At 47.2% G+C, this 144,179-nt stretch overlaps 3 protein-coding genes and 1 long non-coding RNA gene across 4 annotated transcripts; 1 reads left to right on the top strand and 3 right to left on the bottom strand.

Moving 5' to 3' along the window:
* Positions 1-23,539: 23,539 nt before the first annotated feature.
* Positions 23,540-25,716, bottom strand: LOC109763715 (L-ascorbate oxidase-like). Its single transcript, XM_020322575.4, has 2 exons — positions 25,218-25,716; positions 23,540-25,113 (listed from the first exon to the last, which is right to left on the bottom strand). Exons 1-2 carry the CDS (start codon positions 25,584-25,586, stop codon positions 23,767-23,769), a joined length of 1,716 nt encoding a protein of 571 aa, XP_020178164.4. The 5' UTR covers positions 25,587-25,716; the 3' UTR covers positions 23,540-23,766.
* A 25,310-nt stretch (positions 25,717-51,026) lies between these two features.
* LOC109763727 (L-ascorbate oxidase-like) lies at positions 51,027-53,188 on the top strand. Its single transcript, XM_020322591.3, has 2 exons — positions 51,027-51,593; positions 51,687-53,188. Exons 1-2 carry the CDS (start codon positions 51,228-51,230, stop codon positions 53,031-53,033), a joined length of 1,713 nt encoding a protein of 570 aa, XP_020178180.1. The 5' UTR covers positions 51,027-51,227; the 3' UTR covers positions 53,034-53,188.
* Positions 53,189-86,037: 32,849 nt separating this feature from the next.
* Positions 86,038-92,909, bottom strand: LOC109763714 (MADS-box transcription factor 8-like). Its single transcript, XM_020322574.4, has 8 exons — positions 92,602-92,909; positions 89,147-89,225; positions 88,322-88,392; positions 88,003-88,102; positions 87,311-87,352; positions 87,168-87,209; positions 86,463-86,635; positions 86,038-86,366 (listed from the first exon to the last, which is right to left on the bottom strand). The coding sequence occupies exons 1-8, from the start codon at positions 92,784-92,786 to the stop codon at positions 86,300-86,302; spliced, it is 759 nt and encodes a 252-aa protein (XP_020178163.1). The 5' UTR covers positions 92,787-92,909; the 3' UTR covers positions 86,038-86,299.
* Positions 92,910-101,570: 8,661 nt separating this feature from the next.
* Positions 101,571-104,526, bottom strand: LOC141023466 (uncharacterized). Its single transcript, XR_012185033.1, has 3 exons — positions 103,906-104,526; positions 103,133-103,187; positions 101,571-101,866 (listed from the first exon to the last, which is right to left on the bottom strand). It is a non-coding gene; the product is annotated as an uncharacterized lncRNA (long non-coding RNA).
* Between the last annotated feature and the right edge of the window lie 39,653 nt (positions 104,527-144,179).

Genomic DNA, 144,179 nt, shown 5'->3' with positions numbered 1-144,179 from the left:
ATAGTGACAATTTTAAAAATCAAAAAATTGCCATGGCAAGAAAGCAATGAATTTGCCATGATTCGAGAACTAAATTTTGCCATGGCAACTTACATGACCATGCATACAATTACAACATCAATTTTGCCATGGTAACTTAATATGTTCAACACTCTAAATTTTGTCCCTAAAATATGAAGTAGCCATGTTATGTGAATAAATTGCCATGTGCCATCTGAAGACAGAATCAAACAAAAAAAACACAGCAAAAAGAAGGGGAGCCAAAGATAGAACAAAGGGAAGGGGGAGGGGTCACGGGCGAGCCTGCCGAGTAGGGAGGCGACGGTGAGACAAAGGAAGATGCGCCGGGAGCCCGCCTGGCACTGGGCGACGCGGCGGAAGGCGGATGCGAGGTCTGCGAGGCCAGAATGGATCAGCCTCACCGCCGGCAAGCAACAGCTTTGCTCAGGTCAGCGCGTCCTCGCCCGCCAGGCCTCACGCTGGGGGCCGCTGCTTGGGCCGACGTGAAGCTCGCCTCCCCCGACATGGGCCAGCGATGGCGCACGGGATATGTGCGGGTCAGCCTCACCGCCGGCCAGCAGCAGCTTTGCTCAGGTGGGTGCGGAGTCGCCCTCGCGGCAGGGCGCCGCCGCTTGGGCTGGCGATGGCGCACGGGATGCGGATCTGTTCGCGGTGGAGGGTTGGGGAGGAGGCGCCGGAAATCCGGCGACGATGCAGAGGGCCGGCGGCCATGGCTTGGGAGCTTGAGGGGAGCTCGGGCGAGCGGCGGTGCCTAGCTATCGGGGCTGAGGAGGAGTGGTGCGCGTGAGGCAGGAAGAATGGATAAAGGAAGAGAAAGAGAGTGCGGCGAGGAGGAAAAAGCGTTCGCAGCGACAAGTCCTAGTCCCGAACGATTTTGTTTGCTGACCTGTCCCCTCCGCATCTGTAAGATTCGCGCCCCTGATCCAGTGGTGCATAGGGCGTTCGGGATGAGAACGAGAAAAACAGGTCGTTCGGGAATTATTGATTCCGATTATTTATTGATCATGACCTTCAGTTGATTGTTGCATCATCGCCACCACTTTTCTTGTCCCGTAAAAATACGCTCTCCTACACACATAACGAATTAGTGTCAACCTACATATTCTACTTATCCAATGTCATGCATGTCTAGCACGTGGTCTCTGTGCATTTAGAGAGAATATTTTTTTTACCGTTTCTTAAGCTACTGCCTCCATGTCAGAATATAGTGCACATTAGATTTCTCCTCGATCAAACTTTGAAAACTTTTACAAAGCTTATAAAATAAAGAGAACTGCTATACGTATAACGAATTTATATGATTTTTCCTACGATAGTCCTCAGCAGCCGTTTGATCAACTGGCCGGACGAGTGAGATCAAGTCGTACAAAGTCGTACGCACAATTCATCGTACGCATAGCAATATACAAACATTTACAATACCAAATATATAAGACAGGAAAATGTGTTTCATGATAAATTTAATTTATTGTTTTGGCATTTTATTTTTTTGAAAAGGAGGATTACCCCCGGTCTCTGCATCAAAATGATGCATGCAACCATCTTTATTACTTTCATCATAGTCTGACAAAATGAATATAAAAATCAACCCAAAGCCACCTTCGAGGCGAACAAAGTCGCTACACCTACAAGTCTTAAGATGTAGCCCGACTGCATCAACGGACACCATCTAATCCAGTGGCCTCAAATGCCGCCTGCCTAGAGGTTGAGAGTACCAACCGGTCTAGGCGTCCCACAATGCGCACCGCATGCGCATGCTCTAGGATCCGCCACCATCCCATCATCAGGAGGGATCATTGCAGATATTGCCAGTCCCATTTGTTGCTGACGTCACCACGATGCTAGACGGCGCCACTAGCCTGCGCACGTCCATCTACATGCGCTTGACGGCGACACTCCACTACACCATGGCACCAAGTCTCGTCGTTAGCCTTTCGAAGAATGTAACATCACTCCTGCTCTTGTCCCCTACAGCCAGCTCCTACTCCAAAATGATGCCCCCATGAGGGAGAACGACAGCGAAGGCGCCATCATCAACCGATCTAGGAGACCCAGACTAGGGTTTCCCACGGAACATCCCGATCATGTTGACGGAACCTACAACGGCGATGCCTCGAGAAGGACACGCCGCCAGAGACGCCGCCATCGTCCACCATGACCGTCGTAGGCGCGATTTTTACCGGAAGCCGCGTCGCCCCGATCTCGTAGCTAGCTGAGACCGCGTGGAGCCTCGCCATGAAGACGTGTGCCTCCACCAGTACGCCGGCAGGGAACTAGCAACCCTCACCGACCCCACAACATGCCGCCGGCCGGCCATAGGCAAAATTGATGAAGGGTCTGATTGGGGACAAGATCCACGGCCGCCACCGCGCCCATTGCCGGAGACCTCGAATCCCGTGGGCCATGGAGGGTAGCACGGCCGCCGCACGACTATAGGCGCCACATTGGTCGCAGCGCGCAGCTCCCCCGGGCCACGCCGCAGCCGCACCAGACCAGGAGGTCGCCGCCGCATCCAGATCTCTCGCTCCTTCGGCGCGAGGCAATGCCACCACCACGGCCTACGCCGACAGCAGTGTGAGGCATCTCTGACGACGCTAGAGTTCGCCCCTGGTGATGCCCCTGGGGAGACCACGCGAGGGGTTACACACAAGCTCGGGTAGATCTGGCTGATTTTATATGTAATTAATCTTGTTAAAATTTACAAAGTTTCACTCAAAAAAATCAATCTATTTTGACAAGGGAGTCCACATCTTGGTCGCCTCTGTGCACACTTATGCATCCCGTTGTTTCTACTCACTAAAGTAGTGACCAAAAACGACTTATATTACTTTACAGAAAAAGTATGTTTACTCCTAATGAAGCAATTGATAGTCTTCGTTTCGTTTTTTTCGTCCTATCTTCCATCTTTGTCTGGTTTTTTCGTCTCTCCTCCCACCAACATCTATTTCATCTGGATTTTATTCGTCTCTCCTACCACCACACTCTCTTGTTGGTTTTTTTTGCTTCACCTCCCACGATAGGAAAAATCTGAATGGACCAGAACTTTCCACGCGGGCGCTAATTATTTAGTAACGTCATTATGTCATTATAATCATGACCAATCTCTAATCTCTAATGAATCTTTAAATACCAAATCTGAACGAATCATAACTCTTCATGTGGACGCAAGTTATCATCTCTACTCTGAATGGAGCAGTTGGTAGTCTCCGTTCCGGGGGTTTTTCGTCCCACCTCCCGCCTTCGTCTGATTTTTTTGTCTCTCCTTCCACCACCATCTATTTCATGAGATTTTTTTCATCTCTCCTCCCACCACACTCTCCCGTTGTTTTTTTTGCTTCACCTCCCATGACAGAAAAAAAATCTAAACTGATCAGAACTTTTCATGCAGGCGCTAATTATTTAGTAACGTCATTATGTAATTATAATCATGACCAATCTCTAATGAATCTTTAAATACCAAATCTGAATGGATGATTACTCTTCATCTGCACGCAAGTTATTTATAATAATGAAAGAATAAATCATAGCCAATCTTATTTCCAAAGATGTGTTTCGCTCCTTGCCTTCGTCCGACGTCTCCCCACCTCGTTCGATCGACTCCAGAAAATCATCTGGGTTTTTCTTCCCAAATCCCACACCACCATTGAAAAAAAGGATGGCAAAACCCATGCCCAAACGACTCTCATGCGATCTTCAACGGCGCCTCCCAAACCCTAGACTTCCGAGAGTTCCAGTGAGCCAAGACGTCATGTGCCTTGGGACGGTTCAAAGGGCCTTAAGGCACTGATCTCTACTCCTAATGGAGCAGAGTAGTTGGTAGTCTCTGTTCCGGTTTTTTGTCCCACCTCCTACCTTCCTCTGGTTTTTTCGTATCTCCTCCCACCACCATCTATTTCTTCTTGTTTTTTTATCTCTCCTCCCACCACACTATCCCGTTGGTTTTTTTGCTTCACCTCCCATGTTAGGAAACAATTTCTAAAAGGGTCAATACTTCTCATGCGGGCAATAATTATTTAGTAATGTCATTAGGTAATTATAATCATGATCAATCTCTACTGAATCTTTAAATACACAATCTTGACGGATCATAACTCTTCATGTGGACGTAAGTTATTTATAATAATGAAAGAATCAATCGCAGTCAATCGTCTTTCCAAAGATGTGTTTTACTCCTTGCCTTCGCCCGACGTCTCCCTACCTCGTTCGATCGACCCCAAAAAATCATCTGGTTTTTCTTCCCAAATCCCACACCACCATTGAAAAAAAGGGATGGCAAAACCCCATGCCTGCACGACTCTCATGCGGTCTCCAACTGCGCCTCCCAAACCCTAGACTTTCGAGAGTTCCCATGAGCCACGACACCATGTGCCTTGGGACGATTCAAAGGGCCTCAAGGCACTGATCGACGAGCCATCGGTGGTATCGCCGAGGCAATCATGGCTGCACGTAGCTGGGCAACCCGCCGCCGACTGGCCGTCGTCATCAGGATGATGATGTTGTTGTTCCCCGCCACCGTGGTTCGTTCCAGATTTTTCTCCTTCATTCCCATCCTTGACCTAGGTGATGGCAAATTCCATTTTAACGACTCCTCCCATCTCTTCCTTGGGAGGCCCTGATTGACGGCGATGATAGTGGCATCGAGGAATGAGGGTCGGAGGCGGATGGTTATGCAAGAGATAATGGGGAGAGGCCTAGAATGGCACCAGTGGTGGCCTATAATCCGTAATTTTTTAAGGAACGTTTTTAGATTAGTTAGAGATGCTCAATTTGGCCTATAATCAGCAAAATGTGATCATCTGTTTGCACCAATAAATGCCTTGCAATCTTGTTCAAAACGAAAATATGTTACCTCTTAGTTTGAGTCAAGTGTGTTTTCTTTCAGTTTAGTTAGTTGTTATCCTTTGAATAGAATATTATATTAATTTCTAGTTTGATTTTACACTAGCAAATATACTCCAAACCCAACCATTTAGATTGCGCGGGTACATAGACTAAGGAGTTCTGTAAATATTTGTCTCAATGGATGGAGTCCTGGGAATAACAAATTGAGTGCTTAACCTATTTGGGTAGTTCGTTCTTGGCTTAGACATGGGAGCTCATACGAGAAGCAACATAGTAGAGGGAACTTAGTTTTTATTGGAAGGTTCATTTTATCTTTACCCATTTGGTCATGCATGATAGTGACAATTGCATGAAAGAACACATGCATGAAATAGTTGATTTATATATGCATGAATCACATGTTGCTTCACTTTTTCGCTATCTACGTTTGTGTTTTTGTTATTTCTTCGTCGAACATACATCATAAATAAATTGTCACTAGTCCTAATGGAGTAGTTGGTAGTCTCCGTTCCGGGGTTTTTGTTGGCAATCGTAGCATAATTTTAAAATTTTCCTACGCTCACCAAGATGCATCTATGGAGTATACTAGCAACGAGGGGAAAGGAGTGCATCTACATACCCTTGTAGATCGCGAGCGGAAGCGTTCCAATGAACGTGGATGACGGAGTCATACTCGCCGTGATTCAAATCACCGATGACCGAGTGCCGAACGGACGGCACCTCCGCGTTCAACACACGTACGGTGCAGCGACGTCTCCTCCTTTTGATCCAGCAAGGGGGAAGGAGAGGTTGATGGAGATCCAGCAGCACGACGGCGTGGTGGTGGATGTAGCGGGATGCCGGCAGGGCTTCGCCGAGCTTCTACGAGAGAGAGAGGTGTAGCAGGGGCGGAGGGAGGCGCCCAAGGCTGTGTTGTTGCTGCCCTCCCTCCCCCCTTTATATAGGCCCCCTGGGAGGGGGGGCCGCCGGCCAAGATCCATCTGGAGGGGGGGCGGCGGCCAAGGGGGGTGGCTTGCCCCCCAAGGCAAGTGGGGCGCCCCCCCCCACCCTAGGGTTTCCAACCCTAGGCACAGGGGGAAGGCCCATGGGGGGGCGCCCAGCCCACTAGGGGCTGGTTCCCTTCCCACTTCAGCCCACGGGGCCCTCCGGGATAGGTGGCCCCACCCGGTGGACCCCCGGGACCCTTCCGGTGGTCCCAGTACAATACCGGTAACCCCCGAAACTTTCCCGGTGGCCGAAACTTGACTTCCTATATATAATTCTTCACCTCCGGACCATTCTGGAACTCCTCGTGACGTCCGGGATCTCATCCGGTACTCCGAACAACTTTCGGGTTTCCGCATACACATATCTCTACAACCCTAGCGTCACCGAACCTTAAGTGTGTAGACCCTACGGGTTCGGGAGACATGCAGACATGACCGAGACGCCTCTCCGGTCAATAACCAACAGCGGGATCTGGATACCCATGTTGGCTCCCACATGTTCCACGATGATCTCATCGGATGAACCACGATGTCGAGGATTCAATCAATCCCGTATACAATTCCCTTTGTCAATCGGTATGTTACTTGCCCGAGATTCGATCTCGGTATCCCAATACCTTGTTCAATCTCGTTACCGGCAAGTCTCTTTACTCGTACCGCAATGCATGATCCCGTGACTAACGCCTTAGTCACATTGAGCTCATTATGATGATGCATTACCGAGCGGGCCCAGAGATACCTCTTCGTCACACGGAGTGACAAATCCCAGTCTCGATCCGTGCCAACCCAACAGACACTTTCGGAGATACCCGTAGTGCACCTTTATAGTCACCCAGTTACGTTGTGACGTTTGGCACACCCAAAGCACTCCTACGGTATCCGGGAGTTGCACGATCTCATGGTCTAAGGAAAAGATACTTGACATTGGAAAAGCTCTAGCAAACGAAACTACACGATCTTTTATGCTGTGCTAAGGATTGGGTCTTGTCCATCACATCATTCTCCTAATGATGTGATCCCGTTATCAATGACATCCAATGTCCATAGTCAGGAAACCATGACTATCTGTTGATCAACGAGCTAGTCAACTAGAGGCTTACTAGGGACACATTGTGGTCTATGTATTCACACATGTATTACGATTTCCGGACAATAAAATTATAGCATGAACAATAGACAATTACCATGAACAAAGAAATATAATAATAACCATTTATTATTGCCTCTAGGGCATATTTCCAACAGTCTCCCACTTGCACTAGAGTCAATAATCTAGTTACATTGTGATGAATCGAACACCCATTGCGTCCTGGTGTTGATCATGTTTTGCTCTAGGGAGAGGTTTAGTCAATGGATCTGCTACATTCAGGTCCGTATGTACTTTACAAATATCTATGTCTCCATTTTGAACACTTTCACGAATGGAGTTGAAGCGACGCTTGATATGTCTGGTCTTCCTGTGAAATCTGGGCTCCTTCGCAAGGGCAATAGCTCCAGTGTTGTCACAGAAGAGAGTCATCGGGCCCGACGCATTGGGAATCACCCCTAGGTTGGTAATGAACTCCTTCATCCAGACTGCTTCCTGCGCTGCCTCCGAGGCTGCCATGTACTCCGCTTCACATGTAGATCCCGCCACGACGCTTTGCTTGCAACTGCACCAGCTTACTGCTCCTCCATTCAAAATATACACGTATCCGGTTTGTGACTTCGAGTCATCCAGATCTGTGTCGAAGCTAGCGTCGACGTAAGCCTTTACGACGAGCTCTTCGTCACCTCCATAAATGAGAAACATATCCTTAGTCCTCTTCAGGTACTTCAGGATATTCTTGACCGCTGTCCAGTGTTCCATGCCGGGATTACTTTGATACCTTCCTACCAAACTCACGGCAAGGTTTACATCAAGTCTGGTACACAGCATGGCATACATAATAGACCCTATGGCTGAGGCATAGGGGATGACACTCATCTTTTCTCTATCTTCTGCCGTGGTCGGGCATTGAGCCGTGCTCAATTGCACACCTTGCAATACAGGCAAGAACCCCTTCTTGGACTGATCCATATTGAACTTCTTCAATATCTTGTCAAGGTATGTACTCTGTGAAAGACCAATGAGGCGTCTCGATCTATCTCTATAGATCTTGATGCCTAATATATAAGCAGCTTCTCCAAGGTCCTTCATTGAAAAACACTTATTCAAATAGGCCTTTATACTTTCCAAGAATTCTATATCATTTCCCATCAATAGTATGTCATCCACATATAATATGAGAAATGCTACAGAGCTCCCACTCACTTTCTTGTAAACACAGGCTTCTCCATAAGTCTGTGTAAACCCAAACACTTTGATCATCTCATCAAATCGAATGTTCCAACTCCGAGATGCTTGCACCAGCCCATAGATTGAGCGCTGGAGCTTGCATACTTTGTTAGCATTCTTAGATCGACAAAACCTTCCGGCTGCATCATATACTACTCTTCCTTAAGGAAGCCGTTAAGGAATGCCGTTTTGACGTCCATCTGCCATATCTCATAATCATAGTATGCGGCAATTGCTAACATGATTCGGACGGACTTCAGCTTCGCTACGGGTGAGAAAGTCTCATCGTAGTCAACCCCTTGAACTTGTCGATAACCCTTAGCGACAAGTCGAGCCTTATAGATGGTCACATTACCATCCGCGTCTGTCTTTTTCTTAAAGATCCATTTGTTTTCTATGGCTCGCCGATCATCGGGCCAGTCAGTCAAAGTCCATACTTCATTTTCATACATGGATCCTATCTCGGATTTCATGGCTTCTAGCCATTTGTCGGAATCCGGGCCCGCCATCGCTTCTTCATAGTTCGAAGGTTCACCGTTGTCGAACAACATGATTTCCAGGACAGGGTTGCCGTACCACTCTGGTGCGGAACGTGTCCTTGTGGACCTACGAAGTTCAGTAGTAACTTGATCCAAAGCTTCATGATCATCATCATTAACTTCCTCCCCAGTCGGTGTAGGCACCACAGGAACATCTTCCCGCGCTGCGCTACTTTCCGACACGGAAGGGGTGACTATCACCTCATCAAGTTCCACTTTCCTCCCACTCAATTCTTTCGAGAGAAACTCCTTCTCCAGAAAGGACCCATTCTTGGCAACGAAGATCTTGCCTTCGGATCTGAGGTAGAAGGTATACCCAATGGTTTCCTTAGGGTATCCTATGAAGACGCATTTCTCCGACTTGGGTTCGAGCTTTTCAGGTTGAAGTTTCTTGACATAAGCATCGCATCCCCAAACTTTTAGAAACGACAGCTTAGGTTTCTTCCCAAACCATAATTCATACGGTGTCGTCTCAACGGATTTCGACGGAGCCCAATTTAAAGTGAATGCGGCAGTCTCTAAAGCATAGCCCCAAAATGAGAGCGGTAAATCGGTAAGAGACATCATAGATCGCACCATATCCAATAGAGTGCGATTACGACGTTCGGACACACCATTTCTCTGAGGTGTTCCAGGCGGCGTGAGTTGTGAAACTATTCCACATTTCCTTAAGTGTGTACCAAATTCGTGACTTAAATATTCTCCACCACGATCTGATCGTAAGAATTTTATTCTCCTGTCACGTTGATTCTCAACTTCACTCTGAAATTCCTTGAACCTTTCAAAGGTTTCAGACTTGTGTTTCATTAGGTAGACATACCCATATCTACTTAAATCATCAGTGAGAGTGAGAACATAACGATATCCTCCGCGAGCCTCAACACTCATTGGACCGCACACATCGGTATGTATTATTTCCAATAAGTTGGTTGCTCGCTCCATTGTTCCGGAGAACGGAGTCTTGGTCATCTTATCCATGAGGCATGGTTCGCACGTGTCAAATGATTCGTAATCAAGAGACTCCAAAAGTCCATCTGCATGGAGCTTCTTCATGCGCTTGACACCAATGTGACCCAGGTGGCAGTGCCACAGATATGTGGGACTATCGTTATCAACTTTACATCTTTTGGTATTCACACTATGAACATGTGTAACATCACGTTCGAGATTCATCAAGAATAAACCATTGACCAGCGGGGCATGACCATAAAACATATCTCTCAAATAAATAGAACAACCATTATTCTCGGATTTAAATGAGTAGCCATCTCGAATTAAACGAGATCCAGATACAGTGTTCATGCTCAAAGCTGGCACTAAATAACAATTATTGAGGTTTAAAACTAATCCCGTGGGTAGATGCAGAGGTAGCGTGCCGACGGCGATCACATCGACCTTGGAACCATTCCCGACGCGCATCGTCACCTCGTCCTTCGCCAGTCTCCGTTTATTCCGTAGTTCCTGTTTTGAGTTACAAATATGAGCAACCGCACCGGTATCAAATACCCAGGAGCTACTACGAGTACTGGTAAGGTACACATCAATTACATGTATATCACATATACCTTTGGTGTTGCCGGCCTTCTTGTCCGCTAAGTATTTGGGGGCAGTTCCGCTTCCAGTGACCACTTCCCTTGCAATAAAAGCACTCAGTTTCAGGCTTGGGTCCATTCTTTGACTTCTTCCCGGCAACTGGCTTACCGGGCGCGGCAACTCCCTTGCCGTCCTTCTTGAAGTTCTTCTTACCCTTGCCCTTCTTGAACTTAGTGGTTTTATTCACCATCAACACTTGATGTTCTTTTCTGATCTCCACCTCCGCTGATTTCAGCATTGAATATACCTCAGGAATGGTCTTTTCCATCCCCTGCATATTGAAGTTCATCACAAAGCTCTTGTAGCTTGGTGGAAGCGACTGGAGGATTCTGTCAATGACCGCGTCATCCGGGAGATTAACTCCCAGCTGAGTCAAGCGGTTGTGCAACCCAGACATTCTGAGTATGTGCTCACTAACAGAACTATTCTCCTCCATTTTACAGCTGAAGAACTTGTCGGAGACATCATATCTCTCGACCCGGGCATGAGCTTGGAAAACCATTTTCAGCTCCTCGAACATCTCATATGCTCCATGTTTCTCAAAACGCTTTTGGAGACCCGGTTCTAAGCTGTAAAGCATGCCGCACTGAACGAGGGAGTAATCATCAGCACGCTGCTGCCAAGCGTTCATAACGTCTTGGTTCTCTGGGATTGGTGCTTCACCTAGCGGTGCTTCTAAGACATAATCTTTCTTGGCTACTATGAGGATGATCCTCAGGTTCCGGACCCAGTCCGTATAGTTGCTGCCATCATCTTTCAGCTTGGTTTTCTCTAGGAACGCGTTGAAATTGAGGACAACGTTGGCCATTTGATCTACAAGACATAGTGTAAAGATTTTAGACTAAGTTCATGATAATTAAGTTCATATAATCAAATTATTCAATGAACTCCCACTCAGATAGACATCCCTCTAGTCATCTAAGTGAAACATGATCCGAGTTTAACTAGGCCGTGTCCGATCATCACGTGAGACGGATTAGTCAAGATCGGTGAACATCTCCATGTTGATCGTATCTTCTATACGACTCATGCTCGACCTTTCGGTCCTCCGTGTTCCGAGGCCATGTCTGTACATGCTAGGCTCGTCAAGTCAACCTAAGTGTATTGCGTGTGTTCCGAGGCCATGTCTGTACATGCTAGGCTCGTCAACACCCGTTGTATTCGAACGTTAGAATCTATCACACCCGATCATCACGTGGTGCTTCGAAACAACGAACCTTCGCAACGGTGCACAGTTAGGGGGAACACTTTTCTTGAAATTATCATAAGGGATCATCTTACTTACTACCGTCGTTCTAAGCAAATAAGATGCAAAAACATGATAAACATCACATGCAATCAAATAGTGACATGATATGGCCAATATCATTGTGCTCCTTTGATCTCCATCTTCGGGGCACCATGATCATCTTCGTCACCGGCATGACACCATGATCTCCATCATCATGATCTCCATCATTGTGTCTTCATGAAGTCGTCACGCCAACGATTACTTCTAATTCTATGGCTAACGCGTTTAGCAACAAAGTAAAGTAATTTACATGGCGTTTATTCAATGACACACAGGTCATACAAAATAATAAAGACAACTCCTATGGCTCCTGCCGGTTGTCATACTCATCGACATGCAAGTCGTGATTCCTATTACAAGAATATGATCAATCTCATACATCACATATATCATTCATCACATCTTCTGGCCATATCACATCACATAGCACATGCTGCAAAAACAAGTTAGACGTTCTCTAATTGTTGTTGCAAGTTTTTACGTGGCTTGTAGGTTTCTAGCAAGAACATTTCTTACCTACCTATGACCACAACGTGATTTGCCAATTTCTATTTACCCTTCATAAGGACCCTTTTCATCGAATCCGTTCCGACTAAAGTAGGAGAGACAGACACCCGCTAGCCACCTTATGCAACTAGTGCATGTCAGTCGGTGGAACCTGTCTCACGTAAGCGTACGTGTAAGGTCGGTCCGGGCCGCTTCATCCTACAATATCTCCGAAACAAGATACGACTAGTAGCGGCAAGAAGAATTGGCAACATCAACGCCCACAACTGCTTTGTGTTCTACTCGTGCATAGTAACTACGCATAGGCCTGGCTCATGATGCCACTGTTGGCAATCGTAGCATAATTTTAAAATTTTCCTACGCTCACCAAGATGCATCTATGGAGTATACTAGCAACGAGGGGAAAGGAGTGCATCTACATACCCTTGTAGATCGCGAGCGGAAGCGTTCCAATGAACGTGGATGACGGAGTCGTACTCGCTGTGATTCAAATCACCGATGACCGAGTGCCGAACGGACAGCACCTCCGCGTTCAACACACGTACGGTGCAGCGACGTCTCCTCCTTCTTGATCCAGCAAGGGGGAAGGAGAGGTTGATGGAGATCCAGCAGCACGACGGCATGGTGGTGGATGTAGCGGGATGCCGGCAGGGCTTCGCCGAGCTTCTACGAGAGAGAGAGGTGTAGCAGGGGAGGAGGGAGGCGCCCAAGGCTGTGTTGTTGCTGCCCTCCCTCCCCCCCTTTATATAGGCCCCCTGGGAGGGGGGGCCGCCGGCCAAGATCCATCTGGAGGGGGGGCGGCGGCCAAGGGGGGTGGCTTGCCCCCCAAGGCAAGTGGGGTGCCCCCCCACCCTAGGGTTGGAAACCCTAGGCGCAGGGGGAAGGCCCATGGGGGGGCGCCCAGCCCACTAGGGGCTGGTTCCCTTCCCACTTCAGCCCACGGGGCCCTCCGGGATAGGTGGCCCCACCCGGTGGACCCCCGGGACCCTTCCGGTGGTCCATTTAAAATACCGGTAACCCCCGAAACTTTCTCGGTGGCCGAAACTTGACTTCCTATATATAATTCTTCACCTCCGGACCATTCCGGAACTCCTCGTGACGTCCGGGATCTCATCCGGGACTCCGAACAACTTTCGGGTTTCCGCATACACATATCTCTACAACCCTAGCGTCACCGAACCTTAAGTGTGTAGACCCTACGGGTTCGGGAGACATGCAGACATGACCGAGACGCCTCTCCGGCCAATAACCAACAGCGGGATCTGGATACCCATGTTGGCTCCCACATGTTCCACGATGATCTCATCGGATGAACCACGATGTCGAGGATTCAATCAATCCCGTATACAATTCCCTTTGTCAATCGGTATGTTACTTGCCCGAGATTCGATCTCGGTATCCCAATACCTTGTTCAATCTCGTTACCGGCAAGTCTCTTTACTCGTACCGCAATGCATGATCCCGTGACTAACGCCTTAGTCACATTGAGCTCATTATGATGATGCATTACCGAGCGGGCCCAGAGATACCTCTTCGTCACACGGAGTGACAAATCCCAGTCTCGATCCGTGCCAACCCAACAGACACTTTCGGAGATACCCGTAGTGCACCTTTATAGTCACCCAGTTACGTTGTGACGTTTGGCACACCCAAAGCACTCCTACGGTATCCGGGAGTTGCACGATCTCATGGTCTAAGGAAAAGATACTTGACATTGGAAAAGCTCTAGCAAACGAAACTACACGATCTTTTATGCTGTGCTAAGGATTGGGTCTTGTCCATCACATCATTCTCCTAATGATGTGATCCCGTTATCAATGACATCCAATGTCCATAGTCAGGAAACCATGACTATCTGTTGATCAACGAGCTAGTCAATTAGAGGCTTACTAGGGACACGTTGTGGTCTATGTATTCACACATGTATTACGATTTCCGGACAATACAATTATAGCATGAACAATAGACAATTACCATGAACAAAGAAATATAATAATAACCATTTATTATTGCCTCTAGGGCATATTTCCAACAGTTTTTTCGTCCCACCTTCCACCTTTGTATGGTTTTTTTCGTCTCTCCTCCCAACAACATCTATTTTTTTCTGGATTTGTTTCATCTCTCCTACCACCGCACTCTCCCGTTGGTTTTTGTGCTTCACCTCCCACGACAGGAAAAAAATCGAAACAGATCAGAACTTTCCACACGGGCGCTACTTATTTAGTAACGTCATTATGTAATTATAATCACGACCAATCTGTAATCTCTAGTGAATATTTAAATACCAAATCTGAATGGATCATAACTCTTCATGCGGATGCAAGTTATCTCTACTCCGAATGGAGCAGTTGGTAGTCTCCGTTTTGGGTTTTTTTCGTCCCACCTCCCACCTTCGTCTGTTTTTTGTCTCTCCTCCTACCACCATCTATTTCGTCTGATTTTTTTCGTCTCTCCTCCCACCATACTCTCCCGTCGTTTTTTTAGTTCACCTCCCACGACAGAAAAAAAAATCTAAACGGATCAGAACTTTTCATGTTGGCGCTAATTAGTTAGTAACGTCATTATGTAATTATTATCACGACCAATCTCTAATGAATCATAAAATACCAAATCTGAACGGATGATAACTCTTCATGTGGACGTAAGTTATTTATAATAACAAAAGAATCAATGACAGTAAATCTTCTTTCCAAAGATGTGTTTCGCTCGTTTCCTTCATCCGACGTCTCCCCACCTTGTTCGATCGACTCCAGAAAATTATCTGTTTTTTTCTTCCCAAATCCCACACCACCATTGAAAAAAAGGGATGGCAAAACCCACGCCCGCACGACTCTCATGCGATCTCCAACGGTGCGTCCCAAACCCTGAAACCCATGACTTGCAAGAGTTCCAGTGAGCTGCGACGTCATGTGCCTTGGAACGGTTCAAAGGGCCTAGAGGCATTGACCTCTACTCCTAATGGAGAGTTGGTAGTCTTCGTTCCAGGTTTTTTTCATCCCACCTCCTACATTCGTATGGTTTTTCGTCTCTCCTCCCAACACCACCTATTCGTCTTGGTTTTTCGATCCTCCCACCAAACTCTCCCATTGGTTTTTTTGCTTCACCTCCCACGACAGGGAAAAAATCAAAACGGATCAGAACTTTTCATGTGGGCGCTAATTATTTAGTAACATCATTATGTAATTATAATCACGATCAATCTCTAATGAATCTTTAAATACCAAATCTGAACGGATCATAACTCGTCATGTGGACGCAAGTTATTTGTAATAATGAAAGAATAAGTCACAATCAATCTTCTTTCCAAAGATGTGTTTCGCTCCTTGCCTTGGTCTGACGTCTCCCTACCTCATTCGATCGACTCCAGAAAATTAGCTGGTGTTTTCTTCCCAAATCCCGCACCACCATTGAAAAAAGGGATGAAAAAACCCACGCCCACACGACTCTCAAGCGATCTCCAACTGCGCCTCCCAAACCCTAGACTTCCGAGAGTTCCGGTGAGCCGCGACATCATGTGCCTTGGGACGGTTCAAAGGGCCTCAAGGCACTGATCGACGAGCCATCGGTGGCATCGCCGAGGCAATCATAGCTGCACGTAGCTGAGCAACCTGACGCCGACTGTACGTCGTTGTCGGGACGATTACGTTCTTGTTCCCCGCTACCGTGGTTCGTTGCAGATTTTTCTCCTTCATTCCATCCTTGACCCAGGTGATGGTAAATTCCATTGTCACGACTTCTCCCATCTATTTCTTGGGTGGCCCTGATTGATGGCGATGACGGGGGCATCGAGGAATGATGGTCGGAGGCGGCTGGTTATGCGAGAGATAATGAATAGAGGCCTAGAATGGCACCGGTGGTGGCCTATAATCTGTAATTTATTAAGGAATGTTTTTAGATTAGTTATAGATGCTCAATTTGGCCTATAATCAGCAAAATGTGATCATCTGTTTGCACCAATAAAGGCCTTGCAATCTTGTTCAAAACGAAAATATGTTACCTCTCAGTTTGAGTCAAGTGTGTTTTCTTTCAGGTTAGTTAGTTGTTATCCTTTGAATAGTATATTATATTAGTTTCTTGTTTGATTTTACAATAGCACATATACTCCGAACCCAACCACTTTAGACGGCCCGGTACATAGACTAGGAGTTCTGTAAATATTCGTCTCACTAGATGGAACCCTGGGCATAACAAATTGAGTGCTTAACCTATTTGGGTAATATGCTCTTGGCTTAGTCATGGGAGATCATACCAGAAGCAACATAGTAGAGGGAACTTAGTTTTTATTGGAAGTTTCCTTTTATCTTTACCCATTTCGTCGTGCTTGAGAGTGACAATTGCATGAAAGATCACATGCATGAAATAGTTGATTTGTATATGCATGAATCACATGTTGCTTTACTTTTTAGCTATCTACATTTGTGTTTTTGTTATTTCTTCATTGTACATACATTGTAAATCAATTGTCACTAGTCCTAATGGAGTAGTTGGTAGTCTCCGTTCCAGGGTTTTTCATTCCACCTTCCACCTTTGTCCGGTCATCGGGGCCATGGACTTGCCACCGGGGCCATGGACGCTGCCGGTCATCGGGAGCATGCACCACACCGTTCGAAAGCTCCTGCACCAGGCCATGCGCGAGCTGGCGCGGCACCACAGGTGGCCAGTCATGAAACCTCTTGCTAAGAGATCGCTATGGAAACTGTAGTATACTCCTGTATGGCTTTATCCCCTTGTAAACACCAACCGTGAGAATCGAAAGCAATACTAAACAGGCTCGACACGAGTCTGTGTGGCCATCCAATCAACTCTGTGCGTGCGTATGTTGTGTTGTTTAACCGGCTGGATCAATTGGTTGATCGCGTAGTACAAGCCTTGCAAGGAATCGATCAGGGTCAGCTTGTGCTAGTTTTGCACATACGTGTTGGAGCACTTATTTGAGGTTAGCTTTGTTAAATATCTAGGACTACAAGTATCTGATATAAGATTGGAAAATAAGTTTTGGAAAGTGATCACTGAGAAAATTGAGAGAAGAATTGCATGTTGGCAAGGCAGACTCTTAAACATGGCAAGGAGGGTGACCCTTGTACAGGCCTGTCTGACTAACATTCCCCTTTCATGATGCCCTTTTACCCACTGCCTGTTGGGATAAGGAAGAAGGTTGAATTCTTTAGAGCTAGACTATTATGACAAGAAAATGAGGATAAGAAGAAATACCATCTAGTTAATCGGAAAACCTGTTGCCTACCAAAAGAACAAGGGGGGCTGGGAATTTTTAATCTTGACATTATGAATAAAGCTCTATTAGCAAAATGGTTGTGGAAAATCAAAACTGAAACTGGGACCTGGGTAAACATTTTGCTTCACAAATATGTTAAAAATAAATGTTTATCTGGCATAGAGAAAAAACCTGGAGATTCCCAGTTTTGGTGTAGCTTGACGGGAGTGATTTTTTTTATTTCCAGCATGTTAAGAAAAAATTGGGGGATGAGAGAGAGACTAGGTTTTGGGAAGATTGGTGGGTGGGGTCAAAACCATTAAAATACCTATATCCCAGAATATACAACATTAGCTTTGATCACAACATCTCTGTTGCTGAAGCTATCAGTAGGGGATGGCGGGGGTTCACCTTTAGACGTACTCTGGCAGGGGAGACAACAGAGTTGTGGGATAGTTTAAAATCTAGATGTGAGGAAGTGAGGATGTATGGAGGTAAAGATCAACCACTTTGGATGCTCACTAAAGACAAAAAAATTCTGTGAAATCTTTATATTCTTTCCTAATCAGAACTGAGATTGGTTTTCCACACAAATTTCTTTGGAAAATCAAAGTGCTAGCTAAGATAAAGATGTTCTTCTGGTTGTTTGCTCGAAGGAGCATTCTAACCAAAGATAATCAAATTAAAAAAGGTTGGAAGGGGGGAAAGGAATGTGTGTACTGTGGACAAGATGAAAGCATTGATCATCTATTCTTTGATTGTTCTGCGGCTAGACTGATGTGGAGTCTAGTTAAATGTGCTTTTGATCTTAGAATAACTCCAAAAAATTCAAGTGATTGCTTGAATATTTGGATCAAAACCTTCAGAAAACTTGAAAAGAATTTAGGCCTGGTTGGGATTTCTGCGATATTCTGGTCTCTTTGGAAATGTAGAAATGATATTGTCTTTAGAGCAAAAAAGATTCATGATCCCATGACTTTTATCACACTTTTGTGCAATTGGGTTGCTGAATGGTCTGTTTTGAAGAGAACAAAAACCAGAACAAAAACTACTGATACTGGGAGCAAAGCCAATCGAGCAGGTGGCAAGTGAGATATACGAGACGTCGCAGGGATGGAGGCTTGGAGTGCAGCTGCTGGGAAACTGATCTCTTTTTGGCTCTGTCTACTTCTAGGGTCTTCTGCTCCCCTTGTTTTAGTTTTGTGTATCTTGCTTACCATGAAACTTATGTAATGATGTATGTCGTTCCTTTGGACCTTTGGTTTCGAACCTGACTAGCAGTTGAATTGGGATGATGTTGTCTGGCTTGGTTTCGTTAATGAAATCGGAGGGAGCACCCCCTCTTTTGTTCAAATAAAATGTATTTGGTAGTAATCCATCTCCTGTCTTATTTCTAGAAGAGGCTTTTTGCCTTCCAAATTTGTACCCCTATGTATACAAGCCCGTGAGGCTCAATACAACATGACAAATTCCACAAATATCCCTCTCTATTATCTCTAACATGGTATCGGCCAAACCGATTCAAATTCTAGCCGCCACCCACCAATTCCGCCCTGCGCCGGCCCCTTGGGCGGTCGGCCTCCATGCCCACCACCGAGGGCCGCGCTGCCCGTACCTAGGGTTCGTCTGCCGGTCGTCTTGACTAGTTTCCCTAAATAGTCTTTTTCCCGATCCTTTGATCCGGGTTTTCTCTTTCTCGCCGGTCGCTCGATGTTTAGTTTTTTGTTTTTCGGTCTAAGATAGGTTTGCGTCGCCCACCACTGCCGTCGACCCCTGCGTGCCTCTACTCCGACACCGGCGCGACCACCCGGCCTCCTTGCGCCACCCGGCTCCCTGTCATGGCCGTCATCCGCGCGTCTGTCGCCCATTGCTCTGCGCCGGCCATCGCCGCCCCGCTCCGACCGAGAATTCTCCATCACCACCCTGCCTCTGCCGTGTCCCTATGGCCTCATTGCTGTCTGCCTCGCCGCCCCGCCGCCGGCTGCCTCGGGTTCGTGGGTTGCGCCAAGCCGGCTGCGTCGGGCTCGCCAGCTGCCTCGAGCTCGGACGCCACTGCTGCGTTGGTCGCTCGGGCCTTGCTACCTATGCGTTGGCAGCCCGGGTGCCGGTGCCGATGTGCTCGTCCACACGTCGTACACCGACTATCGTCGCCGCTTCATCTCAGACTCTACCGCCGCCCCATGGTTCTTTCTATGGCTACACCGGCTCGCGCGCTGCTACTACGTCGCCCCTTCGGGCCATAGCGCCATTGCCCGCGGTCCACGCCACCGCCCAGAGGTCGTCCCCGTGACGGCACCGACCCGCGTACTGCCGTTGGGCCGCTCCTTTGGGCCGTAGCGCCACGGCACGCGGTCCAAGCCGCCGCCCCCGAGGTCTTCCCGCCGTTTGCCCCGACCTGCCTGCTGTCGCTTCGTGCCTTCGGGTCTAGAGCCGCCGCCCGCGGTCCCCGCGCGTCGAACTCCCGTGGTATGCGCCGCGCCGCCTCCCTCAGCTCGGGAAGCCACCATCCGCATCGGTTTTCGTCACGCTACCGGGTTCTTCCTCGCCTACTTCGAGCATCACCACTGCATTCCTATCCCTGCCGCCGCCGTCAGGCTGTGGCCGCCGTTGCCGCTCGCTCACTCGACTAGAACAAGCTCATCGTCAGCGTCGTCGTTATCTTCCCCGACCACTTCATCTACTCCGACCACCGTTGGCGACATCGGTCCCACACCGATTGGCGCTGCAACCATCGTCGAGTCCTCCTCTGCTGGCCCCTCCGACTCCTCCGACATGACGTACAGTTTATGCAGGTCCCCGTCTATGCACGCCCGGTGCTGACAACACCGACGCATGCCTTCGTCCCCGATGTGTTCCCAGGCCTAGCAAGCTTGGAGCAGCGGACCGTCAACATCGACTTCATCTGTCTATGCATGCTCGGTGCTGGAAACATCGACGCGTGCCTTCGTTCACGACATGTCCCAGGGTTTGGCAAACTCGGCGAGACGCCTCATCAACATCATCTTCTTTCCGGCGCACCACTACTTCGACACCACTGTGCCCATGACTAACTCGGTGCCTCCTTGCGCCGGCGCCTCCACGGCGACTTCCTCGACACCAGTCACCCCGACTCGACATCGACCACGGCTACCTCGCACAGCTACCTCGACCATGGCTACACCAACCACGCTCTCGGCTACCTCGACCACGGCAAAAAGGGCTATCACCTTGCTTGAGCAACTCACCGACTTCCTCTACAGTCCTCACGTCCGTGACGTGACACCGTCCCCGACGCTCGCTGCGACTGCGGGGGATGTCATCTCGTCGGCTGCTATTCTCTCCAGTCTGACCGTCCGCGACGCTCCTCTTGTTCCCAACGCTACCGCTACGACTGCGGGGGGATGTTAAAGATATATTTGAGTTACATATATTTGGTAGTAATCCGTCTCCTACCTTATCCCTAGGAGAGGTTTCTTGCCCTCCAAGTCTGTACTCCTATATATACTCACCCGTGAGGCTCAATACAACATGATCAATTTCACCAATATCCCTCTCTATCCCTTCTAACAAGCTTCCTGTGTTGCGGTGCATCCGGTGTAAAGAACTTCATCGTGGTTGCATCAGCAGGAACGGTTCAGTAACCAGCATTGGTTCGTCATCGTCGGTCGTCACCTGCCGTTGGAAGTACTCGGCGTCGGGACAGGGCCAACAGTATGTAGTTTTACTTTTTGGCTGGTGTTCCTTTGTACAAAGACTAGGGTTCTACTATTTGTTCAGTTTTGCCAGATTGGTACATACATGGTTTATACAGTTGTACTATGATCCTTATGATATAAATGAGACACGTGTTACCATGCAAAAAATATATCCCAATAAGGGTATTATTCATCCACTTAGGTACACTGTCGGACTGTAGGAACTAGGAAGCAACTCTGCAATGGAACGACAAGACGAGAACGACGACCTATAGTTATCCATAAAAATAGCAGAAACGCACACAGATTCCTTTCCCTTCCAAAGATTAAATCATTCCTTAACTCTCCAGAACATGAATATGATTTGTTGATGCCCCGATGACCTTAACAAGACAAACCGATGACCTTAGCTTTTTTTTTAATGAAAGATGAGCTTAGCTTATATCCAACAAAATAAGCAACCAATCTGGGCCCGAGAAACTGAAAACATTTTGGCCCAAGCCTGGCACTGTTTATTTACAAGAAAAAAAATGATCTTCATCTACCGGGGTTCCTATACGGCGCGTAGGTCGCCCGCTAGGGAGTTGGCGCGTACCCCCCTGAGCGTCCGCAGCTTTTTTGGGCCGGCCAATATAGGGATCCCTCCCCACCGGTTTTGGGAAGGTTCTAGAACCTTCCAGTACCGGTTTTTTCTTGTTTATTTTTACCGGTTTTTCATTTTGTATTTCCTTTTTCTTTTTACCTCTTCTGATTAATTTTTTCTTTTTCTCTATTCTTTAATGTTCTGTTTCTCTTTTTCTAAAATCGTGAACATTTTTTTGAAATCGTGAACATTTTTTTGAATTTTTAACATTTTTCTTTTTCTATTTTCTTTAATTTCCTTTTTCTCTTTTTTGAAATCGTGAACATTTTTTTGAAATCGTGAACATTTTTTTTCTCTTTTCTTTAATGTTCTGTTTCTCTTTTTTTGAAATCATGAACATTTTTTTGAAATCATGAATTTTTTAAAATTGTGAACATTTTCTTTGAAATTGTGAACATTTTCTGAAATTGTGAACATTTTTTGAAATTATAAACATTTTTTGAATAGAAGAACATTTTTTTTGAAATTGCGAACATTTTCTTGAATCCTTGAGAATTTATCATTTCTTGAAAAAAAATTCAAATTGTGAACAATTTTTGAATTCACGAATAATTGGCAATTTCTAACTTTTTATGAAATACTAATTATATTTAAAAACAAAATAAAGCTGAAAACAAAAAAAGCCTTAAAAAATGGGGCTCCCCGCCCCGCACATGGGCCGGCCCATGAGGGCGCGCGGGGGAGCAGGGAGGGTACACGCTCCCATGACCGCGGGCGCGTACCGCGCTGTATAGGCGCTCCCTTCATCTACCCTTCAACTTTGATCTGATCAGTGCAGCCCGTTGGATCGTCCACAGCCCATGATGGATGACGGCAGCCGGCCGACCCTCTCGACGCCCTCCTCGAAGACCACACCCATGCCCATGAACACATGAGCTTCCACGTGACAGTGGAACAGCCACACCCCTGTGTTGTCCGCCTGGAACCGCACCGCCGTCCACCCATCCGGGTGCAGTGGCACCGTGTTCTTCATGATGGGATCTCTCATGTTGAGCATGTTGTGTGGGCGTTAGAACGCTCGCCCACACGACCCGCAACGCGCAGTTGCCGGCTGCGTCGTGTTCGCGAACCAGTTCCCGCCCACACAGTCATCACCTAGTCTGCCCGCCTATGGGTGAACTGATCTTCGCCTACACGACACTCATACGTTGCTAGATGCAACTGTAATTGGACGTACGTGGCAACCAGGTAAACACACATGGCAAATATGATTAACCATACATGGCAACTATGGTTGGACCACACGTGGCAACTGCAGTTGCGCGTACGTGGCAACCAGGAACACACATGACAACTATGGTTGGACCACACGTGGCAACTAGGTAAACACACATGGCAATTATTGTTTGACCACATGTGGCAATTGTTAATCACACACGGCAACTATGGTTTGATTACAGGCGACAACTACCATAAATTAAACATGACAACTATAGTTAACCAAAACAGAGAGAGTTGCCATGCTTTTACAACTACATTTGCCATCCCGGATAACTAAAGTTGGGTAACTAAAGCGTCAACCCGCGGGTAACTAACGTAGCTGGGCCAGGATGTGTGGGCATATTTGCTTCGCGCCACACGCGCGGAGTGGGGATGAGAATACTTGTTGGGCGTGTGACACGAAGTAGCTGCGCCCACACATGTGGACAGTTCTAATGTTTGCCCACACATGACCCATGTGGGCTGCCTCCTGCTTACGCCACACACGGTGTGTGGGCGAATGTCTAATATTCCACACGTGTGGTGAATATCGGACCCAAAATATATTCCAATAAAGGTATTATTCATCCACTTAGGTACACCGTCTGACTGTAACTAAGAACCAACTCTCCAATGGAACGACAAGACGAGAACGACGACCTATATAGTATCCATATATAAAAATAGCAGAAACGCACGCATTTTCCATTCCCTTCCAAAGATTAAATCATTCCTTAACTCTCCAGAACATGAATATGATTTGTTGATGCCCCGATGACCTTAACTTTTTTTTTTTTAGACAAACCGATGACCTTAGCTTATATTCAACAAAATAAGCAGCCAATCTGGGCCCGAGAAACTGAAAACATTTTGGCCCAAGCCTGCCACTGTTTATTTACAAGAAAAAAGTGTTGTTCATCTACCCTTCAACTTTGATCTGATCAGTGCAGCCCCTTGGATCGTCCACACCCCATGATGGACGACGGAAGCCGGCCGACCCTCTCGACGCCCTCCTCGAAGACCACACCCATGCCCATGAACACATGCGCCTCCACGTGACAGTGGAACAGCCACACCCCGGGGTTGTCCGCCCGGAACCGCACCGCCGTCCACCCATCCGGGTGCAGTGGCACCGTGTTCTTCATGATCGGATCTCTCACGTTGAGCAGCCTCCATGCATCTGCGGCCGGGTTGAACTTACCTTCGCCGTAGCCGAGCACCCAGAAGTCGTGCCCATGGAGATGCCATGGGTGCGTCTCGCTCTTGTTGTTGAGCATGTTGGAGTTCTGCAGCACCACGTCCACAACGGAGCCTAGCGCAAGCCGGTACACCGGGCTGCCCACGGTCCCGTTCGTCGGCGCCGGCGCGGAGATGTCGTGGCTCATGTGGTCGTACATGTCGGGCGGCGGGCGTTGCTCGTACGCGTCTTTCATGCCGCGCTTCATCGCCACGAGGTACGGCGTGGCCGGGAACATGAGCGACACGCCATTGATGGTCCACTTGATGTGGCCATCAATCCGGTTCTGGGTGTTGAGGAAGAGCAGCGTGCGGTCGGCCCTCGCCGGCATGGGCTCTACGAAGTGTGGGTGCGCGAAGATGGCCCTGCTCTGATCCACCCTGATAGCCGTGTTGTTCCATGGCGGGCCAGCCGGTGGCGCCGTGGGCGGAGGCATCCACGGGTTGTTGCCGTTGAAGGCGTAGCTGACGACGGCCTTGCCGCTGGGTGTCTGGCTGGGGTTGCGGCCGACGACGTGGGACGCAGCCCAGTAGTTTCGCCGCGGGTCCTGGTCGGCCTTGACCAGCACGGAATAGGTCTCGCCGGAGTAGATGAAGAGGCCCCTCACGGCGAACGGCCGCACGTAGTGCCCGTCGGCCTCCACCACCATCATCGGGTGGCCCTCGATCTCGAAGTAGAGCGAGGAGAGCGAGGTGAGGCTGCCGATGCGGAGGAGGTATGTCTTTCCCGGCACGGCGGTGAAGAGAGTCGGCAGAGCGCAGTCGGGGCGGGAGGCGTTGCACGTTCCACTGGGAGCGAGCGAGCAGTTGAACATTCCTCTGCCGTTGATGAGGAGAGACTGTGGCTCGGTGACGAAGACGAAGGGGTTGGCGGAGAGGCCTGTGGCCTGCTCGTAGACGCTCTTGTGCCACCAGTCGCCGAGGAGGACGGTGTGCTCCTCGTCGTAAGAGAAGGGCTCGACGAAGCCCTCCGGCACGGTGACCACGATCATGCCGTTGAGCCCCGCCACGCGCTGCATCCCGTAGTGCGCATGGTACAGGTACGTGCCAGGCTGAAAACACATTTAGAGATGAGAATCAATGACATTTCCCGCAATAAATAAATAAAGAAAAGAAAACGTCATATCTTGCAATGTGATGTATATATGTTGCTTACCCTGTCGACGACGAATTTGTAGGTGAAGGTTTCGCCGGGCAGGATGGGGCACTGCGTGACGCCGGCGACGCCGTCAGCCCACGGCGTGCCAATCTGGCGGATGCCGTGCCAGTGGATGGCGGTGTTCTCGGTCTCCAGCTTGTTATGGACGTCGACGACGATGGTGTCGCCCAGCGTGGCGCGGATGGTCGGACCGGGAGCCTCGCCGTTGACGGTCACGGCGAGCTTCTCGAAGCAGTCGGGGGACTTTAACTGGTAGGAGATGTCCCACTTGTAGTGGTGCACCTTGGCCTCCGCCACGGCTACCAGCAGCCAGAAGCAGAGGACGGCGGCGGCAGGGGCGAGCAGTGGCCTCGCCGACGGTAGCATCGTGCCTGCGGTAGACGTGGCACCACCAGACAGCTCCTTAATGGCACTGGCCGCTGGAGCTCGCTGTGGATTGAAGCAAGAAGAAGCTAACCGCTGCGCTGCAGTAGTTTGGTTGGCTTGTGTGTCGATGTCTCGATGATATTGGTGTGTTTTCGTTGCTCGACCAAATGCGTTATATATAGGTTTTCTTTTTTGAGGCAATGCGAGGCTAGCTGATGATTGGATCGATTGAACCGTTCAAGCAGAGGCATGTGCATGCACACGGTCATGGTGGGTGGCATTTTATTTATTTGCAAGTAGTAGCTAACGAGACGACTGGGAATGATTAAACCTTACATGCGTGTTGAATTGACTTAAGAATTAATCAGCAGATCGGCTGTCAAGCCAGCATGTGTGATGTGTGTGAGACCGGATCAGGTCTCATGCATGCAGGCATGCAGTCGGCGGGCAGTGACAGGTGCATCCTCCTTGCATTTTGCATTCTCCGTTGAGGTGGATTAGAGAGTTGGTAACAAAAGTCCCTGAAGTGATCCAAACAAGAACCAAAACTGAACGATGACAGTGGCTGTTTACAAGTAACACAAGTGGAGCAGCATGTTGGGCTCGTGGGGCTGCGTATCCAACTGCCACCCATACGTTTTGTAAGAAAAGATATACTTTTTCTCCCAGCTTTATGATTAAATCTATGAGACATGTGGGATTACCCAAGCAAGCTTTAGACAAGTTCAACACAACCGTCAAAACAACCAGGTTCACACCTACTTCAAAAAAACCAGGTTCACACCTACTAGAGCATTGACTGAAGCAACAACAAAGAAGGACCGTACTACTGTTCTGTCGACATTAAACTAGGGGAAACGAGTTTTTTTTTCTGTGGGTCGCCTCCATTTTAACACCTGACACATTGATTTCTAAACTTTTAAGGCCTAATTTGGTTCATAGCATAGGATTATCTTAGAAATAGAAAACTTATAGAAAATGAGATGATATGTATCTCAAATCCTATAACTAGAAATAGAAAAAAAAACATGACATTTGGTTCACATAAAAAAAATCCATTGACTCTAGGCTCATGTTTATTTTCTTTTGAAACGTGGAGGATAGAAACCAATCCTTTGTAGTAATAGGAATCCATTCCTATGAACCAAAGGGCTCTAAAGAAAAAATTCCTATAAGAATCCTATCATATCCTATAGAATTTCTATGAAATTCCTTCAAACCAAAGGTCTCTAAAGAAAAAAAATCCTATAAGAATCCTATACTATAGAATTTCTATGAAATTCTTCCGAACCACAGGATCCCTAAACCTCTGGAAAAAAAAGAGAGATTGGAGAATGGGGTGAGACTAGGGAGGAAGTAAGGCCATCTCCAACGCGGACCCTCAAACTACGCGCAAGCGTCTGGACCAACTTGTCCGAACGCAATTTGTCATTCAACATCGTCGTGCATTGGTCTGCGAACCAGTCCAGATGTTCGTTTTCCCGCAAACCAGAAGCAAACCAGGGGGCTTGGCAGGAGTCCAGACACCAGCCACATAGGACTCCGACACCCCCGACCCACCCAAAATCCCGTCTGGACCCCGCGTCACCATCCTTCCCTCTTTCTCTGCATCTGCTTTATCTCCCGTAGCCGTCGCCGCTCTACCACCCAGGCTGCTCGCCAAGCCCTTCTTGTTTACAATACATTTAGTAAGCTTTATTTGGTCATAAGCATTGGGTGAATTTAGCATGGATTGCATCAAGGAAATATATTCAATTAAAGAACAATTATCATAATTAAAGTCCTTGTAATCCAAAGTAGTGGACACATCACTATTTTAAGTCTTGGCCTTTCCAAACCCACTTTTATCATTTTTATCATTGAGATCATCACCCTCTGAACAATTGGGACGCCTTCTAGCTAAAGTTGACTCATCTCCAGTCCCTTTTTCATCAAGTTTTATATTAGTAAACAAAGAATCAATAGGTGAGACACCAATCATTTTAATATCTTCATCATGATTACGATAAAAACCGGGTGGAATGGCCTTTTCAAGGAATTCTCGCTTAGCTCTCAACCTGGCGGTTCTTTCTTTACTTTCATTAATGGAGACTTGGATAGATTTAATAGACTCATTAATATCATGCTTGGGTGCCAAAATTTTAATTTTAAGAGTATCCACATCATGAGCAATTCTATCCATGTTTCTAGCCATACCATCAACTTTATTCAATTTTTCTTCCACCATGGCATTAAAAATCTTTTGAGAACTAATGAATTCTTTCATGTTGTTCTCAAGATCAGTAGGTATCCTATTATTATTATTATTATTATTATTATTATTATTATTATTATTATTATTATAAGAATTTCCATAGGAATGACCATAATTATTAGAGGAATTTCCGGGATATAGCCTAAGATTGAAATTGCCCCTATATGCATTATTGTTGAAATTATTTCTAAAGACAGAATTCACATCAATAGTATCATTATTTTTCCCAATAAAAGTACATAGTGGCACATCATTAGGATCAACATGAGCATTTTTACTAGTAAGCATTTTCATAAGAGCATCAATTTTATCACTCAAAGTAGTAATTTCTTCGAAATAGTTTACCTTCTTACCAGTTGGAGTTCGTTCGGTGTGCCATTGAGAATAATTTTTCATTGTATTAACAAGATGTTTTGTAGATTATCCCGATGTGATTTTCATAAAAGTACCGCCTGCAGCATAGTCTAGAAGATTTCTAGAAACAAAGTTTAGTCCCGAGTAGAAATTTTGCATAATCATCCATAAGCTTAAACCATGAGTGGGACAATTTATAATCATTAATTTCATTCTCTCCCAAGATTGTGCAACATGTTCATTCTCAAGTTGCTTAAAGTTCATAATTTGATTTCTATGAGAAATAATCTTAGCGGGAGGAAAATAGTTAGCAACAAAGGCATCCTTACACTTATCACATGAATCAATACTATTCCGAGGCAAGGATGAAAACCAAGTTTTAGCACGTTCTCTTAGCGAGAAAGGAAATAATTTCAACTTTATAATATTATTGTCCACATCTTTTTCTTTTGTATATCGCATAATTCAACAAAAGTATTATGATGTGATGTAGTATACTCATTAGGATTTCCATAAAATTGTTCTTTCATAACAATATTTAGTAAAGCATCATTAATATCATATGACTCCGCACCAGTGGCAGGTGGAGCAATTGAAGTACTAATAAAATCATTATTATCAGGATTTGAAAGTCACACAACTTGGTATTTTCTTGAGACATAGCGACAAAACAAGCAAACGAGCAAACAAAATATTTTTGTGTTTTTGATTTTTATGAGAAGTGGGGGAGATGAAAACGAGAGGCAAAGGAAAATCAAAAGTAGAGCAAGTAGATGATAGTTTGTGTGAAGATACTTGATGGGTTTTGTGATGTCTCCCTGGCAACGGTGCTAGAAATTCTTCCTGCTGCTTGTGTGTTCCGTTGAGATTTTCCCCGAGGAGGAGGGGAGATGTAGTATAGTAGAGATAAATATTTCCCTCAGTGAGAATCAAGGTTTAAATAGGAGAATCATGCAAAGCCTCGTGAACAACATCTGCACACACAAAAGCAAATACTTGCACCCAACGCGTGCAAGAGGGTTGTCAATCCCCTTGAACTCGTTAATTGCAAGGATCAAATATTATATAGGCAGCTAGATAAATTGCAAAATAAAATAAAGGTAAATAAATTGCAACAGATAACTTTTGGATTGGTTAAAGTAGACCCGGGGGCTATATTTTTCATTAGAGGTTTTTTTGTCGAACACATAGCATACGGTGGGTGAACAAATTAATGTTGGGCAATTGATAGAAAAACACATAGTTATGACGTATTCACTGCAACGATCATGTATATAGGTACCACGTCCGAGACAAGTAGACTGACTCATGCCTTCATCTACTACTATTACTCCACCAATCCACCGCTATCTGGCATGCATCTATGGTATTAAGTTCATTACAAAAAGAGTAACACCTTATGCAAGATGACATGATGTAGACAAAGTGAGCCCAGGATATAGAGCATCGCAATATTAAACCCATTAGAAAGCACCTCTCTCAATGGAGATAAATCAATCTAGATGGCCAAACTAAACGGATAGATCGGAAAGAAATACAAAACTATAACAATCATGCATAATAAAGTTCAGAAGAGGCTCAATTACTTTCAATGAATATTCCAATCATAAATCCACAATTCATCGTGTCTCAACAAATACACTAAAAAAGAAGATTACATCGGATAGAACTCCAAGAAGATCAAGGAGAACATTCTATTGAAGATCAAAGAGAGAGAAAAGGCGATCTAGCTACTAGCTATGGACCCATAGGTCTATGGTGAACTAGTCATGCATCACCGAAAAGCAACAAGGATGATGTAGAAGCCCTCCGTGATTGATTCCGCTCTGGCAGAGTACCGAAAAAGGCCTCCATATGGGATCGCGGAAGAACAGAAGCTTGCGGCTATGGAAAAAGTGTTTCGGGTGGCTCTCTGTTGGTTTGGGAATATTCGGGAATTTATAGAGGTGGAATTAGGTCAAACGGTGCTACATGGGGCCTACGAGATCAGGGGCGCGACCCGTGGATCTCCTGTAGTTCTTTTGGCTTCCTCGTGAACCTTCTAGGGTCCCTTCTAGTCCAAAAAAAATTTATCATAAAGTTTCATCGCATTTGGATTTCGTTTGGTACTGTTTTTCTGAAAAGTCAAAAACAAGCAAAAAAACATGAACTGTCACTGGGCACTAGGTTAATAGGTTAGTCACAAAAAATGATATAAAATATCATATAAATGCATATAAAACATCCAAGATTGATAATGTAATAGTATGAAACAATCAAAAATTATAGATACGTTGGAGACGTATAACAATGCACAGGGGAGAGAGGCGCCGCGGAGGAGGGTGGCTCCGGCTCGTCCACGGCCGCATCCTCCATTGGGACATCGTTGGCCTCTGGCAGTAGTGGCGGCCATTTCCTTCTTCTGCTCTGGCAACAGTCCGTCCCAGAGAGCCTTGGAGCGTGAGGTGGCCATGGTTGGAGTGGTGCTAAGAGAAGAGAGGGACCGGAGACGATGACTACGGCTATGGATGGGGTTGCAGTTTATACAGCGTGCGAATAACATTGGTGGGTGGCAGGCGGACAGATGGGTGGCGCCGGAGTGCGTTCCTCAGCAACCGTGTGTCATTAATGTAGGCAGCAGACGGACGATCGACCGTGGTGTTATTTGAACGCAGAGCAACCGCATGCACTGGGAAGCGGCGTGGCCGGTGATCCGTCTCCAACGTATCTATAATTTTCGATATATTCATGCCATGTTCATAATATTTTTACATGATTTTGGTATGATTTGGTTAGAACTAATCCGGACTGATGCTGTTTTCAGCAGAACTACCGTGGTGTTGTTTTTGTGCACAAATAAAAGTTCTCGGAATGCGCTAAAAATCAATGAAGATTTTTTCTGGAAAATATAAAAAATACTGGACCGAAGAGTTACCGGAGGGGAGTCCCGTGGGCCCCACAAGGGTGGAGGGCGCCCCCCCTAGGGCGCGCCCCCTGCCTCGTGGACTCCCTGTGGGGCCCCATGACTTGTTCTTGACGCCAACCTCTCCTATAAATCCCCAAACTTCCAGAACTTAACCTAGATGGGGAGTTCCGCCGCCGCAAGCCTCTGTAGCCACCAAAAACCAATCGGGACCTTGTTCCGGCACCCTGCCGGAGGGGGGAATCATCACCGGTGGCCATCTTCATCATCCCGGCGCTCTCCATGACGAGGAGGGAGTAGTTGACCCTCGAGGATGAGGGTATGTACCAGTAGCTATGTGTTTGATCTCTCTCTCTCTCTCTCTCTCTCTCTCTCTCTCTCTCTCGTGTTCTTGATATGGCACGATCTTGATGTACCGCGAGTTTTGCTATTATAGTTGGATCTTATGATGTTTCTCCCCCTCTACTCTCTTGTAATAGATTGAGTTTTTCCTTCGAAGTTATCTTATCGGATTGGGTCTTTAAGGATTTGAGAACACTTGATGTATGTCTTGCGTGGGATACCCGTGGTGACAATGAGGTATTCTATTGATTCACTTGACGTATGTTTTGGTGATCAACTTGCGAGTTCCGTGACCTTGGGAATCTATGCATAGGGGTTGGCACACATTTTCATCTTGACTCTTTGATAGGAACTTTGGGGCACTCTATGAAGTTCTTTGTGTTGGTTTAATAGATGAATCTGTGATTGTGTGATGCATATCGTATAATCATACCCGCGGATACTTGAGGTGACATTGGAGTATCTAGGTGACATTAGGGTTTTGGTTGATGTGTGTCTTAAGGTGTTATTTTATTACGAACTCTAGGGCTGTTTGTGACACTTATAGGAATAGCCCAATGGATTGATCGGAAAGAATAACTTTGAGGTGGTTTCGTACCCTACAATAATCTCTTTGTTTGTTCTCTGCTATTAGTAACTTTGGAGTGACTCTTTGTTGCATGTGAGGGATTGTTATATGATCTAATTATGTTATCATTGTTGAGAGAACTTGCACTAGTGAAAGTATGAACCCTAGGCCTTGTTTCGAAGCATTGCAATATCGTTTCTGCTCACTTTTATCGCTTACTACCTTGCTGTTTTTATATTTTTAGATTACAAATACCCATATCTACCATCTATATTGCACTTGTATCACCATCTCTTCGCCGAACTAGTGCACCTATACAATTTACCATTGTATTGGGTGTGCTGGGGACACAAGAGACTCTTTCTTATTTGGTTGCAGGGTTGTTTGAGAGAGACCGTCTTCATCCTACGCCTCCCACGGATTGATAAACCTTAGGTCATCCACTTGAGGGAAATTTGCTACTGTCCTACAAACCTCTGCACTTGGAGGCCCAACAACGTCTACAAGAAGAAGGTTGTGTAGTAGACATCAAGCTCTTTTCTGGCGCCGTTGCCGGGGAGGTTAGTGCTTGAAGGTATATCTTTAGATCTTGCTATCGAGTCTTTTAGTTTCTTGTTTTATCACTAGTTTAGTCTATAAAATAAAATACAAAAAAATGGAATTGAGGGTGCCTCATATGCTTCATCTTTTTAATGTATTTCGTGAAAATGATGGAACGGAAAATTGTGCTCAAGTGCTAGAAGAAGAATGCATTAAAATGTTTGGCACTAAATCTTTGTATCATGAGCATGATTGCAATGTTGTTAGTATGAATTCCTTGAATATCAATGATGCTAATGATATGCAAAGCCACAAGCTTGGGGATGCTATTTTTGATGAAGATGATATTTTTAGTCCCCCAAGTTTTGATGAGAATATTTATTTTGATGATAGCATGCCTCCTATTTATGATGATTATATTGATGAAAGTGGGTTTGGAAGAGTGTCAACTTTAGGAAGTAATGATCCCACTATTTTGGAGGGTGTTGAATCTTAATTATTGTGATAATTATGAAAGTGGATTTCGAGAGGTCATGACTTTATTTAGTGATGAATCCACTATTTCGGAAAAGGTTCCAATTGATTATGAGAACAAGTTGCTATCTATGATGATTATTGTGGTGACATTTATGCTATAAAGATTAATTATAACCATGAAACTTGTCATCTTGATTTTAATTTTCAATTGGATTATGCCTCACATGATAGTTATTTTGTTGAGTTTGCTCCCACTACTATTCATGAGAAGAAATTTGCTTATGTGGAGAGTAATAAAAATTCTATGCTTGTGCATCATGAAAATAGTGCTTTATGTGATAGTTATATTGTTGAATTCATTCATGATGATACTGAAAATTATTATGAGGGAGTAATATATGCTTGTAGGAATTGCAATAATATCAAGTTTCCTCTCTATGTGTTGAAAATCTTGAAGTTATGCTTGTTTTGCCTTCCTATGCTAGTTGATTATTGTTCCCATAAGTTGTTTGCTCACAAAATCCCTATGCATAGAAAGTAGGTTAGACTTAAATGTGCTAGTCATATTCTTCAAGATACTCCGGCTATGTTTCATTTCTTATCTTTTATACGAGCATCATTGAAATCATCATGCCTAGCTAAAAAGGCATTAAACAAAAGCGCTTGTTGGGAGGCAACCCAATATTTACCTTTATTGTTTTTGTGTGTTCACATGATTATGCTACTGTAGTAATCATGTTTTATAGATTTTGTTTCAATAAAGTGCCAAATAAGACCTTTAGGATAGCTTACGGTGATAGTTGTGTTGATCCTGCTAAAAATCAGAAACTTTTGCGCCCAGTAAATTAGTTTTATAATTCAAAGAAACATGCTTTTGATCTGATTCTTTTTGATCTGGATTGGTAAACAAATTTCTCAGGTTTTCCTAATTTGGTAGGATTTTTGGAGTTACATAAGTATTCGAGAGTTACAGATTACTACAGACTGTTCTGTTTTTGACAGGTTCTGTTTTCTATGTGTTGTTTGCTTATTTTGATGAATCTATGAGTAGTATCGGAGGGTATGAACCTTAGAGAAGTTGGAATACAGTAGATATTACACCAATACAAATAAAGAATGAGTTCACAACAGTACCTTAGTGGTGATTTATTTTCTTATACTAACGGAGCTTACGAGTTTTCTGTTGAGTTTTTTGTTGTGAAGTTTTCAAGTTTTGGGTAAAGATTCGATGGACTATGGAATAAGGAGTGGCAAGAGACTAAGCTTGGGGATGCCCAAGGCACCCCAAGGTAATACTCAAGGACAACCAAGAGCCTAAGCTTGGGGATGCCCCGGATGGCATCCCCTCTTTCGTCTTCGTTCATCGGTAACCTTACTTGGAGCTATATTTTTACTCACCACATGATATGTGTTTTGCTTGGAGCGTCATTTTATTTTATTTTGTTTTGCTTGCTGTTTGAATAAAATCCCAAGATCTGAAATTCTTAAATGTTAGAGAGTCTTCACATAGTTACATAATTATTCGACTACTCATTGATCTTCACTTATATCTTTTGTAGTAGTTTGTCATTTGCTCTACTGCTCCACTTATATCATTTTAGAGCACGACGGTGGTTTTATTTCGAAGAAATAGATGAACTCTCATGCTTCAATTATATTATTTTGAGAGTCTTAAACAGCATGGTAATTTGCTTGGGTTATAAAACTAGTCCTAATATGATGGGTATCCAAGAGGGATATAATAAAAACTTTCATATAAAGTGCATTGAATACTATGAGAAGTTTGATTCCTTATGATTGTTTTGACATATGAAGATGGTGATATTAGAGTCATGCTAGTTGAGTATTTGTGAATTTGAGAGATACTTGTGTTAAAGTTTATGATTCCCGTAGCATGCACGTATGGTGAACCGTTATGTGATGAAGTCGGAGCATGATTTATTTTTTGATTGTCTTGCTTATGCATGGCGGTCGGGGACGAGCGATAGTCTTATCCTACCAATCTATCCCCCTAGGAGCATGCGCTTAGTACTTCGTTTCGATAACTAATAGATTTTTGCAATAAATATGTGAGTTCTTTATGACTAATGTTGATTCCATGGATTATACGCACTCTCACCCTTCCACCATTGCTAGCCTCTCTTGTGCCGCACAACTTTCGCCGGTACCATACACCCACCATATACCTTCCTCAAAACAGCCACCATACCTACCTATTATGGCATTTTCATAGCCATTCCGAGATATATTGCCATGCAACTTTCCACCGTTCCGTTTATTATGACACACTTCATCATTGTCATATTGCTTTGCATGATCATGTAGTTGACATCGTATTTGTGGCAAAGTCACCGTTCATAATTCTTTCATACATGTCACTCTTGATTCGTTGCACATCCCGGTACATCGCCGGAGGCATTCATATAGAGTCATATTTTGTTCTAAGTATCGAGTTGTAATTCTTGAGTTGTAAGTAAATAAAAGTGTGATGGTCATCATTATTAGAGCATTGTCCCATGTGAGGAAAGGATGATGGAGACGATGATTCCCCCACAAGTCGGGATGAGACTCCGGATGAAAAATAAAAATATAAAAAGAAAGAAGAGGCCATAAAAAAAGAGAAGGCAAAAAAATGAGAGAAAAAGAGAGAAGGGGCAATGCTACTATCCTCTTACCACACTTGTGCTTCAAAGTAGCACCATGATCTTCATGATAGAGAGTCTCCTATGTTGTCACTTTCATAAACTAGTGGGAATCTTTCATTATAGAACTTGGCTTGTATATTCCAATGATGGGCTTCCTCAAAATGCCCTAGGTCTTCGTGAGCAAGCGAGTTGGATGCACACCCACTTAGTTTCTTTTTGAGCTTTCATATACTTATAGCTCTAGTGCATCCGTTGCATGGCAATCCCTACTCACTCACATTGATATCTATTGATGGGCAACTTCATAGCTCGTTGATATGCCTAGTTGATGTGAGACTATCTTCTCCCTTTTTGTCTTCTCTGCAACCACCATTCTATTCCACCTATAGTGCTATGTCCATGGCTCACGCTCATGTATTGCGTGGAGATTGAAAATTTTTGAGAACATCAAAAGTATGAAACAATTGCTTGGCTTGTCATAGGGGTTGTGCATGATTTAAATATTTTGTGTGATGAAGGTAGAGCTTAGCCAGACTATATGATTTTGTAGGGATAGCTTGATGTTATTTTGAGAAGACATGATTGCTTTGTTAGTATGCTTGAAGTATTATTGTTTTCATGTCAATATTAAACTTTTGTTTTGAATCTTATGGATCTGAATATTCTTGCCACAATAAAGAAGATTACATTGATAAATCTGTTAGGTAGCACTCCACATCAAAAATTCTGTTTTTATCATTTACCTACTCGAGGACGAGCAGGAATTGAGCTTGGGGATGCTTGATACGTCTCCAACGTATCTATAATTATTTATGTATTCATGCCATGTTTATAATATTTTTACATGATTTTGGTATGATTTGGTTAGAACTAACCTCGACTGACACTGTTTTCAGCAGAACTGTCGTGGTGTTGTTTTTGTGCAGAAATAGAAGTTCTCGGAATGCGTTGAAAATCAACGGAGATTTTTTCTGGAAAATATAAAAAATACTGGAACGAAGAGTTACCGGAAGGGAGTCCCGTGGGACCCACGAGGGTGGAGGGTGCCCCCTAGGGCGCGCCCCCTGCCTCGTGGACTCCCTGTGGGCCCCCCTGACTTGTTCTCGACTCCAACCTCTCCTATAAATCTTCGAACTTCTAGAACTTAACCTAGATCGGGAGTTTTTGCCGCCGCAAGCCTTTTTAGCCACCAAAAACCAATTGGGACCCTATTCTGGCACCCTGCCGGAGGGGGGAATCATCACTGGTGGCCATCTTCATCATCCCGACGCTCTCCATGACGAGGAGGGAGTAGTTCACCCTCGAGGCTGAGGGTATGTACCAGTAGCTATGTGTTTGATCTCTCTCTATCTCTCTCGTGTTCTTGATATGGCACGATCTTGATGTACCGCGAGCTTTGCTATTATAGTTGGATCTTATGATGTTTCTCCCCCTCTACTTTCTTGTAATGGATTGAGTTTTCCTTTCGAAGTTATCTTATCGGATTGAGTCTTTAAGGATTTGAGAACACTTGATGTATGTCTTGCGTGGGATACCCGTGGTGACAATGGGGTATTCTATTGATTCACTTGACGTATGTTTTGGTGATCAACTTGCGAGTTCCGTGACCTTGGGAATCTATGCATAGGGGTTGGCACACGTTTTCATCTTGACTCTCCGATAGAAACTTTGGGGCAATCTATGAAGTTCTTTGTGTTGGTTGAATAGATGAATCTGTGATTGTGTGATGCATGTCGTATAATCATACCCGCGGATACTTGAGGTGACATTGGAGTATCTAGGTGACATTAGAGTTTTGGTTGATGTGTGTCTTAAGGTGTTATTTTACTACGAACTCTAGGGCTGTTTGTGACACTTATAGGAATAGCCCAATGGATTGATCGCAAAGAATAACTTTGAGGTGGTTTCGTACCCTACAATAATCTCTTCGTTTGTTCTCCGCTATTAGTGACTTTGGAGTGACTCTTTGTTGCATGTTCAGGGATTGTTATATGATCTAATTATATTATCATTGTTGAGAGAACTTGCACTAGTGAAAGTATGAACCCTAGGCCTTGTTTCGAAGCATTGCAATACCGTTTCTGCTCACTTTTATCGCTTGCTACCTTGCTGTTTTTATAATTTCAGATTACAAATACCCATATCTACCATCTATATTGCACTTGTATCACCATTTCTTCGCCAAACTAGTGCACCTATACAATTTACCATTGTATTGGGTGTGTTGGGGACACAAGAGACTCTTTGTTATTTGGTGCAGGGTTGTTTGAGAGAGACCATCTTCATCCTACGCCTCCCACGGATTGATAAACCTTAGGTCATCCACTTGAGGAAAATTTGCTATTGTCCTACAAACCTCTGCATTTGGAGGCCCAACAACGTCTACAAGAAGAAGGTTGTGTAGTAGACATCAGCCGGTGCTCTCTCGGCCAGTGCGCTGCTTCAATGCCGGTGCCAATGAGAGGTCGCGTCCCCTCTGGCTGGCCATGAATGCAGCACTGACGCTCTGGAGCGGCGCTAACCGTTTCAGGCAGGAAGCACGCATGGGAGAGGGAGGGGTTTTCGTGAGCCAGAGTGGTTAGGAGCAGACGTGGTAGCGGTCCGGACGCCAGCAAAGCCCCCCTAGTTTGTCTCCGGTTTGCGACAAAAAGCACACCTGGATCGCTCGGCAGACTGATAGAGGCCCGTGTTGGATGGCACACCACATCCGGACCACGCGGTTTGGACATGTGCGGGCGGTTTTGTTGGGGAACGTAGTAATTTCAGAAATTTCCTACGCACACGCAAAATCATGGTGATGCATAGCAACGAGAGGGGAGAGTGTTGTCCACGTACCCTCGTAGACCGAAAGCGGAAGCGTTAGCACAACGCGGTTGATGTAGTCGTACGTCTTCACGATCCGACCGATCAAGTACCGAACGCACGGCACCTCCGAGTTCAGCACACGTTCAACTCGATGACGTCCCTCGAACTCCGATCTAGCCGAGCTTTGAGGGAGAGTTCCATCAGCACGACGGCATGGTGACGATGATGATGTTCTACCGACGCAGGGCTTCGCCTAAGCACCGCTACGATATGACCGAGGTGGATTATGGTGGAGGGGGGCACCGCACACGGCTAAGAGATCCAAGGGATCAATTGTTGTGTCTCCAAGGGGTGCTCCCCTCCCCGTATATAAAGGAGTGGAGGAGTGGGAGAGCCGGCCCTCTCTATGGTGTGCCCTAGGAGGAGTCCTACTCCCACCGGGAGTAGGATTCCCCCCTTCCAAGTAGTAGGAGTAGGAGTCAAGGAAAGGGGAGAGAGGAGAGAAGGAAGGAGGGGGCGCAGCCCCTCCCCCTAGTCCAATTCGGACTAGGCCTTGGGGGGCACCCAGCCTCTCTTCTCTCTTTCCCCTAAAGCCCAATAAGGCCCATATACTCCCCGGCGAATTCCCGTAACTCTCCGGTACTCCGAAAAATACCCGAATCACTCGGAACCTTTCCGATGTCCGAATATAGTCGTCCAATATATCGATCTTTACATCTCGACCATTTCGAGACTCCTCGTCATGTCCCCGATCTCATCCGGGACTCCAAACTACCTTTGGTACATCAAAACACATAAACTCATAATATAACCGTGATCGAACTTTAAGCGTGCGGACCCTACGGGTTCGAGAACAATGTAGACATGACCGAGACACGTCTCCGGTCAATAACCAATAGCGGAACCTGGATGCTCATATTGGCTCCCACATATTCTACGAAGATCTTTATCGGTCAAACTGCATAACAACATACGTTGTTCCCTTTGTCATCGGTATGTTACTTGCCCGAGATTCGATCGTCGGTATCTCAATACCTAGTTCAATCTCGTTACCGGCAAGCCTCTTTACTCGTTCCGTAATACATCATCTCGCAACTAACTCATTAGTTACAATGCTTGCAAGGCTTATAGTGATGTGCATTACTGAGTGGGCCCAGAGATACCTCTCCGACAATCGGAGTGACAAATCCTAATCTCGAAATACGCCAACCCAACAAGTACCTTTGGAGACACCTGTAGAGCACCTTTATAATCACCCAGTTACGTTGTGATGTTTGGTAGCACACAAAGTGTTCCTTCGGTAAACGGGAGTTGCATAATCTCGTAGTCATAGGAACATGTATAAGTCATGAAGAAGGCAATAGCAACATACTAAACGATCAAGTGCTAAGCTAACGGAATGGGTCAAGTCAATCACATCATTCTCCTAATGATGTGATCCCGTTAATGAAATGACAACTCATGTCTATGGCTAGGAAACATAACCATCTTTGATCAACGAGCTAGTCAAGTAGAGGCATACTAGTGACACTCTATTTGTGTATGTATTCACACAAGTATTATGTTTCCGGTTAATACAATTCTAGCATGAATAATAAACATATATCATGAAATAAGGAAATAAATAATAACTTTATTATTGCCTCTAGGGCATATTTCCTTCAGTCTCCCACTTGCACTAGAGTCAATAATCTAGTTCACATCGTCATGTGATTTAACACCAATAATTCACATCACCATGTGATTAACACCCATAGTTCACATCGTCATGTGACCAACACTCAAAGGGTTTACTAGAGTCAATAATCTAGTTCACATCGCTATGTGATTAACACCCAAAGAGTACTAAGGTGTGATCATGTTTTGCTTGTGAGATAATTTTAGTCAACGGGTCTGTCACATTCAGATCCGTAAGTATTTTGCAAATTCTATGTCTACAATGCTCTGCACGGAGCTACTCTAGCTAATAGCTCCCACTTTCAATATGTATCCAGATTGAGACTTAGAGTCATCTGGATCAGTGTCAAAAATTTTCATCGACGTAACCCTCTACGATGAACCTTTTGTCACCTCCATAATCGAGAAACATGTCCTTATTCCACTAAGGATAATTTTGACCGCTGTCCAGTGATCTACTCCTAGATCACTATTGTACTCCCTTGCCAAACTCAGTGGTAGGGTATACAATAGATCTGGTACACAGCATGGCATACTTTGTAGAACCTATGGCTGAGGCATAGGGAATGACTTTCATTCTCTTTCTATCTTCTGTCGTGTTCGGGCTTTGAGTCTTAGTCAATTTCACACCTTGTAACACAGGCAAGAACTCTTTCTTTGACTGTTCCATTTTGAACTACTTCAAAATCTTGTCAAGGTATGCACTCATTGAAAAAAACTTATCAAGCGTCTTGATCTATCTCTATAGATCTTGATGCTCAATATGTAAGCAGCTTCACCGAGGTCTTTCTTTGAAAAACTCCTTTCAAACACTCCTTTATGCTTTGCAGAATAATTCTACATTATTTCCGATCAACAATATGTCATTCACATATATACTTATCAGAAATGTTGTAGTGCTCCCACTCACTTTCTTGTAAATACAGGCTTCACCGCAAGTCTATATAGAACTATATGCTTTGATCAACTCATCAAAGCGTATATTCCAACTCTGAGATGCTTGCACCAGTCCATAGATGGATCGCTGGAGCTTGCACATTTTGTTAACACCTTTGGGATCGACAAAACCTTCTGGTTGCATCATATACAACTCTTCTTTAATAAATCCATTAAGGAATGCAATTTTGTTTATCCATTTGCCAGATTTCATAAAATGCGGCAATTGCTAACATGATTCGGACAGACTTAAGCATAGATACGAGTGAGAAACTCTCATCATAGTCAACACCTTGAACTTGTCGAAAAACCTTTTGCGACAATTCTAGCTTTGTAGATAGTAACACTACTATCAGCGTCCGTCTTCCTCTTGAAGATCCATTTAATCTCAATGGCTCGCCGATCATTTGGGCAAGTCAATCAAAGTCCATACTTTGTTCTCATACATGGATCCCATCTCAGATTTCTTGGCCTCAAACCATTTCGCAGAATCTGGGCTCATCATCGCTTCCTCATAGTTCGTAGGTTCGTCATGGTCAAGTAACATGACCTCCAGAATAGGATTACCGTACCACTCTGGTGCGGATCTCACTCTGGTTGACCTACGAGGTTCGGTAGTAACTTGATCTGAAGTTACATGATCATCATCATTATCTTCCTCACTAATTGGTGTAGGAGTCACAGGAACAGATTTCTGTGATGAACTACTTTCCAATAAGGGAGCAGGTACAGTTACCTCATCAAGTTCTACTTTCCTCCCACTCACTTCTTTCAAGAGAAACTCCTTCTCTAGAAAGGATCCATTCTTAGCAACGAATATCCTGCCTTCGGATCTATGATAGAAGGTGTACCCAACAGTAACTTTTGGGTATCCTATGAAGACGCATTTCTCCGATTTGGGTTCAAGCTTATCATGTTGAAACTTTTTCACATAAGCATCGCAACCCCAAACTTTAAGAAACGACAACTTTGGTTTCTTGCCAAACCACCGTTCATAAGGTGTCATCTCAACGGATTTAGATGGTGCCCTTTTTAATGTGAATGCAGTTGTCTCTAATGCATAACCCCAAAACGATAGTGGTAGATTGGTAAGAAACATCATAGATCGCACCATATCTAATAAAGTACGGTTATGACGTCCGGACACACCATTATGCTGTGGTGTTCCAGGTGGCATGAGTTGCGAAACTATTCCGCGTTGTTTCAAATGAAGACCAAACTCATAACTCAAATATTCTCCTCCACGATCAGATCATAGAAAACTTTATTTTCTTGTTACGATGATTTTCTACTTGACTCTGAAATCATATGAACTTTTCAAATGTTTCAGACTTTATGTTTCATCAAGTAGATATACCCATATCTGCTCAAATCATCTGTGAAGGTCTGAAAATAACGATTACCTGCCGCGAGCCTCAATATTCATCGGACCATATACATCAGTATGTATGATTTCCAACAAATCTGTTGCTCGCTCCATTGTTCTGGAGAACGGCGTTTTAGTCATCTTGCCCAAGAGGCATGGTTTGCAAGCATCAAGTGATTCGTAATCAAGTGATTCCAAAAGCCCATCAGCATGGAGTTTCTTCATGCGCTTTACACCAATATGACCTAAACGGCAGTGCCACAAATAAGTTGCACTATCATTATTAACTTTGCATCTTTTGGCTTCAATATTATGAATATGTGTATCACTATGATCGAGATCCAATGAACCATTTTCATTGGGTGTGTAACCATATAAGGTTTTATTCATGTAAACAGAACAACAATTATTCTCTAACTTAAATGAATAACCGTATTGCAATAAACATGATCAAATCATATTCATGCTCAACGCAAACACCAAATAACACTTATTTAGGTTCAACACTAATCCCGAAAGTATAGGGAGTGTGCGATGATGATCATATCAATCTTGGAACTACTTCCAACACACATCGTCACTTCACCCTTAACTAGTTTCTGTTCATTCTGCAACTCCCGTCTCGAGTTACTACTCTTAGCAACTGAACCAGTATGAAATACCAAGGGGTTGCTACGAACACTAGTAACATACACATCAATAATCTGTATATCAAATATACCTTTGTTCACTTTGCCATCCTTCTTATCCGCCAAATACTTGGGGTAGTTCCGCTTCCAGTGACCAGTTCCTTTGCAGCAGAAGCACTTAGTCTCAAGCTTAGGTCCAGACTTGGGCTTCTTCACTTGAGCAGCAACTTGCTTGCCGTTCTTTTTGAAGTTCCCCTTCTTCCCTTTGCCCCTTTTCTTGAAACTAGTGGTCTTGTCTACCATCAACACTTGATGTTTTTCTTGATTTCTACCTTCGCCGATTTTAGCATTGCGAAGAGCTTGGGAATTGTTTTCGTCATCCCTTGCATACTATAGTTCATCACGAAGTTCTACTAACTTGGTGATGGTGACTAGAGAATTCTGTCAATCACTATTTTATCTGGAAGATTAACTCCCACTTGATTCAAGCGATTGTAGTATCCAGACAATCTGAGCACATGCTCATTGCTTGAGCTATTCTCCTCCATCTTTTTGCTATAGAACTTGTTGGAGACTTCATATCTCTCAACTCGGGTATTTGCTTGAAATATTAACTTCAACTCCTGGAACATCTCATATGGTCCATGACGTTCAAAACGTCTTTGAAGTCCCGATTCTAAGCCGTTAAGCATGGTGCACTAAACTATCAAGTAGTCATCATATTGAGCTAGCCAAACGTTCATAACGTCTGCATTTGCTCCTGCAATAGGTCTGTCACCTAGCGGTGCATCAAGGACATAATTCTTCTGTGCAGCAATGAGGATAATCCTCAGATCACGGATCCAACCCGCATCATTGCTACTAACATCTTTCAACATAGTTTTTCTCTAGGAACATATCAAAATAAACATAGGGAAGCAACAACGCGAGCTAATGATCTACAACATAATTTGCAAAATACTATCAGGACTAAGTTCATGATAAATTTAAGTTCAATTTAATCATATTACTTAAGAACTCCCACTTAGATAGACATCCCTCTAATCCTCTAAGTGATCACGTGATCCATATCAACTAAACCATAACTGATCATCACGTGAAATGGAGTAGCTTTCAATGGTGAACATCATTATGTTGATCATATCTACTATATGATTCAAGCTCGACCTTTCGGTCTCAGTGTTCCGAGGCCATATCTGCATATGCTAGGCTCGTCAAGTTTAACCTGAGTATTCCGTGTGTGCAAAACTGGCTTACACCCGTTGTAGATGGACGTAGAGCTTATCACACCCGATCATCACATGGTGTCTGGGCACGACGAACTTTGGCAACGGTGCATACTCAGGGAGAACACTTTTATCTTGAAATTTAGTGAGAGATCATCTTATAATGCTACCGTCAATCAAAGCAAGATAAGATGCATAAAAGATAAACATCACATGTTGGGTAACATAGCAATAATTCAAAATTTTCCTACGTGCCACCAAGATCAATCTAGGAGATGCTAGCAACGAGAGAAGGGAGTGCATCTTCATACCCTTGAAGATCGCTAAGCGGAAGCGTTACAAGAACGCGGTTGATGGAGTCGTACTCGCGGCGATTCAAACCGCGGAAGATCTGATCTAGCGCTGAACGGATGGCGCCTCCGCGTTCAACACACGTACAGCCCGGGAACGTCTCCTCCTTCTTGATCCAGAAAAGGGAGAGGAGAAGTTGAGGGAGAACTCTAGCAGCACGACGGCGTGGTGGCGATGGAGCTCATGGTTCTCCGGCAGAGCTTCGCTAAGCACTACGGAGGAGGAGAGGGCTGCGCCAGGCAAGGGGTACGGCTGCCCTCCCACCCCCTCACTATATATAGGGGGAAGGGGAGAGGGGGTCGGCCCCTCTAGATGGATCTAGAGGAGGAGGCGGCGGCCAGGGGAAACCCTAGATGGGTTTGGGCGCCCCCACCCCCTAGGAAACTTGCCCCCCAAGCCGGGAGGGGCGGCTGCCCTAGGGGTGGCGCCCCCACCTCTCCTGGTTACGTGAGAGGGGTTGGGAGGGGCGCACAACCCCTTAGTGGGCTGGTTTGCCCCTTCCCCTTGCCCATAAGGCCCCCCAACGCTTGTCGGGGCCTCCGAAACCCCTTTCGGACATGCTGGCCATAGCCTGGTACTCCCGGAACAATTCCGGACTCCAATACCCTTCGTACAATATACCGATCTTCACCTCCGGACCATTCCGGAGCTCCTCGTCATGTCCGGGATCTCATCCGGGACTCCGAACAACCTTCGGTAACCACATACTATTTCCCATAACAACTCTATCGTCACCGAACCTTAAGTGTGTAGACCCTACGGGTTCGGGAACCATGCAGACATGACCGAGACACCTCTCCGGCCAATAACCAATAGCGGGATCTGGATACCCATATTGGCTCCCACATGTTCCACGATGGTCTCATCGGATGAACCACGATGTCGGGGATTCAATCAATCCCGTATACAATTCCCTTTGTCTATCGGTATGTTACTTGCCCGAGATTCGATCGTCGGTATCCCAATTCCTCGTTCAATCTCGTTACCGGCAAGTCTCTTTAGTCATTCCGTAATGCATGATCCCGTGGCTAACTCCTTAGTCACATTGAGCTCATTATGATGATGCATTACCGAGTGGGCCCAGAGATACCTCTCCGTCATACGGAGTGACAAATCCCAGTCTCGATTCGTGCCAACCCAACAGACACTTTCGGAGATACCTGTAATGCACCTTTATAGCCACCCAGTTACGTTGTGACGTTTGGTACACCCAGAGCATTCCTACGGTATCCGGGAGTTGCACAATCTCATGGTCTAAGGAAATGATACTTGACATTAGAAAAGCTCTTAGCAAACGAACTACACGATCTTGTGCTATGCTTAGGATTGGGTCTTGTCCATCACATCATTCTCCTAATGATGTGATCCCGTTGTCAATGACATCCAATGTCCATGGTCAGGAAACCATAACCATCTATTGATCAACGAGCTAGTCAACTAGAGGCTTACTAGGGACATGTTGTGGTCTATGTATTCACACATGTATTACGGTTTCCAGTTAATACAATTATAGCATGAACAATAGACAATTATCATGAACAAGGAAATACAATAATAACCATTTTATTATTGCCTCTAGGGCATATTTCCAACAGAAATGGAGTAGCTTTCAATGGTGAACATCATTATGTTGATCATATCTACTATATGATTCACGCTCGACCTCTCGGTCTCAGTGTTCTGAGGCCATATCTGCATATGCTAGGCTCGTCAAGTTTAACTTGAGTATTCTGCATGTGCAAAACTGGCTTGCACCCGTTGTAGATGGACGTAGAGCTTATCACACCCGATCATCACATGGTGTCTGGGCACGACGAACTTTGGCAACGGTGCATACTCAGGGAGAACACTTTTATCTTGAAATTTAGTGAGAGATCATCTTATAATGCTACCGTCAATCAAAGCAAGATAAGATGCATAAAAGATAAACATCACATGCAATCAATATAAGTGATATGATATGGCCATCAGCATCTTGTGCTTGTGATCTCCATCTCCGAAGCACCGTCATGATCACCATCGTCACCGGCGCGACACCTTGATCTCCATCGTAGCATCGTTGTCGTCTCGCCAATCTTATGCTTCTACGACTATCGCTACCGCTTAGTGATAAAGTAAAGCATTACAGGGCGATTGCATTGCATACAATAAAGTGACAACCATATGGCTCCTGCCAGTTGCCGATAACTCGGTTAAAAAACATGATCATATCATACAATTAAATTTAGCATCATGCTTTGACCATATCACATCACAACATGCCCTGCAAAAACAAGTTAGACGTCCTCTACTTTGTTGTTGCAAGTTTTACGTGGCTGCTACGGGCTGAGCAAGAACCGTTCTTACCTACGCATCAAAACCACAACGATAGTTTGTCAAGTTGGTGCTGTTTTAACCTTCACAAGGACCGGGCGTAGCCACACTCGGTTCAACTAAAGTTGGAGAAACTGACACCCGCCAGCCACCTGTGTGCAAAGCACGTCGGTAGAACCAGTCTCGCGTAAGCGTACGCGTAATGTCGGTCCGGGCCGCTTCATCCAACAATACCGCCGAACCAAAGTATGACATCTGGTAAGCAGTATGACTTATATCGCCAACAACTCACTTGTGTTCTACTCATGCATATAATATCTACGCATAAAACCTGGCTCGGATGCCACTGTTGGGGAACGTAGTAATTTCAAAAATTTCCTACACACACGCAAGATCATGGTGATGCATAGCAAGGAGAGGGGAGAGTGTTGTCCACGTACCCTCGTAGACCGAAAGCGAAAGCGTTAGCACAACGCGGTTGATGTAGTCGTACGTCTTCACGATCCGACCGATCAAGTACCGAACGCACGGCACCTCCGAGTTCAGCACACGTTCAACTCGATGACGTCCCTCGATCTCCGATCCAGCCGAGCTTTGAGGGAGAGTTCCGTCAGCACGACGGCGTGGTGACGATGATGATGTTCTACCGACGCAGGGCTTCGCCTAAGCACCGCTATGATATGACTGAGGTGGATTATGGTGGAGGGGGGCACCGCACACGGCTAAGAGATCCAAGGGATCAATTGTTGTGTCTCCAACGGGTGCCCCCTCCCCATATATAAAGGAGTGGAGGAGGGGGAGGGCCGGCCCTCTCTATGGCGCGCCCTAGGAGGAGTCCTACTCCCACCGGGAGTAGGATTCCCCCCTTCCAAGTAGTAGGAGTAGGAGTCAAGGAAAGGGGAGAGAGGAGAGGAGGAAGGAGGGGGCGCGGCCCCTCCCCCTAGTCCAATTCGGACTAGGCCTTGGGGGGTGCCGAGCCTCTCTTCTCTCTTTCCCCTAAAGCCCAATAAGGCCCATATACTCCCCGGCGATTTCCCGTAACTCTCCGGTACTCTGAAAAATACCCGAATCACTCGGAACCTTTCCGATGTCCGAATATAGTCATCCAATATATCGATCTTTACGTCTCAACCATTTCGAGACTCCTCGTCATGTCCCCGATCTCATCCGGGACCCTGAACTACCTTCGGTACATCAAAACACATAAACTCATAATATAACCGTCATCGAACTTTAAGCGTGCGGACCCTACGGGTTCGAGAACAATGTAGACATGACCGAGACACGTCTCCGGTCAATAACCAATAGCGGAACCTGGATGCTCATATTGGCTCCCACATATTCTACGAAGATCTTTATCGGTCAAACCGCATAACAACATACGTTGTTCCCTTTGTCATCGGTATGTTACTTGCCCGAGCTTCGATCGTCGGTATCTCAATACCTAGTTCAATCTCGTTACCGGCAAGTCTCTTTACTCGTTCTGTAATACATCATCCCGCAACTAACTCATTAGTTACAATGCTTGCAAGGCATATAGTGATGTGCATTACTGAGTGGGCCCAGAGATTCCTCTCCAACAATCGGAGTGACAAATCCTAATCTCGAAATACGCCAACCCAACAAGTACCTTTGGAGACACATGTAGAGCACCTTTATAATCACCCATTTACGTTGTGACGTTTGGTAGCACACAAAGTGTTCCTTCGGTAAACGGGAGTTGCATAATCTCATAGTCATAGGAACATGTATAAGTCATGAAGAAAGCAATAGCAACATACTAAACGATCGAGTGCTAAGCTAACGGAATGGGTCAAGTCAATCACATCATTCTCCTAATGATGTGATCCCGTTAATGAAATGACAACTCATGTCTATGGCTAGGAAACATAACCATCTTTGATCAACGAGCTAGTCAAGTAGAGGCATACTAGTGACACTCTGTTTGTCTATGTATTCGCACAAGTATTATGTTTCCGGTTAATACAATTCTAGCATGAATAATAAACATTTATCATGAAATAAGGAAATAAATAATAACTTTATTATCGCCTCTAGGGCATATTTCCTTCAGGTTTGAGGGTCGGCATTGGAGATGCCACTGCCATATTTTTCCATAAGATTTTTCAAACTTAAATAAGTTTGACTTAATCTAAAACCTCAATTAATTTGAAATAGACGGCGTAGTAACCAGGTGAATCAAGGCGGTTTGGGCTTCCAGCGACGGCGCGGAACTCGAGCGTTAGAAATCTGAGAGCATCTACAATCGGACTTGGCAAATCCTACCCCTCAAACGCCCATGGACGCGTCTGCGGACAGTGAGCGGTCACACCTCAAATAATTGTTAACATAACCGGATACCTTAAATTAGAAACCTCAAAATCCATACTATTACATGCAATGTAAACCTCTCCGCCGTGCCCATGTCCGGCGGCTGTCTGCGCCCCTCAGAGTGTTAGTCCTGTCGTCGACGAGGTAAAATAGGACATGAGACATGCCCTGGCTTAGGGGACTCAAGGCACTGCCGTCTTCCATGCCATACTTTTTCTTGCCGGAGCCCGGAACCCTGACGGTGCCGATGGACGTGAGATCGATGATGGATCCTTTCTGGGGGAGCCGGCGACATCCATGACAACGCGGTTGCGACGCCCGGGGTTGCAGGCCATACGTCGAGGCACCGGAGAATGCGACTCTGCCTCTCCAACGTCCACCGCGGCGAAGGCTATCACCATTTCCCGCGCCCGCTGCCTCGCACGGCGGGCACACCATGCCATGTTCTTGCTAGATGACGTCCATGCGTTCATCCCCTGCTCGGCGCGTCAACGGAGGGATTGCGCGTCCGCCACAACGTTCGGACGCCAGACGGACCGCACCGCCTCCGGTGAGGAAGCGGCGACACATCTTGCGGCGGATCCACGCGCCATTTGGACGGACACAATGGATTTCCGGCACAAGGAGTCCAAGTGCTGCCGTCGAGCGGCCTCCTCCCGGGAGCGGCGGAGCGCAAGCCGGATTGTCATCTCCTCCTCGAGGGCGCGTGGGATGAGCTCGGGGTCGTCGGATCTAGAGGTGTAGGACCTGGATCCGCTGCCTGCCATGCCGGAGAAGACTGGAGATCGCCGGACGGAGCTTAGGTGACGAAGAGGAGTGGAGGGGAGTGAAGTGAAATAGTTAGAGTTTGGTCCGGAGAGCGGATGGGAAGGAAAATATGTGGGATAGGGTGGGCCAGTATGTGCCGGGTCAGAGGTTGCGGACGCGCCTAAACGCTCCATATGCGTCCTACATTTAGTCTGAATATGAGAGGTGTCGACCAGCCTCGACGTATGAGACCCGTTTGAGGCACTTTTCTGGATCTGATATTTATAGCCTGTCACTAACCGGTTCATACAAGTGTTTGAGGCGCCGCCTGATGCTCTGACACCCCATCAGGGCATGGTCATCGCTACACGGTGGACAGATGCCCCAGGCCTCCACGTAGGTTCGGATGGTCCAAAACGCCTCAAAGTGCTGCTTGGAGAGGAAAACAGGTTCCTGCAGAAGAGGTTGTCTCTCCGCTGACAAAAGTTTGTTGCTGACGCTGTAGATGTACCGTTGACTTCTTTTCTCCCTCATAAACAATGGCAACGCTAGCTGCACCCATGCGGTCTGGGAGAAAAGCAAGAGAGAAAAATAAAAAGGTGAAGAAAACAAGGGAGAAGGGTGGGGCCGCTGAGGAGATTGTAGCATTGGGTGAGATTATTTCACACAGTGGTTTCAGTGCTTTTTATCTACGTGGATGTCTGGGGCTAACGCTTCCTGTAGCCTCCATTGTACATGCCCTCAGCAATATCGGCACCGGAAAAGCTGCATGGTCGGAATCCGTCTTCCATCCACGTCGCTTCTCGACGGTCGGCGATCGACCGATTCTGTAATGTGTGTTTGGTTGCCTGCAGGCTGCAGCCATCGGGTAGAGGACGTGATTCATCAACGTGCTTCAAATATATACTTGCAAATTGCATCACCCCGGCGGCCCCGCGTGCTTGTTGAACTTGCCTCTCTTGGAACGATTCGCTCCAATCATCATCATCCACTCGCGCTATGCACAGCCTATATATAAGGATAACGCGTGCGTGCTAGAACAACGACCACACACACGCCACACCTGCTCGATCGAACTAGTCCAGCGCGGCAGGTAGCTTCTTCTTGCTTTACTCCACAGCCAGCGCCAGTGCAATTAACGAAGCAGCTGTGTGGTGCTACGCGCGTCGGCCGGCACGATGCCACCGTCGGCGAGGCCACTGCTCGCTGCCGCTGCCGTCCTCTGCTTCTGGCTGCTGGTGGCCGTGGCGGAGGCCAAGGTGCACCACTACGAGTGGGACATCTCGTACCAGTTAAAGTCCCCCGACTGCTTCGAGAAGCTCGCCGTGACCGTCAACGGCGAGGCTCCCGGCCCGACCATCCGCGCCACGCAGGGCGACACCATCGTCGTCGCCGTCCATAACAAGCTCGAGACCGAGAACACCGCCATCCACTGGCACGGCATCCGCCAGATCGACACGCCGTGGGCTGACGGCGTCGCCGGCGTCACGCAGTGCCCCATCCTGCCCGGCGAAACCTTCACCTACAAATTCGTCGTCGACAGGGTACGAAAAACTACATTACATATGGCAATATACTCTCTCCATTCCAAAATTAAATGAGGCCTCAAATTAAATGTGTTTTTTCTGTGTTTTCAGCCTGGCACGTACCTGTACCATGCGCACTACGGGATGCAGCGCGTGGCGGGGCTCAACGGCATGATCGTGGTCACCGTGCCGGAGGGCTTCGTCGAGCCCTTTTCGTACGACGAGGAGCACACCGTCCTCCTCGGCGACTGGTGGCACAAGAGCGTCTACGAGCAGGCCACAGGCCTCTCCTCCAACCCCTTCGTCTTCGTCACCGAGCCCCAGTCTCTCCTCATCAACGGCAGAGGAATGTTCAACTGCTCGCTCGCTCCCAGTGGAACGTGCAACGCCTCCCGCCCCGACTGCGCTCTGCCGACTCTCTTCACCGCCGTGCCGGGGAAGACATACCTCCTCCGCATCGGCAGCCTCACCTCGCTCTCCTCGCTCTACTTCGAGATGGAGGGCCACCCGATGATGGTCGTGGAGGCCGACGGGCACTACGTGCGGCCGTTCGCCGTGAGGGGCCTCTTCATCTACTCCGGCGAGACGTACTCCGTGCTGGTCAAGGCCGACCAGGACCCGCGGCGAAACTACTGGGCTGCGTCCCACGTCGTTGGCCGCAACCCCAGCCAGACACCCAGCGGCAAGGCCGTCGTCAGCTACGCCTTCAACGGGAACAACCCGTGGATGCCTCCGCCCACGGAGCCACGTGCTGGCCCGGCATGGAACAACACGGCTATCAGGGTGGAGCAGAGCAGGGCCATCTTCGCGCACCCACGCTTCGTAGAGCCCATGCCGGCGAGGGCCGACCGCACGCTGCTCCTCCTCAACACCCAGAACCGGATCGATGGCCACATCAAGTGGACCATCAATGGCGTGTCGCTCATGTTCCCGGCCACGCCGTACCTCGTGGCGATGAAGCGCGGCATGAAAGACGCGTACGAGCAGCGCCCCCCGCCCGACATGTACGACCACATGAGCCACGACATCTCCGCGCCGGCGCCGACGAACGGGACCGTGGGCAGCCCGGTGTACCGGCTGGCGCTCGGCTCCGTGGTGGACGTGGTGCTGCAGAACTCCAACGCGCTCAACAACAAGACCGAGACGCACCCGTGGCATCTCCATGGGCACGACTTCTGGGTGCTCGGCCACGGCGAAGGTAAGTTCAACCCTGCCGCGGACGCCTGGAGACTGCTCAACGTGAGAGATCCGATCATGAAGAACACGGTGCCGCTGCACCCGGATGGGTGGACGGCGGTGCGGTTCCGGGCGGACAACCCGGGGGTGTGGCTGTTCCACTGCCACGTGGAGGCGCACGTGTTCATGGGAATGGGTGTGGTCTTCGAGGAGGGCGTCGAGAGGGTCGGCCGGCTGCCGTCGTCCATCATGGGCTGTGGACGATCCAAGGGGCTGCACTGATCGGACCGGGTGCAAGTTATCATTTTTTCTAGTTCAAGTTGTCATTTCATTTACAAAATATTTCATTTATCCGTATTAATAAAGTGTACAAGGTACATACAGTAGATCTTTTTTCGTGTACACCATGTATTTATTTATCCTTCTCCGTTAGAATCTTTGAGATTGTATACCTGATGTATTAATGTTAGCTGGTTCATGATAACTCCTCGAAACAGGCTTTCGCCTAAATTTATATATAGAACCCAAACGGCCGAATCGATACAAATTACAAAGTGGTGAGAAAATCCGTAAACAAGCAGGTCGGAAGAAAAATAAAACGACATCCGGATGAGTGGCACAAGGGCCGCCAACCCAACACCGAGCGTAAAATAGGAGACACCACCTCTAAGAGCATCTCCAGCCGTTCGCCCCCCCCCCCCCCAGGGCGCCGAAAAAGAGCGGCCTGGGGGCGAGCCGGCGCTAGATCGGCCCCTGGGGTTCGTTTCTCCCCAGCCACGCCCCCAGGTGTCGCCCCCCAAGGCGCCCCATATTCGAACTCCATCGTTCCCGCTCAAAGAAAAGTGATCATCGCAATAGTTCGGCGATTCAGTGCCACAGTTCGGCGATCAAATAAAAGGACACGCTGTAGTTCGGCGTACAGAAAAGGAAGGACGCGGAAGGAGTACATCAAACGTCGAGCTCAACCTCCGGCGGCGTCGTCCTCGGTGTACGCGGGCTGGAAGGAGTCGGCGCGGCTTCTGGGCTGGTCGGTGTGGCTTCTGTGATGCCGGGCGCGGCGGAGGCATCGTCGGTGGGGCTGGGCGTCGCGGGGGCATCGTCGGTGGGGCTGGGCGTCGCGGAGGCATCGTCATCAGCCGCCAGGCTGGGCGGCGGCGTCGGCGTCGCCGGTATCTGATTCAGGATGAGGCCGCGCTCCGCCAAGAACCACGCCTTGAGCTTCTCGTCGCCGCTCTGGAGCATGTCAGCGCCGCCCATCAAGAAGGCGAGGTCGTTGTTCCTCTTCTTCGCGTCTTGAGCTTTGAGTTTCGCGGCGGCGTTGGTCCGGAGCAAGTCGAGTTTGACGGCGCTGTTCGTCATCAAAACAGCCCACCTCGCCTCAATTTTCTCTTCTCGCTGGGCGGCCCTGGTCTTGGCGTCGGCGAGGCAGTGTTCGATGGACTCTTGCACACGCGAGGCAGCCGACTCGGCGTATTTCGCCCTCTTGGCACCTTTGTTGCCGTCCGGTCGCCCGTCAGCCGCGCCCGCGGTTGGCGCGTCCAGCTTCTACGTCTCTTTGGCTTTGACGAGGGTGCGTCGGACGGCCGCCCATTTCTCGCACCTGTCGATCCGCCTGAAGACATGGAGGTACTTGAACTCTGCGTCGCTGCTGTCATTGCGGAACATGGCGAACATGCGTAGTAGCTGTGCCGAACGAAAGAACATCAGTCGGCGTGCTCGGCGCGCGCGCGGCGCGCACGAGGCGAAAGTGTGCGCGCACGGCGGAAGGCAATAGTATAAGATACCTGATCCTCCACGCTGGTGCCGCTCTCCGGGCGAGCCGCGACCTCCTCGACGATCCCATGCCATTTGTTGCACGCCGTTTGGCTGAGCCCCCAATGGTGTTGGGGATCGTAACAGAAATTTAAAATTTTCTACGCATCACCAAGATCAATCTATGGAGTCATCTAGCAACAAGAGAAAGAGGAGTGCATCTACATACCCTTGTAGATCGCGAGCGGAAGCGTTCAAGAGAACGGGGTTGATGGAGTCGTACTCGTCGTGATCCAAATCACCGATGATCCTAGCGCCGAACGGACGGCACCTCCGCGTTCAACACACGTACGGAGCGGAGACGTCTCCTCCTTCTTGATCCAGCAAGGGGGAAGGAGAAGTTGATGGAGATCCAGCAGCATGACGGCGTGGTGGTGGAAGCAGCGGGATTCCAGCAGGGCTTCGCCAAGCGCTACTGGAGGAGGAAGAGGTGTCACGGGAGGGAGAGGGAGGCGCCAGGGCTTAGGGTGCGGCTGCCCTCCCTCCCCTCCACTATATATAGGGGCTAGGGGGGCGCATGCCCCCTGGAGATCCCATCTAGAGGGGGCGGCGGCCCCTCGGGGGGCAACGGCCCCCTTAGGGTTTCCAACCAGGGGGCATGCGCCCCTCGGGGGGCAACGGCCCCCTAGGGTTTCCAAACCTAGGCGCCTTGGGCCCTTGGGTGGGGCGCACCAGCCCACCAGGGGCTGGTTCCCACGCCACTTCAGCCCACCCTCCGGGATAGGTGGCCCCATCCGGTGGACCCAAGGACCCTTTCGGTGGTCTCGGTACAATACCGGTGACCCCCGAAACTCTCCCGGTGGCCGAAACTGGACTTCCTATATATAAATCTTTACCTCCGGACCATTCCGGAACTCCTCGTGACGTCCGGTTTCTCATCCGGGACTCCGAACAACTTTCGGTTAACCGCATACTAATATCTCTACAACTCTAGCGTCACCGAACCTTAAGTGTGTAGACCCTACGGGTTCGGGAGACACGTAGACATGACCGAGACAACTCTCCGGTCAATAACCAACAGCGGGATCTGGATACCCATGTTGGATCCCACATGCTCCACGATAAGCTCATCGGATGAACCACGATGTCGAGGATTCAATCAATCCCGTATACAATTCCCTTTGTCTATCGGTACGTTACTTGCCCGAGATTCGATCGTCGGTATCCCAATACCTCGTTCAATCTCGTTACCGGCAAGTCACTTTACTCGTTCTGTAATGCATGATCCCGTGACTAACTACTTAGTCACATTGAGCTCATTATGATGATGCATTACCGAGTGGGCCCAGAGATACCTCTCCGTCATACGGAGTGACAAATCCCAGTCTCGATCCGTGCCAACCCAACAGGCACTTTCGGAGATACCTGTAGTGCACCTTTATAGCCACCCAGTTACATTGTGACGTTTGGTACACCCAAAGCATTCCTACGGTATCCGGGAGTTGCACGATCTCATGGTCTAAGGGAATGATACTTGACATTAGAAAAGCATTAGCAAACGAACTACACGATCTAGTGCTATGCTTAGGATTGGGTCTTGTCCATCACATCATTCTCCTAATGATGTGATCCCGTTATCAATGACATCCAATGTCCATGGTCAGGAAACCGTAACCATCTATTGATCAACGAGCTAGTCAACTAGAGGCTCACTAGGGACATGTTATGGTCTATGTGTTCACACATGTATTATGATTTCCGGATAACACAATTATAGCATGAACAATAGACAATTATCATGAACAAGGAAATATAATAATAACCAATTTATTATTGCCTCTAGGGCATATTTCCAACAGTCCCCACTTGCACTAGAGTCAATAATCTAGTTACATTGCGATGAATCGTACACCCATAGAGTTCTGGTGTTGATCATGTTTCGCCCGTGGAAGAGGTTTAGTCTACGGATCTGCGACATTCAAATCTGTATGCACTTTACAAATATCTATGTCTCCATTTTGAACATTTTCACGAATGGAGTTGAAGCGACGCTTGATGTGCCTGGTCTTCTTGTGAAACCTGGGCTCCTTGGCAAGGGCAATAGCTCCAGTGTTATCACAGAAGAGAGTCATCGGCCCCGATGCATTGGGAATAACTCCTAGGTCGGCAATGAACTCCTTCATCCAGATTGATTCATGTGCTGCCTCCGAGGCTGCCATGTACTCCGCTTCACATGTAGATCCCGCCACGACGCTTTGCTTGCAACTGCACCAGCTGACTGCCCCACCATTCAAAATATAAACATATCTGGTTTGTGACTTAGAGTCATCCAGATCTGTGTCGAAGCTAGCATCGACGTAACCCTTTACGACGAGCTCTTCGTCACCTCCATAAACGAGAAACATATCCTTAGTCCTTTTCAGGTACTTCAGGATGTTCTTGACCGCTGTCCAGTGTTCCATGTCGGGATTACTTTGGTACCTTCCTACCAAACTTACGGCAAGGTTTACATTAGGTCTGGTACACAGCATCGCATACATAATAGACCCTATGGCCGAGGCATAGGGGATGACACTCATCTTTTCTTTATCTTCTGCCGTGTTCGGGCATTGAGCCGTGCTCAATCTCACACCTTGCAATACAGGCAAGAACCCCTTCTTGGACTGATCCATATTGAATTTCTTCAATATCTTATCAAGGTATGTGCTTTGTGAAAGACCTATGAGGCGTCTCGATCTATCTCTATAGATCTTGATGCCTAATATGTAAGCAGCTTCTCCAAGGTCCTTCATTGAAAAACACTTATTCAAGTAGGTCTTTATGCTTTCCAAGAATTCTATATCATTTCCCATCAATAGTATGTCATCCACATATAATATGAGAAATGCTACAGAGCTCCCACTCACTTTCTTGTAAACACAGGCTTCTCCATAAGTCTGTGTAAACCCAAACGCTTTGATCATCTCATCAAAGCGAATGTTCCAACTCCGAGATGCCTGCACCAGCCCATAGATTGAGCGCTGGAGCTTGCATACCTTGTCAGCATTCTTAGGATCGACAAAACCTTCCGGCTGCATCATATACAATTCTTCCTTAAGGAAGCCGTTAAGGAATGCTGTTTTGACGTCCATTTGCCATATTTCATAATCGTAGAATGCGGCAATTGCTAACATGATTCGGACGGACTTCAGCTTCGCTACGGGTGAGAAGGTCTCATCGTAGTCAACTCCTTGAACTTGTCGATAACCCTTAGCGACAAGTCGAGCTTTATAGATGGTAACATTTCCATCCGCGTCTGTCTTCTTCTTAAAGATCCATTTATTTTCTATCGCTCGCCGATCATCGGGCAAGTCTGTCAAAGTCTATACTTTGTTTTCATACATGGATCCTATCTCGGATTGCATGGCTTCAAGCCATTTGTTGGAATCTGGGCTCACCATTGCTTCTTCATAGTTCGAAGTTTCACCGTTGTCCAACAACATGATTTCCAGGACAGGGTTGTCGTACCACTCTGGTGCGGAACATGTCCTTGTGGACCTACGAAGTTCAGTGGCAACTTGATCATGATCGTCATCATTAACTTCCTCTGTAGTCGGTGCAGGCACCACAGAAACATTTTCTTGGGCTGCGCTACTTTCTGGTTCGAGAGGGGTCATCTCATCAAGTTCCACTTTCCTCCCACTTACTTCTTTCTAGAGAAACTCTTTCTTCAGAAAGGACCCGTTCTTGGCAACGAAGATCTTGCCTTCGGATCTGAGGTAGAAGGTATACCCAATGGTTTCCTTAGGGTATCCTATGAAGACGCATTTTTCCGACTTGGGTTCGAGCTTTTCAGGTTGAAGTTTCTTGACATAAGCATCGCATCCCAGAATTTTAAGAAACGACAGCTTAGGTTTCTTTCCAAACCATAATTCATACGGTGTTATCTCAACGGATTTCGATGGAGCCCTATTTAAAGTGAATGCGGCAGTCTCTAAAGCATAACCCCAGAATGATAGCGGTAGATCGGTAAGAGACATCATAGATCGCAGCATATCCAATAGAGTGCGATTACGACGTTCGGACACACCATTACGCTGAGGTGTTCCAGGCGGCGTGAGTTGTGAAACAATTCCACATTTCCTTAAGTGTGTGCCAAATTCGTGACTCAAATATTCCCCTCCACGATCTGATCATAAGAACTTTATTTTCCTGTCACGTTGATTCTCAACCTCACTCTGAAATTCCTTGAACTTTTCAAAGGTCTCAGACTTGTGTTTCATTAAGTAGACATACCCATATCTACTTAAGTCATCACTGAGGGTGAGAACATAACGATAGCCACCGCGAGCCTCAACGCTCATTGGACCGCACACATCGGTTTGTATGATTTCCAATAAGTTGGTTGCTCGCTCCATTGTTTCGGAGAACGGAGTCTTGGTCATCTTGCCCATGAGGCATGGTTCGCACGTGTCAAATGGTTCATAATCAAGAGATTCCAAAAGTCCATCTGCATGGAGTTTCTTCATGCGTTTGACACCAATGTGACCAAGGCGGCAGTGCCACAAGTATGTGGGACTATCATTATCAACCTTACATTTCTTGGCATTCACACTATGAATATGTGTAACATCACGTTCGAGATTCATTAAGAATAAACCATTGACCAGCGGGGCATGACCATAAAACATATCTCTCATATAAATAGAACAACCATTATTCTCGGATTTAAATGAGTAGCCATCTCGCATCAAACGAGATCCAGATACAATGTTCATGCTCAAAGCTGGCACTAAATAACAATTATTGAGGTTTAAAACTAATCCCGTAGGTAAATGTAGAGGTAGCGTGCCGACGGCGATCACATCGACCTTGGAACCATTCCCGACGCGCATCGTCACCTCGTCCTTCGCCAGTCTCCGCTTATTCCGCAGCTCCTGCTTTGAGTTACAAATATGAGCAACCGCACCGGTATCAAATACCCAGGAGCTACTACGAGTGCTGGTTAGGTGCACATCAATAACATGTATATCACATATACCTTTGGTATTGCCGGCCTTCTTATTCGCTAAGTACTTGGGGCAGTTCCGCTTCCAGTGACCGTTTCCCTTGCAATAAAAGCACTCAGTCTCAGGCTTGGGTCCATTCTTTGTCTTCTTCCCGGCAGCTTGCTTACCGGGCACGGAAACTCCCTTGCCGTCTTTCTTGAAGTTCTTCTTACCCTTGCCTTTCTTGAACTTAGTGGTTTTATTCACCATCAACACTTGATGTTCCTTTTTGATCTCCACCTCCGCTGATTTCAGCATTGAATATACCTCAGGAATGGTCTTTTCCATCCCCTGCATATTGAAGTTCATCACAAAGCTCTTGTAGCTAGGTGGGAGCGACTGAAGGATTCTGTCAACGACCGCGTCATCCGGGAGATTAACTCCCAGCTGAGACAAGCGGTTGTGCAACCCAGACATTTTGAGTATGTGTTTGCTGACGGAACTATTCTCCTTCATCTTACAACTGTAGAACTTGTCGGAGACTTCATATCTCTCGACCCGGGCATGAGCTTGGAAAACCATCTTCATCTCTTGGAACATCTCATATGCTCCGTGCTGCTCGAAACGCTTTTGGAGCCCCGGTTTTAAGTTGTAAAGCATGCCGCACTGAACCAGGGAGTAATCATCAACACGTGTTTGCCAGGCGTTCATAACGTCTTGGTTTGCTGGGACGGGTGCTTCACCTAGCGGTGCTTCAAGGACATATGCTTTCTTGGCAGCTATGAGGATGATCCTAAAGTTCCGGTCCCAGTCCGTATAGTTGCTACCATCGTCTTTCAGCTTGGTTTTCTCTAGGAACGCGTTGAAGTTGAGGTTGACATTAGCGTGGGCCATTTGATCTACAAGACATATTGTAAAGATTTTAGACTAAGTTCATGATAATTAAGTTCATCTAATCAAATTATTAATGAACTCCCACTCAGATAGACATCCCTCTAGTCATCTAAGTGATACATGATCCGAGTCAACTAGGCCGTGTCCGATCATCACGTGAGACGGACTAGTCATCATCGGTGAACATCTTCATGTTGATCGTATTTGCTATACGACTCATGTTCGACCTTTCGGTCTCTTGTGTTCCGAGGCCATGTCTGTACATGCTAGGCTCGTCAAGTCAACCTAAGTGTATTGCGTGTGTAAATCTGGCTTACACCCGTTGTATGCGAACGTTAGAACCTATCACACCCGATCATCACGTGGTGCTTCGGAACAACGAACCTTCGCAATGGTGCATAGTTAGGGGGAACACTTTCTTGAAATTTTAGCGAGGGATTATCTTATTTATGCTACCGTCGTTCTAAGCAAATAAGATGTAAAACATGATAAACATCACATGCAATCAAATAGTGACATGATATGGCCAATATCATTTTGCTCCTTTTGATCTCCATCTTCGGGGCGCCATGTTCATCATTGTCACCGGCATGACACCATGATCTCCATCATCGTGTCTTCATGAAGTTGTCTCGCCAACTATTACTTCTACTACTATGGCTAACGGTTAGCAATAAAGTAAAGTAATTACATGACGTTTCAGTTGACACGCAGGTCATAAATAAATTAAGACAACTCCTATGGCTCCTGCTGGTTGTCATACTCATCGACATGCAAGTCGTGATTCCTATTACAAGAACATGATCAATCTCATACATCACATATATCATTCATCACATCCTTTTGGCCATATCACATCACACGGCATATGCTGCAAAAACAAGTTAGACGTCCTCTAATTGTTGTTGCAAATTTTTACGTGGCTGCTATAGGTTTCTTAGCAAGAACGTTTCTTACCTACGCCAAAACCACAACGTGATATGCCAATTTCTATTTACCCTTCATAAGGACCCTTTTCATCGAATCCGATCCGACTAAAGTAGGAGAGACAGACACCCGCTAGCCACCTTATGCAACTAGTGCATGTCAGTCGGTGGAACCTGTCTCACGTAAGTGTACGTGTAAGGTCGGTCCGGGCCGCTTCATCCTACGATGCCTCCGGATTAAGATAAGACTAGTAACGGCAAGTAAATTGACAAAATCGACGCCCACAACAACTTGTGTTCTACTCGTGCATAGAAACTACGCATAAACCTGGCTCATGATGCCACTGTTCGGGACCATAACAGAAATTTAAAATTTTCTACGCATCACCAAGATCAATCTATGGAGTCATCTAGCAACGAGAGACAGAGGAGTGCATCTACATACCCTTGTAGATCGCGAGTGGAAGCGTTCAAGAGAACAGAGTTGATGGAGTCGTACTCGTCGTTATCCAAATCACCGATGATTCTAGCGCCGAACGGACGGCACCTCCGCGTTCAACACACGTATGGAGCGGAGACGTCTCCTCCTTCCTAATCCAGCAAGGGGAGAGGAGAAGTTGATGGAGATCCAGCAGCATGATGGCGTGGTGGTGGAAGCAGCGGGATTCCAGCAGGGCTTCGCCAAGCGCTACTGGAGGAGGAAGAGGTGTCACGGGAGGGAGAGGGAGGCGCCAGGGCTTAGGGTGCGGCTGCCCTCCCTCCCCTCCACTATATATAGGGACTAGGGGGGCACATGCCCCCCTTGGAGATCCCATCTAGAGGGGGACGGCGGCCCCCCTGGGGCGGCGGCCCCTCGGGGGGCAACGGCCCCCTTAGGGTTTCCAACCAGGGGGGCGCATGCCCCCTGGGGGCAACGGCCCCCTAGGGTTTCCAACCCTAGGCGCCTTGGGCCCTTGGGTGGGGCGCACCACCCCACCAGGGGCTGGTTCCCACGCCACTTCAGCCCACCCTCCGGGATAGCTGGCCCCACCCGATGGACCCCCGGGACCCTTCCGGTGGTCCCGGTACAATACCGGTGACCCCCGAAACTCTCCCGGTGGCCGAAACTGGACTTCCTATATATAAATCTTTACCTCCAGACCATTTCGGAACTCCTCGTGACGTCCGGGATCTCATCCGGGACTCCGAATAACTTTCGATTAACCGCATACTAATATCTCTACAACTCTAGCGTCACGGAACCTTAAGTGTGTAGACCCTACGGGTTCGGGAGACACGTAGACATGACCGAGACAACTCTCCGGTCAATAACCAACAGCGGGATCTGGATACCCATGTTGGCTCCCACATGCTCCACGATAATCTCATCGGATGAACCACGATGTCGAGGATTCAATCAATCCCGTATACAATTCCCTTTGTCTATCGGTACGTTACTTGCCCGAGATTCGATCGTCGGTATCCCAATACCTCGTTCAATCTCGTTACCGGCAAGTCACTTTACTTGTTCCGTAATGCATGATCCCGTGACTAACTACTTAGTCACATTGAGCTCATTATGATGATGCATTACCGAGTGGGCCCAGAGATACCTCTCCGTCATACGGAGTGACAAATCCCAGTCTCGATCCGTGCCAACCCAACAGGCACTTTCGGAGATACCTGTAGTGCACCTTTATAGCCACCCAGTTACGTTGTGACGTTTGGTACACCCAAAGCATTCCTACGGTATCCGGGAGTTGCACGATCTCATGGTCTATGGAAATGATACTTGACATTAGAAAAGCTTTAGCAAACAAACTACACAATCTAGTGCTATGCTTAGGATTGGGTCTTGTCCATCACATCATTCTCCTAATGATGTGATCCCGTTATCAATGACATCCAATGTCCATGGTCAGGAAACCGTAACCATCTATTGATCAACGAGCTAGTCAACTAGAGGCTCACTAGGGACATGTTATGGTCTATGTGTTCACACATGTATTACGATTTCCGGATAACACAATTATAGCATGAACAATAGACAATTATCATGAACAAGGAAATATAATAATAACCATTTTATTATTGCCTCTAGGGCATATTTCCGGTATCGGATTCAGGATGAGGCCGCGCTCCGCCAAGAACCACACCTTGAGCTTCTCGTCGCCGCTCTGGAGCATGTCAGCGCCGCCCATCAAGAAGGCGAGGTCGTTGTTCCTCTTCTTCGCGTCTTGAGCTTTGAGTTTCGCAGCGGCGTTGGTCCGGAGCAAGTCGAGTTTGACGACGCTGTTCGTCATCAAAACAGCCCACCTCGCCTCAATTTTCTCTTCTCGCTGGGCGGCCCTGGTCTTGGCATCGGCGAGGCAGTGTTCGATGGACTCTTGCATGTGCGAGGCAGCCGACTCGGCGTATTTCGCCTTCTTGGCACCTTTGTTGCCGTCCGGTCGCCCGTCAGCCGCGCCCGCGGTTGGCGTGTCCGGCTTGTACGTCGCTTTGGCTTTGGCGAGGGTGCGTCGGACGGCCGCCCATTTCTCGCACCTGTCGATCCGCCTGAAGACGTGGAGGTACTTGAACTCTGCGTCGCTGTTGTGATCGCGGAACATGGCGAACATGCGTAGCAGCTGCGCCGAACGAAAGAACATCAGTCGGCGTGCTCGGCGCGCGCGCGGCACGCACGAGGCGAAAGTGTGCGCGCATGGCAGAAGGCAACAGTATGAGATACCTGATCCTCGACGCTGGTGCCGCTCTCCGGGCGAGCCGCGACCTCCTCGACGATCCCATGCCATTTGTTGCACGCCGTTTGGATGAGCCCCCAATGGTTTGCCATCGCCTTCGTCCCACGCTTCATGTGCACGCTTTTGAAGTAGGGGTCGACAAGCATCCCCTCGTCGAACTCGGCCTTGATGCGGTCCCAATACGTCTCGATGCTCTGGTTCGTGTCGGTGATCGGGTCGAGGCAGACAACCTTCCACGCTTCGGCGAGGCACTCCTCTTCCTTGGACGCCAACTTGATGCATGGCTCACCGGGCTTGGCCGCCTTCTTCTTCCTCTTCTTCTTGCCTTTCCTCGTCGGCGTCGGTTCCTCCTCCTCCTCTTCCTCCTCCTCCGGCTCTTCCTCGCCGTAGTCGAGCTCGTCGTCCATGTTGCCGAGGTCAATCGAGCCGTCCTGGGCAGTGAACTCGGGGGAAGCGGCGGCGGCAGCCGAGACGGCTGCGATGATGTCCTCCATGTCGGCCTCCGTCGAGTCAGCGTCGCCGAGATGCGTCGAGGATGCGGCTTGCGAGTAGAGGACGTGATGAAGAGGTGGCATCGGTGAGGCTGCGTAGTCCGGCGGCGAGTACGTGTATGGCGGGTACTGCACGCCGGCGAACGCGGGCAAGGGCGTGCGCTGGACAGGGCGCCCATGGGGGAAGGTGCTGTTGGGGTTGAAGCAACCATGGGCGTCCCCATCGGCATAGCCCGATGACGACGTGCTCCATGGGTGCAGCGACGACGAGAACCCGGTCGGAGAGCCGACGCTTTGCTGGCTCCAGGCCGCGTACGGGTGCCCACCGGGTGGATTCATCATCGCCGCGCGCGCCGCCTCCGCTTGTTCCGCCGCCGTCGCAGCCGCAGCGTGCGCCGCTTTTTCCCGGGCCTTCTTGGCCCTGTTGCGCCTGTCGGCGGTGATGGCCTCCCGGCGCTCCACATCCGCCTTCCACTCGGCGTTGCTCATGCCGGGGGGCTTGGATAGCGGCGCCCTCAGCTTCCTTTGCTTCGGCTGGGCGGCGGCGGCTGTGGGATCCGTCGCGGCGCGCGGCATCACGTACTTCTTCGGTGGCATGGCGGGCATTTGGCGGGAGGAGGCGAGCGTTTGGCGGGAGGAGCCGAGCGTTTGGCGGGAGGAATGGAGAAGAGAGGGGAGTCTAGGGGGAAAGCGGGAGAAAACGGCGGGAAAGGGCTTTAGTCGCCGACGGAGCAGCCCCACGCCGCTTTTCGCTTGTGCCTACGCGCCCAGGCGACACCCGGCCGCTTGAGTTCGGGGCGGGATCGCCGGCTCTGTATTTCGCCCAAACCGGCGCTAAACGAGATCCTGGGGCGCGACTTGGCCGATTTTCGGCCACCGGCTCTAAAAATTCGCCTGGGGGAGGGGGGGCCTGTTGAGGGCGCGCCTGGAGATGCTCTAACAGACAACAATGAAGACTATCGGACAAGGTCGGAAGTGCGCCACCTTGCAAGACCACCACACACCATAGTACCAAGCACACCGAGCCATCTCCAGAGGGGGCCGAATCGCTGTTGAGACTGGCCACTCGCTCCGGCTTGTGGACCGCCTCTCCTGCAAGGGGATAGCAAGGACAGAGATCAGAAACCATGTTGGAAAGGTGAGAGAGCCAAAGCTTCTCGAATGCCATCGATGGCTCACCCTTTTCTCCTTTCAGCCACCGCAAATCCCCAATGGAGGTGCCGCAAATCACTTGTGTTTGGCCTTCAAGGCAACCACCAGACCTATACAAAATTCACCGGAGCACACCACATGCAAGGCCGCTTCCAGGAAAGACTCCTACTACCTTGAGTAACAATATGGTGGTGAATGTGTCGCAAAACCACGATTCCGTTTGGTGGGACTGTATCGACAGTTCATCTTTCAGTCCTAAAAGTTCTGTGGAGTTTGGTTGGAAGAATCAAATGGAGCTGAGCTTTTATAGGTTTGGCAATGGTGAAGCAACTAAAATGAAGATTAGGTCTAGAGGATAAGAAGGATGTATATTTATACCCTATCCACCCAATCCAACCGTTGGAAGTCCGTGGACTCAGGTTACCCCGGAGGTCTAGGGCATGCATGAATGGCTACGAGACCTACTCTGTCCACAGGGCAGAACACAGGCACCCGAGAGACCCGGGGCCTGAGGACCCCTTAGACCCGGTCCCTCCACAGACGAAGTCGAGGTCACCTAGGAGACCCGGATCTTGCAGAGAGCAAACCATATGAACCCTAGAAACTTGGGGGTCAGGGACCCCAGAGATCCATGGTGTCCACATGCGAAACTGCTGGACCCCGGAGACCCGGCCCTTGTATCATGGATACCCGGGGGTCAAAAGGTTGAATTGGTGGGGTTTAACTTTCAGTAGGTTGTGTGTGTGCCGCGGGGGCGGGGGGGGGGGGGGGGTTCTATAGTGTGGCTTACTCAAATAAAACCCAAAAAAATCGAGTCTTTTAACAGAACGATAATTTTTTCCTTTCCTTATTGAAATTGGGGCCCGGGGGGGGATGAACCATTGCCCCATGGGTACACTTGATAAACGACACTAATCATACCCTCGTATACATCAAAAAGCATTTGCACTGGTAGAAAAAGGGCCTATTGTCGCGGTTGGTAAGGGCCTTTTGTCTCCGTTTTTGAACCGGGACTAAAGGGTCGTTACTAATGCCCTAACCATTTAGTCCCGGTTCTAACACGAACCGGTACAGATGGGCCTCCACGTGGCCGCTGCGGCCAGCCCAGGTCGGGGGGCCTTTGGTCCTGGTTGGTGATACCAACCGGGACCAATAGGCATCCACGTGTCAGCATCTGGCTTGAGCTGAGGTTTTTTTTGAAAGGGGCTGATTTAGGGGTTTTGGGGGTTAATTTAGGTTGTTATTAGGTAGCCATTAGAGAGAAGTGTCCTCTCTTATATCTCCGTGCTTGGTTTACCAACGCTACGTACTGCTATGCCTAAACATGGCTTAGATTGAAGTGAAGGCAACATGTGGTGCATGTCGAAAGTAATACTAATCCTAACTTGATCAAGTTTGGATTGTACTACTTTCGACATACACCACATGCATGTTGCCTTCACTTCAATCCAATCCATGTTCATTTCACCCGCTGATATATAATAACTCTTCATGCGCGCATCATGCATCATCATATATAATAACAAGTCCTACTAATCATCATCATACAACTTCTACTCGTTATTAATAACCAGTCATACGATCGTCATCCTCATAGTCATCGAACCAACCCTACTTAATTGTTCTTAGCACATGATCATCAGTATTAGGTAGGACCGAAATACCCTCTTTAAGGTAAAATAGTATAAAACAATATAGACCCTGACTCTCCATTATGGAGAATGGAGATCATCATGTCTCCAATTCTTGCGCTTCGCTTCCTTTTGCTTCCAAGAACCTCCTTGCGACTGTCCATACATTTTTTCCATTCTTTGATTTGCATGTCTCCACTTCTTTTAGAAATCCGGTATGGACAGTTGAGATTCGTAGGATGACCTGGTTGTATGTTCAAAACATCAAGCCTACCATTCTGATAGATCAAATGAGGCACACAATCCTCTGGGATTATCTCTTGAAAAACATAGTAATAACTTCATAGGTAGCAATGATGTACTAGTTTAGAAGTATGCAAAAGATTCACGGATGTCGTAATAGTAAGAAATCTTACCAGGGTATCTCCATAGTAGTTACCGTAGTTCAACACGTGCACTAGTGGCACGTATTGACCATAATGTGGAGGAGTTTTACAATAGATATTGTAATTCTCAAGATCAGTACAAAATCCGACCAGATAAGTTTTCTCCTTATAAGTTAACTCAGAGCCATCGGTGTAGTAGGTTCTGTCTACCATGTTCTGCACATTGTTTGAACAATCAAAATAAGCTGTCAATGAAAATAAGCTGTCAACTATTTTGAAATGAACAATATAAATTAGCTAATAACTATGTTTGAGAAACTCACATAGTGGTAGAATTGGAGGCGTATCAACAAGGACCCAAATGTCCATATTGTCTTGCTCGATGTCAGGATCACCAAGATCCATGGTGACAAGCATACCCTCATCAAAACCATACATCTTGCAAAATGCTTCCCAATTTTTGCAACCAAAATGGGTTACGCTCTCAGAATTATACAACTTTACTTCAAAATCTATATCATGATGGGTCCTTAGGTGAATTTTCTTTGTTTCCGTACTTTCATGGTCTTCAAAACCCATCCTCTCCAAGACGTAGCGTCTTGCATGGCATGGGATAAGCTAGCCGAATTGTAAAAGATGAAAAGTACACGTTGAAATAGTTGAAGTCGTGCTTAATTACGAAAAAATAACACTTGTCATCGTTGCGTACCATTTCAACATCGAAGGTCTCCTCCAGCTTAATACTGAAGCACCGATCTTCGTCCAGGTGAGGCCTGTCGCACTGACCTCGGTCGTCGTGGCACCAGTCGCACTCCGGGAGACTTTCGTCGTCCGAGTACGACATTTCCTATGTTCATAATTCAAATATTAAACGTCTACAATTAAATATATGTACTAAAAAACCTAAGTTAGATCATTATTATTCATCACGGGTTGACTATCGGTTTGTCGAGTCTTTTCTTGAAAACTCTCAGCTCACGTGGTGTATACATTCGACCGTTGGTGATGGTCGCTCCTCCATTTGTCCCCGAGTGCATTACACAAAAATGTCTAGCACACGGGAACAAAGGAGAAGCGACCCCCACGACAACAGTCGGGATTCTTCGTCCTCTCATATATATATGGTGGAACTCTCCCTCACTGATTCCTCTCTGACATTTGCGACCGTCGGTGATGGTATGGTAGCTCCTCCTTTAGTTCTCGAGTGCATTACACCAAATTGTCTAGCACACGGGAACGAAGGAGAAGCTACCCCCACGACAACAGTCGGGATTCTTCGTCCTCTCATATATGGTGGAGACTCGACAGACTTACAGTCAACCCGAAATATCGTTTAATTATCTTTCTAAAAGAGGATTTGGCTAGTCTCACCTCGATGTCGTCGGGGGCGGTGACGGGGACGATGGAGGGGCCGGGGGCTCCTAGATTTCTGCGAAAACAAAAACCCTATAAGCTATCAACTAATCATATGCATACGCCTTGCATAGTGCTCTCCAATTTTAGCATTCAAAGTAGGAGTAGTTTTCCACTTTGAGCATTCAATAAGCAAAATCAAATCACAAAATAAAGTAGTATTCAAATTAGGATGCATTTAATTATAAGCAAAACTACATCATCTCCATGCGTCCGTACATCGTCGAATATTATCACTAATACACCTCGAATACTATCATACATATAGCATCGCTAGTACAGCTAGAACAGTAGCGCCCGACGGGTATCGGCGCGGGCGGTGGACACCCAAAGGGACGGAACCATCACAGGATCATAGCTCCAGTGAGATCCCTGAAGAACCTGCCAGGTATTGTCGAACCTGCCCTCCAACGCAACCATGTAGTGACGGACGTGCTGGTCCTCCTCGCTGACACGGTGACGTACCACCTCCGCGGTGTCCGGAAGCCTCGACACCGTCACTAGCCCACGCGACCGCCACCAAACAAGGATCGGGTCAACGACGGGCTGGCTCCTCACCAACCTATGGCCACTGGAAGGTAGCACCTCCCAAAACCAGCCCGGCGGAGCCCAGTCCCGGACATGGCCCCTCTGATCAAGCCGGCCTCCTCCGCCGAGTCGACGACGAGGATGCGGGATAGGCATCGTCGACGTCGATGCGGGAATAATTGCTTTAACTAAAAAAACAAACTAGTTCTATTAATTTCCTTGCTAAAAATAAACTACTTCTATAGTAAAATAAACTAGTTTTGTTAAATAAACTAGTTCAACTACTAATTAAGCACTTACTATAAATAAAATAAAGTAGTTTTATTAATTAATCAACTAGTTCAACTACTAAGCACTTACTATAAATAAATAAAATAAAGTAGTTCTTACTAAAAATAAACTACTTCTATATATAGTAAAATTTAATAAAATAGTTTTATTAATTAATCAACTAGTTCAACTACTAAGCACTTACTATAAATATATAAAATAAAGTAGTTCTTACTAAAAATAAACTACTTCTATATATAGTAAAATTTAATAAAATAGTTTTATTAAATCAACTAGTTCAACTACTAAGCACTAACCTAAAATCGATATCTACTAATAATTAACCTCAATAAAAAATTAATACATATATGAAAAAAACGTATATAAACAAAAAATTCTATGAACATTATATTCATACATACGTAGCCACATCCATTCATCATATAGCTACCACATACACATATATATATATACATTATATATATGAAAAAATGCAATGAACAAAAACATAATACAAATTATATGAAAAAAATAAACAGAGCCGTGGCGTGGCGGCGGCTCACATCGGGCGACGGAGGGCGACGGCGTGGGTGGCGGAGGGCGACGGCGACCGCGGCGGGCCGGGGGCGGAGGGCGACGGCGACGGGGACGTACGGGCGACACGGCTCGGGGGCGCGCGGCGGAGGGCGACGGCGGCGGCGGCGGGGGGCGGAGGACGACGGCGACGGGCGACGGCGTGGGCTCGGGGGCACGGGCGACGGCGACGGGGCAGCCTGGCGGCGTAGATTGAGCTCGCGGCGTCGTCGGGCGGGGGGAAACTGGCGATGGAAATCTGAAAATTTCCTAAGTGTTGGCTTATATAGCAAAGGCTTTCATCCCGGTTCGACGCACAAACCGGGACCAATGCCACCTTTAGTCCCGGTTGGTGGCACCAACCGGGACCAAAGGCCTCTTTTCACCAGCCCAAAGGGCGGGAAGCAGAGGGCTTTGGTCCCGGTTGGTGGCACCAACCGGGACTAAAGGGTGGGCATTGGTTCCGGTTGGTGCCACCAACCGGGACCAAAGGGGAGCATTGGTTCCGGTTGGAGCCACCAACTGGGACTAATGTGCTGGCGGTGTGCGGTGGGAAGTTTAGTCCCACCTCGCTAGCTGAGAGAGCTCAGCACCTGTTTATAAGCTGCGTTGCAGCTCAGGTGCTGAGCTCCTCTCTAATATGCAGGCATTACATGCCTACCTTGTCACTGCCATGTTGGGCCTATTGGGCCTGTGGGCCTGCATCCTGGCCCATGTGCAGATGGGTTTCTAGTCGTATGCAGGCCGTGTGGCCCATTAGGCGGCATTTTTTTATTTTTTCCAGTATTTTTTTGTTTTTCCAATTATTTATTTTCTTTTTGATTTTTGCTTTATTTTTTATTCTTTTTGCTTTTAGCTCAGAATAATTATAAACTTTCTGTTACTCCATTAGTTTCCAAATTTGAATAGTTTAAATTTTAATTCTTTACAAAAATACTAGAGGTTTATAAAGCTTTTTAGTTTATTCCTTTTGCTATTAGAGTTTATAAAAGCATTTCAAATGAACTCTGAAAAGTTGAAAAGTTTGCATGGTATCATCATTTCATCCACATAGCATGTTCAAGAAAGTTGAGAGGGTCCTGGCAAAAACTGGATGCACTTCGTGTACAAAACGGACAATCTCTTTCAAAGTATCAGGATTTCATACGGAAACTCGTCTGTTACAAAGGGATTTCATTTTTTTAAACTTATCTGAACTCCTGACTTTTTGTGCGTTCAAAATGCACCATTCAAAGCCACATCATCATTTTCCAATCCTTTCTGACTTCATTTGTTATTTTTCATGCATTTACTAATTATTTTGAGCTATAAGACCCTAAAATTGAAAAGCATTTCAAATGAACTCTAAAAAGGTTGAAAGTTGGCATGGTATCATCATTTCATCCACATAGCATGTGCAAGAAAGTTGACAGGGTCCGGGCAAAAACTGGATGCACTTCGTGTACAAAATGGACAATCTCTTTCAAATTATCAGGATTTCATACGGAAACTCGTCAATTACAAAGGGATTTAATTTTTTAGAACTTATTTAAACTCATGACTTTTTGTGTGTTCAAAATGCACCATTCAAAGCCACATCATCATTTTCCAATCCTTTCTGACTTCATTTGTTATTTTTCATGCATTTACTAATTATTTTGAGCTATAAGACCCTAAAATTGAAAAGCATTTCAAATGAACTATGAAAAGGTTTAAAGTTGGCATGGTATCATCATTTCATCCACATCGCATGTGCAAGAAAGTTGACAGGGTCCCGGAAAAAACTGGATGCACTTCGTGTACAAAACGGACAATCTCTTTCAAATTATCAGGATTTCATACGGAAACTCGTCTGTTACAAAGGGATTTCATTTTTTAAAACTTATTTAAACTCCTGACTTTTGTGTGTTCAAAATGCACCATTCAAAGCCACATCATCTTTTTCGAATCCTTTCTGACTTCATTTGTTATTTTTCATGCATTTACTAATTATTTTGAGCTATAAGACCCTAAAATTGAAAAGCATTTCAAATGAACTCTGAAAAGGTTGAGAGTTGGCATGGTATCATCATTTCATCCACATAGCATGTGCAAGAAAGTTGACAGGGTCCGGGCAAAAACTGGATGCACTTCGTGTACAAAACGGACAATCTCTTTCAAATTATCAGGATTTCATACGGAAACTCGTCAATTACAAAGGGATTTAATTTTTTAGAACTTATTTAAACTCCTGACTTTTTGTGTGTTCAAAATGCACCATTCAAAGCCACATCATCATTTTCCAATCCTTTCTGACTTCATTTGTTATTTTTCATGCATTTACTAATTATTTTGAGCTATAAGACCCTAAAATTGAAAAGCATTTCAAATGAACTATGAAAAGGTTTAAAGTTGGCATGGTATCATCATTTCATCCACATAGCATGTGCAAGAAAGTTGAGAGGGTCCCGGCAAAAACTGGATGCACTTCGTGTACAAAACGGACAATCTCTTTCAAAGTATCAGGATTTCATACGGAAACTCGTCTGTTACAAAGGGATTTCATTTTTCAAAACTTATTTGAACTCCTGACTTTTTGTGTGTTCAAAATGCACCATTCAAAGCCACATCATCATTTTTCAATCCTTTCTAACTTCATTTGTTATTTTTCATGCATTTACTAATTATTTTGAGCTATAAGACCCTAAAATTGAAAAGCATTTCAAATGAACTCTGAAAAGGTTGAAAGTTGGCATGGTATCATCATTTCATCCACATAGCATGTGCAAGAAAGTTGAGAGGGTCCCGGCAAAAACCGGGTGCACTTCGTGTACAAAACGGGCAATCTCTTTCAAATTATCAGGATTTCATACGGAAACTCGTCTATTACAAAGGGATTTCATTTTTTAAAACTTATTTAAACTCCTGACTTTTTGTGTGTTCAAAATGCACCATTCAAAGCCACATCATCATTTTCCAATCCTTTCTGACTTCATTTGTTATTTTTCATGCATTTACTAATTATTTTGAGCTATAAGACGCTAAAATTGAAAAGCATTTCAAATGAACTATGAAAAGGTTGAAAGTTGGCATGGTATCATCATTTCATCCACATAGCATGTGCAAGAAAGTTGAGAGGGTCCCGGCAAAAACTGGATGCACTTCGTGTACAAAACGGACAATCTCTTTCAAAGTATCAGGATTTCATACGGAAACTCGTCTGTTACAAAGGGATTTCATTTTTCAAAACTTATTTGAACTCCTGACTTTTTGTGTGTTCAAAATGCACCATTCAAAGCCACATCATCATTTTTCAATCCTTTCTGACTTCATTTGTTATTTTTCATGCATTTACTAATTATTTTGAGCTATAAGACCCTAAAATTGAAAAGCATTTCAAATGAACTCTGAAAAGGTTGAAAGTTGGCATGGTATCATCATTTCATCCACATAGCATGTGCAAGAAAGTTGAGAGGGTCCCGGCAAAAACTGGATGCTCTTCGTGTACAAAACGGGCAATCTCTTTCAAATTATCAGGATTTCATACGGAAACTCGTCTATTACAAAGGGATTTCATTTTTTAAAACTTATTTAAACTCCTGACTTTTTGTGTGTTCAAAATGCACCATTCAAAGCCACATCATCATTTTCCAATCCTTTCTGACTTCATTTGTTATTTTTCATGCATTTACTAATTATTTTGAGCTATAAGACGCTAAAATTGAAAAGCATTTCAAATGAACTCAGAAAAGGTTGAAAGTTGGCATGGTATCATCATTTCATCCACATAGCATGTGCAAGAAAGTTGAGAGGGTCCCAGCAAAAACTGGATGCACTTCGTGTACAAAACGGACAATCTCTTTCAAATTATCAGGATTTCATACGGAAACTCGTCTATTACAAAGGGATTTCATTTTTTAAAACTTATTTGAACTCCTGACTTTTTGTGTGTTCAAAATGCACCATTCAAAGCTACATCATCATTTTCCAATCCTTTCTGACTTCATTTGTTATTTTTCATGCATTTACTAATTATTTTGAGCTATAAGACCGTAAAATTGAAAAGCATTTCAAATGAACTCTGAAAAGGTTGAAAGTTGGCATGGTATCATCATTTCATCCACATAGCATGTGCAAGAAAGTTGAGAGGGTCCCGGCAAAAACTGGATGCACTTCGTGTACAAAACGGACAATCTCTTTCAAATTATCAGGATTTCATACGGAAACTCGTCAATTACAAAGGGATTTAATTTTTTAGAACTTATTTAAACTCCTGACTTTTTGTGTGTTCAAAATGCACCATTCAAAGCCACATCATCATTTTCCAATCCTTTCTGACTTCATTTGTTATTTTTCATGCATTTACTAATTATTTTGAGCTATAAGACCCTAAAATTGAAAAGCATTTCAAATGAACTATGAAAAGGTTTAAAGTTGGCATGGTATCATCATTTCATCCACATAGCATGTGCAAGAAAGTTGAGAGGGTCCCGGCAAAAACTGGATGCACTTCGTGTACAAAATGGACAATCTCTTTCAAAGTATCAGGATTTCATACGGAAACTCGTCTGTTACAAAGGGATTTCATTTTTTAAAACTTATTTGAACTCCTGACTTTTTGTGTGTTCAAAATGCACCATTCAAAGCCACATCATCATTTTTCAATCCTTTCTGACTTCATTTGTTATTTTTCATGCATTTACTAATTATTTTGAGCTATAAGACGCTAAAATTGAAAAGCATTTCAAATGAACTCTAAAAAGGTTGAAAGTTGGCATGGTATCATCATTTCATCCACATAGCATGTGCAAGAAAGTTGAGAGGGTCCCGGCAAAAACTGGATGCACTTCGTGTACAAAACGGACAATCTCTTTCAAAGTATTAGGATTTCATATGGAAACTCGTCTGTTACAAAGGGATTTCATTTTTGTAAACTTATCTGAACTCCTGACTTTTTGTGTGTTCAAAATGCACCATTCAAAGCCACATCATCATTTTCCAATCCTTTCTGACTTCATTTGTTATTTTTCATGCATTTACTAATTATTTTGAGCTATAAGACCCTAAAATTGAAAAGCATTTCAAATGAACTCTGAAAAGGTTGAAAGTTGGCATGGTATCATCATTTCATCCACATAGCCTGTGCAAGAAAGTTGAGAGGGTCCCGGAAAAAACTGGATGCACTTCGTGTACAAAACGGACAATCTCTTTCAAAGTATCAGGATTTCATACGGAAACTCGTCTGTTACAAAGGGATTTCATTTTTTAAAACTTATTTGAACTCCTGACTTTTTGTGTGTTCAAAATGCACCATTCAAAGCCACATCATCATTTTTCAATACTTTCTGACTTCATTTGTTATTTTTCATGCATTTACTAATTATTGTGAGCTATAAGACCCTAAAATTGAAAAGCATTTCAAATGAACTCTGAAAAGGTTGAAAGTTGGCATGGTATCATCATTTCATCCACATAGCATGTGCAAGAAAGTTGAGAGGGTCCCGGCAAAAACTGGATGCACTTCGTGTACAAAACGGACAATCTCTTTCAAAGTATCAGGATTTCATATGGAAACTCGTCTGTTACAAAGGGATTTCATTTTTTAAAACTTATTTGAACTCCTGACTTTTTGTGTGTTCAAAATGCACCATTCAAAGCCACATCATCATTTTTCAATCCTTTCTGACTTCATTTGTTATTTTTTATGCATTTACTAATTATTTTGAGCTATAAGACCCTAAAATTGAAAAGCATTTCAAATGAACTCTGAAAAGGTTGAAAGTTGGCATGGTATCATCAGTTCATCCACATAGCATGTGCAAGAAAGTTGAGAGGGTTACGGCAAAAACTGGATGCACTTCGTGTACAAAACGGACAATCTCTTTCGAAGTATCAGGGTTTCGGACAAAAACTCATCTGTTACAAAGGGATTTCATTTTTGAAAACTTATTTGAACTCTTGACTTTTTGGGTGTTCAAAATGAACCATTCAAAGCAGAGACTGATTTTGAATGGTGGATATTCAACACACAAAAAGTCCATAAAGATCGCCAACCCCAACATAAAAAAATGAGCATAGATGCGCCTATAGAGAAAATTCTACCTAAATTCATAATAAATTTCTATGAATTTCAGAGAAACTCACTATGAATTTAGGTCAAATTCCCTGTATAAGGGCATCTATTTTCATTTTGAGAGGAGCTCAACAAGGCAGAGAGGGACGGGCTTATAAACCGGTGTGAGCGCCCTTCGGTTGGCGAGGTGGGACTAAACTCTGGCCTCAACGAGGACCAACCCTTTAGTCCCGGTTTGTGGCACAAACCGGGACTAATGGTCATGGGCCAGGGGCGAGGCGCATTGGTCCCGGTTCGTGCCTTGAACCGGGACCAAAAGGTCCAGACGAACCAGGACCAGTGGCCCATGTGGCCCGGCCGGCCCCTGGGCTCACGAACCGGGACTAATGCACCCCATGGGTCCCGGTTCGTGCGGAACCGGGACTAATGGGCTGGCCAGGCCCGAACGAAAGCCCTGTTTTCTACTAGTGTTGGGATCTAGATTTTTTTTCAGTTGGCCGATATCATGATGTGGGTTATCATTATGAAGTATTCTAGAGGTCTGTCTAGAGCACCAGAAGGAAGTAATTTATCCTTGGATGGATCTAAAATAAATTATGTCCCTTGGTTCTATGCTGCCGAAAATGTCCTTCTCACTACTTCGTTTATGGAATAAAGTGCAACTATGAGTGTTCCAAAATTTTCCAATGTTGTTGGATATGTAAGATCATATGGTTCAACCCATGTGCACGACTTCAATGCAAGGCAGAAACGACGGTGGTTTTCTTACATAAGACTAGGATGCACATGCAAAGGTTGAGTAGGATCATTTTTAAAACTTAATTCAAAATGGCCTATGATGTCTTTTTCAGCAGACTTTAAAAACGAAAGGCCTCTCACAAAAGTGGTGTAGGTGGATTGATAATTTTGTCTCTCGAGCTGGCATGACCATTAAAGTCAATATTGACTCTAGTCACAACTTTTAGACAAAAAAGGGTCTTCGTCAGAGGATCTGTGATCCCACATCGTCTTCAATAATGTGGTAGATATGCTTTTCAATCCTTGTGGAGTAAACCAAGGCAAGATGTCAAATCGGCGGGGCCCACCTAGTAGAGAGTAACTTTTCCATCTTACAATAGGCTGAAGACACAGTTCTCTTTATGGATCACAATATGGAGAAAGTGGAAACTCTAAAATTGGTGGTTTTTCCCTTTCTGCATCTTTCAAGCCTCAACAACAGTTTCCATAAGAGCTAGTTATTCCAGTTTGGCAAAGCACATGAGGGTGAACTGAACAACATTGAGATTTCCAGTTGTCAACCCATATGGTTTAACATTAGATACCTAAGTTATTCCAATCCATTTCCGTAAATCCCGGATTGCGAAATGGAAGCATGTTGAAGAAAGGCTTGAGAAGTGGGTCCGTAGTTGGAAAGCAAAGCACTTGTCCGCATGTGGACAGATTGTTGTAATCAACTGTGCTCTTGGCAACTTCCTAGTCTGTCCCCTTTTCAAGTCCACATTAGTGTCCTAATTCGACCACTTATGAAATCTCTAGTTATCAAAATGCCCTTGATCACTTGAAGTGTGAGGCATCGAGGACTGAGAAGGGGGCTGGATCGGCTAGCTATGATGAGCCAAGAGATGGCACACAGTGTGAAGCTCAGCAGCAATTGGTGTAGTGCACATTTGCTCTCTTATGCACTTGGATGCTTAAACATGAGTTAGGGTTGGAATTAAAACTCAAAACTCAAGAGCCCTTGAATTGTTAAGACCACTTGACTCATTTAGAGCATCTTCAACAGCGGCACAAAAATTCCGCGCCCTCAAATAATTTTAGCGCGCCACTGTAGCACTTTTAGTGTGCCGGACACAACATTGCTTTAGTAGATGCCCAAAAGCACGCGCCCAAAAGAACACGCAGTGTAAATTGTGAAGCGCGCGCAATCCGGCGCCTCAAATTTGCAGCTTTTGATAGCGTTTTTCCGCGCGCGCCCTACTTTTTTTGTGCGCGCACTGTTTTACAGCTTCTGCTGGAGCTGTCCGGCGCCCAAAAAATCCGGATTTTAGCACGCGGCCTAGTTTTTGGGCGCCTGTTGGAGATGCTGTTAGCTCGAACTCCTGGCCCATGGCTATTGCCCTCCTTGCCATGCCCTATAACCACCTTCACTGGCAATAAAAGTTTGGTCTCTCATGCATGAAGCCATTGGCTTGTTGACTCTTTGGATAAGGTCTTTCCTACTTTTTTTGCTCGACCTCCTTGTTCGCCTCCTTCAATCTAAGCCCGTCATGAGCGTCCCGATCTGATGGTTTTCTAAAATATCTAATTAATTGAAAAATGCCCTTGATTGCTCGCAATAGGACGATCTCATGAAATTGCCAACTCGGTAAGTCCTTTGTACAAACATTTCCTTCCTTTTCATCTCAAGTTCCTAGTTCTTCCTTTCTATCCAAGCCCATCATGAGCATCTAGATCCAGTCTTTTCTGTACCCTATATCTAACAAACTAAAACCTGCTCACATGAATCCTCTCAAAAGCCTAAGATCTCACCCCTAGCGCTGGACCCTTTCATCCTCATCATCCGGAAAAAAAGGCAAAACAATTTTTTGTTCAATACATATCTAATCAGACTGAAATTGATGTCGAAGGCACGATCATTCACATCAACTGAATCAGCGGGAAGGACGCGGAAGCTACCGTTTAACGAATGCAATGCAAGCAAGGTAGCTTGCTTTGGAGCTAGAAGTTTTTGGAGCATACTATGTTGGAATATTAGGCAAGTTCATGATTAATTCCAGTAAATAATTCATGACTAGAAGAGATACTAGCATGCAATAATCTAGCAAACTAGAAGAACAGCAAGACATGCATAACAGCAACAAACACGTAACAATAGCTGTAGAAACAGACATGAACAGAGGATGTTGGACGTACTGATCCTTAGCTATTATGGGTGCGACAGTGTTGATGACGATGTTGGCGACGATCTGCTGCTGACGGCGATGAATACGACGATGAGTAGCACCGCCCGACTTGGACGGAAGACGACCCGTGATGACGAATTTGAGCAGTCGCGCATAGCGCTTCCCAAAAACCTAATTCGTCCTCTCCCGGTGCAGGATCGCAAAGACGAACGGTTCCGGAGACCTGCTCTCCCACGCGCCGATGCACGCCGGCGTTTGGGATGGAGTAGACTACGATGGCGGTGCAAGTTGTGAGATGAGGCAAAAACCTAGGTGTTTTTCGGTGTGTCTCTGGCCGCAGCTGGTAGCTGTATATATATTAGGACCAGAGGCGGTATTGTGTCGCGACCACAATCCCAAACCGACTCGGTTTCTAATTCGTATACTTACCGGACAAGAAATCAAAAACTTGTCTGCCAAGACATAAAAATAAAACGGCAAAAGGAAGCTGCGCTCCTGCAAGGAGACGGACCAGATTTCGGCGGACCATTCACGCGCATGTCGCATGTACGCGCCGCCTCGCCTCGCCTCGCCTCGCCTCGCCACGCCACGCCACGGCCCGGCCCCGCCGGCAAGGCGAGGCGAGGCGAGCGAGCGCGCGCGTGTGGTTTTCCCTTTCTCTTCTCACACACCACTTAGAGTGGTGGAGAGAACCCACTATATAAAGAGGTCCAACTCTTCTTCAACTTCCGGGGTGGGACTAAACTTAGCACCACCACTTGCCATTTTACACATGGGCTTTGAGATTTCAGAAATTGCTATGGGCCTAGCCCATTAATTCTAACAATCCCCCACCAGATCTCAAATACCCATTTAGAGATTTGCCTTCTCTCACCACTTGTTTAATATACCTGTGTTTCAGCAGAGACTGTTAAGTTGAACTTCTGCCTAGAACTTTAAGCTACATCCATTCACAACTTGACAATGGACTATGCCTTGAATTGCTAGTTTTGTGTGAACAGGTTTCACTCAAAGTCTTAACCAGTACCTGACCGCCAGTAGGCTACCGCGCGGTTTGGAGCTTATACGTCATACTCCCTGGTCTCTTCGTGAGCTTACTAGAGATCACCCAAATCTCATAGACTGCGACGTTTACAGTCAGAACTCATATAGGTGTGTTCTTTCAAGACTGCTCTGTAGGACAGCATCTTTGCTAATTATAGCCAATAGAATCACATTAAGGCATGTTGCCAACCTACCTTACAGATCTGAGCCTTACAACTCTGAGAGTTTTGCATCTTCACTTGGAGACGATCATAAGTTATTACTCTCCTCGGTTAACCAATAGCTTGTTCTTCCCAGATCCTAATTCACGGGATCTCCGATCACAAAGGTTGGGTTACTACTATGGTGTAACATCTATGGGTCTCATACCCATCTCCCTCGATGCAATATCTATCACATTTCGTGATAGTCCCTTTGTAAAGGGATCTGCCAGGTTTTTGTCTGTTTGTATATACGTAACAGTTATTACTCCGGAGTTTCTCAACTTCCTGACAGACTTCAAACGTCTTTTCACGTGTCTTGATGACTTTGCATTATCTTTAGAATTGTTCACTTTAGCGATAACCGTTTGGTTATCACAATTCATAAGAATAGCCGGTACAGGTTTTTCAACAACCGGCAAGTCCATCAAGAGCTCACGCAGCCATTCTGCCTCAACAGTAGCTGTGTCCAAAGCAGTGAATTCTGCTTCCATAGTTGACCTCGTCAATATGGTTTGCTTGCAAGACCTCCATGACACTGCGCCACCACCATGAGTAAATACATACCCACTTGTTGCGTAAAGTACATCAACATCGGAGATCCAATTTGAATCACTATATCCTTCTAGCACAGCAGGATGCCCTGAATAAGTAATTCCGTAACTCATAGTACCTCTCAGATAGCGCAAGACCCTTTCTAGTGCATGCCAATGATCATCACCCGGATTGGACATGAACCTACTCAGTTTGCTCACAGCAAAAGAGATATCTGGTCTTGTAGCGCTAGCTAAGTACATGAGTGAACCGACAATTTGAGAGTATCTTAATTGATCTCTCGTTTCTTTCTTGTTCTTTCTGAGTGTCACGCTGGGATCATAAGGTGTTGGAGAAGGCTTGCTATCCATAAAACCGAATCGGTTCAAGACCTTCTCAACATAGTGAGATTGCGTTAATGTAATCCCACTCTCATCCTTAATAAGTTTGATGTTTAGAATTACATCGGCTTCTCCCAGATCTTTCATGTCAAAACTTTTTGATAGAAAAGACTTGACCTCATTAATTGCATTAATGTTTGTACCAAAGATCAGTATGTCGTCCACATACAAACATAATATGACACTATTGCCCCCACCATGGCGATAGTAAACACACCTATCAGCCTCGTTAATGACAAATCCTGCAGAAGTCAGAGTTCTTTCAAACTTCTCATGCCATTGCTTAGGTGCCTGTTTCAGACCATACAAAGATTTTAACAACTTGCACACCTTTCTCTCTTCACCCTTTACCACAAACCCGTCAGGCTGATCCATATAGATCTCCTCTTCCAACTCTCCATTGAGAAAAGCTGTCTTTACATCCATTTGATGAATGATAAGACCATAAGAGGCAGCCAAGGAAAGTAACACTCGAATGGTGGTCATTCTAGCAACGGGTGAATAGGTGTCAAAGTAATCTTCGCCTTCTTTCTGAGTGTAGCCCTTGGCCACTAGCCGCGCCTTGTACTTATCAGTAGTACCATCAGGCTTTAGCTTCTTTTTGAACACCCACTTACAGCCCACAGGTTTACAACCATATGGTCTATCAGTTAGTTCCCAAGTTCCATTAGAAAGAATTGAGTCCATCTCATTATGAACAGCTTCTTTCCAATCATCTACATCCGGAGATGCATATGCTTCTGCAATCGTCTTGGGTGTGTCGTCCACAAGGTATACAATGAAATCATCACCAAAGGATTTTGCAATCCTTTGTCTCTTGTTCCTTCTAGGAACTTCATTGTTATCCTTCTCAAGGACTTCCTCATGTGATTGTTCGAAATATTCATCAGTTGTACTAGATTCAGGAATTATCTCAGAAGAAAATCTAGCAACGCTATGCATATCTTTCATAGGAAATATGTTCTCAAAAAATGTTGCATCACGAGATTCCATTATAGTATCAACATGCATATCAGGTACTTCAGATTTTACCACTAAAAACCTATAAGCAATGCTCCGTTGAGCATACCCTAGAAAGACACAATCCACTGTCTTTGGTCCAAGTTTGCGTTTCTTAGGAATAGGAATATTGACCTTTGCCAAACATCCCCAAGTGCGCAAATAAGAAAGTGATGGTTTTCTCCCAACCCACTCCTCATAAGGGGTTTTCTCCTTATTATTGTTGGGAACTCTATTCAGGACATGACATGAAGTCAATAGAGCCTCCCCCCACCATGCCTTAGATAAACCAGCAGTGTCTAACATGGCATTCACCAAGTCAGCCAATGTGCGGTTTTTCCTCTCGGCCACTCCATTTGATTGAGGTGAATAGGGAGGCGTCCTCTCATGAATAATACCATGTTCCTCACAAAATTCATCAAAAACTTTTGGAAAATACTCTCCACCATGATCGGACCTAAGACGCTTGATCTTTCTCTCTAGTTGATTTTCAACTTCAGCTTTATAGATTTTAAAGTAGTCTAATGCTTCATCTTTAGTTTGCAACAAATAAACATAGCAAAATCTAGTCGCATCATCAATCAAAGTCATGAAATATCTCTTTCCACCTTTTGTCAACACACCATTCATCTCACAAAGATCAGAATGTATGAGTTCTAGAGGTGCCAAGTTTCTCTCCTAGGCAGCCTTATGAGGCTTTCGAGGTTGCTTAGATTGCACACAACTATGGCACTTAGAACCTTTGGCAACTGTGAAGTTCGGAATTAAACTCATGCTGGATAGCCGAGACATTAAACCAAAATTAATATGACATAAACGAGAGTGCCAAATACTTGCATCATCATTAACACTAGCACAAATTTGGTTTATTGACTTATTGCAAAAATCTGAAAGAGAAAAGCGGAACAAGCCTCCGCACTCATAGCCTTTTCCTATAAATTGTCCAAATCTTGACACGATTACTTTATTGGACTCTAAAACTACCTTAAATCCATCTCGACATAGAAGGGAGCCGCTAACTAGATTCTTGTTCATAGTAGGGACATGCTGCACGTTCCTTAGTTGCACGATCTTTCCCGAAGTAAACTTCAGATCCACCGTGCCAATGCCACGAACAGAAGCATGTGACCCATTCCCCATTAGGACGGAAGAATCCATTGCGACCTGATAAGAAGTAAACAGGGAGATGTCAGCACACACATGAACGTTAGCACCCGAATCAATCCACCACGAAGATGATTGAAATACTGAAAGCACAATAGGTAAATTACCATACCCATCAGTATTGCTAGCGGTCACCATGTTGACAGTCTTGGAGCTTGTTTTCCCTCTGCGGTCTGCACGTTCAGGGCATTCCTTGGAAAAGTGTCCAGGCTTCCCACAGGCATAGCACACTAGCTCAGCCTTGTTGAACTTCTTCTTCTTGAAGGTAGTAGTCTTGGTAGGCTTGTTGAAAACAGGTTTGTTCTTCCTTTTGTTCTTGTTCTGTGGGTACCTCTGCACCATGTTAGCAGTAGGCTGAACCTCACCTCCATTTTCAGTAGTATCTTTAGCCCGAGCTTTTTCTTCAACATCAAGAGATGCAATCAGATTTTCAACTGATATCTCCTGTCTCTTATGCTTCAGAGTTGTGGCGAAATTCCTCCATGAAGGAGGCAACTTTGCAATCATGCACCCAGCCACGAATTTGTCGGGTAGAACACATTTAAGGAGTTCAAGTTCCTTCACAATGCACTGTATCTCATGAGCTTGTTCAACCATAGAACGGTTATTCACCATCTTGTAGTCATGAAAACTCTCCATGATGTACAGTTCACTGCCTGCATCTGTTGCACCGAATTTTGCATTCAGTGCATCCCACAGAATCTTTCCGTCATTTATGTGCATGTACACATCACACAGACGGTCAGCAAGAACACTCAGAATGCATCCCACAAACATAGTATTGGCTTCCTGGAATTTTCTCCGATCTTCGTCGGTCATTCCCTCTGGAGCACCAACACTAGCGTGGAAAACTTTCAGAGCAGTAAGCCAGAGCGTGGTCTTCACCTGCCACCTCTTAAAGTGCACACCGGTAAACTTATTCGGCCTCAGTGCATCAGCGAATCCAGCCATAGTTAACTCAGGAAATTGCCTATAATTAGGTTTTTGGATTGTTGGAATATTAGGCAAGTTCATGATTAATTCCAGTAAATAATTCATGACTAGAAGAGATACTAGCATGCAATAATCTAGCAAACTAGAAGAACAGCAAGACATGCATAACAGCAGCAAACACTTAACAATAGCTGTAGAAACAGACATGAACAGAGGATGTTGGACGTACTGATCGTTAGCTATTATGGGTGCGACAGTGTTGATGACGATGTTGGCGACGATCTGCTGCTGACGGCGATGAATACGACGATGAGTAGCACCGCCCGACTTGGACGGAAGACGACCCGTGATGACGAATTTGAGCAGTCGCGCACAGCGCTTCCCAAAAACCTAATTCGTCCTCTCCCGGTGCAGGATCGCAAAGACGAACGGTTCCGGAGACCTGCTCTCCCACGCGCCGATGCACGCCGGCGTTTGGGATGGAGTAGACTACGATGGCGGCGCAAGTTGTGAGATGAGGCAAAAACCTAGGTGTTTTTCGGTGTGTCTCTGGCCGCAGCCGGTAGCTGTATATATATTAGGACCAGAGGCGGTATTGTGTCGCGACCACAATCCCAAACCGACTCGGTTTCTAATTCGTATAGTTACCGGACAAGAAATCAAAAACTTGTCTGCCAAGACATAAAAATAAAACGGCAAAAGGAAGCTGCGCTCCTGCAAGGAGACGGACCAGATTTCGGCGGACCATTCACACGAAAGGCGAGGCGAGGCGAGCGAGCGCGCGTGTGGTTTTTCCTTTCTCTTCTCACACACCACTTAGAGTGGTGGAGAGAACCCACTATATAAAGAGGTCCAACTCTTCTTCAACTTCCGGGGTGGGACTAAACTTAGCACCACCACTTGCCATTTTACACATGGGCTTTGAGATTTCAGAAATTGCTATGGGCCTAGCCCATTAATTCTAACATACTAGTGGTAAAAGAGGGGTAGTTGCACCTTGTGTTGTCACCCATTCCAGAAGGTTACATGCTTTGTACACGATGTATTTGCTCCTTGGCAAGTTTGCATCATGGATTACGGCCCTTTGCTTGCAGGGATCAAATTAATGGCTGAAACACATATAGCTTTGGTGATAAATAAGCCTAGCTACATGCATGCTTCACTTCAACGCACAATTCCTGCTTGCTAGAGATCCAGTGCACGTATGCATGTACGTACGAGCCCCTGCACCGAACTTCAATAATGCAATTGCATATTTTGCATTTATACATAGATATATAGATAGGCACACTCAGTTGATAACATCACATCATCATACAGCTATATATATAGCTGGACTGGAAATTATGAAACGTACAGGCACTGCACTCACTATACGTCTTGTATGCTGCAGCTAGCCAGCCTATAGTAACGGCGACGTACGGAGGGCAGAGAGTCTTGACATACACGTCGATCATTATCGATCACAAAAGTTTTTCACACAAGGACGCAACAGAGACACAGAACTATGGGACGTACGCGAACGCGATAGTAGTCGCTCCCGGCCCCGGAATATACGTACGTACGTAGGGTAGAATGCATGCGACGGCTGAGCAAGCACCGTCGCACATTTATTAGCTGGTTGGATCGTGGATCTTCAGGGCAGCCATGTCGGCATGAACGACGCCGCCACGCATGCGTTGTTTATCTGCTCCTGAGTATACCTGAATGAAATTAGACGAAATGGTCACCACGGGAACTTGATTACTCGTATCTGAACGGTAATTGAGGGCACGTTCGTAAAGCAAGCAAGCACATACCCTATCTGAAGTGTAGGCTCAGTGGTAGGGTCCAGGGGGTGGAAGAAGCCGTTGCCGCCGTGGTGTGGCGCCTGCTGCTGATGCGGGGACTGCCGCAGCTGGTCGTAGCCGAGCAAGTTGGCGGCGTGCTGCTCCCACATTTGGCCCTGCATCTGCTGGCTGCTCTCCTCCAGCTTCTCATCGCAAAAACAGATAAACATGTCACTAATCTTGCAATTAAAATCAATCCGTCTAATTATCTGCCTGTTCTTGGCAGTCGAGAAGGTTTTGTAGAATCTACAGTATAGAACAGAACTAAAACATGCAAACGACAGGAGTACGAAAGCTGTATATGCAACAACTTGTGGTACGTACGGTATGCATGGAAATACTGATGCACCTGCATGCTAACAGATTTCTGTTTGGCCTTTATAAAGCATTAGTACGTTTGTTACTCTTTTTAGAGGGACAGGTATGTATATGGTCCTTGGTGAGCGAGTGGTTGAAAGCATATGCAGAAGAAACCAACTGCCGGACGACACTTATGTGGGTACATTCAAAAGTAAGTACAAAATGGCTTCAGCTTCAAAACAAGAGAACCGGATGCATGCTCCGTGCAGTATTTAAGTTCAGGCGAGTGGGTGCAAACACCAACCATAACCAGGTTTATTTCTTCTGAAGATAAAATAAGTAAGCAGGGTGATTTGTACGGACAGGTGAACTTACTTTTCTTCGAAGGCACTTATTAGCTTCACACAGCATTTGTTCCTGCAAAATTTGAACAGTCAGCTTTCTTATCTGAGCATAAGTCTATGAGAAGATCTTATAACACAAATTATTATCAAATTTATTTTGGTAGGAGCACATACCTTCCTTTGCAGATCAGTGAGCTGGTCAAGCATATGCTGTGTCTGCAAGATTGAATTTCATCAGCATTCTTTTGTCTTACAAAATATGCTAACTAGCATAAACTGAAAAACAATATCCAAACTGACAGCGCCAAATTGTTTCAAGTTTCGAAGTACATATGAATATGCAGTGCATCACAGAATAAAAATTGTCCGAATGTTTCTTTGTTCCATTCCTAGAAAAATGATGATGAATCAAAGAGATCCAGCTGTAAATTGCATATAGTTGAATAAACAGGAACTATACAAAGCAGCTCACTTATCGGAGACTCTTTTTTTCTGAAACAGATTTTAGTAAACAGACTAGCCTGAGATTTTGTCCTTTGAAAAAAAAAGGAGAAAGTAATAAGCTATATTTTGCAGATTTAAAACAGTATTTTTCATGATTATTCGAACAGGGCACATACCCTGATCCAGTTTACTTAATTAAAACTGAAGCAATACAAGGCGCTATCGGACCCTACATCCAGTAGCATTATATATCTAATGATCATCTAACACGGAGTAACAACAGATGACAGAAACAGAAAAAGCCCAAAGCTACAGGACGACATAAAAAAGCTACCAAACAATCGGTACTTCTTATGTAGATAATGCAAAGAGATAATTCTCCTAGCCTCTGCATTGTGATCATTTGGAAAACAATCAATTACCCTTGTGGATCTTATGTGCCTTAAGGATGAATCAAGTTGCTTTTCGAGCTGCTCCAGATCTTTGATGCCAAGTGACCCGAGATCTTCACCAAGCAAATTTCTGTAAATGTCATTCAATTATAGGACCACCATAAGTAGTGTGTATTAAATCAATATTTAGACTATGCCACATGGACTTATTTAACTTCACTGCAATAGATGGACATATTTGATTTCTGCTGATTGTTGAAACTTGTTCAAAAAGGTAATCATTTCATGCTGAAGATAGAAGAGTCCACTTCATCTACAAAAGTAACACGGGGTAGAATAACTAAGTTACCGTTGGGTTCTCTGCAGATTCTCGACTCGTGCTTTCAGTTTGAGGTACTCGTTTCGACTGCTCTGCACTAACTGAAAGTATGTGCCACTTCAGTAAAAACTTTATCAAAACAGAACTTAAACATTATAAAGTGAAAAATAGGAAAGGAAAAACTGGGATTAGAATAAATTAAGATTATTTTACATGCAATGCTATTGGGGAAACAACTAAATAACTAATCATGATTTTGATCTTTCATGACAACTCAATGGCCACCCCTTTCATATTTTGTTCTCTTATCAGCGATTTTAATTTCAGCTTCAGTTAGTATATATGGTAGGTGTATCCCAAGAAAAATGACAGTCTTATTTGTGGCCATCAGGACTCAGAAAGAAGTAGGAAAAAGGTTATAGAACTACTGGAACTACATCCAGATAAAATCTAGATAATTTTCCAATCACGGTATGTTTTCATTAGCATTCCCAGATATATGATTCATTTTGCAACACTCTCATTTTAGATACAGAGAACTTCAAGATTATTTCACAGTAGTAAAATAGAGATAAGTAGGCAGCTGGCACTAGGCAGTAAACATTGGTCATACTTGAGTAGGTAATAGTGTTAGTAAGTAGTTTATAAACATCACTTTTAATGCGATTCATACAAACATGCATTATTTAGGCCGTTTAATGGTAATACTGAAGAAAAACACACAAGATTTCAGGATTATGTCAGTAAACAACTCGTAGTATCTTTTGACAAGAGGGATGCTAGAACACAAGTTAATTTTATGCACTTGTGATATTAAATCAATCATTATAATGTCTGAATAAAAACAGAAGTTACCTCATTCTCCTTATTTTGTATTGCTGTATCTGGCCCACCATAACTGCATTTCTGGTATCTCTCAAGTGTTTTGGGCATGCTACAAGTTCAAAAATGCGAATAAGGAACTGACTAAAGGAGCATAATAGTGTTCACGAAACAACAAGTGTTAGAAAATGTGGGTTTTCAAGATATATATGCTAGTTTCCTAAGTCAGATTACATGATATACATATATAGACCCAAAAAAATTGGTTGCACAATACATCAATACGAGTACTTTGCAGGCAGCAATTTTGAGAAAACAGCAACGCTAATTAATCTTTTTATATATTGGTAATTTTATGCTCCTTATAAATGTTTATTTCCATGGTATTCTAAGATTGTCCTGATGTTTAATAGACAAACAAACATTCAATACAACAGGAAATAAACACTACAAATAAAAGCAACAAATAGCACTAGTAGTTAGTATACTGCCAGACTTGAAAGAGGCGTGCAAGATGTGGGATATCTGCCATCTTCCTCAGCAGATTCTAGGTACAGTAGACGTTAAGGATATCTGCCAGCATAAAATACTGGAGCTCTAGCACTAGCTGGCTATGTAGCAACTGCACAGGCCTGAAGGGACATCTGATAATACGTTAAGTTCGTACAGTAGATAGAAGCGAGTTGAAATGAAAGGACTACTCGGCCGTGAGAGATGGGCTGACAAATGAATGAGCAGAGACAACTGAGGACTTTCACCGATTATACCCTGCAGGTACTTCCCAGTCAGTCCTAGGTATCTTATGTACCTTTACCTTGTCCTGGGCCATCCGAGGAGTCAAGCGGGTGTTTAGTTATTACTAACTTCATTGTTATTTTTTGTGACTAATTCAGTTCAGTAGTGCCATAACTTGGACGAAAAACAATACTTGTTTCCATGTTAATTAATTAGCATTTGACTTGGATTCGATGGGCTTCCTGTTAAAGTGAATCTCTTTAAAAAAATCAATTCCAATTACAAAAAATACTGCCACCATACATCTAAAATTTGAGTGCAGAATGATCATTTTTTCCCTCTTCTGTTCCGTAAATTTAAATGTAATGCAAAGAAACTTATAATACACCGAACCTCCGTAACAACACAAAATATACACTAGAAATACGCATATTTTGGCTTCTTGTATATATGGAATTAACTGTAACTCATTGTTAGCATGGTACAGTAGTCTTTTCTAGAACCTCATCAAAATTTTGATGCTAAGGAACCAATCAGTTATGTTTTCTCACGAAACTTGTACATCTAATTTATTGACAAACTCATTTAACAATAGATGTATGGCACAGCTCTAGTGTGAACAGAAAATTTTCCTTATGTAAAACCCCAAGCAAGGTGAGTGCATCCACAACTAGGTCAACTTGGGCCGCACTCTTGATCCTCTTGATTTATGAATGTGATACATATCAATCATAAGGTTTTGATTCTAATACTAGACCATATAATATCAAGAAGCATACTGCTAACTAGTTATGTAGTGAACGGTGGTGCATACAATGTAAGAGTATTAATTAAGTTTTGGACATGTTATCTTAATATTGGAACATGTATATGTGACAAAATTAAGTACTCAGCTAAACTATGTTGACAACTGGGAGTTGGCTGAAACTCTATGGGTAGTGAAAAGTTGACCGCCACAGTAGAGAATATCACATGGGTAGTGAAACATGAATGATATCCATAGTAGTGAGAAACCTATGCTTGCTATGTAGTGAATATTGCATGCAATTTAAGCCTATTCCAATCTTACACTATTTAAGTCCAGGGCAAGTTCTCCTAATATTGAAACACATATTTGTCACAAAATCATAACTACTCAACTAAAAATACGCCAATTAGTGGGAATTTACTAAAAGTTTATGGCTAGTGAAACAGTGACAGCCATACTCCGTGTCCCTATACATAGGATTAGATAATTAATTCAGGCATACATAGGATTATGTAGAAAATAAATTACGTGCCTCTTTCAAATATGATAGAAAAACAAGGTTTCAAGGGAGCCTAAATATATAAAGCTACTTGGTTGAGTCCTATTCATGTGAAATCATGTATCCATCATCAAACAAACTATGTATCTCATCCATGTTTAAAACTAGAACTGTCATTTCTTAAGTAAAAGAACAGAACTCTTTTGAACTGAGATCCTCCTAGTTAAGATAATTAATACTAGTAGATTACATGTCTGCATTTATTTCTCTTTTTTTTTGGCAAAGGAGACACTGATATATTGTTAAATTATCTTGCTTATTTAGATAGAAACAATCCAATTAATAGGGCATTCTCATGTCTTTTTTTCATGCTGGTTGAGGGATAGCACCGACTTAGCTGTGTACAAACTGTAGGAGTAAAGAAATTTACCATTGAAAACTATAGAGTTTATTAGTAAGTAATCTGACTGAAACTTGTCTATCTTCGCCTAGCCAATTATGTGTTCATTTCTGTTTTGTAAACAGAGAATTTAATTCGATTGATACCAACCATGCTTGTTTTTTTTTTTGCGGGGGAAAAAATTCAATATGTAAACAGACAATATGCATGCTTGTCTGACAGCTGAACACCAGATCTTGAAAGAAATCAAAGATGCAGAAACATGTTTGAATCATCCATTGTGTTTCTCTAGGAATCTATCTCTCTCCTATATTTGTTGACAAGAAATCTCCAAAAAAATCATCCATAGCAGTAGCAAAAGAAAAAGGCAATACATATGAAGTTTCGATCTCACTTAATTTGAGGCAACCACAACTCTCACATGAAAGCCCAAAAATCCAAAAGACACCATCCCAGAAAAACCGCAGGAAACCAGCGACAAGACATCCATACAGTAACCGTTTTGCCTCGATCTTCTGCACAAGAAGCTAGCTAAGCTAGGGATGCTGAGAATCAATCCATCTATCAGTCACCACACGCATCCGATGTCTACGTGATGCGATCGATGCCTGCCGTCCCGTCGAAGCAAATTTGATCCATTTGTTCGGAGATCTACAGGGCAAGCGATGGCCAATCGAAGCCGACATAAACCCCTGATTTAATTAACTAGCTCCCGGCCGGCCAGCCGGCCCATGCATGCAAAATTCAACCAGAAGTTAAAGAGCGCGCCGGCCGACCATCTCTCAGACGACAGACCCCATGGATTCACGACGACCTTGGGGGCTGAGGCCCGCAGATCTAGCGCGAACTCGCCACGCGAGAAGCCAAGCTGTAGCGACCTAAACCAAAACCCTAGCTAATTTGTGGAAGAAACTAGTCCCGGCTGGCCGGAGCCGGACACACACACCCCTGATCGAGCTTCTCCGGGCACGGATCCACCGCGTCCGAGCCCCCGAAGGAAACCCCAAGCGCCCAATACCCCGGCAGAGGCCAGATCTAGCAAGCTAAACCCCACGGTACACACCCACTTGTGTTTCATGTTGTTGGAATTACGTGTGGGCGTATACCTCTGGCCGCTGCAGAACTCGTAGAGCTTGCCGCGGTTGGAGAAGATGATGAGCGCGACCTCGGCATCGCAGAGGACGGAGAGCTCGTAGGCCTTCTTGAGCAGGCCGTTGCGGCGCTTGGCGAAGGTGACCTGGCGGTTGATCTTGTTCTCGATCCGCTTGAGCTCGACCCGTCCGCGCCCCATGCCGTCGCCGCCGGCCGCCGCGTCCGGGACCGCTAGCTCCAGATCGATCGGCCGCCTCCTCCTCCTCCTGCTACGCGCCGCTCGACCGCTCCCACACCACCAAAGCAGCTCAGCTCAGCTCAGCCAACCGAGAAGCTCAGCTCAGCTCTCTCGCGCGCGCTGGAGGGGAGGGGGAGGGGGAGGGGAAAGGGGAAAGGGAAAGAGGGGGAGGGGGCTGGACGGGATGGGAGCGGAGCGGTGGGGGAGGTGGGTTAAAAGGCCAAACGGGAGTGGGGAGTGATTAGGGCGCTGCGCCCCACCATTGCCGTTTCCGGCAAGGTGCGAGACGCGAAACCCTAGCGCGCGCTCTCTCTCCTCCCCCGTTCCGTCGCCCCTGCTCCGTCGCTGTCTCCCCGCGCTGGCTGCTACGTACACGCCACCCCGCTCGCTACCTTTTCGATCGCCCGTCATATCCAGCGCGTGGCCCGCCCGATTCATACGCACTGCGTGCGTACGTACGATGCGGCCATCCCTGACCACACACGCGCCTCCTTTTCTCCCCCCCTGTGGGTGTTCGGGTTGGTGGACGGACGAGTCGGGGCTCGACAGGTGGGGGGAGGAATGCGGGGGGCTTTTCCGGGGGGAACCTCGGGTTGCTGTGGTTTCGGGCAAGGGCCTCGTTGCCATATGAGCTCGTCCGATCGATCCATCCATCCATCGGCGGCTTTGCTGGGACGGCCGTATATATATTCCTACCTGAACTCGACCCGCTCGTGTATGTTACCGTAGTTTGCGCAGACAGGAGGGGATGAGGCTGAGCGCATGCGTTAATTTTTGCCTGGGAGCGTATTAGCGTATGTGGTATGGGCAATTGCGCGTAAGCTGGCCGGGGGCTTCCGGCTCGCTTCGCTTCCGTATTGGTGCTGCGGAATGTGCTCCGTTCGGGAAGGACGAATATCTAGCTAGTTTCGGCTCAGCTTTGGTCCAGTTTCCGTGTGGTTTACCTCTCGTGAACTCATCTCTGCCCAGGCAACAAATCGTTACCATTTTCATTTTTGTCTTGGCTCGGCGCTGTTTTTCCATCCTTTTTTAATGCATGCTCTAAAAGTGTGCACGTACATCAGCTGCTTGCCGATCGACATGCTATATGTGGTGGTTACTCTTCAAGGGGTCTACTTTTTAACGCAACGGCGGACATGACTCACTAGGGGAAAGATACTGCAAATCCCACCATCGTATGAGGCTTAATGCTTAAGAAAAAATATTATATGCAGCAAGATAACACACACATTTTTTTTTTGCGGGAAAGATAAAACGCACATTTGTATACACCTTGTAGCTAGACTATGGTTTAGCGAGACTGGTCTGATTTCAACATGCTTTTGTTCTTACGTATATGTATGTTTTTTTTTTTGCGGGAAAGAGTTGGCTTTATTGATTAAAGCTAGAAATGGTGATACAATTGTATATCACATCGCATAACAAAAGATGTATAGTTCTCTCCTGCTAACCTGTCTAAATCATGAGTTACTACATCATTATGTCCACGGCGATCTCTAGGAAAAGAAAAAATAACACTCTCTACGAGCCTATGGAATTCTATAGGTTGACATTTGAATGATCAGAACATTTTATGAATGTCTGACCGCTCCTCCTGGCTAAATCACGAGTTTCTACAACGTTATGTCCATGACGATCTCTAAGAAAAGAAAACATAACACTCTCTATGAGTCTCTGGAATTCTATAGGTTGGCATTTGAATGATCACAACATTTTATGAATGTCCGACCGGTCCTCCTGGCTTGACTTTAGTGCATTCTCTCCAAGGGCAGAACCCGATTCGAAGTTGGCAGGCAATGTAATGCACTCCACACATAATCGCACACCCTCCAAGCAAACGATCACCTCGGCTTATTCCGTGTCTTTATAGTTTTTTTAGGGCAACAACCCTACAATCCTTTATTCCAATTTTTTTTGCCCAGACTTGTTTAAATCCGCTTTCACTGGGAGTCGAACCCAATACCTAGGGTACTAGTAAGGTCGCTGCAACCACTAGGCTAGAAGCCCGTTCGTGATATCTTGTTAGTAAGTTCTTCGCCAATCGGGTTCACTGTTTCTTGAGGGAAAAACCACCATCTTTGATGTGCAACTTGATTGCAATCTAGCACAAGGAATTTCCCAATTTAACAGATGGACGCACATGGTACATTCACTTACCATTCCTAGTTTAACCCTATACTTATCCATGTTCAACTTAAATTTCTCACACATGGGCTTTGATTCATGATAGGAAACACATGGAGTACAAGATAAACACATGGATTAATTATGTCATGAGGGGCATAAAATGGAGTTCGGGGCGCTAAAACCGATATATTATATCAATTTTGCCCAAATAGGTTAAATAGTAAGGTGTTATTATGAAGAAATAAATTTGATTCTGTTAGAGGTGGGGGGGGGGGGGTGACCCATTTTGTCTGCCATTAATGACATGTTGAATCCTTCCAAAATTCGGAACACATGATTATTAAGAATATGGCACTATGGAATAATTGTTTCGCCCTTAAGGTTTGCAATGTTATTTATGGACTAACTATCATAAATAGAAAAGTAAATATATGAAAGGTACAAGTCCATGCTAAAATCTAACAAAGTTAATGAGAATCGTTTTTTCTCCAAAGCTGACTTGTATAAATTAAGGGCTTCTTTCGAGCGAGGTACGTAGGCAAAGAAATATATAGAAATTGCATAGTTGAAATATCATCGGCTTGTTGAATCCTAAGCCAAAAGAACATGCCGAAAGGAGGCATCTTGATATAATTATTATGTTAGACATGAAACACACATGAATCAGGCCGGGGTAGGGTCACTACATCAGTGACACTACGCAGATAAATTTGAGACAAAATCCATTGGAGCTTAAAATTTCCATGAGCCAGAGCTCGTATTTGGTAAGAATATTGCTTTGAGCTTGTCGTCCTTCGTACGATATTACAATCCCGCGACAGAATTGACCTGACATTCCATAGAAGGCTGATGGAGTAGTGTCGTACCGTCATGCGAAAATTCGCCGTATGTATAGGAATGCTCTTTGGTTAACTCCATTAATTCCAACATGTTAAGTGTGTTTTATAGAAATTATCGACCGGAAGACGATTCTTAGCACCGGAGTCAACTTACGCCGGGGATTTTTTTTACCCGCAAAAAAAAAAACTTACGCCAGGGATTAGTATGGAGATTTGTGCATTGAATGGTTGCTTCACTGAACATTGACGTAAGATATACTTTCGGATAAAAAGCATAGCACAAGCTCATTCATCGAAAGTTAGACTATTAAGGCCCTGTTCGGCACTGCCCCAGCTCCGCAGAATACGAGGATCTGCGGAGTATCTCTTTGACCACTCCATAATTTTAAACTGTGGCTCCGGCTGCTCCGGGAGGGAGTTGTGGAGTGGAGAGCCTCCGACGGGCCTTAAATGTTACAATATATCTGAATTTGCGGAAAAAAACTGAAGGGTAGAAATAAATTAACTTTTCTCTTTAAATTTTAGTATAAAGTTGTACTAAAGCAGTGTCAATTAATCTGCATCTGAGGGCCTTCGAAATTGGTTTGTTCGAAAGGGGACCTAACTCTGTTGCCTTGCTCCATGAGTCAAACACACACAGCTGTTTAGCACAAGCGTACGCACACAGTATAGCTAGCAAAATACTCCTACCTTCTTGCTAATGGCCAAGGTTCTACTAATACTGGAGTTTCTTTAGATAAACAGTGATCTAATACGGGAGTAACCAAGGGGGGCCGTTCTCCATCGCCGCCACCGTGCAGCGCGCACACGCCACCCGGCCCTGTGCCAGTGCCGTTCACCGACCGGCGCATGCACGCACGCACGCACGCAGGCAAGGAACCGCCTCGCGTCCTCGGGACAAGCTGATCCAACCGAGTACCCCACCGGCCCACCCACCACCTTCGAGACCAACGGTCCGGACGGTGGCGCTCAACCGCGCGCTGACGTACGGCCGGCCGGCCTACCCGGAGGAGGAGCAGAAATTTCGCGGCGAAGCATGGTGCCGGGTCGTCCGTACGGGGCCTATGGGGGCGCCACCATCATCATCATGCATGCATGTGCCCCCCGCGACGTGTCGACCGGCGGGCGGGGCGCCGATGGGCATCCGACGGCCGGAGACGTCGCGCCCCGTCGCGTCAAGTCGTCGCGTGGCGTGGCGTGGCGGTGGCGCTGTGGTGTGGTGTGACGTTACCTTTGACTGCGCTATCTACTGCTGCTGCTGCCTGCTACTGCTCATGAATCGATCAGAGGGGATTTGGGGTGGCTCGCGATGGACCGGGGGGCACGAGAGGGGCTCTGCTCTGCGGGCGCGTAAATGCGCAGTGTGTAATGCGGTGCGCGCGCCTCGTCGTCAGCGGCGCGTCCCGTCCGGCCCGGTGCTGGCGACGGCAGGCAGGGTGCAGGGAGGAGGGACCCGCCGGGATGGAGGATGGAGCTAGGGCTGGCAGCTGGCGCGTCCCTTTCGTCGCTTTTGTTTCGTTTGTTGCCTTGCAATCAATCACCCGGCCGCCCGCGCCCAGTTATTTCGACCGACCAACCCTACACGGGAACGTGTCAGCTCCATCGGCGGTATCGTTCGCGCTCCGCGCGACGGTGTGCGGGCCAGCGCGGAGGAGCACGGCCGCGCCCGACGGGAAGCCGGCGCGGGCACGTCCGGTTCGGAAGCGGTGGAGGCGAGAGGCATGTCCTTTGACTGCAACTATTTGTTGATCAAAATAACAGCTCGTAACATTTCACACCATATGGTTATTGGCACTAAGAAGGTCATTTCCTGCCAATGATCCAGTTTCACCCGTTGTCGATGGATCTTTATCATGTTGAGGCACTTGTAGTAAAGCCTCTCTTATTCCTGCTAGTTGAGTGCTTAAGCCCTAACAATATCAACACGATTCTCCCAGCGCGTAGATGATAATGACTTGAGAGTCACTCATGTTATGTTATTTGTGGGAATTTGCCATCCTTTAGTAGAACTAGAGAACACCCCGCGCGTTACTGCGGGAACCGATCGCAATATATTTCAGTGATTTAATTGTATGAAACTTTCATAGTTGAATTAATAACTAATTCCACAAAAAAATGAACTAAAGATAAAAAATAAATACTATATATTGTATTTGATCACTGTGTAGGCATATTTTTTAAATATAAGTGGCAAAACGTAATGAAAAGAAATCATGAATTTTGAATGGACCTTTGATGAGGTGGCATGTGTGGTGAGGTGAAAGGTGTGCATGAGATCAACTAATAATGAAAAACTTTTTCTCATGCATGTAGTGGTGGACCTTTCATGAGGTGGCATGTGTGCATGTTAAGATAAATAGGATAATGGAGATCAACTTCTTATGTATATAGGATTAGCAAATGTTGTGTGGATGCTCTGGATAATTCCAACAAATTGGATGCTTTACAACAAGACTTTGCCGTATCACATAGTGTCAAATTCAGACTAAGCTGAATACAAAGTTGTCCGGTATATTTGTTGGGCTGCTGGGGGAATGTAACATGCAATTTCAAAAAAATTCCTACGCACACGCAAGATCTATCTAGGAGGTGCATAGCAATGAGAGGGGGAGAGTGTGTCCACGTACCCTCGTAGACCGAAAGCGGAAGCGTTTGCTTAACGCGGTTGATGTAGTCGAACGTCTTCTCGATCTGACCAATCAAGTACCGAACGTACGGCACCTCCGAGTTCTGCACACGTTCAGCACGATGACGTCCCTCGAGCTCTTGATCCAGCAAAGTGTCGAGGAAGTAGACGAGTTTCGTCAGCACGACGGCGTGGTGACGGTGATGGTGATATGATCCGCGCAGGGCTTCGCCTAAGCACCGCGAGAATATGACCGGAGGCGTAAACTGTGGAGGAGGGCACTGCACACGGCTTGGAGCAATTGATGTGTGTTCTAGGCGCCCCCTCCCCACGTATATAAAGGAGGGAGGGGGAGGAGGCCGGCCCTAGGCGCGCCCCGAGTAGGAGAAATCCTACTTGGGCTCCTAGTAGGATTCCCCCCCTTTCCTTTTACCGGAAGGGGAAAGGGGGAAGAAGAGAGAGGGGAGATGGAAAGGGGGGGCCGCCCCCTCTCCTAGTCATATTCGGCCTCCTTCCCTGTGGGGGGCGCGCCACCCCTTTGTGGGCTGGTGTGCCTCCCTCCTATGGCCCATATGGCCCATATCTTCCCGCGGGGGGTTCCGGTAACCCCCCCGGTGCTCCGATATGTACCCGATACATTTTAAAACACTTCCGGTGTCCGAATACTATAATCCAATATATCAATCTTTACCTCTTGACCATTTCGAGACTGCTCGTCATGTCCGTGATCGCATCCGGGACTCCGAACAACATTCGGTCACCAAATCACATAACTCATATAATACAAATCGTCATCGAACGTTAAGCGTGCGGACCCTACGGGTTCGAGAACTATGTAGACATGACCGAGACACCTCTCCGATCAATAACCAATAGCGGAACCTGGATGCTCATATTGGTTCCTACATATTCTACGAAGATCTTTATCGGTCAAACCGTAATGACAACATACGTTATTCCCTTTGTCATCGGTATGTTACTTGCCCGAGATTCGATCATCGGTATCTTCATACCTAGTTCAATCTCGTTACCGGCAAGTCTCTTTACCCGTCCCGTAATGCATCATCCCACAACTAACTCATTAGGCACATTGATTGCAAGGCTTATCATGATGTGCATTACTGAGAGGGCCAAGAGATACCTCTCCGATACTCGGAGTGACAAATCCTAATCTCGATCTATGCCAACCCAACAAACACCTTCGGAGATACCTGTAGAGCATCTTTATAATCACCCAGTTACGTTGTGACGTTTGATAGCACACAAGGTATTCCTCCGGTACCCGGGAGTTGCATAATCTCATAGTCAAAGGAATATGTATAAGTCGTGAAGAAAGCAATAGCAATAAAACTTAACGATCATTATGCTAAGCTAACGGATGGGTCTTGTCCATCACATCATTCTCCTAATGATGTGATCCCGTTCATCAAATGACAACACATGTCTATGGTTAGGAAACTTAACCATCTTTGATTAACGAGCTAGTCTAGTAGAGGCTTACTAGGGACACTATGTTAGGAAAAGTAGATACGTTGGAGACGTATCAACTCCCCCAAGGTTAAACCTTTGCTTGTCCTCAAGCAATTCAATTGATAAACTGAAAGTGAAAAAGAAAAACTTCTACGAACTCTTTTGCTCTTGTTTGCATAAATAAGCTTAAACAACAGCCAGGTTTTCAGCCAACATTATAACTACCATGCCGACAATAACTCTTAAAAGTTATATTAATCATATCAATGACATAATCAGCTAGCAAGCAATAATAAGATATTTCAAACAGCAACACGTTTTCAAAACAACCATGATATAATATGACAATAGTGGTATCTCGCTAGCCCTTTCTGATACCGCAAAACATAATTGCAGAGCACCTCCAATGTTCAAGCGGCGACAAAACATTGCAATTCATGATAGAAAAGATCCAGTCATGATGCACCCAACATTATCTATACACAATGCATAAGCAGGACAACAATGCTCTCAGGTTCTGGCGCTTGTTTTAGAAGGTGATGACACAACATAAAAGTAAATAGAGTCCCTTCGCAGAGGGAAGCAGTGATTTGCAGAGGTGCAAGAACTCAAAATTTTAAAACAGAGGTAAATGATATTTTGAGACATGCACCCTTCTTGTTTACTTCACGACCATCAGTTATCAATATCTTCCATACTAAGCACGCTAGTGGCGGTTCTCAAGCGATAAAAGTAAAGGTTTTGACTCCATTGGGAGTTTTTGTTTGATTATTTGTAAGCTTTTTTTGTTTGCGGTTTGGGACTGGGCATCCCTGTTACCGCCCTTTTCTCATGTGATGGCGAGTGAATAAACACTCGAGCTGAGAATAACCCGCTTAGCATGGAAGATACTGACCACCTCCTGTCGTTCCATGAACGTTCCAGGCACACAAAAATGATATTTATTTGGAGTTGTTTAGAGGTGGCACATGCAAATTTACTCAGGACGGCAGGGTAATACCGCATATAGGTAGGTATGGTGGACTCATCTGGAATAACTTGGGTTCAAGGTTTTTTATGTACAAGCAGAATTCCCACTTAGTACAGGCGAAGGCTAGCAATTAGATTGAGAAACGGCCAGCTAGAGAGCAACAACGGTCATGAACATGCATTATGCATAAGTAACATTGGACACTAGCATGATTAGGATATGAACACCATGAACATAAATATCATAGAGGCTATGTTGGTTTTGATTCAACTACGTGCACACTACAAGAAACTTGTTAATACATGACAGTCCTTGTCCGCCACAGATCAGCCAAAATCCGTCATGCGTCCAAATCCTTGACGGATTTGAAATCCGTCATGTATATCACGTCATAATTTGACACTGTACCTTCCATGACGGATCTTGGCCGTCATGGATCTGCCCCAGGCCCGCCAAGCCCAAACTAGGTCGTGACGGAACAAACTGTCACCGATTTGCATGACGTGGATGCAACATGGACCTGACAAGGCGTCTACGTGGATCTGACGTGGATACGAACATGGCCCATGTTGTAAGCAGCCCAATTAAGGATTTGGCCCAATAATTTTGGTGTACAGTCCAACCGATTAGCTGTTTATCTTTGTCATGTCCTGTTTTTTTAGTCCAACCCATTAGGCCTTTTTTGTACAGCCTGTTTTCTCGATACAAGACAATTTACAACAGGACAACCAAATTATATATTCCTTAAAAAATAGCAATTGTTTACATGACAATAGCGATTTCCAACAATCTAATCTGATTTGAAAAAGCAAAGCTTAATATCAAAACATCACGAGCATATCTAGAAAGCCCTATAAGTATTTTTTTAAGAGTGAGTTACATCACTTGAAAGAAAATGCACTACTAGCTGATTTTTATCTCCAACACCAACGATTGTAGGCAGCTATCCGGACCCAAGAAATCCTGCTAAAAATCTTCAATCTCCAGTAACACGGATTAACTGCCAAACCTGTGTAGAATCAGAATACAATCAAAATTATAAAAATTTATAAAAGTAAGCTCCCAAATGAATCGAAAGAGTAATAATATTAGTTGATTTTCCAAGCAATCATCCGTGGACACACCACTACTATACTAAGGTACCACGTAAATGTGGGCAACACACGTGAAAAGAAGCAAAATTAGTCCAAAGAAAAGTGTGTCGAATGAAAGTATAATCAAGTTAGCCTACAAGTGATGAGTAACAAACACACATCACAGAACTAAAAGTGTATTAGTAGCAGCAGTTGGTTCAGCCATTGGTTCTGGACCAAACAAACAGTAAGTGCATGGGGCTAACCAGGCTAAAAGCTCTCTATTTTATGGCCTAGCAAACAAACATGAGATTTCTCAAAGAAGAAAGCAAACAAACATGATACAGACAAGTACTTGGTTTTTTTTGTTGTGAGAGAAAGTTGTGCGCCTGTACATGTATTTAGTTTATCTGGATCAAACATTTCTGCACTCTAAAAAGAAATGTGAACAAAAGTGAGAGAGACAGGCACTTAGTTTTTTTTGTGAGAGGAAGCTGTGCGTGCCTGTACAAGTACTTGGTTTTGGTTTTTCTGGATCAAAGTTTCTGTACAAGCGACCAGCTGAAAATTATGTAAAGAAAATTCAGCCAGCATAGACACTGTACCACACCATTCCTTAACAAACAAGAATGTCAGTAAAGTGACAGACTAATTTCAAGATAATTAACACAAACTGGGCATAAGCATAGGATAAGTTCAAATCAAAATATGTTATGTTGTGGACTATATTAACTCAATGTTTAAATCAATATCGGCACCGGAGGATTTTTCATCTAACTTGATGCTTATGCTGCAAGTTCATCCCAAAGTGCCAACAAATACAGTACTAAACAATACTTGCTTGCCAAGTGAACTTCGAATGGCATGCAAAATATTAACAAAGAATATGATACAGCTTCACTGAGAGATCTCCCACACTAATAGTTTATTTGTGGAGTACTAAGCGGTATACTTGTTATTACATGAAAAATTCAAAATCTGTAGAAGCAGAATCATAACCCATGAACAACAAGAGATAGCAACTCTAGTAGAGTATCAATAAAATGTAATATCAGGGACATTGTACAATGCAGATTTTATGCGCACAAAAATATCTGTACAGTTATAATTGTACTGGAACCACACAACAGTCCACACCTTGAACAACTCAAAGTCTACAGCCTGAATAATTCACATCAAGAATGGAAGGGTATCAAGCTCACCCTGTTCTGCTCGAGGACCGTGGCGTCGGCGTCGATCAGGTGGGAGATGCACTGACTATAATGTGCAAAGCAAAGATATTAGTGTGACAATTGGATATGCGGTCTCATTTCATTATTACTGCAATGCAAATGTTGTCTCAACTGAACCAAATTCTTAAAGAACTATGCCTTCCCAAAAGTCTAAATTTACTAACTGAATTCTTAAAGAATTGATTCAATTGCATACTAACTGAACTAAGAAGGAACAATTTACAATGGGTAGCCGCACATTACTTTCCCTTTCTTCATGATGTACCTGAGGTTTCTCATGCATAAAGTAACAAGTATCTATTTACTACTTGGAATGAATGAACTAGCATTAGAAACCTGAAGTTGTGCAACACCGACCATCCTTTGGATATTGTAAAAAGAACATATTTTCCATCTTTGCATTGGTAAGACTAAAACAAATATATTAGACACCATATTACTCGTCCTTGAAATGTGCCAACTAAAATGAAATACCTAGGCATCACCTGCCCTGGATGTCCTGTGCTCAATCATGCAAAGTACAAACTTACAGAATACATGTGATATCTATCTGGTTAACCTTAGCTATGCTACCAGGAATCAAAAGTGACCAGTCACAAGCGAATGTTGCAAATAAATTTTGAGAATACAAATTCCAACAGTACACATGATTGTTATCAGTTCCACCAATACTCATGAACAGCACACGAAATAAGATAAGCAGGAGATGTTGTAGCGGAGAGAGCAGAGGTACAAGTGCTCACTGAAGAAGATCGTAGGCGATGCAGCGGCCGCAGTGCAGGTTGGCTACCACCGTCGCGCGGCAGAGGAGGCCATCACATGATGCACGGGATGCACGGCCGCGCCGGAGATGCAACAAAGGAGGTCGGGGTCAACGCCATACAGACCAACGCGCACGAGCGCACCTAGCTAGGGGGCGCCACCCAGGGGTGGAGAGGGCGCGGTGTCCGACGGGGAGGAGCCGCCGGAGACGAGCCGGTGATGGACGTGACGCCGCAGCCGAAACCCTAGCCATAGGCGAGGGGTCGTGGGCGAGTGCTGGAGACCAGAAGTGGTGGATCCAGCCGGACCAGAGGATGGAGGGTCGGAGACTAGCTCGTCGGTGTGCTGCGAGCTGGTGGACGTCGCCGGAATCGATGGCGTTGGTCGCGGCGTGAGGGTCGCATGAGACAGAGAGTTGGGTCGCGAGAGGAGTGGATGGGTGGGGGATGTAGTGGATCTGACAGCTGCCGGAGCTGTGATGTGAGAGAAGGGGAGGGGGAGGGCCGGCGGTGAGCTGTCGGAGGAGCCATGGGAAGGGGTGGTGGGTGGCGGCGGTGGGGAATCGGGAGGGGGCTGTGTGGATGAGGGAAAGAGGAGGGACCGAGGGGGAGGGTGTTAGGGTTAGCACTTTATATGGTGGTCGATTAGGCGGGCTTTAGCGGGCTTAGGCGGGCTTGCGGGGCTGTACCAGGCTGTCCATGACAGTTTTTGAAATTGTCATGGCGAATCCTTCATGGATTAATAGGTTTTTTGTAGTGGCATGAACATGTGCCAAGTCAAGCCACTCGAACATTCAGAGAAGGATACCATATCATCATACTACATCACAATCATTTTAACGCAATGTTGATATCCAAGATAAATCATTATCCACTCCCAGCTACTTATGCATGGCATGAGAAACTATAATATCTAATTGTCATTGCAAACATGTTTAGTCATAATGGGCTGAATCATGGATACTAGGTTAAACATATTTACAAAAACAGAACAAGTCGAGTTCATACCCTTTTCTCTCTGCCACGGCTAGTTCATCAAATATCGTCATTATTGCCTTTCACTTGCATGACTGAACGATGTGAAAATAATAAGAGTGCAAGAGAGCCGTGGACTAAGCTGGAATCTGCAAACATTTTATTCAACACGAGAAGACAAGGTAATGTGGGCTCTTTGTTAGATCAACAATTATGCATATGAGAGCCACTCAACATTTTCATCGTGGTCTTCTCCTTGGTACAACTCAAATAAAAGGAAAAGAAATTCAGAGAAACACACTGAAATATTTTTAGAGTTTTTGGTTTTCTTGAACAAGCAAGTAAAAGGGAAAAAGCAAAAACGAGAAAAACTATTTACATGGGAAAGCTCCCAAGAAGCAAAAGAGGAACAAGGGAATCTTTTTGGGTTTTCTTTTTAGTATTACAGCTAAGCATGCATAGAAAGTAAACTAACTACAACTAATTTTTTTGTTTTTTCTAAGGTTTTTCAAACACACAAGAAGAAAGCGAGAAAATAAATTTAATATGGATGGTACAATGAAAAAGTGTGGACACTGACAACTGGAATATGTGAACATGAATATAAAGTCGGTGGAAACACCTACTCCCCCAAGCTTAGGCTTTTGGCCTAACTTGGTAATTGATCAGTAGCCTGGATAATAGTCGGCGTGGTAGATCATGGAGGCTCTCGGTGCGGATGCCTCGGCCTGCCGTGCTGCCTCAACTGCCGTATTGTGGGCTCGGGCCTCGCTCTCGAGAACAAAATACCTTCCTTTGCTGTGATAATAAAAGAGTGCATGCACAAGCAAATATGTGTATACCACAAATGCTTGGTTAAACAACAATTTATAGGTGAAAGTATGAATATCTCCTTTAATGATCTTATGAAGTTTCATAGCATCAAAGTCTAAATACTGCGTGGGTAGGATAGGGTCAAAGGGCAAAGGTGAAACACCCAGCTCTCTTGCTAAACGCGTGGCATAAATTGCACCATATAAATAGCCACTATTAGCGTTGTGCTGCTATCTGCGTGCAACAATTGCTCCAAGATTATAACTCCTATCACCGGTGAGAGCGGTGCGTAAAAGGCTCAAGTCTGGAGCACAAAGTGTACTACAATCTTGTTTGCCTACAATACATTTCCCATTGAATAAAGCAAAGTATTGAATTGCGGGAAAATGAATGCTCCTTATTCTACTTTGCGTCACTCCCCTCGTCTCACCGTAGCAAAGACTAGACAAGAATGATTGGTACTCAGCCCTTGGCGGTTCGTCAAGCGAACCCCAGAATGGGAGTTTGCAGTGATGAGCAAATCTCTCTAGTGATATGGTAAATGAATTTTCATACAGTTTAAATGACATCCTAGACACACGGGGATGGAATTTAAATCCTTTGACAAATGATTCAGTGAGGGTGTGGTGTTGATCGCACTTATCCGAAATGTAGGGACCGAGACCGGCATTGTGAACATATTGCTCAAATTCCGCCTTAATGCCCACACGCACCATATAATCATCGCATGGCCATAGGCATGTTTTGGTAGCAGCATCTTGAATGGAACTTTCACTTGGTTCAACATAAGGCCGGCGAGCGGAGTTGTCACTAGAAGATGCCCCCGAGGATCTCCTCCTTGAAGAACTCCTTCCAAAAAGGTTCATCATGTTCGCATACAATTTTCTGAAAAATTTTGGGTGACAAAAATTTATCAACAAAACTTTACAAGATTGATAGCAACTACTCATAGGGATACATAGAGGCCATAGCAAGCATTCAAACTACTTAGAACTCTAAGAATTCAACATGCAAGCTCATCTACAGCAGCACCAAGAGTAGCGAATTATTCAAAATATAAACCACTAAAACAAAAACTAATTGGAAAAACGGAGGAGGCACATACCAAGCAACAATCCCCCGAAACAGTTTCGGAAATGGAGCTTCGAGCAAAGAGATCGAAATCTGAGGGTTTGAGAGCAAGAACATGAGAGAGAGAGAGAGAGAAAGCAATGGTGGTTTTTTTCTGGAGGTAGGTGGTGATGTGGGATGAAGAGATAACTGAGGGGGCCCATGTGGGGACCACAACCCACCAGGGCGCGCGTGGGGGTCCTGGCGCGCCCAGCTGGGTTGTGCCCACCTGGTGCACCTCCCTCTGATATTATTTGCACCAGAAATTCTTAAATATTCAAAAAAAAGATCGTATTCAATTTTTAGAGCATTCTGAGAACTTTTATTTTTTGGGTCATTTTTTATTTCACGGGAAATTCAGAAAACACACAAAACATGGCATTTTATTTTATTTAACTAATAAAAACAGAAAACAAAAGGTAGGGACAGAAGGTAGTGCTTACTCAATTCATCAACTTCATACCTCTAAAAAATGATCCATTAATAAGGTTGATTAGGTCTTATTAATAACCACTTTCGATTAACATGAAACCGAAGAACTTTCGTAAATCACTAAGTTACCTCAACGGGGATATGAATTTCCCCAACAATGAGAATTTCATATTTCTTTTTGGCAGTAGGTAGAGGTATTTGAAAACTTCCAATAGTGATTGTCGGAGATTTTTCAATAACATTAATACCATTCACTTGGAATTGTTTCTTCAGAAAGTGCATCGTATGCTCATTACCATCGATATGAAAAGTGACCTTGCTTTTATTGCAATCAATAACAGCCCCTGCAGTATTTAAGAAGGGTCTACCAAGGATAATCTGTTGGGGAACGTAGTAATTCCAAAAAAATTCCTATGCACATGCAAGATCATGGTGATGCATAGCAACGAGAGGGGAGAGTGTCGTCTACGTACCCTCGTAGACCGTAAGCGGAAGCGTTATAACAACGCGGTTGATGTAGTCGTACGTCTTCACGATCGACCGATCCTCAGCACCGAACGTACGGCACCTCCGTGTTCAGCACACGTTCAGCTCGGTGACGTCCCGCGAACTCACGATCCAGTAGAGCTTCCGGGAAGAGCTTCGTCAGCACAACGGCGTGGTGACGGTGATGATGATGCTACCGATGCAGGGCTTCGCCTAAGCACCGCTACGATATGACCAAGGTGGATTATGGTGGAAGGGGGCACCGCACACGGCTAAGAGATCAATGATCAATTGTTGTGTCTTGGGGTGCCCCCTGCCCCCGTATATAAAGGAGCTAGGGGGAGGCGGCCGGCCAGGAGGAGGGCGCACCAAGGGGGGAGTCCTACTCCCACCGGGAGTAGGACTCCTCCTTTCCTAGTAGGAGTAGGAGAAGGGGGAAGGAGGAGAGAGAGGGGAAGGAAAGGGGGGCGCCACCCCCCTCCTTGTCCAATTCGGACTAGGAGGGGGAGGGGGCGCGCGGCCTGCCCTGGCCGCCCCTCCTCTTCTCCACCAAGGCCCTATAGGCCCATTATACTCCCCGGGGGGTTCCGGTAATCCCCCGACACTCCGGTATATGTCCGAAACCTCCCGAAACACTTCCGGTGTCCGAACATAGTCGTCCAATATATCGATCTTTACGTCTCGGCCATTTCGAGACTCCTCGTCATGTCCGTGATCATATCCGGGACTCCGAACTATCTTCGGTACATCAAAACACAAAAACTCATAGTACCGATCGTCACAGAACTTTAAGCGTGCGGACCCTACGGGTTCGAGAATTATGTAGACATGACCGAGACATGTCTCCGGTCAATAACTAATAGCAGAACCTGGATGCTCATATTGGTTCCTACATATTCTATGAAGATCTTTATCGGTCAGACCGCACAACAACATACGTTGTTCCCTTTGTCATCGGTATGTTACTTGCCCGAGATTCGATCGTCGGTATCTTAATACCTAGCTCAATCTCGTTACTGGTAAGTCTCTTTACTCGTTCTGTAATGCATCATCCCGCAACTAACTCATTAGTTACAATGCTGGCAAGGCTTATAGTGATGTGCATTACCGAGAGGGCCCAGAGATACCTCTCCGACAATCGGAGTGGCAAATCCTAATCTTGATCTATGCCAACTCAACAAGTACCATCGGAGACACCTGTAGAGCATCTTTATAATCACCCAGTTACGTTGTGACGTTTGGTAGCACACAAAGTGTTCCTCCGGTATTCGGGAGTTGCATAATCTCATAGTCATGGGAACATGTATAAGTCATGAAGAAAGCAATAGCAACATACTAAACGACCATGTGCTAAGCTAACGGAATGGGTCAAGTCAATCACATCATTCTCTAATGATGTGATCCTGTTAATCAAATAACAACTCATGTCTATGGCTAGGAAACTTAACCATCTATGATTCAATGAGCTAGTCAAGTAGAGGCATACTAGTGACACTCTGTTTGTCTATGTATTCACACATGTATCAAGTTTCCGGTTAATACAATTCTAGCATGAATAATAAACATTTATCATGGAATAAGGAAATAAATAATAACTTTATTATTGCCTCTAGGGCTTATTTCCTTCATAATCGACATGTTGTCGTCCTCGGGCATCTCAAGTATAAAAAGTCGGTCAAAATAGTAACATTAGCAACAACAACGGGCACATCCTCACAAATACCGATAGGTATGGCAGTTGATTTGTCAGCCATTTGCAAAGATATTTCAGTAGGTGTGAGGTTATTCAAATCAGGTCTTTTATATAAAGAGAAAGGCATAACACTAACACCAGCTCCCAAACCACATAAAGCAGTTTTCACATAGTTTCTTTTGATAGAGCAAGGTATAGTTGGTATTCCTGGATCTCCAAGTTTTTTATCTACTCCATCTTTAAAAGTATAATTATCAAGCATGGTGGAGATTTCAGCTTCCGGTATTTTTCTCTTATTGGTGATGATGTCTTTCATGTACTTTGCATAAGGAGGCATTTTAAGGATACCAGTCAAGCGAGTACGCAAAAAGACTGGCCTCGGCATTTCAGCAAAGCGTTCAAATTCTTCATCATCTTTCTTTTTAGTTGGCTTAGGTGGAAAGGGCATAGGTTTTTGAACCCACGGTTCTCTTTCTTTACCGTGTTTTCTAGCAACAAAGTCTCTTTTATCATATCTTTTATTCTTGGTTGTGGGTTATCAAGATCAACTGCAGGTTCTATCTCAACATCATTGTCTGGTTCTTTATTATTTGTTTGAGTGTCTTCATGAACCTCATCATTATCTTTTTCATTATCGGAAAGTGAGTGTTCATTACCAGACTGAGTTTCAGCATCAGAGGTAGAAATGTCATTATCATTATCAGGAGGTTTTTCTATTCAGGTTCACTAGAGGCATGCAAAGTCCTATCATTTTTCTTCTTCTTTTTCTTTTTAGAAGGACTACATTCATTAGTGTTAGCTCTTTGAGAGTCTTGTTCAATTCTTTTTGGGTGTCCCTCGGGATAAAGTGGTTCCTGAGTCATTTTACCTCTAGTTGCTGCTCTAACAGCAAAGTCATGTATGTTATTGTTCATTTCATCTAGCAACTCTCTTTGAGATTTAGCAACTTGTTCTAACTGGGTTTGAACCATAGAGTGCATGTTTTCCAAGAACTCTAACATCATTTGAGATTCTAAATAACAAGTCACTAGAGCGAGCAATCATATCAGAATTATATTTCAATTGTTTCATAACATTTGCATTGAAGTGATCGTGTTCTCTAATGTAGTTTTCAAACTCATAAAGGCATTGACTAGGGTGCATATTGTGAGGATTGTCATTATCATTGAACTTCATTAGAGAATTTACCTCTGCCACCTTAGGCAGCGGTGGTGTGTATTTCTTCAATAGGAGGTAAAATTTTAACATCCTCAGCTTTAATACCTTTTTCCTTCATAGATTTCTTTGCCACTTACATATCTTCAGGACTGAGATATAAGATACCCCTCTTCTTCGGAGTGGGTTTAGGCCGTAGTTCAGGAAGAGTCCAATCATCATAGTTTTTCAATATGTTATTCAATAATTCTTCAGCTTGCCCAACAGTTCATTCCTTGAAAACACAACCAGCACAACTATCTAGGAAATCCCTAGAAGCATCGGTTAGTCCATTATAGAAGATATCAAGTATTTCATTTTTCTTAAGAGGATGATGAGGAAAAGCATTAAGTAATTGGCAAAGCCTCCCCCAAGCTTGTGGGAGACTCTCTTCTTTAATTTGCACAAAGTTAAATATTTCCTGTAAAGCAGCTTGTTTCTTATGAGCAGGGAAATATTTTCCAGAGAAGTAATAAATCATATCCTGGGGACTACGCACACAACCAGGAGCAAGAGTATCGTACCAAGCTTTAGCATCACCCTTTAATGAGAACGGAAATAATTTGAGAATATAGTAATAGCGAGTTTTCTCATCATGAGTAAAAAGTGTGGCTATGTCATTCAACTTAGTAAGATGTGCCACAACAGTTTCAGTTTCATAACCATGGAAAGGATCAGATTCAACCAAAGTGATTAACTCTGGGTCGACAGAGAATTCATAATCCTTATCATCAATAAAGATAGGTGAAGTAGCAAACTTAGGATCATATTGCACTCTAGCATTCAGAGATTTTTCTTTATACTTGCATAACAATTTCTCTAGATCATCTCTATCCTTACAAGCAAGAATGTCTCTAGTTGTCTCTTCATTCATAACATAGACTTCCGGTACCTTAGGCAATTCATATCTAGGAGGGCTAGTTCTAGTAGGTGTTTCAAGATTTCCAGTTTCAAGCTCATCATCAGATTGAACAACATCATGTTGTCTTACTCTAGCAATTTGTTCATCAAGAAAGTCACCTAGTGGCACATCATCATCATCAAGCAAGGTACTAGCATCATCATAAGTATCATTCATAGCAGAAGTAGCATCATCAATAACTTGCGACATATCAGGATTAATAGCATGTGGTGGTGTTGTAAGTTTACTTATAACAGAAGGTGAATCTAAAGCAGAACTGGATGGCAGTTCCTTACCTCCTCTCGTCTTAGAGGGATAAATATAGTCTTAGCATCCTTCAGATTCTTCATAGTGATGAATTGATAATAATACCAAGTGACTCAACAAATATAGCTATGCTCCCCGGCAACGGCGCTGGAAAAAGGTCTTGATAACTCACAAGTATAGGGGATCGCAACAGTTTTCAAGGGTAGAGTATTCAACCCAAATTTATAGATTCGACACAAGGGGAGCCAAAGAATATTTGAAAGTATTAGAAGCCCAGTTGTCAATTCAACCACACCTGGAGATTAATTATCTGCAGCAACGTGATCAGTGATATGATAGTTTTGATAATAGTAGCAGCATCAATGGTAACGGTAACAGTGATAGCAGTAGTTTTGTAGCAAGTGCAACAGTAACGATAGTAATAGTAACTTAGCAAGAACAATATAAGATAAATTCGTAGGCATTGGATCGGTAATTTGTTGGATGATATTCATCATGTGATAGTCATAACCTAGGGTGAGACGGCACTAGCTCCAGTTCATAAATATAATCTAGGCATGTATTCCGTAAATAGTCATATGTGCTTATGGAAAGAACTTGCATGACATCTTTTGTCCTACCCTCCCGTGGCAGTGGGGTCCAATTGGAAACTAAGGGATATTAATGCCTCCTTTTAATAGAGAACCGGAACAAAGCAATAACACACGGTGAATACATGAACTCCTCAAACTACGGTCATCACCGGGATTGGTCCTGACAATTGTCACTCCGGGGTTGCCGGATCATAACACGTAGTAGGCGGCTATAACTTGCAAGATCAGATCTAGAACATGTAATTAATGGTGATAACATAAACGGTTCAGATCTGAAATCATGGCACCCGGGCCCAAAGTGACAAGCATTAAGCATGGCAAAGTCATGGCAACATCAATCTCAGAACATAGTGGATACTAGCGATCAAGCCCTAACAAAACTAACTAGATTACATGATGAATCTCATCCAACTCCTCACCGACCAGTGAGCCTACAAAGGAATTACTCACTCCCGGTGGGGAACATCATGGAATTGGTGATGGAGAAGGGTTGGTGATGACGAAGAACGAAGATCCCCCTCTCTGGAGCCCCAAACGGGCTCCAGATCTGGCCTCCCGATGAAGAACAGGAGGTGATGGCGGATCCATCTCATGGATCGTGACAATTCTTTCTCCCTCATTTTTTCTGGAATAATAGGATTTTATAGCGTCGGTTTAGGCGCGCCTGGGGGGGGGGCAGGTGCGCTCTGGTGGGTTGTGCCCACCCAGGTGCCCCCCTCAGTTGACTCTTGGCTCCAGAAATTCTCTTTTATTGTATAAAAATCCTCACAAAGTTTCGTTTCGTTCCATTCCGAGAACTTTTATTTCTGCACAAAAACAACACCATGGTAGTCCTGCTGAAAACATCGCCAGTCCAGGGTTAGTTTCATTCAAATCATGCAAATAAGAGTCCAAAACAAGAGGAAAAGCGTTAGGAAAAGTAGACACGTTGGAGACGTATCACATATCACATCACAACATGCCCTGCAAAAACAAGTTAGACGTACTCTACTTTGTTGTTGCCAGTTTTACGTGGCTGCTATAGGCTTCTAGTAAGAACCGTTCTTACCTACGCATCAAAACCACAACGGTGATTTATCAAGTTTGCTGCTTTAACCTTCAACAAGGACCGGCCACAGTCAATTTGATTCAACTAAAGTTGGAGAAACAGACACCCGCCAGCCACCTTTATGCAAAACTAGTTGCATGACTTTCATTGGAACCGGTCTCATGAACGTGGTCATGTAAGGTTGGTTCGGGCCGCTTCATCCAACAATACTGTCGGTGTGGAACGACACCTATGGGATCACAAGAATCCATACTACGGTTGCCGGGGCGTGGGGTTGCGAGAAGAGCAGGGCTAGTAGACAGCACAAGGATCGTTTACCTAGGTTCGGGCCGCGAGGATGCGTAAAACCCTAGTCCTGCTTTGGTGGGTGTATTTCAGAGAGTTCTTGAGCTCTTAACTAGCTGTGGTCAGTGCGTGGTTCAAAAGAGCCGAATCCTTCTCCAGTATGCCATGGGCCTCCTTTTATAGTCGGAAGGGGCTGCCACAGTGGCACACAGGAGGTGGAAAGGCGTACAGTGCCCTGAGCTTATCGGTCGTATTACAGGACAAGACACATTTAATGCGTAGGTGACGGGGGCGAGGCCCGTCCCGTCCGTCGCCGCTCCTCCTCGCTTCGACATGCGCCCTGGCAAGCGATGCATTCGCCGCCATGTAGGCAGGCAGGCAGCTGGGTGGCGCGGTGGTGGAGCCTTCACGAAGATCTGCATGCCGCCACGCAGGCGCTCGATGAGTTGGCCTGGGGGCTGCATGTTGCCACGCAGGTGCCCGCCCAGCTGGTTGGGCTGGCAGCTGCATGTGAACGGCGGTGGAAGCTTGGTTGGCGTGGGCCTGGCGGTGGCCCTGCTGGCGTCCTTGGTGAGGGCCTTGCCGGGTGGCCCGGCAAGGGTCTTGCCGTGGCGCGCTGTCGTCCCCGGCAAGGGCCTTGCCGAGGATCGTCGTCTTCTAATCCTCATCTGATCTTGAATATGTCTTCACAAAGATCTGCATGCCACCACGGAGGTGCCTCCCGAGCCCTGGCCCCATGTGGATGATGGCGTTGGGGACCGTGGGCAAAAGGGTGGCTCTCTCTGTTGGTGTGGGGCGAGCTGCCCCGGCAAGGGTCTTGCCGGGGGAACCTGCTTCGTCCCTCCGCTCTTTGTGGTTTTGGCCTTGGCGTTGCTCTGATTGTCTTGGGCTTCGGTCTTACCTTGGCTCACCTCCCCTGTTCCGCTTGGTGTGACCGCGGGCGCGGCTTCGACTGTTGGAAATATGCCCTAGAGGCAATAATAAATTGGTTATTATTATATTTCCTTGTTCATGATAATCGTTTATTATCCATGCTAGAATTGTATTGATAGGAAACTCAGATACATGTGTGGATACATAGACAACACTATGTCCCTAGTAAGCCTCTAGTTGACTAGCTCGTTGATCAATAGATGGTTACGGTTTCCTGACCATGGACATTGGATGTCGTTGATAACGGGATCACATCATTAGGAGAATGATGTGATGGACAAGACCCAATCCTAAGCCTAGCACAAGATCGTGTAGTTCGTTTGCTCAGAGCTTTTCTAATGTCAAGTATCATTTCCTTAGACCATGAGATTGTGCAACTCCCGGATACCGTAGGAATGCTTTGGGTGTACCAAACGTCACAACGTAACTGGGTGGCTATAAAGGTGCACTACAGGTATCTCCGAAAGTGTCTGTTGGGTTGGCACGAATCGAGACTGGGATTTGTCACTCCGTGTAAACGGAGAGGTATCTCTGGGCCCACTCGGTAGGACATCATCATAATGTGCACAATGTGACCAAGGAGTTGATCACGGGATGATGTGAGTTACGGAACGAGTAAAGAGACTTGCCGGTAATGAGATTGAACAAGGTATCGGGATACCGACGATCGAATCTCGGGCAAGTAACATACCGGTAGACAAAGGGAATTGTATACAGGATTGATTGAATCCCGACATCGTGGTTCATCCGATGAGATCATCGTGGAACATGTGGGAGCCAACATGGGTATCCAGATCCCGCTGTTGGTTATTGGCCGGAGAACGTCTCGGTCATGTCTGCATGGTTCCCGAACCCGTAGGGTCTACACACTTAAGGTTCGATGACGCTAGGGTTATAAAGGAAGTTTGTATGTGGTTACCGAATGTTGTTCGGAGTCCCGGATGAGATCCTGGACGTCATGAGGAGTTCCGGAATGGTCCGGAGGTAAAGATTTATATATGGGAAGTCCTGTTTTGGTCACCGGAAAAGTTTCGGGTGCTATCGGTAATGTACCGGGACCACCGGGAGGGTCCCGGGGGTCCACCAGGTGGGGCCACCGGCCCCAGAGGGCTGCGTGGGCCAAGTGTGGGAGGGGACCAGCCCCAGGTGGGCTGGTGCGCCCCCCCACAAGAGGCCCAGGGCGCAGGAAAGGGGGGAAGGGGGAAACCCTAGGCTCAGATGGGCCTAAGGCCCATCTAGTGGGGCGCCCCCTCTCTCCCCCCCTTGGCCGCCCCAAGCCCCATCTAGGGCTGGCCGCACCCCTTTGGGGGGAACCCTAGATGGGGGTGCAGCCCCTCCCCTCCCCTATAAATAGTTGAGGTTTTGGGGCTGCCATACACATGAGACAATCTCCCTCATAGCGCAGCCCTACCCCTCTCCCTCCTCGTCTCCCGCAGTGCTTGGCGAAGCCCTGCTGGAGTGCCACACTCCTCCATCACCACCACGCCGTCGTGCTGCTGCTGGACGGAGTCTTCCCCAACCTCTCCCTCTCTCCTTGCTGGATCAAGCGTGGGAGACGTCACCGGGCTGCACGTGTGTTGAACGCGGAGGCGCCGTGGTTCGGCGCTTAGATCGGAATCAACCGCGATCTGAATCGCTACGAGTACGACTCCTTCATCTGCGTTCTTGCAACGCTTCCGCATCACGATCTACAAGGGTATGTAGATGCACTCCCCTTCCCCTCGTTGCTAGATTACTCCATAGATTGATCTTGGTGATGCGTAGAAAATTTTGAATTTCTGCTACGTTCTCCAACAGTGGCATCATGAGCTAGGTCTATGCGTAGTTTCTATGCACGAGTAGAACACAAAGTAGTTGTGGCCGTCGATGTTGTCAATTTACTTGCCGTTACTAGTCTTATCTTGATTCGGCGGCATCGTGGGATGAAGCGGCCCGGACCGACCTTACACGTACACTTACGTGAGACAGGTTCCACCGACTGACATGCACTAGTTGCATAAGGTGGCTAGAGGGTGTCTGTCTCTCCCACTTTAGTCAGATCGGATTCGATGAAAAGGGTCCTTATGAAGGGTAAATAGAAATTGGCATATCACATTGTGGCTTTTGCGTAGGTAAGAAACGTTCTTGCTAGAATCCCATAGCAGCGACGTAAAACATGCAACAACAATTAGAGGACGTCTAACTTGTTTTTGCAGGGTATGCTATGTGATGTGGTATGGCCAAAAGGATGTGATGAATGATATATGTGATGTATGAGATTGATCATGTTCTTGTAATAGGAATCACGACTTGCATGTTGATGAGTATGACAACCGGCAGGAGCCATAGGAGTTGTCTTAATTTATTGTATGACCTGCGTGTCAATGAAAAACGCCATGTAATTACTTTACTTTATTGCTAACCGTTAGCCATAGTAGTAGAAGTAATAGTTGGCGAGACAACTTCATGAAGACACGATGATGGAGATCATGATGATGGAGATCATGGTGTCATGCCGGTGACGAAGGTGATCATGCCGCGCCTCGAAGATGGAGATCAAAAGGCGCAAGATGATGTTGGCCATATCACGTCACTTTATGATTTGCATGTGATGTTTGTCATGTTTACATCTTATTTGCTTAGAACGACGGTAGCATAAATAAGATGACCCCTCACTAAAATTTCAAGAGACGTGTTCCCCCTAACTGTGCACCGTTGCGAAGGTTCGTTGTTTCGAAGCACCACGTGATGATCGGGTGTGATAGATTCTAACGTTCGAATACAACGGGTGTTGACGAGCCTAGCATGTACAGACATGGCCTCGGAACACATGCGAAACACTTAGGTTGACTTGACGAGCCTAGCATGTACAGACATGGCCTCGGAACACAAGAGGTCGAAAGGTCGAACATGAGTCGTATAGTAGATGCGATCAACATGGAGATGTTCACCGATGATGACTAGTCCGTCTCACGTGATGATCGGACACGTCCTAGTTTGACTCGGATCATGTATCACTTAGATGACTAGAGGGATGTCTATCTGAGTGGGAGTTCATTAAATAATTAGATGAACTTCAGTATCATGAACGTAGTCAAAAGGTCTTTGCAAATTATGTCATACGCTTTAGTTCTACTATTTAAGATATGTTCCGAGAGAAAATTTAGTTGAAAGTTGGTAGTAGCAATCATGCGGACTGGGTCCGTAAACTGAGGATTGTCCTCATTGCTGCACAGAAGGCTTATGTCCTTAATGCACCGCTCGGTGAGCTGAACCTCAGCGTCTTCTGTAGATGTTGTGAAACATCTGACATACACGTTTTGATGACTACGTGATAGTTCAGTGCGTAATGCTAACGGTTTAGAATCGTGGCACCAAAGACGTTTTTGAAACGTCGCAGAACATATGAGATGTTCCGAAGACTGAAATTGGGATTTCAGACTAGTGCCCACGTCAAGAGGTATGAGACCTCTGACAAGTTTCTTAAGCCTGCAGACTAAGGGAGAAAAGCTCAATCGTTGAGCATGTGCTCAGATTGTCTGAGTGCCACAATCGCTTGAATCGAGTGGGAGTTAATCTTCCAGATGAGATAGTGATGGTTCTCCATAGTCACTGCCACCAAGCTATTAGAGCTTCGTGATGAACTATAACATATCAAGGATAGGTGATGATCCTTGAGCAAATCGCGATGTTTGACACCGCGAAAGTAGAAATCAAGAAGGAGCATCAATTGTTGATGGTTAGTAAAACCACTAGTTTCTAGAAGGGCAAGGGCAAAAGGGATACTTCATGAAACAGCAAATCATTTGCTGCTCTAGTGAAGAATCCCAAGGTTGAACCCAAACCCGAGACTAAGTGCTTCTGTAATGAGGGGAACGGTCACTGAAGCAGTACTACCCTAGATACTTGGTAGATGAGAAGGCAGGCAAGGTCGACAGAAGTATATTGGGTATACGTTATATGAATGTGTACTTTACTAGTACTCCTAGAAGCACCAGGGTATTAGATACCGGTTCGGTTGCTAAGTGTTAGTAACACGAAATAAAAGCTGCGGAATAAATGGAGACTAGCTAAAGGTGAGATGACGATGTGTGTTGAAAGTGTTTCCAAGGTTGATGTGATCAAGCATCGCATGCTCCCTCTACCATCGAGATTTGGTGTTTGCGTTGAGCATGATTGGATTATGTTTATCGCAATAAGGTTATTCATTTAAGGAGAATAATGGTTACTCTGTTTATTTGAATAATACCTTCAATGGTCTTGCACCTAAAATGAATCTCGATCGCAGTGATACACATGTTCGTGCCAAAAGATATAAAATAGTAATGATAGTACCACATACTTGTGGCACTGCCATTTGAGTCATATTGGTATAGAACGCATGAAGAAACTCCATGCAGATGGATCGTTTGGACTCACTTGATTTTGAATCACTTGAGACATGCAAATCATACCACATGGGCAAGATGACTGAAAGGCCTCGTTTTCAGTAAGATGGAACAAGAGAGCAACTTGTTGGAAGTAATACATTTGATGTGTGCAGTCCAATGAGTGCTGAGGCATGCAGTGGATATCGTTATGTTCTTACTTCACAGATGATTTGAGTAGACACTGAGTGTATTTACTTGATGAAACACAAGTCTGAATTATTGAAAGGTTCAAGTAATTTCAGAGTGAAGTTGAAGATCGTCGTGACAAGAGGATAAAATGTCTGTGATATGATCATAGAGATGAGTATCTGAGATACGAGTTTGGCACACAATTAAGACATTGTGGAAAGTGTTTCACAATTAATACCGCCTGGAACACCACAATGTGATGGTGTGTCCGAACATCATAACTGCACCCTATTGGATATGGTGCATACCATGATGTTTCTTATCAAATTACCACCATCGTTTATGGGTTAGGCATTAGAGACAACCGCATTCACTTTAAATAGGGCACCACGCAATTCCGTTGAGACGACACCGTTTAGAGAAACCTAAGTTGTCGTTTCTTAAAAGTTTGGGGCTGCGATGCTTATGTGAAAAAGTTTCAGGCTGATAAGCTCGAACCTAAAGCGGATAAATGCGTCTTCATAGAATACCCAAAAACAGTTGGGTATACCTCCTATTTCAGATCTGGAAGCAAAAGTAATTGCTTCTAGAAACGGGTCCTTTCTCGAGGAAAAGTTTCTCTCGAAAGAATTGAGTGGGAGGATGGTGGAGACTTGATAAGGTTATTGAACCGTCACTTCAACTAGTGTATAGCAGGGCACAGGAAGTTGTTCCTGTGGCACCTACACCAATTGAAGTGGAAGCTTATGATAGTGATCATGAAACTTCGGATCAAGTTACTACCAAACCTCGTAGGACGACGAGGATGCGTGCTACTTCAGAGTGGTACGTGATCCTGTCTGAGATATCATGCTGTTGGACAATACTGAACCTACGAGCTATGGAGAAGCGATGGTGGGCCCATATTCCGACAAATGGTTAGAAGCCATGAAATCCGAGATAAATGGATCTTTGAGAAGAAGACGGACGTGGACGGTAATGTTACCGTCTATGAAGCTCGACTTGTGGCAAAGAGTACTTCCACAAGTTCAAGGAGTTGACTACGATGAGATTTTCTCATCCGTAGCGATGCTTAAGTCCGTCGGAATCATGTTAGCATTAGCTGCATTTATGAAATCTGGCAGATGGATGTCAAAACAAGTTTCCTTACCAGTTTTTGTAAGGAAAGGTTGTATGTGATACAATCAGAAAGGTTTTGTCGATCCTAAGGATGCTAAAAGGTATGCTAGCTCCAGCGATCCTTCCATGGATTAGAGCAAGCATCTCGGAGTCAGAATATACGCTTTGATGGAGTGATCAAAGTTTTTGGGTTTATACAAAGTTTGTTAGAAACTTGTATTTACAATAAAGTGAGTGGGAGCGCTACAACATTTCTGATAAGTATATGTGAATGACATATTGTTGATCCGAAATGATGTAAAATTTCTGGAAAGCATAAAGGGTTGTTTGAAAGGAGTTTTTCAAAGGAAGACCTGGATAAAGCTGCTTACATATTGGGCATCAAGATCTATAGAGATAGATCAAGACGCCTGATGATACTTTCAAAGAACGCACACCTTGACATGATTTTGAAAGAGTTCAAATAGATCAGCAAAGAAGGAGTTCTTGGCTGTGTTACAAGGTGTGAGTATTGAGTAAGACTCAAGACCTGACCACAACAGAAGAGAGAGAAAGGACGAAGGTCGTCCCCTATGCTTTAGACGTAGGCTCTACAGTATGCTATGCTGTGTACCGCACATGAAGTGTGCCTTGCCATGAGTTGGTCAAGGGGTACAATAGTGATCCGGGAATGGATCACATGACAGCGGTCGAACTTATCCTTAGTATCTAGTGGACTAAGGATTTTCTCGATTATGGAGGTGAAAAGGAGTTCGTCGTAAAGGGTTACGTCGATGCGAACTTTGACACTAATCCGGATGACTCTGAGTAGTAAACCGGATTCGTATAGGAGAGCAGTTATTTGAAATGGCTCCAAGTAGCGCGTGGTAGCATCCACAAGATGACATAGATATTCGTAAAGCACACACGGATCTGAAAGGTTCAGACCCGTTGACTAATAACCTCTCTCACAAGCATAACATGATCAAACCAGAACTCATTGAGTGTTAATCACATAGTGATGTGAACTAGATTGTTGACTCTAGTAAACTCTTTGGATGTTGGTCACATGGTGATGTGACCTATGAGTGTTAATCACATGGTGATGTGGACTAGATTATTGACTCTAGTGCAAGTGGGAGACTGTTGGAAATATGCCCTAGAGGCAATAATAAATAGGTTATTATTATATTTCCTTGTTCATGATAATCGTTTATTATCCATGCTAGAATTGTATTGATAGGAAACTCAGATACATGTGTGGATACATAGACAACACTATGTCCCTAGTAAGCCTCTAGTTGACTAGCTCGTTGATCAATAGATGGTTACGGTTTCCTGACCATGGACATTGGATGTCGTTGATAACGGGATCACATCATTAGGAGAATGATGTGATGGACAAGACCCAATCCTAAGCCTAGCACAAGATCGTGTAGTTCGTTTGCTCAGAGCTTTTCTAATGTCAAGTATCATTTCCTTAGACCATGAGATTGTGCAACTCCCGGATACCGTAGGAATGCTTTGGGTGTACCAAACGTCACAACGTAACTGGGTGGCTATAAAGGTGCACTACAGGTATCTCCGAAAGTGTCTGTTGGGTTGGCACGAATCGAGACTGGGATTTGTCACTCCGTGTAAACGGAGAGGTATCTCTGGGCCCACTCGGTAGGACATCATCATAATGTGCACAATGTGACCAAGGAGTTGATCACGGGATGATGTGAGTTACGGAACGAGTAAAGAGACTTGCCGGTAACGAGATTGAACAAGGTATCGGGATACCGACGATCGAATCTCGGGCAAGTAACATACCGGTAGACAAAGGGAATTGTATACGGGATTGATTGAATCCCCGACATCGTGGTTCATCCGATGAGATCATCGTGGAACATGTGGGAGCCAACATGGGTATCCAGATCCCGCTGTTGGTTATTGGCCGGAGAACGTCTCGGTCATGTCTGCATGGTTCCCGAACCCGTAGGGTCTACACACTTAAGGTTCGATGACGCTAGGGTTATAAAGGAAGTTTGTATGTGGTTACCGAATGTTGTTCGGAGTCCCGGATGAGATCCCGGACGTCACGAGGAGTTCCGGAATGGTCCGGAGGTAAAGATTTATATATGGGAAGTCCTGTTTTGGTCACCGGAAAAGTCTCGGGTGCTATCGGTAATGTACCGGGACCACCGGGAGGGTCCCGGGGGTCCACCAGGTGGGGCCACCGGCCCCAGAGGGCTGCGTGGGCCAAGTGTGGGAGGGGACCAGCCCCAGGTGGGCTGGTGCGCCCCCCACAAGAGGCCCAGGGCGCAGGAAAGGGGGGAAGGGGGAAACCCTAGGCTCAGATGGGCCTAAGGCCCATCTAGTGGGGCGCCCCCTCTCTCCCCCCTTGGCCGCCCCCAAGCCCCATCTAGGGCTGGCCGCACCCCTTTGGTGGGAACCCTAGATGGGGGCACAGCCCCTCCCCTCCCCCTATAAATAGTTGAGGTTTTGGGGCTGCCATACACATGAGACAATCTCCCTCATAGCGCAGCCCTACCCCTCTCCCTCCTCGTCTCCCGCAGTGCTTGGCGAAGCCCTGCTGGAGTGCCACACTCCTCCATCACCACCACGCCGTCGTGCTGCTGCTGGACGGAGTCTTCCCCAACCTCTCCCTCTCTCCTTGCTGGATCAAGGCGTGGGAGACGTCACCGGGCTGCACGTGTGTTGAACGCGGAGGCGCCGTGGTTCGGCGCTTAGATCGGAATCAACCGCGATCTGAATCGCTACGAGTACGACTCCTTCATCCGCGTTCTTGCAACGCTTCCGCATCGCGATCTACAAGGGTATGTATATGCACTCCCCTTCCCCTCGTTGCTAGATTACTCCATAGATTGATCTTGGTGATGCGTAGAAAATTTTGAATTTCTGCTACGTTCTCCAACACCGACTGCCCGTGCACAGGTAAAGGGGTACAAAAGCGCACCCCTCTTTTTGTACACCGACAAATACCGCTGAATCAAAATAAGACATTGGTGGTAAGCAGTATGAAGATCACCGCCCACAACTCTTTATGTTCTACTCGTGCATAACATCTACGCATAGACCTGGCTCGGATGCCACTGTTGGGGAACGTAGCATGCAATTTCAAAAAATTTCCTACGCACACGTAAGATCTATCTAGGAGATGCATAGCAACAAGAGGGGAGAGTGTGTCCATGTACGCTCGTAGACTGAAAGCAGAAGCGCTTGCTTATTGCGGTTGATGTAGTCGAATGTCTTCTCGGTCCGACCGATGAAGTACCGAACGTACGGCACCTCCGAGTTCTACACACGTTCAGTGCGATGATGTCCCTCGAGCTCTTGATCCGCGCAGGGCTTCGCCTAAGCACCACGAGAATATGACCGGAGGTGTAAACTGTGGAGGGGGGCGCCGCACACGGCTTGGAGCAATTGATCTATGTTCTAAGCGCCCCCCTCACACGTATATAAAGGAGGGAGGGGGAGGAGTCCGGCCCTAGGCGTGCCCCAAGTAAGAAAAATCCTACTTGGGCTCCTAATAGGATTCGCCCCCCCGGGGAGAAGGAATGTGGGGTGCCGCCCCCTCTCCTAGTCCTATTCGGCCTCCTTCCCTGTGGGGGCGTGCCACCCCTTTGTGGGCTGGTGTGCCTCCCTCCTATGGCCCATATGGCCCATATCTTCCCCCGGGGGGTTCCGATAACCCCCCCGGTACTCCGATATGTACCCGATACATCCTGAAACACTTCCAGTGTCCGAATACTATCATCCAATATATCAATCTTTACCTCTCAACCATTTCGAGACTCCTCGTCATGTCTGTGATCTCATCCGGGACATCGAACAATACTCGGTCACCAAATCACATAACTCGTATAATACAAATCGTCATCGATCGTTAAGCGTGCAGACCCTACGGGTTCGAGAACTATGTAGACATGACCGAGACACCTCTCCGGTCAATAACCAATAGCGGAACCTGGATGCTCATATTGGTTCCTACATATTCTATGAAGATCTTTATCGGTCAAACCGTAATGAGAACATATGTTATTCCCTTTGTCATCGGTATGTTACTTGCCCGAGATTCGATCGTCGATATCTTCATACCTAGTTCAATCTCGTTACCGGCAAGTCTCTTCACTCATTCCGTAATGCATCATCCCACAACTAACTCATTAGTCACATTGCTTGCAAGGCTTATAATGATGTGCATTACCTAGAGGGCCTAGAGATATCTCTCCGATACTCGGAGTGACAAATCCTAATCTCGATCTATGCCAACCCAACAAACACCTTCGGAGATACCTCTAGCATCTTTATAATCACGCAGTTACGTTGTGACGTTTGATAGCACACAAGGTATTCCTCCGTCCCGTCCGTCGCCGCACCTCCTTGCTTCGACAAGCACACTGGCCAGCGATGCGTGCGGCGCCATGTAGGCAGGCATGCAGCTGAGGTGGCGCGGTGCTGGAGCCTTCACGAAGATCTGCATGCCGCCACGCAGGCGCTCGATGAGTTGGCCTGGGGGCTGCATGTTGTCTCGCAGGTGCCCGCCCAGCTGGTTGGGCTGGCAGCTGCATGTGAACGGCGGTGGAAGCTCGGTTGGCGTGGGCCTGGCGGTGGCCCTGCTGGCGTCCTTGGTGAGGGCCTTGCCGGGTGGCCCGGCAAGGGTCTTGCCGTGTGGCCCGGCAAGGGTCTTGCCGTGGCGCGCTGTCGTCCCCGGCAAGGGCCTTGCCGGGGGTCTGGTGGCCTTCCTCGGCAAGGATCTTGCCGAGGATCGTCGCCTTCTAATCCTCATCTGATCTTGAATATGTCTTCACAAAGATCTGCATGCCACCACGGAGGTGCCTCCCGAGCCCTGGCCCCACGTGGATGATGGCGTTGGGGACCGTGGGGTCAAGGGTGGCTCAGTCTATTGGTGTGGGGCGAGCTGCCCCGGCAAGGGTCTTGCCGGGGCTGCTGAGGCTGCCCCGGCAATGGTCTTGCCAGGGGAACCTGCTTCGTCCCTCCGCTCTTTGTGGTCTTGGCCTTGGCGTTGCTCTGATTGTCTTGGGCTTTGGTCTTACCTTGGCTCACCTCCCCTGTTCTGCTTGGTGTGACCGAGGGCACGCCTCCGACTGCCCGTGCACAGGTAAAGGGGTACAAAAACGCACCCCTGTTTTTGTACAGCGACAGGAGCCCCCGGGCCTGGGCCACACATAAGCGCGACACGTTGTTGGGCCAGGCCCAGAACGGTGCGCGGGCAGGTGGGGCGGTTTTTACCGTGGTAAGACTTTTCGCGCGATGCGCCTCCCACGACCCGCGCGCGTGGCGCGGCGTGGAGGGGTGTGCGTGAAGTGGGCGGCATGCGTGGGGCGGTTTCCACACGCATGCGTCATATCGCAGTAAAGAGGCGGCTCGCGCCTTCCCCGTAAAAAGAGGGAGGCATGGAGGCGCAGCTCATTTACTGAACGAGGCTGGGTCACGGTCTTCAAGGCGTCCACTCCCCACGATCACGGGGTGGGGAGAGGTTGCTTCACCCGTCCCCTCAGTTCTGCACGTCCGCCACGCGTCCTTCATGTGCTTGGGGTGGCAAGCGGTGGAGGCGGGAAATCGGGCCGTCGCTGGTTGGGGCAGCGGGTCGGTCCGGATTCCCTGCGCCTCCGGTGGCTGGATTGGCTGAGCGGGGCGGCCGAGCCCCGACCCCGCCCCTTTATAAAGAGGGGGAAGGGGGGATGGTGTCCCGCATTCTTCTGTCATCTACCTCCTCTTGCTTCTGCTTCTTCCTTTTACTCGCCATGGAGAAAGGGAACCCGGGTCCCTCGACGGTGGCGGCGAGGGTCGCCGCTCGACAACGTGTCCCTCCTCCTCCTGAGCCCGTGGTGGTGGAACCGGCCGCGAGGGGAAGGGGGAGGGGGGCGAGGCTGTGGGCGAGGCCGGGGCAGAGGTCATAGTGCTCGGGGAAGAGGAGGACGGCGCGGCGCGCCGGCTTCGCCCCCGCCAATGGTGCCTTTCCCGATGGAAGGCCATGTCGGAGAGCAGCCCCACGAGTTCTTCATGAGGCTGCACCGGCCTCCGCGTTGCCGTCTTCGTCTTCCCGCCCCGTTTGCTCGGGAGATGGAGCGTGACCGGCCCCAATCCCTCAGTTTGCACATGAGGGGTTGTGGGAATGGGGGCACGCGGGTCGACGTCGACTTCCCGGCTCCTCGGGTTATGTACCTCCGTCGTGGATGGAAGACGTTCGCTCGCATCCACAGCCTGACGGCGGGGCTCGTCCTCTACTTCAAATTAATGGAGGACGGCCTGCTCTCGGTGAAGGTCTTCGGAGAGTTTGGAACTCGCCTGAAGTGCTGCGTGGAGAGCTCCTCCGATGGAGATTCCGACGATGGAAGCTCTTCCTCGAGCAAAAGTGATGAGGAGGACAGCGGGGCAGATGACGGGGATGAGTCCGACTAGGCGTCGGACGCCCCGTGCCTGGGCAGGTGCGGCAGCAGCAGCAGCTCAACTGGCCGCTCCTCCGGCAGAGGCTTGCCGGGGGTGGGGCCAGCTCCTTGAACATCTCGGGGCCATCTCCTTGGGCGGCTGGCATCGGGAGGCTGCGGAAGAGGAAGAGGGCGGGCGGCAAGGCCGTCAACTCGGAGTACGCGGGCACCGACGCCTTCATCGCGTATTTCCGGTCCTGCCGCCTCGTCTTCCAGCTCCTTTCCCGGCACCGTCATCACCGGCCCACCCGTGGGCGGCCACCGAGGTGTTCTCTTGGTGCTTTCTACTGCTCGTAGCTCGCCTAGGCGCCCCTTTTGCCCTCTCGCCTCCTTGACCTGCCTCCTGAGGAGAGGGACAAGAAAGGGATTACAGGCATCTTACCTCTTTCTTAGTTTGTAAGCCCGCGGGCCTTTGTTAAATGTAGAACTTGTAATCCCCTTGCTCATGTTTTTCATTTCGTACGAACTGTACCTGTATGGGATGTTTTTAATGAAAAAGGGATGCTTGCCGGGTTTTTCGTTCGTGGGTAAATCCCGCGACAAGGAGCGAATCCTTGTTATTGTTTAAGATAAATGTTTTTCGCCCAGCAACAGGCCTTCCGCCCCCCACTCCACTCGACCATTCTCGCGCTCTTGGCGCAGGCAGGGATGAAGTGGGCTTTAGGCTCCTCGTTCTACCTCCTTGCCGCCGCGGCTACAACCAAATCCGGACCCAGGAAACAATCCTTAGGCATAGGAAAAAGGGGAGCACAGCAGCCTAGAGATAAAAACGAGGTTTCACATGCCCCAGTCCTGTTCCGAAATGCATGACAGAGGATAAAAGACTTATCTGGATCTGCAGCCCTCCGGCGATCTCATCTTGCCGCAGTTGGATCCTTGTGCTTGCAGCCCCCGGCAACTCTGGTTTGCCGGGGTCGGGACGCCGGTCCGTTTTCTTTCTTCCAAGTAGCTCAGCAGAAGTGCTCATGTGCCCTGCGAACCAAAAGAGGACAGAAGAGAAACAAATAGACGCGCACTCGACCTCTAAGCTATGGGTTAGTCGCCGCTAAGCACTATCAACCCTAACCAAGGAAGAGACTCAACCTAGCATGCATGCTATAACTTAGGGCGCCAACGCTTCATTTATTTATGCTGAGGGTCTGTGCCTGGCTTTGTACAAAGGGTCACATGCCTTGCCGGCAAAGCTTGTACAAAAGGTGGCTTGCCGGGAGGCCCGGCAAGCCGCGCCTTATGGGTAAAACTTGCGAAGATGCTCGATGTTCCAGGAGTTGCTCACTGGGACGACATCTTCGGTCTCCAGGCAGACTGTGCCGGGCTTGGTGACTCGTATTACCCGATAAGGGCCTTCCCACTTTGGCGTCAACTTGTTGGCATTCTTGGCCGACTGAACGCGCCGAAGAACAAGGTCGCCTTCCTCAAAGCTTCGGGCATGAACCTTGCGGCTATGATAGCAGCGCAAGGCTTGTTGGTAGCACGCTGCTCTCACAGCCGCCCGAAGACGATCTTCCTCAAGGAGCGTCGCATCATCTTGGCGCAACTGCTCTTGCTCAAGCTCATCATAAGCGAGCACTCGAGGTGACCCGTATATGAGTTCCGTGGGGAGAACTGCTTCTGCCCCGTAGACCAGGGCAAAAGGTATCTGGCTGGTGGCTCGATTTGGCGTCGTCCTGATCGACCAAAGAACCGCCGGCAATTCATCAATCCAGCGCCTTCCGCTCTTGCGCAGCTTGTCAAAAGTCTTTGTCTTTAGGCCTCGCAACACTTCAGCATTTGCCCTCTCCGCTTGGCCGTTGCTCCGTGGGTGTGTCACGGAAGCAAAACAGACCTTGCTGCCGAGGTCTTGAATGTATTGCATGAAGGTGTGGCTCGTGAACTGCGTGCCGTTGTCGGTGATGACTCTATTTGGCACACCAAAACGGCAGACCAGTCCCTTGAAAAACTTGACAACTGATTGAGCAGTCACCTTTCTCACTGCTTCCACCTCCGGCCACTTTGCGAACTTGTCGATCGCAACGTACAAGTACTCAAAGCCCCCGACAGCGTGGGGGAAAGGGCCCAGTATATCGAGCCCCTAGACCGAGAATGGCCAGGAGAGAGGGATTGTTTGAAGGGCTTGAGCTGGTTGATGAAGCTTCTTTGAATGGAACTGACACGCTTCACACTTTGTTACTAGTGCCGTCGCATCCTGGAGGGTGGTGGGCCAGAAGAAACCTTGCCGGAACGCCTTCCCGGCAAGGGCCCTCGACCCTATGTGGGAGCCACACATGCCTCCATGTATTTCCGCCAACAGCTCCAGTCCTTCCTCCCGGGGGATGCACTTCAATTTCACACCGTTTGGCCTTCTCCTGTACAGGACGTCATCGACGAACTAGTACTGGGCAGACCGACGGGCTACGTTTTCCGCTTCTTCCCGCTCCTCAGGAAGCTCCCCTGTTTGGAGGAATTGGACGATATGCTACGCCCATGCCGGAGCCTAGGGCTCGACGGCAAGGGCCAAAGGCATTTGTTCCGCCATTGGAGCGGCTGTCTCTACGGCCAGGGCTTGACGCCCTGCCGGAGCCAGTTGCTCTTGGACAGGCTCAGCGTCCGCGGCAGCACCCTTGCCGGCGGCCACAGGGCGCTCGGTAGGAAAGTACTTGCCGGGACCTGACTTTCTCCACTTGTTCTGCCCCGTCGATGGCTCGATGGATGGTTGAGTTAACCGGAGCAAAAATGTACCTGGTTCCTCAGGTAGCTTGAATGCAGCACACTTTGACATGTAATCGGCGATGTCGTTCTCCATTCGGGGGACGTGCTCCGCTTGGATACCATCAAAGTGTTCCTCCAGCTTCCTCACCTCATCTACGTAGGCCTCCATCAATGGGCTCTGGTAATCCTTGTTGACTTGCCTAACAACAAGCTGCGAGTCACCCCTGACGTTGAGCTTCTTAACCCCGAGGTCTGCCCCGATCCTGAGACCAGCAAGCAATCCCTCGTACTCAGCAATGTTGTTGGTGGACATCTCCCTAGGGAAGTGCATTTGGATCACGTACTTGAGGTTCTCTCCGGTGGGTGCGACGAGAAGCACACCGGCACCGGCGCCTTGCAGTGAGAAAGCCCCATCAAAGTACATGACCCAGTCGCGGTCTGCTTCCATGCCGGGGAGAGTGGTCTCCTGGATTTCTTCGTCACGCGTTGAGGTCCATTCTGCAATGAACTCTGCCAAGACTCTGCTCTGAATTGTCGAGGTACTTACAAACTTTAAACCAAAGCTTGACAACTCCAAGGCCCATTCCACAATCCTTCCAGTCGCATCTAGGTTGTGCAGTATCCGTTGCAATGGGAGGCGGGTGACGACAGTGATCTCGTGGGCTTGGAAGTAATGACGCAGCTTCCTCGAGGCCATAAGGAGGCCGAAGAGCAATTTCTGCACACCGGAGTACCTCGATCTAGCTCCCTGCAAGAGGGATCTGACAAAGTAAACCGGGTGCTGCATCATCTTCTTCTTCTGCACCACCTCACTTGACTGCGCGGGCACTGCCTCGGCGACATCAGACTCTACCGGGGGCCTCGCCTTGCCGGCACCAGGCCCTGCCGGGGGAATTTTGGACTCGCAATCCGCTGGTTCTGCCGCCGTCACTGCCTCCTCGTCGACCTCCCTCTTTGCCACAAGTGCGGCGCTGACCACTTGATTCATCGCCGCCAGATATAGTAGCAACGGCTCTTGTGGTTTAGGCGCAACCAGTATTGGCGTGGAGGAAAGGTATTTCTTCAGATCCTGCAATGCTGCCTCGGCTTCTGGGGTCCACTCCATTGGGCCTGCCTTTTTCAAGATTTTGAAGAAGGGAAGGGCGCGCTCGGCGGACTTGGAGATGAATCGGCTCATGGCGGCAACGCAGCCGGCGAGCCGACGCACATCCTTGATCCGCTTGGGCGCCTCAATCTGCTCAATAGCCTTGATCTTGTCTGGGTTTGCCTCGATCCCGCGCTGCGACACAAAGAACCCGAGAAGCTTGCCGGATGGAACGCCGAAGACACACTTCTCAGGGTTTAGCTTGAGGTTGATCTTGCGCGGGTTGGCAAATGTCTCTCCCAGATCTTGCACAAGAGTTGGCCCATCCTTGGTTTTAACCACTATGTCATCCATGTATGCCTCCATATTTCTATGGAGCTGAGGTTCAACACCAATTTGGACTGCTCTTGCGAACGTTGAGCCAGCACTCTTCAACCCGAAAGGCATCCGTAAAAAGCAATACCTACCACATGGGGTGATGAATGCTGTCTTCTCTTCATCCTCTCTTGTCATGAAGATCTGGAGGTAGCCTAAGTAGGCGTCAAGGAAAGATAACAGATCACACCCGGCTGTGGAGTCAACAATCTGGTCGATGCGCGGCAACAGGAAGGGGTCCTTAGGAAAAGCCTTATTGATATCTGTGTAATCGATACACAGCCTCCACTTCCCATTCGCCTTGCGCACCACTACCGGATTGGCCAACCACGTCGGGTGGAGCACTCCTCTCACCAAACCTGCCGCTTCCAACTACCTGATCTCCTCTGTGATGAACTCCTGCCTCTCCAGAGCCTGCTTTCTGACCTTCTGTTTGACGGGCCGCGCGTGGGGGCAGACAGTCAGATCCCTCAACTGCAAGCACGGCCTTGCCTTTGCGTTTCCTGTTGCGACGCTGGCCCTTCTTCATCGGGGTGGCGGCGTCTTCATCGGTGGAGTCGGTTTCCGCGCCGGCGTCTTCGCCGGGGTACTTCCTTCCCTCTTCAGCCCGGGCGCATCTATTAGCCAGAACGTAGAGCTCGGCCACATCCTTAACCTTGGTCATCGCCAGCTCCTCGCGCATCTTGCGATTCCGCATGTTCTGGTGGAACGCGCTAATCACAGTGGCGGGATGAACGTCGGGGATGTTGTACTGCACCCGGCTGAATCTCTGGATGTACTTGTGCAGGGTCTCCCCTTCCTTCTGGGGAATGATATGCAGATCACTGGCCTGGCCATGAGCTTGGTGGCCTCCTGTGAAGGCGCCAACGAACTCATGGCACAAATCCGACCAAGAAGAAATGGAATCCACCGGCAAGTGCATCAACCAAGACATCACATTGGGCATGAGCGCCAGTGGGAAATAGTTGGCGAGCACCTTGTCGTCGCGAGCTCCAGCAGCCTGCATCGCGATGGTGTAGATGCTGAGGAACTCGGACGGATGGGTCTTGCCAGTGTACTTCTCGCCGACGTCGGGCTTGAACGTGCGATGGGACGGCCACTGGAACTGCCGCAGCTCACAGGTAAAGGCCGGGCAGCCCACCTCGTAAGGTAGGCCGCCAGAGCCCCCCGGTGCCGGGTGGTCCATAGCAGGTCCCGCCCGCTTGTCCGACTGGCGGCGTGTTTTGCGCTGGCGCTCGACGGTGGTTCGAGCGTCTTCGTGAGCTTGTTCCCGAGGGACCTGGCACTGGTCGCGGAAGGTCCGCAGGTCGGACGACGCTATGGAGATGTTATCACAAGCGTCGTCACGACGGGCCGACGCCCGCGGCTGCTGGCGAGGAGGAGGAGAGTGCACCGTGGCCGCAGCTCCACCGGTCCTCCCAGCGCCAGCATGTGGTGGCTCCGTGGAGCACCGACCCGAGGGCCCCGCCGGTCGCGGATCGTCTTTGTTTGCGACGGCGACGAGGCTCCGGATGGTGGCCCTCCACTCGTCGAGCTTCTCCGCAGCAGGAGGGAAGTCGAGGAGCAGCTGCGCGCGCGCCAAAGCTTCCGCTGGCATGGGCGGCGGCGAAAGCTGCGTGCATCGCGGCGCGCTTCAACTTCTAACTACGTTAGAAGGAGCTCCGTTACGACCCAGCGGCTGCGTGGCATTTTTGCCAGCGCTTCGGCGAGCGTGCTGAACCCCTTCATCTTACGGATGACGCACAGGGCTCTTCCCACGGCGGTGCCCAGGGTCACCAACGTGGTGACGCTGCTCAGCGCGCACATCATGGGAAGAGCGCGCGGTGGTCGCCGGTGTGGGCGTCTTTGAGGTCGCTGCACCACCCGGAGGTGGCACAACGACACACCTGGAGGGTCCCGCGCCGCCTGCGGGGGGGGGGGGGGGGGCAACTCCGTCTTTGGATTTGGTGACGTGCGGCCGGTCGTCTGGCGTGCGAACGACGCCGCTCACCAGGCTCTGACTGCCTGGGCGATGCTGGTGCTCGCGGACCGCGGCCCGGGTCCGGACCGCGGCCCGGGTCCTGTCCGCGACCGGTCCACTGCTCGTCCGCACCGGCACGGGCCGTTCGGCTCCCTACGAGCCGATCGCCATGGCCGTCTTCTTCTTAGGATCCATGGCGACGAAGAACTGCTAGGCTAACTACTAGACAAGATTCTCACAATTGCGCCCCCTACCTGGCGCGCCAAAGATGTCGGTGTGGAACGACACCTATGGGATCACAAGAATCCCTACTACGGTTGCCGGGGCGCGGGGTTGCGAGAAGAGCAGGGCTAGTAGACAGCACAAGGATCGTTTACCCAGGTTCGGGCCGCGAGGATGCGTAAAACCCTAGTCCTGCTTTGGTGGGTGTATTTCAGAGAGTTCTTGAGCTCTTGAACTAGCTGTGGTCAGTGCGTGGTTCAAAAGAGCCGAATCCTTCTCCAGTATGCCATGGGCCTCCTTTTATAGTTGGAAGGGGCTGCCACAGTGGCACACAGGAGGTGGAAAGGCGTACAGTGCCCTAAGCTTATCGCTCGTCTTACAGGACAAGACGCATTTAATGCATAGCTTAGGTGTCCCCTTGCTTTATTGGGGATGGGGGCAAGGCCCGTCCCGTCCGTCGCTGCTCCTCCTCGCTTCGACATGCGCCCTGGCCAGCGATGCATGCGTCGCCATGTAGGCAGGCAGGCAGCTGAGGTGGCGCGGTGGTGGAGCCTTCACGAAGATCTCCATGCCGCCACGCAGGCGCTCGATGAGTTGGCCTGGGGGCTGCATGTTGCCACGCAGGTGCCCGCTCAGCTGGTTGGGCTGGCAGCTGCATGTGAATGGCGGTGGAAGCTCGGTTGGCGTGGGCCTGGCGGTGGCCCTGCTGGCGTCCTTGGTGAGGGCCTTGCCGGGTGGCCCGGCAAGGGTCTTGCCGTGGCGCGCTGTCATCCCCGGCAAGGGCCTTGCCGGGGGTCTGGTGGCCTTCCTCGGCAAGGATCTTGCCGAGGATCATCGTCTTCTAATCCTCATCTAATCTTGAATATGTCTTCACAAAGATCTGCATGCCACCACGGAGGTGCCTCCCGAGCCCTGGCCCCACGTGGTTGATGGCGTTGGGGACCGTGGGCTCAAGGGTGGCTCACTCTGTTGGTGTGGGGCGAGCTGCCCCGGCAAGGGTCTTGCCGGAACTGCTGAGGCTGCCCTGGCAAGGGTCTTGCCGGGAACCTGCTTCGTCCCTCCGCTCTTTGTGGTCTTGGCCTTGGCGTTGCTCTGATTGTCTTGGGCTTCGGTCTTACCTTGGCTCACCTCCCCTGTTCTGCTTGGTGTGACCGCGGGCGCGGCTCCGACTGCCCATGCACAGGTAAAGGGGTACAAAAACGCACCCCTCTTTTTGTACACCGACACTCGGAGCACCCCCAGGCGCTTCTTCGGCCCATTGGTTGTCTTCTGGTCTAGAAAAAATCCACAAAAAGTTTCACTGCATTTGGAAAGGGGTGCGTTTTTGGTGAGGGCCTGGCGGTGGCCCTGCTGGCGTCCTTAGTGAGGGCCTTGCCGGGTGGCCCGGCAAGGGTCTTGCCATGGCGCGCTGTCGTCCCCGGCAAGGGCCTTGCCGGGGGTCTGGTGGCCTTCCTCGGCAAGGATCTTGCCGAGGATCATCGTCTTCTAATCCTCATCTGATCTTGAATATGTCTTCACAAAGATCTGCATGCCACCACGGAGGTGCCTCCCGAGCCCTGGCCCCACGTGGATGATGGCGTTGGGGACCGTGGGCTCAAGGGTGGCTCACTCTGTTGGTGTGGGGCGAGCTGCCCCGGCAAGGGTCTTGCCGGGGCTACTGAGGCTGCCCCGGCAAGGGTCTTGCCGGGGAACCTGCTTCGTCCCTCCGCTCTTTGTGGTCTTGGCCTTGGCGTTGCTCTGATTGTCTTGGGCTTCGGTCTTACCTTGGCTCACCTCCCCTGTTTTGCTTGGTGTGACCGCGGGCGCGGCTCCGACTGCCCATGCACAGGTAAAGGGGTACTCGGAGCACCGCCAGGCGCTTCTTCGGCCCATTGGTTGTGGGTTTTTACCTCTAGTGGAAACTTTTCAAAAGTATTATTGGACTTGTATGCTCTCTCAATAAAACAATTCTTTATCAGTGGATTTATTTGCATAATTGTTTTTCCTGAGCTTTATACTTTTAAAATGATCTTTCATAAATTTGGAGCCACTTTTGCACTGCAACCATTTGATAAATGCTTTTAAAATTTTCACCAAAATTTGGGGATGTCATGTGAGGTTCCCACATCACTTTTATGCAAAAATATCTTTTGGTTATTGGAGATTTTGAGCTCTACATCAATTCTTCAAATCTGGTCCAGTAGGCATTTTTGCACTACAACCTATTTAAATATTCTTCTAAAAATTCTTCCAAGTGTTTGGGGATGTCAGGAGATGCATATAATTCAACTTCCTGCAAAAACCCAGTGCTGTTCTTTGAAAAATTTGAATGAATCATCCTCATCTTCATTCTGCTCCAGTTTGGTGATTTGTATTGCAACCCTATTTTATTTTGCCCTAGTGCCCTTGAGCTTTTTCCTACTTATAGTCCTCCCTACCAAACCCTTAAGTCCAGGAGATTGGGCCCATTGGAGTATTTTTAGTGCATGCAATGTTAGCCTTTAGTTTCTGTCCAAAACTGGTTTTCTCAAAAACTTGCACTAGCAAATTTCTGTTTTTGCCAAACTAACCTTACCACCCTCTTTAACTCCCAAAGAGACTAGGAACTGTAGATTTTGGCCACCCCAAGAGTTGCCTAGATGCCCATGGCATTCTGTCGAACACCCTGTGTGCAGGGACAGTTTTGGCATGATTTCTAGTTTGCATTGTGAGCTTGAGCCCCTGACCCATCCAGCATGTCCACTAACCTCCTAGCTATCCCTAACCCTGGCCTGTTAGCTACCAGCCTCACCCAAGCTCTCTAGCACGCGCTGGCATTTCGTCGAGCACCTGGTGTGCGTGCTCTGGGCGCGGCCAGAGCGCGCGTTTTGCACGTGCGTGCGCACGGGTCGCCACGTCGCACCCCCGGCCCTTGCTCACCTGCAGAGCCGCGCACTACCCTCGCCCACTCACCAGTACCCTCCAAGCTGCACTGGCGCCCTACAGCGCCGCCGTCAGAGCTCCCTTGGCGGCACGCCGGCGTCGGCAGCGGGCTCTGCCGTGGACGGCGCCACCCAAGCCACCCGCGCGCGCCAGCTGCCCCCTGGGAACAGCCCGAGCTTATCCGCAAGCCGTCGGCACGCGCTCGTCGCCGCCACGTAGCCCTGCAACCACAGTACAGCGGTCGCCGGCGATCCTATCCACGGCCGCCGCGGGACCGACCTCGAGCGCCTATTTAAGGGGATCCCGAGCTCAACCTAGCACTCAAGCAACCTCATTCTAACGCCCTAGTGCCCCCATCACCCAGCAATCGATGTCGGGAAGCTTTCTTCCCCGCCTCCGGCCAGTTCGGTCGCCGCCGCAATCCAGTACAATACGTCGCAGCCAGGCCCTCCCCCGTCCATCCAACGCAACCAAACGTCTCCCCATAGCCTTGCGGAGCTGCCTAGCGCCTCAGCCACGACCTAGGACCACCATAGCCCGAAGCCCACTTTGCCCTCGAACCACCGTCCGCCGCGGAGCTCGCCGCCGGTGACTTCCTCCGTCCCCACCTGCCCAACGACCACCGGGAGGACCGCCCTGGTCTGGCGGATCCATCCCTGCCCTCGGGGCCCCGTGGGTAGCTGCCGTTCGTCGACGGCGATCGCCGGAGTCCCGCCACCATTCGGACAGGGAGAGAGGAGGGAGGGAAGACCAGTCAAACCTGACCAGTGGGCCCCCTGGACCCACTGTCAGTGACCCGCGCGCCCGTCCACTCTGGTTAAGTGATAGCGCAAAATCCCGAGTACGTCTTCTCTGCTTCGAAAGCGTATTCTCCCCCGAAGCGTTTTCTTTTCTGGTTTTATTTAAAAACAGAACTTTGACTGGCTATATCTTTTAAAATAAAACTCCAAATGAGTTGATTCTTTTTCCTACCTCTCTCAAATTTCACCTAGTTTATTTTAAGATTTATTTCAAAAATATTTGGGACAACTTTTTGTACTGTTTTTGAAATGTGTGTTATTTGATTATTTCCCTAAATAGGATTTTGGAGAATAGGCAACCTTCAAAAAGTGCACCCTCACATGCATACACTTGAAGGCAAGCATCCTGAACCCTGGCTTAATATTTTTGGATGTTGTTGATACGGTTACAACATCGCCTTGACTTGGAGCATACGCTAATTTATGTGACAATAAGATCATACGCATAAGTGCAAAAATGGAGATTTCGTTGCTGTTATAAATGGATATGCTGGTGATAGTGATCATCCTCGTAAGCTTCTCATGCATGCCGGAAGGAAGTCGGGAAAGTCGCGGTCTTGGGTAGACGCGAGCTAGTCCCTAGTTCCTCGTTGAGACAAGAATGTCCGGTATGGCATGGTGAGGCTTGATGAGTGGTGAGCTTACCTGTTAATGGAAATATTTTGTTATGCTATTCATGCAGAGAATACCTGAACCTCCTGAGTCGGCCGTAGATCGAGTCTTGTCCAGTAATCCCCATACTTGCTTCGTACTACCACTTGTCCCTGCCTTAGGTAGGGTACGGTTCAGTAAGTTGTCAACCCCTTTCTAGCACACACCGTACAGAGAGGCCGTGATGAGGGTCCCATGGCCATGGATTAAAGCCAGTCATCCGGTCCGGGGGCATGGATGTTTCGGTTGTAGCCGAAGGGGTAGCTCCCCTAGTTTGCGCGCGGTATAAATTTTGTGATCCCATGCTACGTCGAGGTTGTAGCCTCCCCACTTAGAGTTTCGCTTGACAGGTGTCGTGGGTGATTCCAGACACCGGTAAGTTAAGCTGGTGTGTGCAGGTCAGGCGTGTTTTCAATTAAAAGACCGTAGACGGAATTAGTCCCGATGGACTAAAGAAATCCGTTACCCGTGGGTAAAGAGTACACCCTCTGCAGAGATTATACATCTATTCGAATAGTCGTGTCCATGGTTAAGGACTACAGTCTGGGATGGGTCAAGTCTCGGTCTTAGTGTCGGTCTTCGGAGGAAAAACTGTTAAACCAGAACTTGGATCATGACTTGTGACTTGTGACGATTATGATTACTATTATTGTGGACTAACCATTTACTTTATTTGTATTATTGAGTATCCCTGGGATGGTTCTACCTCCTGGACATTCACTGTGTTTATCCATTTATAAGCCCTTTATGTGGTGTCGCATAGACGCCCGACTGTGGCATGCTTGTTATTTCTTTTATTTATAAGCCCTTTATGTGGTGTCGCATAGACGCCCGACTATGGCATGCTTGTTATTTCTTTTATTTATAAGCCCTTTATGTGGTGTCGCATAGACGCCCGACTGTGGCATGTTTGTTATTCCTTTTATTTATAAGCCCTTTATGTGGTGTCGCCCAGACGCCCGACTGCGGCATTGTTAATTTATTTGCACCCTTTTTCGAGGAGTCATTTCAGACACTCGATCACTACACTCTATTTCTATATTGCATATTCATATTTTACCCACATGCGTATATCATGGATTTCGTATATTTCGTGACAGACGTTGTGATCATAAAATATTTCGGAGCATGATTACCCCTGGTTATATTATACCCGTGTTCTTGATGTTTGCGAGTACATTCAAAAGTACTCACTGGCTTGTCCCTGGCTATTGTCTTGGCCAGATTTCTTGCGTGGAGAAGAGCGTTACGACGACAACCCCGGTACCTACGCAGTGTTGGCAGCAGCCTCGCGAAGATAGGAGTTATCCTGGTCAGCTGTTCTTGTGGGAAATGGAGTCCCATAGACGCAGATGAACCACAAACCGCTTCCGCCATCAACCACTAGAAACCAAGTGTTGTACTCATAGGCCACAATGGTCTTGTACTTCATATTTTGTGCTTTGCTTGGAATTCTTGTATCGAGTTGGTGCCTCATCAGCTAACAGTAATCCTGGGGCTGGTGAGCATAAGGGCCTTTTTCTGGAGAATTAATATCCCGAAAATCCGGTCCTGACACTTCTGGTCTAGAAAAAATCCACAAAAAGTTTCACTGCATTTTTTCTAGACCAGAAGACAACCAATGGGCCGAAGAAGTGCCTGGGGGTGCTCCGAGTGTCGGTGTACAAAAAGAGGGGTGCGTTTTTGTACCCCTATACCTGTGCACGGGCAGTCGGAGCCGCGCCTACGGTCACGCCAAGCAGAACAGGGGAGGTGAGCCAAGGTAAGACCAAAGCCCAAGATAATAAGAGCAACGCCAAGGCCAAGACCACAAAGAGCAGAGGGACGAAGCAGGTTCCCCCGACAAGACCCTTGCCGGGGCAGCCTCAGCAGCCCCGGCAAGATCCTTGCCGGGACAGCTCGCCCCACACCAATAGAGCGAGCCACCCTTGAGCCCACGGTCCTCGACGCCATCATCCACGTTGGGCCAGGGCTCGGGAGGCACCTCCGTGGTGGCATGCAGATCTTTGTGAAGACATATTCAAGATCAGATGAGGATTAGAAGACGAGATCCTCGGCAAGATCCTTGCCGAGGAAGACCACTAGAGCCCCGGCAAGGCCCTTGCCGGGGACGACAGCGCGCCACGGCAAGACCCTTGCCGGGCCACCCGGCAAGTCCCTCACCAAGGACGCCAGCAGGGCCACCGCCAGGCCCAAGCCAACCAAACTTCCACCGCCGTTCACATGCAGCTGCCAGCCCAACCAGCTGGGCGGGCACCTGCATGGCAACATGCAGCTCCCAGGCCAAGTCATCGAGCACCAGCGTGGCGGCATGCAGATCTTCGTGAAGGCTCCGCCACTGCGCCACCTTAGCTGCCTGCCTGCCTACATGGCACCACTCGCCTCATTGGCCAGGGCGCGTGTCAAAGCGAGGAGGAGCGGCGATGGACGGGACGGGCCTCACCCCCGTCCCCAATAAAGCGAGGGGACACCTAAGCTACGCATTAAATGCATCTTGTCCTGTAATACGAGCGATAAGCTCATGGCACTGTACGCCTTTCCACCTCCTGTGTGCCACTGTGGCAGCCCCTTTCGACTATAAAAGGAGGCCCATGGCATACTGGAGAAGGATTCGGCTCTTTCGAACCACGCATTGACCACAGCTAGTTCGAGAGCTCAAGAACTCTCTGAAATACACCCACCAAAGCAGGACTAGGGTTTTATGCATCCTCGCGGCCTTCTCGCAACCCCGCGCCCCGGCAACCGTAGTAGGGATTCTTGTGATCCCATAGGTGTCGTTCCACACCGACATCTTTGGTGCGCCAGGCAGGGGCGTGCGTAGTTGTGAGAATCTGGTCTAGTAATCAGCCTAGCAGTTCTTCGTCGCCATGGCTCCTAAGAAGAAGACGGCCACGGCGGCCGGCTCGTTGGGAGCCGAACAGCCCGTGCCGGTGCGGGCGAGCAGTGGACCGGTCACAGACAGGACCCGGGCCGCGGTCCGCGAGCACCAGCATCGCCCTGGTACTCAGAGCCTGGCGAGCAGCGTCATTCGCGCACCAGACGACCGGCCACACGTCACCGGATCCAAAGACAGAGCTGGCCCCCCCCGCAGGCGGCGCGGGGCCCTTCAGGGGTGTCGTTGTGCCACCTCCGGGCGGCACAACGACCTCCAGGACGCCCACACCGGCGACCACTGCGCGCTCTTCCTATGGTGTGCGCGCCGAGCAGCGTCACCACGTTGGTGACCCTGAGCACCGCTGTGGAAAGAGCCCCGTGCGTCGTCAGCGGGATGAACGGGTTCAGCACGCCCGCCGAAGCGCTGGCGAAAATGGCACGGAGCCGCTGGGTCGTAATGGAGCTCCTTCTAAAGTAGTTAGAAGTCGAAGCGCGTCGCGATCCATGCAGCTGTCGCCGCCGCCCACGCCAGCAGAAGCTTTGGCGCGCGCTCAGCTGCTCCTCGACTTCCCTCCTGCTGCGGAGAAGCTTGACGAGTGGAGGGCCACCATCCGGAGCCTCGTCGCCGTCGCCAACAAAGACGACCCTGACCGGCGGGACCCTCGGGTTGGCGCTCCACCGAGCTACCGCATGCTGGCGCTGGGAGGACCGGGGGAGTTGCGGCCACGGTGCACTCTCCTCCTCCTTGCTAGCCGCCGCGGGCGTCAGCCCGTCGTGACGACGCTTGTGATAACATCTCCATAGCATCGTCCGACCCACGGACCCTCCGCGACCAGCGCCAGGTCCTTCGGGAACGAGCCTATGAAGACACTCGAACCACCGTCGAGCGATGGCGCGAAACGCGCCGCCAGTCGGACAAGCGGGCGGGACCCGCTATGGACCACCCGGCACCGGGGGGCTCCTGCGGCCTACCTTACGAGGTGGGCTGCCCGGCCTTTATCCGTGAGCTGCGGCAGTTCCAGTGGCCGTCCCACCGCACGTTCAAGCCCGACGTCGGCGAGAAGTACATTGGCAAGACCCATCCGTCCGAGTTCCTCAGCATCTACACCATCGCGATGCAGGCTGCTGGGGCACGCGATGAGAACGTGCTTGCCAACTATTTCCCGCTTGCGCTCAAGACCAATGTGATGTCTTGGTTGATGCACTTGCGGGTGGATTCCATTTCTTCTTGGTCGGATCTGTGCCATGAGTTCGTTGGCGCCTTCACAGGAGGCCACCAAGCTCGTGGCCAGGCCAGTGATCTGCACATCATTCCCCAGAAAGAAGGGGAAACCCTGTGCAAATATATCCAGAGGTTTAGCCGGGTGCAGTACAACATCCCCGACGTTCATCCCGCCGCTGTGATTAGCGCGTTCCACCAGAACGTGCGCAATCGCAAGATGCGCGAGGAGCTGGCGATGACCAAGGTTAAGGATGTGGCCGAGCTCTACGTTCTGGCCGATAGGTGCGCCCGGGCTGAAGAGGGAAGGAAGTACCCCGGCGAAGACGCCGGTGCGGAAACCGACTCTACCAATGAAGACGCCGCTACCCCGACGAAGAAGGGCCAGCGTCGCAATAGGAAACGCAAAGGCAAGGCCGTGCTTGCCGTTGAGGGATCTGACGACACCGGTGCCGGCAAGAAGATGAAGGCAGGCGCCCCCGACAAGGAGTTTGCCGGGTGCGCAGCCTGCCGGGCCTTGGCGGCTACCGACAAGCCAGGAAGCTCCGGCAAGCAATACTGCAAGATCCACCGCACCAAGGGCCACGACCTCCAGAACTGCCGACAAGTCGAGCTGCTTGCTGAGAAGCAAAAGGCCGAGTATGAGAGGCGGGACAAGGAGAAGGACCAGGACGATGCTGAGGGATCCGGCAAGAAGCATGGCGGCGAAGGAAGCCGCCCCGCCAAGGACAACTAGCAAGAGAGGCCCGCCCGGGGCCGCGACAAGAAACAAGAAGATGATGATCACAATGAAGATGACGAGTCTGGTGAGCAAGGGTTCCAGAAGGCTACGGAGGCCATGTGCGTCGATGGCGGCGCCTCGCCGCATACCTCTCACCGCCAGCTCAAGTAGTGGGCGCGTGAGATTACAGCAGCAGAGCCGTCGTTCGACGCTCAGAAGCCGCTGAAGTGGTCCAGCACGCCCCTCATCTTTGACAGCGAGGACCACCCTGAACGCACTACCGCGGTCGGGTGTTTGCCATTGTTGGTCTCACCAACAATACGCAACCTCAGGGTGAACAAGATGTTGGTTGACGGCGGGGCCAGCCTGAACCTGATCTCGCCTGTCGTGATCAAAATGTTGCAAATCCCTGATGGAGACCTCGAGGAAACGTGCACATTTCAAGGGGTCAATCCGGGGAGGAGCCAGCCGAAGGGAAAGGTCACACTGCCTGTGACATTTGGAGGAGAGTTGAACTACAGGACGGAGAGGATCGTCTTCGACGTGGCCGAGATCCCCTTGCCCTACAACGGGAACCTCGGCCGCCCGGCGGTAGCCAAGTTCATGGCGGCGTCGCACTACACCTACAACATGCTAAAGATGCCCAGGCCGTTGACCATCATCTCCGTCCCGTCCGACAAGAAGGACATGCTGATTTGCGTCGACCAACTCTACCGGGAAGCAGTTGCAGCAGATGCCACCAAGGCGCCTGCTCCTGCTGCTGAAGCCCCGGGAGGGAAGAAGAAGCCTGGCAAGACCTCTCGCACCCACTCCGGCAAGCGCACCTCTTCGGAGTGTTGTGCTGCCGTCGAGGACGTGCCAGAGAGCTCTACCGGCAAGAGCAAGAGATCCAGAGCCGAGCCACCACAGACCAAGAAGGTGTCCGCCAGGGAGGATGGCACGGGAGGGGCCTTCACCATAGGCTCCACCGTCGGCAGAAAATAGGAAGGCGCGCTCATCACCTTCCTGCGGGCGAATGTCGATGTGTTTGCATGGCAAGCATCCGACATCCCCGGTGTTCCCAGGGAGGTGATTGAGCACCACCTAGCTGTTTGCCCCCATGCGTGGCCCGTCAAGCAGAAGGTCAGAAAGCAGGCTCTGGAGAGGCAGGAGTTCATCACAGAGGAGATCAGGAAGCTGGAAGCGGCAGGGTTGGTGAGAGGAGTGCTCCACCCGACGTGGTTCCCCAATCCGGTAGTGGTGCGCAAGGCGAATGGGAAGTGGAGGCTGTGTATTGATTACACAGATATCAATAAGGCTTGTCCTAAGGACCCCTTCCTGTTGCCGCGCATCGACCAGATTGTTGACTCCACGGCTGGGTGTGATATGTTATCATGCCTCGACGCCTACTTGGGCTACCACCAGATCTTCATGACAAGAGAGGATGAAGAAACGACAGCGTTCATCACCCCATGTGGTACGTATTGCTTTTTACGGATGCCTTTCGGGTTGAAGAGCGCTGGCTCAACATTTGCAAGAGCAGTCCAAATTGGTTTTGAACCTCAGCTCCATAGAAATATGGAGGCCTACATGGATGACATAGTGGTCAAAACCAAATACGGACCAACTCTTGTGCAAGATCTAGAAGAGACATTTGCCAACCTGCGCAAGATCAACCTCAAGCTGAACCCTGAGAAGTGTGTCTTCGGTGTTCCATCTGGCAAGCTTCTCGGATTCTTTGTGTCATAGCACGGGATCGAGGCAAACCCAGACAAAATCAAGGCTATTGAGCAGATTGAGGCACCCAAGTGGATCAAAGATGTGCGCCGGCTCACCGGCTGCGTTGCCGCCATGAGCCGATTCATCTCCAAGTCCGTCGAGCGCGCCCTTCCTTTCTTCAAAATCTTGAAGAAGGCAGGCCCAATGGAATGGACCCCAGAAGCCGAGGCAGCATTGCA

This window comes from Aegilops tauschii, chromosome 5 (assembly GCF_002575655.3).
Source record: "Aegilops tauschii subsp. strangulata cultivar AL8/78 chromosome 5, Aet v6.0, whole genome shotgun sequence".
Lineage (NCBI taxonomy): Eukaryota > Viridiplantae > Streptophyta > Magnoliopsida > Poales > Poaceae > Aegilops > Aegilops tauschii.
This window is presented reverse-complemented; position numbering and strand designations above follow the sequence as displayed.

Bases quoted from the DNA above. Each gene is read 5' to 3' on its own strand.
- LOC109763715 (XM_020322575.4), bottom strand. From the start codon at position 25,586: ATGCTACCGTCGGCGAGGCCACTGCTCGCCCCTGCCGCCGCCGTCCTC. The intron at 25,114-25,217 runs GTAAGCAACATA...ATGTGTTTTCAG, and splicing joins ACAAATTCGTCGTCGACAGG to CCTGGCACGTACCTGTACCA.
- LOC109763727 (XM_020322591.3), top strand. From the start codon at position 51,228: ATGCCACCGTCGGCGAGGCCACTGCTCGCTGCCGCTGCCGTCCTCTGC. The intron at 51,594-51,686 runs GTACGAAAAACT...CTGTGTTTTCAG, and splicing joins ACAAATTCGTCGTCGACAGG to CCTGGCACGTACCTGTACCA.
- LOC109763714 (XM_020322574.4), bottom strand. From the start codon at position 92,786: ATGGGGCGCGGACGGGTCGAGCTCAAGCGGATCGAGAACAAGATCAAC. The intron at 87,210-87,310 runs GTATGTGCTCCT...CAAATTTTGCAG, and splicing joins TCACTGATCTGCAAAGGAAG to GAACAAATGCTGTGTGAAGC. The intron at 86,367-86,462 runs GTATGTGCTTGC...AATTTCATTCAG, and splicing joins GAGCCTACACTTCAGATAGG to GTATACTCAGGAGCAGATAA.